The 106,549-nt window shown below is 43.0% G+C and overlaps 1 protein-coding gene and 1 long non-coding RNA gene across 3 annotated transcripts; both read right to left on the bottom strand.

Moving 5' to 3' along the window:
- Positions 1-25,591: 25,591 nt before the first annotated feature.
- LOC120749373 (uncharacterized) lies at positions 25,592-72,531 on the bottom strand. Of its 2 annotated transcripts, XM_040056723.1 has the most exons (5): positions 72,494-72,531; positions 27,866-27,934; positions 27,287-27,427; positions 25,954-26,361; positions 25,592-25,782 (listed from the first exon to the last, which is right to left on the bottom strand). In XM_040056723.1, exons 3-5 carry the CDS (start codon positions 27,422-27,424, stop codon positions 25,777-25,779), a joined length of 552 nt encoding a protein of 183 aa, XP_039912657.1. In that variant the 5' UTR covers positions 27,425-27,427; positions 27,866-27,934; positions 72,494-72,531; the 3' UTR covers positions 25,592-25,776. The 2 variants fall into 2 exon arrangements, with proteins under 2 accessions (XP_039912657.1, XP_039912656.1); XM_040056722.1 differs by having other exon boundaries at positions 25,592-26,361.
- A 21,875-nt stretch (positions 72,532-94,406) lies between these two features.
- LOC120749355 (uncharacterized) lies at positions 94,407-105,707 on the bottom strand. The gene is made up of 3 exons (XR_005699633.1): positions 105,525-105,707; positions 100,481-102,621; positions 94,407-96,360 (listed from the first exon to the last, which is right to left on the bottom strand). It is a non-coding gene; the product is annotated as an uncharacterized LOC120749355 (long non-coding RNA).
- Positions 105,708-106,549: the final 842 nt, after the last annotated feature.

Raw genomic sequence — 106,549 nt, 5'->3', positions numbered from 1 at the left:
TTCCATACCATGTATTCACACCACTCTGTGCTCCTGAACACTCCTCATCAGTCCTGCCAGAGCCAGCAGGAAATGAGCACATACTCTTCCCTTCCCTCTTCTCTCTCCTCTCCTCTCCTCTCCTCTCCTCTCCTCTCCTCTCCTCTCCTCTCCTCTCCTCTCCTCTCCTCTCCTCTCCTCTCCTCTCCTCTCCTCTCCTCTCCTCTCCTCTCCTCTCCTCTCCTCTCCTCTCCTCTCTCTCCTCTCTCCTCTCCTCCTCCTCTCCTCTCCTCTCCTCTCCTCTCCTCTCCTCTCCTCTTTTTTGTTTCTTTCTCCCTGTATTTATTTATTTAACACAAGCCCCTCTTTCTCCACGAGATGTTCTGCTGTCTCCCTGGGCTCCTCTCACACTGCCTGAAGGACATCCATGAGAAAGAGGTGGAATCAAACACTTCTGATCATTTTCACTTGGACTAAAACACAGACCTGAGGGTCATGGAATGGTGTAGTAACTAGAGGACACTTACAGATATTTAGAGATTTATCGCTTACATAAGGTTCTTGACTGCTACATGTAAATGACGGTAACCACTGGGCACTGTGAGCACGTAGTTCAATGCTTTCATTTTACAGACAAAACTGTCTTATTAGCATAATTTCCTGAAGGAATAAACCCACTAACATTAATCAAAGGGGGGAAAAAAAAGGCCAAACCCTAAACTAATCATAAGATACGCATAGTTCTTCAGATGCCACTCTTTGCACAATAAAAACATCCCCTTGAGCATTAACATGGACACATAACTCTGCACCTAAAGGCTTCATGTTCCTGATGAATTATTTAATCAGAGAGAAAATACAGATCTGAACCATGTTCAGCAGATCTCCTTGTCCTATTTAGAGGTCCTGCTGTTCTTCCCCTCTTTGGTGGCATTGGTTTTTTCCTCTCTGCCAGCTGCCACTGCCCTTTCTGGCTCGCTCCCCATTAGAGGAAACATGTCTCAGACATGACTGAGGGCAAAAGTTTCTCTGTACATGTTGGAATGAGAATTTCAGTAGTGGTTTAGGGAGGCACCGTCATGTCCCTTCTCATCACACTGATAAGTATCCCACTCCTAAGTCCAGCTTTTTAATACAGAATTTTATCCTTGATTTCAGAAGAAAAAGCAGAGCAAATTCAGTCATAGCACTCAGGAAATATTTAACGCCATCAAAATACTAAAAACCTGCTTTGATGACAGACTTGTGTCCAGTTGCATCAATAGTTCTCCATATAGAACATTCCCCTGAATAAACATTAACTTTTCTGCTCAAGCATCAACCAGTTATCCACATAAACCTCATTTCTAACATAATGACACTGGCAAGAAAGAGATAACACACAAACCAAGTATTTTCAAATCTACCCTGGCAAACACTTTGTGTCCTTTATGGGATGATTTGCTGTGGTGTGTTGCATTACTGTAGCAGCATTACTTGTTATATTACTACATTTGGAACGGGCTGTCAGCAGCAGATGGACTATTACTGATATGCAAGTAGGTGAGATACAGTGGCCGCACAAATTAAATCATTGTTTGCAGATCTCTGTGCTGGTTTCTTCTCGGCAGAGGGCCATAACAAAGTGGTAGGAATTCCTCAATGTTAAATAGCTGCCGATTTTTTTATAATGCAATATAAAAAGGGATGCAAACAAAATTCACTGGTGAATCAAGGTTGTGAAAGCCATTTCTATGCCTCGTTAGTGCACGTATTTACAATAAGATAAAAGATGCACAGGGATTTAGCCGTGAGGCTCCCATAGGGGAGGCATATGTGGAATAAATCTGTGTACGTCTTACTGCAAATTTACTTAAGTTTTTAAGTGTTTGAGTAACTATATGGCTTAAATCTACATGTAATGGCTAATTTTGGCAGATTTTAATGCTTTAAATTAGACAGGAATATATTCTTTGTCTCAAACATGCGGCCTAAATAGCATCTCCCAGTGCATCTGGCTTATTAACAAAACGATGCAAAACAAAGCCAATTATGAGGTTTTTTCTTGCCTAACGTCAGTTGCAATGGGGTCCTCTGGTCATATCCAGCCTGTAATGAGGAGGAGGTGGGATCAGCCTGTGGACAAAGAGCATCCTCACAGATGGTGAGCGAGGCAGCAGCACACGAACAGGCTGTGCCTCCTGTGTTTGCTAAGATGGGGATCCATCCAGAATGCACAAGCAGAATTCAGTCACCTACAGGGAAGGGAAGGCGGCTCAGTGGTCCAGCTCAGGATTAATTATTGGTGTTTATAAATTGTCATCATGAATGCTCACACACACACACACACGCACACACTGGGGAAGGATGCTGGCTCATAGAAGTGTCAGCAAGTTCCTGCTGTTTCTTCCTCCCTGCTGTCTCTTCATCTTTCTCTTTGTGTCTTCAAGACTAATTCCTGAATAAGTTTCATGGAGGCTGTACCTTCTTGGCAGCTTAGCTTGTCTTGCCAATCTGCCCATCTCTGCATCGCTTGTGGATCCTGAGGTGTACACAGAGAAAACTGGGTGGAGGTTACTTATGGATCATGGGTTGCAGGGATGGACACCTCTGCAGCAGGACAGACACAGACACACCTCTGAAGCCTGAGCATCCCTGGCCATGTCAGAAAGCTGTGGAGGTGGCTCATCCCCAATAATGCCTGCACTCCTCGTCTGGGTGAGCACCGCGTTGTGCTGATGCACGTGGCAGGCGTAGCTGGGAGAAGACCAGCTCTCTTTTATCTCAGTCAAGAGACAGCCCAGCCATGAAATGAAGCCCTGCATGCCTGATTGCCCAGGAGAAGGATGCAGCCCTGGGAGGCCAGCACAGGCAGCAGCAGTGGCCTTGAATCCTGGCTGGATTCAGTCTGGGGTGGAGAACCCAGCAAAGTGCACAGGCACATGTGGAGCAATGACTCACAAGCAATTTGCTTTGTCTCCTCTAACGGGCAGAGATGATCTGTAGGTCCTCTGCCTCCCACTCTGGCCTCTAACTGAGTCAGAAAGCTGACTATATCAGCCTCCTGCAAGCTGCATCATGGGGGAGTGATGACAGCCATCTGCATGATAGTTGAATCCTTCTCAGAGCCATGGTAACAGCGCTCCTAATTAAGGGACACAAAAAATGAGCAGTCTCTCCCTCCCACTCTTTCCCATGCATACACACACACACAGAGAAATCCCAGAAAGGGATGATGCAGCACTTCTCCTGACCTGAAGGATACACCAGCTCCAGGGAGGGAGAATGTACCTGTGGGCAGCCTCTGCTGCAGTGTCTGTGGGGTTTCCCAGAGCCACATGACAGCAGGACTGCACCAGCAGGACTGCACCAGCAGGACTGCATTTCCACAGGACACATCCAACCGAGTTCTGGCAACAAGGGTGCACCAAACTGTAAAATTCAGCATCCTTGCCCTTAAAATTTCCCATTGCTTCACCTGCAAGGTGCTCAATCTGTGTCTGGGACGTGACTATAGGTGTCATCGCTGAAGGGGCTGAGATTTTTTTCTTTAACTTCCAGACAAGGAGAATCAATTCTTTCCCAGCAAAAGTGAGCCAGGTTGTTTTTTTCTTATGCCTCCAGAACAGAAAGTTTAGGTTAATCAGATCCTGCCGGGGATTTTAAAGTGTTTTCTCTCTCCTTCCTAGTTAACATTTTTTTAATGTTGTTTCTATCATGATGCAGCTGGGCTCTCCCCCTGCTGAAAAATGCTGCACTAGATGACACCACACTCAAACTTCTTCCATGAACCAAGACCTTTTCAAGTGCTGAAACTTCTGTACCTTCACACAGAAATTCAATGAAGACCTCACAAGCCTTCTTCACTTCAGTCTCACGTAATCATCACACAAATATAAAAACCTTTAACTTTACACACTGAACTAGGGTTATGACTTTCTTTTAGACTTTTCCCACACAGCAAGTTCCCCTTTCCCATTTTGAGCATCCTCATATGTACCTTGTCCCTTCCTAGGGTGAATAATTAATTTCACCAGCAGGCTCCTGCCTGTTTGTGCCATACATCCCATTTGAAGTTAATTAGCCGTATTGAAGTTTTCGAGCTAAAAATAAAACATCCCCAAAGATGCTATCTATGCCCTTAAAAACACTGTTTGTGCTGGCATGCACAAATTCTCCTTTTTTTATCAAGAGTAGCCACCGGGCTCATTTCCTCTCTCACAGTTCTCACCTTCCCCCGGATTTGCATCCCTGCAGGAGCCCAGGGGCTGTTTAACACACCGTGGCTCCCCTCAACCAGCAGCAGAGCACTGAACACCCACTCAGCTCCTCAAGGTCTCCTTCCAGTGAAACTGAGTAAGAATTGGTTTCCTGGGGGAGAATGTAACTTAATGCCGTAGTCAATTTTGCAGTAAAAGCAAGCACTGATAATACTTGATGAGGTTTTTTTCCACCTATGAAAAAACAAAGGCACCGAAACTGTTATTTAGAACTGCTGCAAAAATAAAACTGTCCTCCTAAGTTCTGACATTTAAATGAACCCTCTATGTTAATTTTCTATGAAGGTGTAGCATGTTCTCACTATTATTAAAGAAAATACTATGAATAATATATGCAACCATTCAAAACCTAAAGTATCCAGCATTTCAACATTGACTATTGTGATACACAGAGATCCTAAGATGTGCTCAATCCTAAACGTTAGGGAAAAAAAATCCCCTCAGATAATATACCGAAACTAGGTTGTGGGTGAAACATAAATAATTTCAGATTATTGCTTTGGCCATATGAATTTGGGTAGGATTTTTCAAAGTGTAAATGATGTCTGCTGTACAAAAGGCCATTCTGCATCAGACCAGAAGTCCATTTAATTCTGTCTCCAACAGCTGATTTTCCCAAGGGAAGTGGAAGAGCAGGACAAGGACATGTGATATTCTCCTCTCATATTCTTCCAGTCTCCAACTGTTTTCAAGTAGAGACAGTCGCTGTGTTGGAAGTGGTTTCTATTTAATTAGTTGCACACAGTAAATGTATTTCATATGTATTTGTCCAGTCTTGCCTTGAACCTGTGTCAGCTTTCGAAATATCTTGTCAAGTTATCCTTAACAAATAGGAAGGCTTTCTATTTTTTTATTTTCCTTTTTTTCTATTGTTTTTCTTTTTCTTCTTTTTTTTCCTTTTTGCTTTGTGTATGCACTCAGTTGTTTTAAGGAAAGCTGAGCTCTAATAGGAGAAGTGCACAGTCATGGCTTCAAGGATTCCATGTACTGTGAGAACTGGAAACACCAGAGAAACAGGGAACAAACCTTTCACATCAAGGCATAAGGCAACTTCTGACCAGTGACGCTTAGAAGGAAACTGGACTTGCACTTTATTCCATAACCCAGTATTGACCTGCTTCTTGCAGATTTATTTGAGGCATTTGGTGCTGGTCACCATCAGAGGCAGTTATCCAGATTGCATGGGCCTTAAACAGGAAAGTTTCTGTGTTCCCATTTAAACAGTTTGTTTTATTTATTAATTAAGTGAAGAAATATGCGGATTTCACAAATGGTTGGTTTCATTCCAGATCTAAACTTCTGCCATTCAGACAAGGAAGTGCTTTATCCACTGACTTAAAGTATGTTACTTCTCTTATTAATCTCTGACAAGGAAGTGCACAACTCTTCCCGTGCTTGCTCCTTTTTCTGTAACTTTTCAAGCTTTCTCCAACACTACTGGCTGTTTTGCAAGAATAGAAGCCCTGATAAAGCATTTTTAAACACCAATATTATCTTTGCCTCTTCAGCTGCTTTGTGTCCCTCCTCACCCTCTTCTTTTTCTTCATTGGAAGCAGGAACTGTCCTGGCTCCAGTCACTGCCTGAAAATACTGGGTCTAATTTCAACTAGCCACTGGAAACACTTGGGCAGTTTTGGGTGGAAAGCTGGAATAAATGCCTGTACCCAGCCTCCCCTCGGTGTTTTGACAACCATCTGCCCAACTCTGTGTGGAGCAGCACGGAAACCAACCGTTTGTGGGCACAAGGGGTTTGGCGAGCAGGTTATCACTGGGAATGCCTGTGGATGCAGGTTCCCACAGTGGGGCCTCAGGGATAAAATGTTTTGAGGTGTCACAGCTCAGACAGAGTCCAAGAGAAGGTGGAGAAGCTCCTCAGCTACTGGATGTCTCGAGGTGGGCATTAAAAGAGTAGATGGCATCAAAAATGAAGATGTTTTAACAGATCCGCTACTTAATTATCTCTCAATGGGCAGCGCTAAAATTCATCTGCTCCACCAGGTTGCTGTAAAGGTTAAATACTGTCATTATTAAAGTGCTTTAGAAAGATAATTAATCAGCATTTTTATTTTTAGAGCCAAAGTTAACAATTTAAGAGATATATCTCACTTTCCTGGCACTTGCCTACCATTTACTCTTGGAGAATGTCCATTTCTCAGGACTTCTGCTTTTTTTATCTACATCAGAAATTCTCAGTTAATGCATGCCATATCATAATAATTACATTTTTGAGTCATTTAACACTACATATCTGCCTAATTCTCTCCCAGGCTTACTCTTAAACACAATTGAATTCAGACTGAAGCAGTGGCCATGCTAGAGCACTTTTGTTTGGAGCTATTTCTCTTCCCTTTTCACAAGAGTGAGTAAGCAATGGCCAGAGAGGCTGCTAAGCTAAGCAAAAGAAAAATCACAATTTCTGTTTTTATGGGACATTCCAATATTTTGGGGTTTTCTAATTTCCAATCAAAGGACATATTAAGTAACAGAACTTTCTGTGGGATAAAAAAAAAGAGATGCTTCTAAATTCTACCATAATTTCAGGGAGTGCAGATGAATTATTGAGTTTTGGGGAAATATTAGGTGGTGTAATAGTAGGAGTGAGCAAGGGTGTCTCAGGAAAGTTGTAGTACACCCATAAGGAAATCTGGGAACATGAATTACACCTACTTTGAGGCACCTGGGCTTCAGTGCCAAGCACAAAATGAAATGGTTCCCCTTCTTTAAAAGAAAAGTGAAACACATTGATTTGGTATGAACAGCGATGCAATATTTCACTTTGATGGCTTAAAGAAAGAGCAAATGTTTTGGTCTAAGTAGAAAATTCCCTTTGGATACTTTCACATTTCTGTAAAATCTTTTTTTTTTTTTTTTTTTGGCAGCAAAAGGACAAACATTTAATGGAAAATCCCCATGAATCAATCTAACAAAAAGTTTTAGTGACTGTCAGCACAAAATAACACAGGAGGCTCTCCCTGCAGCAGTCAAGAATTTTAGCCCTTAACCCTTAATTTTATTCTCTATGGTGTTTTTAGCTGAAAGATATTGTTTAGAAAAAACTTCTGTTTTCATAGGCATCCATTATTTTTCAGCTAAGTGCGGAATGTGAAGCTGTGCAGAATCTCTGCCATCCAGGAAACAGCAGAAGTTACAGATTTTTCTTAGAAAGAGCCCTGGCTTTGACCTATACACATCCTGTGGAGCTCACTCAGAAACAGGAGGATTTTGGCTACAGCAAAAAAAGTTGATTTTCATCAATAATTAAAAAGTAATTGAAGATTGCAAAATCCCACCAATTTCAATGGATATTTTAAGGATGTTTCAAAGCCAATCAAGTAGAAATCCAAAGATTTCTCTTTTCAAGCACTCTAAACCTGGGATGAGAAGATTGTTCACGCTGTCTTGTAGGAGCTGCGCAACGAGGGCTTTGACCTCATTCAGCTCTGTGGGCTGGGGTCTTGGCCCAGGCTGGGTTTCCATCAGTGTACCAGATCCCAACTTCTTGGAGATGAGGCAAAGTGAGCTGACAACTAATGATTCTAGAATGGCATGACGGGAGATAAACTGGCATCACTGTTCTGAAGGTACAATGAACACTCTATAATTCCCAAAGTCATTAAAGCAAACTGTTTTCTGGTTTTGGGTAGAAACAACCACTTTGGAATATGAATTTCCAAGCACACATCTCTCTTAATTCTTCACAATTCATGAATGCTTTTTGCAAGAAGATCAGCTGTTCATATATATGTTTAAAAAAAAATATATATTTACCATAGGAAAGTTTTAAAAAACAAAGACTTTCAGCCAGCCCTGCTTTTGATATGACAATAATTTCATCGTGCTTGAAGTAAACAGAGTCTTCAGACTGCTGCCTTCACTGTGCCAACCTGAGCTTTTTTCCCCATAAATATGCAACGTTCAACAGTGAAAGTGATGGAGCGAGTGATGACATCCCTTCTTGGAGGAGAAGAGTGTGGGTGTTTATTAGCAGTCAGTGCGTGAATCCAGCAGTGATATTCTCCATGTTTGCTGTTAGCAAAACTCACGTGGGAGCTGCTCAGGCTGCTCCAGCTCCCAGGATGAGCAATTCCCACACCAAGCTGTGATGGAGGCAAAGGTCCACACGGGTCAGGGGCAGGCAGTGGGGGCATCTCTCTCTGGGAGAAGACACAGAGAAAGAGCTTGGCAGGGATGTGTGATATCAGAGCAGGGAAAAGGCGGCAAAGCATGAAAGAAGAGCACAAAAGAGGCTCTCACGCTCGGAACCTCAGACTTGCCAGATCTGTGCAGTAACCAGTCACTCACATACTCCCAGTTGTTCTCCTCAGAGGTGACTGAGAACATAAGCAGAGGTGAAGGTCAGCGCTGAAGTTGTAAACAATCTCTGCCCTCCAGGTCTCAGAGGGTGAGAGGCCAGACACATCAGCTGTGTGCAGAGAAGCTGCTCCATTAGAAAACACAAAGATGCAGTGATTCATGCTACTTCATCTCCTGAACATTAACTTCTTATTGGAGAATATGAAAAGTCTTATTCCTCACAGACTGAGGGAGGGGGAAGAACACCTTGTTCACAGGGCAGTAAAGGCAGCCAGTCAGTTTTCCTTTGAGCTTGGTCAGAAGTGCTGTTAAGTGTCTTTCCAAACAGCCAGTGGAACATGGTCTCTACTACTTCCATTTCTAAGCTAAAACCAGTGGTGTTTTACACAGCAAAAGGAAAAATATTCAAGCAGACCTGATATCTCTCCACTTAAATCTTGCTGCAAAGGCCAGACCTCCCTCCAGCTGCCTGAGACTTTACTGCCCTGAGAATATTATTCCTTCGTATTGCTTTATGTTAATTTTTCAGCTTTCACTTTCCCAATCCAAACTGAAATCACTGTACCAACATCAGTGACAGTCTCTAAACCTCCATTCCCAGCAGTCTCTGAACCTCTATTTCCAAGCTCATCAGCTTAACAATTGCTTACAACACTCACACCCCCTTTTCAGGTTTCTTCAGTTTTTCTTCCTGCTGAAGTATTGCAAGGCAGTGTTTAGATAAGAATCTTGCCCAGCAGACACTGGGAGGAGGGGAGATTTAGCACAACTCTGCCTGCAAGACACAAATATGACTCAAACACAGCTCCACTATCTCAATCGAGTGTCCTACAACTGGTCTCTGTTTAAAATGGTTCCTAGTAGGAAACCATCCTACTGCTTGACACATTTTGACAGAGCAGAGTTTTGAGAGTTTGGGAGGGTTGGGGTTTGGGGGGCTTGGGTCGAGGCCATGTGAGCAGGCTGACCTCATTGTTGCCCACCTTTGTGCCCAGACCAGTGGGTTCAACCACTCTTTTACTCTCCTTGGGTTTGTTTGGGTTGTTTTTTTTTAATAATGGAAAGTATTTCAGAAAATTATATTGCCTTCTGTAAGAGGAGCAAGCAGAGCTGAGACCCAGGCTGTCACCATCCTTTTCCAGGTGTTCCCCTTGGGAAAGGGTGGCAGCAACACCAGCCTTTGCTTCCATCTCCAGCCACCAGCTCTGCCATTGTGCCAGGCCACAGCAGATGTGGCACATGTGTTTTATTCACTGCCTTCTTTTTAGCACACCACACGTTTTCTAATGATTTTACTCATCTGGACAAATTTAAAATTTCTCCACTTTGTGACTCCACTCTTGGACTTATCAAAGTTGTCTTTTTAAGCTGAGGAGGGACAGCTGCCTTCTGGTAACACCAGCCACATGCCAACCATCCCCAGCATTCATGCCTCCTCATTACCAACCTTTCTCAAGTCTTTTGGAGGAGCAGAGTGTCTCACAACCCTCTCCTCTGTTCTGCTCCCCACTTGATAACCAGGCTACCTCAGGGCAGTAGATCCTAAGACACTCAATGGTACATCTGTCCTGCATTTAGCTGGCAGAGTGCAAGAGCAGGTGCTCATCACAGCTCTTGTTTCCTCCCCAACAACCTGGCCACAGCCTATAGACAATCTCTGTTCAGCCCTTCTTAATATCTATATAATGATCCTGCAGTACACTGAATTTTACCAAGTCCCCAGAATGTAATATTCCGAATAAAAACTCAGTCTTAAAACAACAACAACAAAAACAAAAGAAAAAAAATCTCACAACAACAAAAAAAACCACTACTCAAAAACCCCACCAAACTTAGGTATTTACTGCCAAAATCTAGTTATCTTGTTTGCACTAGATTTTCACCACTACTGACAACTGAACTGGGCTGATTATCACACCTGAACCAGAGTCAACGGTGACCATGTCACCTTGAAACATTTTCTTTCCCTTTTGGATATTTTCCTTGTAACATTAAAATCCTGCTTCCAACATCAACATCCCTGTTGTTGCAGTTGCCCCCAGAGCCTCCTTTTCCAGCTGGAGAGCTGATGCTTCCTGAAGCACAGCACTGTGCACGCTCCAGCTTGCTCGTTACAATTTACAGTTTCCTCTTCCGTTGCCCTGGGACACTGCACAATATAAACAATAGCTGTGTCTTGAAAACCATCCAAAGCAAATGGGTCTCGCTGCCCGTGCTGCTCTCAGATCTGTAAAGAGAGCTTACTGTGTGCACAGTTGGTTTAATCCTGTGAATAGTCTGGAAAGTATGATATAATGCTCATTTCTTACCAATCAGTCCGATGCTGGAGCCTTGCTAAAGAAAATTTACTCCCAGATTACTCTCTGCAGCCTATGGAATAGCTGAGTTGTATTCCTGGAACTTACTGCATTTTTTTTTTTTACATTTTTTCCCCCACAGTAAAATAAACCATTACAACAAGGAAAGGTGTAGAAAAGGAAAAAAAAAAAAAAATCCCCTCAATCATTATGAGCTGGCAATGCAGTGGTAATAAGCAGCTAGAGCTGGAGTCAATATTTGCCAATACTCTGAACATTCAGAGGCATGGTGTGCACCTGGGATTTTCACTAATATTTCCTGGATACTCAGATTTTTCTTTTTGCCTCCAGCACAATTTCCTGCTGTCTGAGTAAACTCCTCAGAGATGCTGTTTTTGCAGTCTCCTGTGTTTTATGATTCAATGGCAGTTTATCACTCCTTTGAGTAATCCACAGTGGGATATACTGCAATCTTCTGCTATGGGGTTGTCAGGTGTGGGATCTTCACCTCAGAGCAGCTGGGTTTGCTGACCTTGTCATGACAGAACCTCGGGTCAGAGTGGAGGGATCTCCGCAAGAGATTAATGCCCCCGCAAAAGAACAGACTGTAATTCAAAGGAGTTGACCTAAGAGGATAATGTGAAAAAAATAAGTCAATCCAGGTTAAAGACTTACTTTTTTTTCCTCAAATCACTCCAGGTCGTATACAGTCAACAAGATTTATTTTGAGGTTGTCACCTGGGGTTTTCTCCTTCTCATCTGTTTTTCCTGGATGAGATTCCTTTGTACAGGGAGCAGACTACATATGAAAGCCTAAAGGTAAGGCTTTTTAATGTGTACTATCACATTTTTCTGTATTTCCATCACTCTAATCTATCAGGTGGCCTCGTTCTTCTATGAAACATCTTTGTCTATCTCTGCATCAACGAAGCCTCCTGATTTCCTTAAGAAATATCCATTTGGTGGTATCAAGGTAACCTATACAAGAATACATTGAACTATACATTGGACTTTGCTTCCCAAAAGAGTCCTAGAGGACTGATCTCCCCCAGTCCTAAAATTTCCAAGAATTTATTTGATCAGATAAAGAAAATCCCCAGTGGGACTACTATACAGCATCAAAATGCAAGGAATATGGGATTAATTATTCTGGCTGTTTTAACTGAGAAAGTTGAGTACCCATCATAAGAGCAGTCTTTGAACTATGGAGTAGTAATCCCAGTCAATGTGGATGATTCTCCTTCCATTTCAAGGCTGTTATACATCTCACAGTATCTGCCTTATTCCCTTGCATGTGTTGCACATAACCATCAGCACAAATAATGATTTCTTATGTGGTACCGTGTGAAGAAAAGCCACACCGAAAAAAGACAAATTACATCTACTTTTTAGTTGTCTAAAAGTTCAATTATTTGATCAAAGCAGAAAGTGAGGCAAGTCAGATGTGAACTATTTTCAATGAAAGTAAACGGAATTTTATAATTTGTTCTCCATATATTTAAGTATTGACCAGGAAGGCCAATGGCCCTGGCCTGTGGCAGCAGTAGTGTGGCAGCAGGGCCAGGGCAGTGACTGTGCCCCTGTGCTGGGCACTGGTGAGGCCACGCTGCGAGTGCTATGTCCAGTTCTGGGCCCCAAAATTCAGGAAGGGCATGGAGGGGTCGGAGTATGTCCAGAGAAGGGAACAGAGCTGGAGAAGGGTCTGGAGCACAGATCTGGTGAGGAGCAGTTGAAGGAACTGGGGGTGTTTAGCCTGGAGAAAAGGAGGCTCAGGGGTGACATTACTGCTCTCTCCAACTCCGTGACAGGAGGCTGTAGTCAGGTGGGGTTGGTCTCTTCTACCAGATAACAAGAGATAGGACAAGAGAAAATGGCCTCAGGTTGTGCCAGGGAAGGTTTAGACTGGATATTTGAAAAATTTCTTCACCCAAAAGGTTGTCAAGCACTGAAGCAGGTTCCCCAGGGAAGTGGTGGAGTCACCATCCCTGGAGGTATTTAAAAGATTTGCAGGTATGGCGCTTAGGGACAGAGTTTAGAGGTGGAATTGGCTGTGCTGAGTTACCTGTTGGGCTCAATGGCCTTAAAGGTCCTTTCTAACCTAAATGATTCTATGATTATATTCCTGTAAAATTTGTTCTGTAATATTTTATGCCACTGGGTTCAGACTCATGGGCGTGTAGTTGCTTAAATCACTTTTTCCTCTTCTGGCAGTGTAGACATTTTGATAGTACATTTACTATTTGATGCTCATATGGCACAAGCCCTCATCATCCTGGTTTCTTTTGAAAAGTTCTTCAGCTTCCATGTCTAAGATGAATAAATTGTCAGGCCATTTGATCTAGGTTCATTAACCTCCATGAGTTTTAATTTCACTTCCAGAAGAGCAAATTTAATTTCCTTACACTCATTCCACCAATCTGGGGTTCCACCACCAACATCTGTGCCCAGACTCACTGAAATGGAAGCCATTCTCTTTCTGAAAGATGATGTATTCATTTCAGTGTAGGACCATAACATCCTCCTGGGAAACTGGTCTCATTTGTTGTCTCCTTAATTGGTTTTCATAATCTCAGATACTGTTTGGCTATTCTGACACTTTGTGATCACTGAGATGCAGTTTCCTTTGGAGCTCACTACCTTCCTCTATTCCTGTAGGATTTTCTTTTTCTACAGATCTTTCTTCAGTAATTATCCAACCATGGGCTTCCAAGGACAACTTTTTTTTTTTTTTTTTTCCCCTTACTTTGCATACAAGTGGCAATTTTTTTTTTTTTCTTTTTTTTTTTTTTTCTTTTTTTCTGTAAACAGGAGAATACAGTGAAGGTGTTTCTAAAGAGTTACTGTGATGACTGGTCCCAGGACTCAGGGGTTTACGTAGTGTTTTTAAGTCTGGAATGAAAGAACACCTTGATCTTCAAAACTTTCTGCTCAAGGGAAAGTGAAATCATAGCAAAAAAGGAAGAGGAAATAACCTGAAAGAATAATTGTATTCCTTAGATGTATAAGCAGAATAAATGTGGGAATTTTATATTAAGTTTATATTTGGGACTGGTGAAATTTCTACTGAATCTAGTTGTGTTAGACAATATAATGAAAGTAGATGAAGGCAATAAAATTTTATAATTTCAAGAATTATAGAGGATTGTGAGTTTTTTCTTTTTTGTGACTGATTTAGGGTAAAGCCACACTGTGAGACACATAACTTCAGTATTTGAGAGGAATGCAGAGCCACAGCTCTGAGATTTTGGCATACTGTGTCTGCTGGTGACACCAGGCTATGACAGGGGAGGGATCTGGGCAAGCAGTAACACTTTGTCTTTCTTCTTTCTACCTTGCCCAGCTTTCTCAAGTCTTTATGCACATTTGCCTCTGTCCTTGTCTGCAAAGCAAGAATTCTGTTTGGAATTCTGTTGAGCCCATCTGTAGGATCCTGTCTCTTGTGTGCCCACTTCCCTCTCTGCAGTGGCCTCCCTTTCCAGAGGAGAATAATTTCCTGTCTGACCTCCAAAGGATCTCACCCCATTTTGGTAGATGCCTCTGCTGACCATAATGTGTCTCAACTGATGCTGCTGCCGCCTGCTGCATGGAGGGATAATTCACCATCCTGAACTCTTTACATGCTTTAGATGTTCAGATTTTAAACCTTAAAAAAAAAAAAAAAAAAAAAAAAAGTGTCTGTAGGAGGAGAAAGGAGAAGGGAATTACAGGTGACCTCACCCCTGATAAGTAACAGCTGTGTTAATTACCCAATGCAGCCTCGCCCCTGATGAGTAACTGCTATATCCAATAAATATGAGTGAGAGGGGGGTAGCTGGTAAGGGGAGGATTATAATGGGAGAGGAACCTTGAGGAGTATGAGGTAGACAATTATGAAGTAGGATCCTGGGGAGAGAGAACCACTGCTCTGGGGTGAGCCTGAGTCTGCAGTTAGAGCTTGTTGTTGGAACCTGCAGCTATAGTCTAGCTAGGTAAGAGCCTGCAGTTTTAGTTTAGCAGGAAATAACCAGCAGTCAGAGAATGTAAGGGAAACCTACAGCAGGAACTTGCTGCAGCCAGTCAGTGAATAGTTGGAGTTAAGATGATCAAGCCGTGAGGAGGAATAAACCAGGACCCTTTTTATGCTGTGTTTAACAAGAAGCCTGTGCCTCAGCTCATCTTTATTCTCTAATAAGAGGGCTGCTGCAACAAGTATCAGCTGTTAGTAACAGGCTTTTAAAAGGCAGAGGTCCTCCAAAGATTCTGTGTGCACTAGGAGTTTTAGTGTTCGGTGATGCTACAAGGCATCTCCATTGATCATCACATAACCCATTAAATCATTTATTGTTGAAGTCTCTCTACAAAATCCCTTTTAAAAAACAGAGAATATTTTGTATTATTTATTACAAAATCCTCCTCTGCCAACAGCAAGACTCACTTCATACAGAACTTCAATAATGGTAAAACAACTGATTTACTGCAAAGTAACTGATTTTCTGGAATACCTCTTACATTTTTAATAACTCTGTCTGTGTGCCTGCTGTTATTTGCACCCTGCAAAAGTGGAAAATGAAATACAGGACAGATGTTCTGAAAGTTGAAAAAGAGCTCTGTAGTTTTAATGAACAGTTACCTGTCTGGGACATCTGCTGGAAAAAAAAAAAAAAAAATCCCATTTCTAGGTGGCTTCTGAAGAATAGGATTTAAATATGTTCAACAGTATTTTAGATCCCAGTGATGTCATGCTCTTTTGAAAGGCTGGGGACTGACTGGGGATAAACATGGAATTATCAGTGTTTGGAGAGTAATTTTGTTCTTCCAAAGATGAACTCTAAAAATCCATTTTGTGCAATATATTTTGGGTTTGTGCTCTAGCACACCAATAAGAGTAGTCATTTTTTTCTTCATAAAGTGGATACTTATTCCAGTGGGCTGGAATAAGAACATACTTACTTTGTTCACAGCACAGAACTGCTGACCATCTTCATTTACAGAATCACAGAATAAATTAAGTTGGAAAAGACCTCTGAGATCATTGAGTCCAACCTAATTTAAAGTAACTACTAAACAGCAGAAGTTTAGATTTAAATAGGTCTATAGAAGAAAGTAAAGTGTCAATATTGTGTGGTACAGAGGTGCAGCAGGTCAAATTCAACCTAAGTGCCTCTCCTCTGACCCTCCTAGCTCAGTACAAATTTGGCTTGGTGTACTGAAATTGATGGGAATCAGCTGCAGACTGGTTGCAGGGATTACTGTTTATTCATGGCTCACACAATCTACACAGAGAAATGGAAGCAGTTAATGCTACCTGGTTCCTCGAAATTCAGAGCATTAAAATTCCGAATGTGGTAGATTTCAAATGTGTCCAGCAAGAATAAACAAGATTGTTTCCACTGAGAAACAGTGGAAACAGCACTGGAAATAGCAAGCAATACATGAAGGACAGGCACCTCCCAGCCTGATGGCAGTATTTAAGGGCTCACACAATTGAATTGGGTGGGGTTTTCCCCTCTCTTAATCCCCTGCAAAACTTACAGACAATGCTGGTTTTGGTACCTTAGAGTTTTGGACATAAAGCCCCATGAAAACAGTATCTCCTTAAACTGTTTTGTCTCAGCTGCATTTAGATCCTCTTTCTTACCCCATTCAGTTCCACTCATGACACGTGGATTTCAATTCAAGCAGCTTAATCTCATTTTAGAAAGTAAGTCCAGGCAAGCATGGCAGAGAGCTGCCAGAAGTGAGGATACTTCTCTTTGCAATTTGATATAAGCCTGCTCTAATGACATGCAATTCCACATGAAGACTTTGCTTCACAGGGCTATTCTGCGAATACCATGCTGGTGATGCAAAGGTTTGTTGAAGTGGGTTTCCTGTTACCCGGTAATCTACAGGAGGAATTTTATCCCATTCTTGCAGCTGCCCAGGCTGTTAAAGTAATGAGTAGGGAAGGAAAATGAGGGGGAAGACACGAGGGCACTGGTTTATTCACTATCCGACTTAGAACTCAGAGTTGAAGGCTTGTTAATGACATTGAATAGGCTCCCTTCCTGCAAGAGGCAAGACCAGATGGAAGACACACGTGGTTATAGACAGGGAGAAGTTGTTTTTTTTTTTTTTTAATGAGAGTGGTGAAACAGTGGAACAAGTGCATTTGCCCAAAAAGGTGGCAAATGCCCCACCCTTGGAAACATTCAAGGCCTGGTTAACCTGAGGTTAACAGGGCCCTGAGTAACCTGATTTACTTGAAGAAGCCCGTACTCATTGCAAGGGGACTGGACTATATGGCCTGTAGAGATGCTTCCCAACCCAACCATTCCATGAACCCATGATTCTGTGAAAGCAAAAGGAATAAGGCAGTAAATACCAGTCAGTCTGCTAGCAGAGCACCCACAGATGAGCCACCTCAGCTTTTCATCTAGCTCACGAAACGAACCAAAATCCTTTTCCCCACCAGTACTCTGCAGGAGTACCATAATCACACACAAAAATGGGAATCAGGACTCCATGCTTCCCACCAGCCTTCAAAGGAAATCAACTTAATGTGGCTAACAAGTCACGCTTAGATATGAATGAATTGCATCCAAATGCAAACCTGACAGTTCAATTATAAAATATGTCAAGGCCTTCCAAGAGTGATTAGCCCCATAGCATTGAATAAGATTACCAGAGGTGTGACTGACTAATTGGCAGTGCAGCATTAATGTTTAAATGACAAACAGCATCTTATTGACGTGGGTTGCTAAAAAGACAAAGTATAGCACTTGGTAACGGGTGGCACCTGTATCTAAAGAGCCCATCTCTATCTTGAGATAAAAACAACACTCAAATGGTTGGATAGGTGCCTGGAAAAATCACAGCCTATAGTTGTTAGAGGCAAAGCCTCCCTTTTATTCCTAGATGAAGGACTGCTGGCTGGCAAGATAGTTGATAAAATTAAGACACTTTTAATTAGAAATATATATATATATGTATTTATGGAAAATAGTATTTCCAGATGCTGTAGAGACATTTTATTGGTCCTGACCCAAAGGAAGCTGAGTCAGGGAGATTTGTGACTGACTTGGCTGCTGTGGAAATGTGGTAACTGTTTCCAAACATCATGAAAAATAGGATGATCAGAAATACACAGCGAGGATGTCTGAAGAGAAAACCCTGACTCACCAACTTGATAGCCTTGAACACGAGGCTTAGCGGATACAGGGAGAGCACTGGATATTGGGTATCTTGAGTTGAGTAGGGCTTTCAACATTGATTCCTGTAACATCCCCTTTTCCAAAGTGATTAGGTGTGGATTAGGGAGGCAGACAAAGAGGTAGACTGAAAACTGGCCACACTGCCAGGCTCAAGGGGTTATAATCAACAGCATGAATTCAGCTGGAGTTGAGCCACTTGTGGAGTGCCCCACAGATCTACAGCAGGGCCAACATTATTTATCATCTGCATTAGTGGTCCAGACAATGGGAGTGTTCCCTCAGCAAGCTGGCAAACACATCAGCAGGTGATGAACAACTCTTGTGCCTTACTTGATTGGCTTTTTCTTAAATTTTATTTTTCTTTTTATTATGTCCCTTTTAATTACAATTACAATTACTATTAGTGATATTATATTTTACTGTATTTCAATTATTGACCTGTTTGTATCTCAAGCCAAAGGTTTTGTCGTTTTCCAGTTCCTTTCCTCATCCCACTGTGGGAGATGCCCATGCCACAGAAAGGACTTGGTGTTGTAGTAAACCCAGGAACAGAAAAGTATATGCATTTTGCAATGATAAAACATGTTTAATTACGTATTATTCAGCAATGTACGTATATTTCTCTGTGAGAGTGGTGGTAAATTAATTTCTCCATTCATCTGGACAGACAGACATCAATTAATTCATGTTTCTGTAGCACCACAGGAACTATTCTCAAATTTTATGGTTTTAAACAATATAAATGTGAAGTATGAGTGCTCATTAGCTCATTTAAAGTACTTGTTTTATACACTCATAACTGCAAATAGCCATTCATCTCAAAATAAATTTCAGGAAATGTAACCCTTTTAATATTTTGAAATAAGTGCACTGTAAACTAAGACTGAGCTTGCAGTAACTACTGGAATAAAGTTCTTTGCAAAATCTTTTTTGCCTTGTTGCTGTTCATGGTTATGCAGCAGATGGATTAAGTTTATTTATTATAAGTAGGACATAGTAATTTTTCTGGTCTACTTTCTGGATTGCCTTCTTTTAAGTATATAGTGCTCCATTTGCGTGATGTACACACAACTAGTGTTTGTAGTTAAAAATTGGAGTAAATTCATACTTAAAGTCAAAGCCGGTTTCATAGCAAAATTGCAGGGTAGAGTTAAGGCTATTTATATGGCACGTGGACCAAACACATTAGGATTTGTTTAATTTTCCTTAAGCATTTTTTAAATTCTTAATTTACAAATGAGAATATTTCTTTTGGGAAAGCTCACAACAGTAATTTCATCTCTCACTATTAAGGTACTGAACTGTATTTTTAAATTAAAATCCTGTTGATATAATTTGTTATCACAAGATAGACATAGATATAGATAGATGTAAAACAACTCTTACAAAGTAGTTTATAGGTTAGGCTCTTAATTCTCTGAGGAAAAGGGAGTTTCCAAACACCATTTGAAAATGGAAGTTAGATATTAAACACTTTTATAAGTTACAGCCAGGTTCAGAACAGGATTTGGTCAAAAGATGGTTTGTATTCGAACCAAAGGCTGAACTGAATACATGCAAATTTTTTTTTCCATTTCTCAGCATATTTTGTTTCATGATCTGGCATTTCTAATGTAAATTATTTTGATTTGCCAGAAATCAAACATATGCCAGAAAGAGCAAACACATGTACAGTGGAAACTGTAATAAGACTTCAGGGCGTAAAGGTGTGATCCCAAGCTCCCAAGTCACTTCAGCAGGACTTTACGCATTATGGAGAATTTATAATATTTTCACATACGCTGAGGCTTTTCAGCATTGCATAAAACAAAACTATCTTAATAAGAACCCCATTTACTACAGTGTTAAAGACATATGAGAAATAAAAATTGAAATACCTGGAAAAAATACGTTAAAACACTGTGACTGAAAAGAACAAAACTAAACACAGCAAACCAAAAAAGGAAATAAATAATGGATGAATTACTGGTTCCCCTTGCATTGTTAAAAACACAACAGAGCATCAAATTACATTAAAAGAAAACCAAACATGAAAGCTTCTTTTTGGAGGGAGAAGTGTCAACATTCTCAGAATATGTCTTTAATTCAGCAAAAAGAAAAAAAAAATTGTTTGGAAGCTTGATTTTTTTCTTTTTGGGTTGACTTTTTATCAGGTTAATAAGCTTGTGGACTTATAAAAAATTATCCTTGTTCACCTAGGGGTTGAAATAGGTGTGTAAACACTGTATAAACAGAAATTTAAGTAGATACATAGAAAAGTTATACAAAAAAATATTATATAAAAGCAATTCATCCTGCATGCAGTCCCACAGTAATGTTAACATTTTTCAGTATGTGTGGTGATATCCAGAGTGACATCTGCTCAGACAGTGACTGATGTCCCTTGCCCCTCTTCTTTCACTTTATTTTATTCTTGTAGCAGAGTTGAGGGGTGTGTTACTGCTTTTATTAAGGTCTCTGGGAGTTTCGCCATCTCCTCAGGCCTCACTTTGATAAGAAAAAATTGGGCTCATGCTGCTGAAACCCAAACCATAAGCAATTTCCAATGTGATCTTTTCCACCCAGTCATTTCTCTACCTGGCCATAAGAACAAATGTTGGGACATATAATCCAGTCTCTGTTCTCACTGGTGAATACTTGTGTGACAAATCCTATTAAAACGATTGATATACCTAAAGCAGCACTTTTTCTCATCCCCATTATTTCTGTGACAGGGAGGCTTATTGGTCAGACTGACAATTGGAGTGAACATTAGACTTTATTGTCCTTCTGGAAATGAGCAAGGTCTGGGAAGGTGCAGCACTTCAGCCTTTTCTCCTGCCAGCCTGCCAGATGCAGCCACCCTCTGCTATGCTCTGGAATGATTTGCTGCTGCTCCTTAGCACATCAGAGTTGAGGCTTGTCTCCTACTCTGGTTCCTTCTTTCTTCTGGGGGAAGGAGTCAGCTGCATAAGTATGTCTGAGAGTGTATTTGCTGTTTGGATACACCATCTGTCCATTAGCTCTATCTCCAGAAAGGATGGCTTGGAAGAAGCTCTGTAGCATGTCTCCCAGCCCTCTGCAAACATCTGCAGGCATGAGGGTGTCTGAAGTGACCTTATATGTTTGTATTTAGGCAAACAAATTATGCTGTGGTTTACAAAGTTGTTTTTCACTTTACACTCGGCTCTTCCCAATCTCCAAGGATGAGCTTGCACAGGGAAATTCACTGAGACTCTTTGGTTTCCAGCTGCTCAGGTGGAGCTGTCTGGAAGATTAAGGTCACAGGTAGTCTGTGGTTTAGAGAGTAGGGATTAGGACCCAGAGCAGGAAAAAGAATCTGCTAATAGGAGCCTGTGCAGAATTTGGGCTGGGGCACAGTGATCCCCAGTCCCTTTTCTTCCTGGGGAGGCATAACTGCCAGATGGTGAATATTTGAAACCTGGGGGTGTAAGAGAAGCAAGGGATTGCTCCTCATTTGTCATGAGATCAAGTGGTTGGATATGGCTAGATCCTCAACAAATGCAAATTATTTAATTAAAGAAAAAAAATTAATGAACTCCTTGCAACCACAGCAGCTGTGATATCAGGCTGGAAGCACTTTGGCTGATTTCGTTCTCCCAGGTTTGATCTGATGCTGAGTTCTGCATCTAAACAGAAAGGTAGAAAGACACACCTAATCAGATCCATGTAAACAGACAGGTTTGAAGGGACAAAAGGGTTCCAGTGGTAGGCAGTGTTGGCTATAAAACCCTCTGTGTCAGCAACAGGCAGACCTGCACGTCCTTACAAAGCAACATCTACATTTTCATGGGGTGTAGGTTAACATTCAGGTTTCCCTCCATGAACTTGGGAGCTTCTTGCTGACTGACCTCCTTAACTCAGCTGCTGAAACCCTTCAGAAGAGCAACACAGGCAGGGGACAGGGAAACTGCAGAAAAAAAAGCATTATCCAGCAGGAGTGGAGGACAGTGGTCTACTAGGAAGGTGTGTAGGCAAAAAAATACTCTTTCATGGGAGAAAGTACACTCACCTTTAAACACCTGACCTCCTTGAGTGTGGTTGTGCACAACAACACTGAAAGAAGTATTTTTGTAACAAATAACCTAAATCTGTTGAACTGTTACGTGGAAGAATTTGTAATTACTAATATCAAATACAAATAGAAAGCATATTTACTAACAAAGAAGATCAAAGTTATCTCTTTGCAATGTTAACTAAAAGATATGTTTTGTAAGCACTTTTCATACGTCATTGTGAAGGCCAGAAATGGAGAAAAATACTTCAGCTTACATAACCAGCAATGGCCATTACTGGCTCAGTGAAAGACAATGATGGACAGAGTTATGTGCCCTGAGGTGGGGCTTTATTTGGCTTTGCCTTCATAGCTGCTCAGAGGGTTCTGTCCTCTGCTTTGTCAGGAGTCAGCTCAATCCAAAATCTTAATGCATCCCTTTTTCAGGGGCAGCTGGCAGAACTCATGAGAGGCTGCCAGAGCTTGCCAGGAGTCCATGATTCCTCTAGCTTTCCCCATCCAGAGCCACACCCTGATATTCCTCAGAGGATTTCAAGGAGCTCTCCACCGCCCCAGAAGCAGCTACCTGAGGATTTAAATGGTCTCAGAAACTGCTGTGTCTGCTGCCTGTCTCATTTCACACCATTCAATACAGTTTTTTACTTCAACCATCCTTTTAAATCTTGGAGTTCCCCATTTCTGAACATGGGGTAGGGATCTGGCATTTGATGGAGATACATTTGGACTAAACATCGAGCTTGCAGAAGGACTTGGATTCCACATGGAATAACTTGCAATCCCAATAGCAGGGACAGGCAAAGGAAGAATCATCACCTCTCCTTTACAGATGTCCAGCTGCAACATAACTGGAACAATTGATCTGAAGGCTTACCTAGGAAAAGGGTAGGGTTGGAAAGAGGCTGAAACCCAGTGAAGAACAGCTCAAAAATATGTCGTGCCAGTCAGTCTGAAATTTATTTCATTGATCTAATATATTTTTTTCTTTTTTTAAATATTCAGACAAGATTGCTAAGACAAGACAGGATTAATATATAACCTTCACATATATATTTAAACAATATATCTTATGTGCATAGAAGCATATTAAAAGTTACTACTGGACTTCAGAAATACCTTCTACACATCTCTCAATTTTCATTATGCAATTTCAGCCCTTTTAATCCTTTCACCCTTGTCTCATCTCTGCTTTCAGAGATCAAAATTATGTGTCCTGGTAGACGAGGGGACGATAGTGGATATTGCCTGTCTAGACTTCAGTCAGGTTTTTGACACTGCTCAGCCAGAGAGGAAAAGGCTCAGGGGGGGTTCTCACTGATGTGCACAGATACCTGAAGGGAGGATGCAAAGAGGACAGAGACAGGCAGACAGTGGCCACAAACTGAAACACGAGAGGTTCTCTGAATATCAGGAAATATCTTTTCACTGTGGAGGTTACTTGGAACTGGCACAGGTTGCCCAAGGAGGTGGTGGAGTCTCCATCCTTTGAGGTAACTAACCAACACCTGGATGTGCCTCTGGACAACCTGCTCTAAGTGACTTTCTTGAGCACAGGGACTGGACACAAAGGTCTCTTCTAACCACAGTCATCCTATGATAAATTTTGTGAGCCTAAATTTTGATTGAGAATTTTTACAAACTGCTTTTTTTAATAGGAAATCTTCCTTTCACAGGTTTTCAAAAACAAGAAATTAAAATGTGGACTTTGGGAGCTTTTCCAGTTTGCAATACCTCTATTCAATAATTCCTACTACTTTCCTCTAATAAAGTACTTGAAAATTAAATGATCCATAATTTTGAGATTATCAGTCCTTGAAAATTTTCAAGATAACAGTTTTCTTTCTCTGCTCTGCACAAGGAAAAAAGTAAATATCTCAAAACCTCCTCTGGGATAAAACACATCATTTCCTTCCCACTCCCTATCATTGAGTCCCCAAGTGGGCACCAACAGAATCAACAGATTACCACTCACAATTGCCTATAGGCAAGGCAATATCCTTTTGGATTTTATTATGCTCTCCATTTTAAGTATAAAGAATTTGTTTTTACACTGATAGAATCTTTCAAAGGAGTGAGCTTTCTGAAGTTCAGTCTCTGTGAAGTTACTAACATTTTTAATTAATGACATGAAGGCACTCAAATCTCTTTTGTATAACACAGTGAATTCAAATCAGTTAAAACAACAACAACAAAAAACCCTCCAAAACCCCAATCTTTCTAATAATTTTTAATTCTCTGATTCCTAAGAACTATTAGCAGACAGTCTGTTGTGTATGATAAAAACTGTGTGATTTTATATCCACCAAGTGGATTCATTGCCAGTGTGATGAGGTCTACTGGATGTTACTTCACATATTTTGAATAGGGATGCCAAGTAAAATCCAGTGTACTTTTGAAAAAATAACATTCAATCTTCATGCTGAATTTTCTGATGCTGGGACATTCAAATTAGATTTTTCAAGCTGTTTTAACTGCAATATATAATATAGATGTGCAAAACAGCACAGTGTTAGTTATCTTGTCAGAAGAATTGACAAGATCACAAAGCATATTAGCTAAGTGGTGTTTATCTCCCCACCTTTACTCATTGGAAAGGATTGGTAGGGTGGAAACCACAGCTAATATTGGGTTCAGACACCACGAATCAAGGAAAAAGATTTGCCTAATGCGGCCTCTGGCTTAGCAAATAAAGAGACTGCAACAGGCAAAGATGACCTAGGAGTGGAAGAGTAACAGATTGATGGAACACACCCCCTGTCCTTACATCAAACGTATTGAATTTAGACAGACTGCTGTTTAAGAAAGTGCTTGTAGTGCAAAACAAATATTCAAAGGCAGTACTGGATGTGTAAAAAGAGGCCCTGCAAGGTGACTGAACACAATTTTTGAAGGGAAGAATTGGAAAGGTGTTTTAATTACATCTGAACAATGAAAAAGTGCCTGAATATTTTTAAAGCCTTACAGGTTCAGGCTTTGGTGGTCCATGTAGTCTTCTGCCCCAAAACACTATTGCCTATTTTGGAATAAAGTTCTATTACTATCCTTCCAGCTGAAGTATAAATTGGGTGCTGAGTTTGCAATCCAGCTCTTCTGGTAATAAACACAAAACAAAATATCTTACTGAAAGGACCATGTGAGAGGTGGGAAATGGAAACCAACTGTCACAGCACATAGTGCAGAGCAACCCCCTGCACCTCTGTAGGCACTGTTCAGAGCTGGACAGAAGAGGAGGACAGTCAAGAGCCTCTGGTATTCAAAACTGGACTGTGAGAAGAAATAGAGTGCTGTCAGCCTGAATTTGGTGCCAGTGAAGGTCATGGAGCCGCTCAAGAGCCATCATGTGGCATGCACAGGACATCCAGGGCATCAGGCCCAGCCAGGACGGGTTTGTGAAAGACAGGTCCTGCCTGACCAACCTATCTCCCCTATGACAAGCGACCCACTTTATAGTTCAGGACACAAGGAGCACCGTCCCCCAATGCTGTCTTGCTCAAACAGGATTTATTAAAAAAAAAAAAAAAAAAAAAAAACAACACCAATCTTATGAATATATTTACAAAGGGTTCCATACTTCCTGGCAGGGGGACCATCACAACTGGGACTGTTTGCAGGGGCTGCACAGGAAGCAGGGATCTGAGCTCTTGTTTGCCTCCTCAGCTGGGAGGGGAGGTAGCACAGCACATTTTCCTGTCGCTGCTCCCCACGGCCACAGGGGTGTCTCACCAGCAGATCCTCCACAGTGCTCAGCTCTAGTGGAAAAAGTGCACAATGAGTGGTCTCAGGGGCAGGAGCAGCAGGGGGTCAATCATGTCCTTGCAGGCATTCAGGTATTTGTCGGCATTGCCAGCTCTCACGGCTGGATGCAGCTCCAAGAAAGTTGTTCCTGGGAAGGGCTTGGCAAATGCACCAGGGGTCCTTACCTTATCTGGGGGCTTCTCTGGTGGGTCATCAGAGTCAGGATTATCCTCACAGTTCTCCTCTATCTGCTCCTGAGCACCGGTGGAGGTTTCCCACTGGCTGCCGTCATCACAGTCAGAGTCCCTCTGCCTGGGCAGCCAGTAGATCCCAAAGAGCACGAGGAGGATTTCAGCACCAACCCAGAACCACCACTCCTGGCAAGCCAAGAGGAGCATTCTTCCTGGGGTGAGCCCATGCTGCTTTTTCATCTTCTGCTCCATCACCAGCAGCTGGGTCATCTCCATAACGCGCTCCTTCTCATGCTGCCTCAGGATCTCTTCCGTGACCTTCACTGATGGAAGATCTACCCTCACCGCGTATTGGAGGATGCCCAGCAGCACCAGGATTTTGGTGATCCTTCCAGCTTTGGCCTGGAGGAGGAAGAAAGCAACTCAGCAGGGCTAAGTGGTAGGGAGATGGTGGCTGGGGTAGCTGGGGTAGGAAATGTAGGGCCCAGGGATCCGGGCAACCATACCCACAGCCCTGAGGGCATTTGCCCCAAGACTGGAACCTGCCCTGCGCAAGACACTCTCCACAGCCCCTGCACCCTCTCCCCAATCTTAGAACTTCCCCTGGGTGCTGGTGCTTCTTGTCTGTCCCTCATTCTCCCTCAGCCTGCCCCACTCAGTGCTGCCTGAAGCCACACTGCAGCAGTGACACTGACACACAGGGCATCTGGGGACCCGTCCCCTCTCATGTCACAGACATTGGAGCCCCACAGCGACACCCTGCCCAGCCAGGCTAGGCTTTGGAAAGAAACCAGATGGAATTCAGACGGAACCAGTGCTTATGACCTTCTGAAGAAGGGTCAGCCTTTTGAAGGGACTGCACCGCTGTGATGGGATTGTGCAGGGAGAAAATCAGAAGGGCCAAAGCCCAACTAGAACTGAATCTGGTTATATATTAACTGCCATAAGAGAGAATAAAAAAATGTTCCCATAAGTTCATTGTGAACAAAAAGGAAGGCTAAGGAGAATCTCCATCCTTTACTGGATGGGGGTGAAATATGAGGAGAAATGGGGGTGAGATAAAATGAGGAAGAGACTGCGATGTTTAATGCCTTCTTTGCCTCAGTCTTTAGAGTAAGGACACTTGTTCTCTGTGTACCCAGGACCCCGAACTGGAAAACAGAGATGAGGAGCAGGCAGGAAACAACAGCAGGGCAGAGGGACCCAAGCGAGATGCAGCACAGTTAAACTCAGCCCGTGCTGGAGGATGACTGCCCTGCTGTTCACAGACTAAGCAGGAGTTATTCCCAGCTGCCCAGTCACTTCAGCCATTTACAATCTTTCTCACCAGCCAGGTTGTCTGGCTGCGTTGTCCCTCATACTGGGTCAGAACCTCTGCCGTGGTCTTCACTGCCTGGGCGTCTGCCCTCAGAGCGTACTGGAGGATGGCCAGCACCAGCAGGAATTTGGTGATCTTTCCAGCCATGGCCTGGAGGAGGAGGAGGGAGAGAAGGGGCTCAGTGGGGTCGGGTGGCTGGGGCAGCGGGGGCAGGAAGCGTAGGGCCCAGGGACAGGGCACTGGCCCCAGCGGTGGCACCTGCCCTGCCCGGGGTGTCTCCACAGCCCCCGCTCCCTCTCCCAGCCTCGGCAGCTCCCCAGGGGCCGGTGCTCCCGGCCCGGCCCTGGCCCAGGCCGGCCCTGCCCCGCCAGGCTCACGCACCGCTCCCGGAGCCGCTCTGCAGCGCTGGCACCGCGGCGTGCGCTGGCGGGGACGGGTCCCTCCGATGTCACAGACACCGGGGCTCCACGGCCGCACCCCGCCCCGCCAGCTCGGGCCCTGCATGGAGCTCAGGTGGAGCTCTCATGGAACTCTCATGAAACCGGGGCGTTCAGGACCTTTGGAAGAAGGGGCAGGAGACCTACACACCTTTCAAGGGGTTATGTAGGCAGGAAATCACAAAGGCCAAAGCCTGACTGGAAGTTAATTTACCCAGTGCTGTAAAAGACAATAAAAAATGTTTCCGTAAGTAGGTTAGCAATGAAAGGAGGGCTCAGGACCATCTCCAGCCTTTATTGGATTGCAGGGGTAACACAGTGACAAGGGAGAGGACGAGGCTGAGGTACTCAATGTAAGGCCTGTTTGACAGACTCAATCTCCTCCCATGACAAGATGATCCACTTAACACATCAGGGAGGGGATGTGGTTCTTGTTTTCCAGGAGTTTAGCAAAGCCTTTCCCAAAGCTCTTTCCCACAGCATTCTCCTGGAGAAAGTGGCGGCTCATGGCTTGGATGTGGCATTCTTTGGGTCCAGAACCGGCTGCAAGGCTGGGCCCAGAGTGATGGGGAATGGAGTTACATCCAGCTGGCAGCCAGCCACTGGTGGGGTTCCCCAGGTCTCAGTGCTGGAACCTGCTCTGTTTGATACCTGTATCAACAATCTGGAAAAAGGGGTCAGGGATAGATCTGCCAGTTTGCAGATGACACTAAGCTGGCGGGAATATTGGTCTGCTTCTGGAAGGTTCTGCAAGGGGATCTGGAGAGACTGGATTGCTGGGCTGAGGCCAAAGGTATGAGATCAGTAAGACCAAGTGCCAGGTCCTACACTTGGGTCACAGCAACTTTAGGCAAAGCGCCAGGCTCGGGGCAAAGTGGCTGGTGGAAAAGGACCTGGGTGTGGTGGTTGACGGAATTGAACAAGAGCCAGTGTGTGCCCAGGTGTCCAAAAGCCAATAGCATCCTGGCTTATATCAGGAATAGTGGGGCCATCAGGACTTGGGAAGTACATCGAGACCCCTTGTAATCACTTTACTCAAGGCAGGAGACACTCTGTAAAGGCTGGGATTATCTGCAGACCGCTCAGCTATACTGAAAGACATAATCGTGGGACTGAAAGATATAAGAGTGGGACTGCTCTGTCAGTTTGTTCTGTGTGCTGATACTTTGTGTCTCTTTCCAGCTGTTCCTAAATACTAATACTGTAAGTGTAGAACAGATCAAGGACTGCTGATCACTTTAAAAGAGATAGCAATGAGATCATCCTGCCCTCTCTGTAAAACCACAGCAGACAGATCAGGTCAGTGAACTAATTTAATAATGTAAGTCATTTTAAGTTTAGATCTTTAAAATTCTAAGAAAGTCAGCATATTAAAGTCCATGGAAAACTGAAAACCTCACCTAAGAGAGAAGAGAGACCAGCTCCTGGACAGCCTACATAACCATAGACATTGCTAACCCTAACATTGTCTTTCTTCAGGAACTACTTCAGGAACTGCAAGAGTCATTCTCAGCTGGTCTTTCATATATATTTGAGTAGAGCATGGCAATGTAACTAATAAAGTGGGTGTCACAATGCCTTCCAGGATCTGCAGGCAGCCTGTGCAGAAATTTTGACAAAGCTCTGTCACTTTAATGACACTCCCACTGCAATTTATATCTGGCAAAAGAAGCCACAAACATCAACATTTACAGATATGCTATGTGGCTACTAAATTCTGGAAAGAAAATATTGTTCTCTGTCTGTCCAGACCACATGGGAGTCCTGGACATTTCAAAGAGGAAAAGCAGTTCTTCCCTGAATCTGCAGCTGAAGATGAGCCAACAACTGCAGAACATCAGATAAAAGCAAACAGGACCTGTGGAGATAGGACAAGGAGTAATGTGATCAAACTGGGAGAGGAGGAATTTACATGGTATATGGAAGAAACTTTACTTTGAGTGTTGTGAAGCACTGGCACTGAATTCCCAGAGAAGTTGTGGATGCCCCATCCTTGGAAGTGTCCAAGGCCATGCTGGATGACACTCTGAGCAACCTGGTCTAGTGGAAGGTGTCCCTGTCAATGCCATGGGGTTGAATGGTCTTTAAGGTCCTTTCCAACCCAAGCCATTCTATAATTCTGTGAGAAGAAAGAGGTAGACAGTGTCCAATGCCTTTCACATCTTTATCTAGGAAGCAGATCAGCAGTATATCAGCCCCAGAACTTACACTTTTCACCTATAATCCTCGTCTCCAAGGTCAAACCAAAATATTTAAAATTCTATGGCCCCTTATGCTGAAAAATGAGCTGTTGCAAAATGGGATATCCATTTTGAAACTACCAAAATGGAATTGCAGGATGCTTATTAAAAATAGTTTAGCTACTTTTTATCAATCCAACAGGCACCATCCAACCCATGCTAGATATTAGATCTCTAACCAAGGTGCAAAAGCTTCATGTAATGTTTATAACTGCAGCAACCAAAGACATGAGTTCACAGGAGCAAGGTCAAAGTGCTTCCCATAGCACAATACACTAAGACAGCATTCCTTTGGAACCATGGAAACCGAAAGATAAGAAGAATGGGAATGTTCCACAAAACCTAGCAAGTCCACTGTGGGCTACTCTCCTGCCCTGACACTAAGTGCAATTGAAGGATGAGATTTCTGTAGGGCTTTTTTACCAACACCATGTGCAAGTAACACAGAAAATTGTATTGCCCTAGCATATGCAGTGTATTTTGTCACCAAAATGGGGTTGGTACAAAGTCATCAGAGTACTCTATTGTCAGATCAACTGTCAAAAGTCATCCAGAAATAAATAATTCTCTTTTTTTTTTCTACTTAAAACACATGGTTAGTGAGCAGGGAAAGCCAACAAACTATCATATTCTACACACCTACATATCAGATGACTGGGATTTTTCAAAAAAACTACTTTTACTACTTGGCAATTTATTAGCTTGAGTTTTAGAGCCTGCTGCCTGTATGTACTATGTTCCTGCAATATTATCTGCTTTTATCAAATAACTTTATTTGTTAAAAATTAATTTTTCTCAAAACTGCTACAAAACCAAAACAAGATGTGAAGGGGGAGGAAGAGAGAAGCTCTCCAGGCACTAGATAATATTTGCCTTATCTCATTAGTACTTCAGAGAGGTTTTGTAACTCCTTTTGGATCTCATCCTTGTCTTTCTCTAGGATCTCACCACTATGTAGAACATTACTCTGGGATGTTGAGAAGTCATACACTGTTGTAGTAGCAAATTAGTTTCAACCTCATGTTTAAGCTTGTGTAACCATGCTTGCTGCCTGTGTGTCTGTTCCCTCTGTCCCCAATTACTTTTAGATCCCTTGTTCCATAATCACCACAACAGAACCGGACAGATATCATTGACACAAAGTTCTCAAAAGCTTTTAAAAACAGGTGGGCCAAGAGGGGAGACAAGCTGAATTCAACCTTTATTGGTCATCAGAGAATCAGCTGTGAGCTCAGGTCTGAGTCTTATTTACAAGCACATACTCGTGTTTACAAAGAGCAGCAGATTTTAGGGTCATTACAGTCACCTTTTCTTTTCTGGTGAAGAATATGTTGCAATTTCACAAGTAAAAGTCATAGAATTAGACCCATTCAGGATGGAAATGAACTCTAAGGTTGCCAAGTACAACCATTATCCCAGCACTGCCAAGTCCACCACTAACCATGTCCCTAAGCTCCACATCTCTACATATTTTAAATAGCTCCAGGGAAGCTGCTCCACCACTTCCCTGGGCAGCCTGTCCCAATGTTTTTAACAACCTTTTTTGGGGAAAAGCTATCTCCCAACATCCAGTATAAACCTCCTCTGGAACAACTTCAGGCCATTATCTCTTGTCCTATCACTTGTTACCTGGGAGAAGAAAGTGACCACCACCTGGCTACAACCTCCTTTCAGGTGGCTGTGGAGAACAATAATGTCACCCCTGAGCCTCCTTTTCTCCAGGCTAAACACTCCCAGCTCCCTCAGCTGCTCCTCACCTGACTTGTGTTCCAGACCCTTGCCCAGCTCCATTGCCCTTTTTCTTGACATGCTCCAGCCCCTCAATGTCCTTCTTGTAGTGAGGGACCCAGAATTGAACACAAGATTTGAGGTGTGGTCTCACCAGTGCCCAATACAGGGAGATAATCTCTGCCCTGGCCCTGCTGGCCACACTATTGTGGATAGAGGCCAGAGGCCATTGGCCATCTTGGCCATCTGGGCATGTCTGCCTCACGTTCATCAGCCTCAGCCCATCAATCCAGATCCCCCCGCAGAACCTTCCTGTCCTGACAAGATCACCAGTCCTGCCCAACTTGGTGTCGTCTGCAAACTGACTGAGGACGCACTTGATCCCCTTTTCCAGATTGTTGATGAAGACATTAAACAGACTGGCCCCAATACTGAGCCTTGGGAAACCCCACTGCTGACTGGCCACCAACTGGATTTCACTTCCTGCACCACCACTCTTTGGCCCATTCATTCACTCAGTTTTTCAACCCAGCAAACTGTACTCCCATCCAAGCTAAAATATATTTATATCCTCTACACACACACACACACACCCCTCATTTAATAACCTGAGAAGGATGCAAGTGTCCCTGTACATTATGTACTTCTGGTGCAGAGTATAAAATAACTAAACGGTCTTCAAAAAGTCAAGATGAACCAAAACAGAATTCCCAGAGATGACTTCATCACTGAAAAAAGGTAATGGAAAGAGATGAAGTAGATAACAATATTTGCAGAATAGTTCCATTTTTTCTAAAATTATGTTGATTTCTACTACTTTTTTTTTTTTTTTAATGGCACATACAAGTTTTTCTTAGTCACCTTGAACTGAATTTCATCTTCACTCACAAAACTAGCAGCAATGACTACAGTTATATATCTTGGGCCAGGCATTTGGATGGTGTAAATCAGGGTAGATCTTATGATTAGGCCAGGACTAAGAAAATTTAGAGATACTGTAAAGTTTCTCCTGTGCTTTCTTGTGATCACAGTGGTATTAGCACATATTTTCCTGCTCATATTAATATTTTGTGGAATCACTGGTCTATTGAGTTTTGTTTGTTGCTTTGTTCTTGTTGGGGGCTTTTGTTTTTGACAGCTAAATTGTATTGTGCTATTTACTAAGCACCAATTACCTTCCGACTTCTCTCGTTAGACAAAAAAAGGAGCTATTAACTTGGAAACCATCTCAGTGAAAACTGTCTGGGAAAGATCAGTAGCAGATAATATCCTGGAAAAAGCATAACCCCCTACACAACATGCACAGGACTGTCCTGCTGGTATGGCTGTGCCATCTACAGAGGCTCTCAAGAGCAGGAAACCTCAGGGCTGTCACCGCAGTGTCATAACCACCCGATTATCTCCTCACCAGAAGGCTTGAAGGCTTACTTTTATTCTCATTTGTGAATGTTTCACACCAGCTGCAGATGATTAATCCTTAAATGTGGATATTAAGATCCACCTTCTCTTTCCTAAATAGCTTTAAGAGCTCACACAATTCTTCCAGCATTTCTGTTTCAGAGCTTAGTTTTGCACCAGCCTTAGTGAAGTCTCCATCTTCAGACTATAATTACTTCCTGTGAACTTGGGAATTCAAGTTTGCTGTGGCCCTTCAGATTTCCAGGCCAGTTTCTGATCTGTTTGTGGAGGTTTATTGTTTGTTCCTAATCTCTGTCCCACCAGAGTATGGCTTTCTGTGACAGCCTAAAAATTATCATCTCCCTCCTGCAGCATAAATTCCTTCCCATATCCCAGAGGAGCTCAGGAACCTTCTTGAAGAACAGAGTAGGTGCAAAATAAAACCCTTTAAAGTGGGAAGCAGCACTTAATTCACACATAATAAGAAGTGTTCAGTTGACTCTATCAAAGTCTTATTTGCTGAGCCTTGTCCTTTAACTAGTCAATATTTGTAAGGTGTAAGCCTGCCCTTCTCAAACTTTATCTAAAGACTTTCCAAACTGTTTAAGGTTCATGAGTCTTAAGCCTATGATACATTTTCTTCACAGGTTTTCTGGAATTTTCTGGAATATGTTATAGCACACACTGACATCAGAGAAGGCAAAATATTCCTCTGCTAGCACCAAGTGGGCAGGCTCTGAATCTATAGGTGCTAATAAATGCATAAGCCATTTAACCACACAGGATGTGGTATCTTGAAAAAGGTCACCTTTCATGGTGAAGTCATCTTCATGGCTTTCCAGGATCTCAATTTCACAAATCCAACCATCAAAAAGGAAAAATTAGGTTGAAAGTATGGTTTTCATACAGTTCATTGAAGCTGTTTTTCTGGTTTTGTTAGATTTCAAGCCCCATGTGCTGCACAGAACACAGTCAGCTGCATAATGTACATTTTATATATTATTGCACACACTAACATTATATATAATGCAATAATGAATACATGGCATAAATAATTCTGATTCTATTTGTCACTGTAATATTACTTTATTGTACACTTAAAATAATGCTAGTTATTTGTGGTTTATACACATCTAGAAGTGGGAAGAAGGTACGATATGAAGATAAATTGCTGATAGTGAATAACATAGAGATAAACAACTAGAGAACTCCTTAAAATACTCTCAAAAAATTTCAGTACTGTTAAGGTAGGAAGGGAACATGCACCAAAAATAATGACAGATTTGAGGCAGTGAAAAACAAATCATTCCTCATCTAAGGGTGTGAAAACCTATAGAAACCTGAAGGAGCTCTAGAAATTACACTGGCAATATCCCTGAGAGAAAATATTAAGAAACAAGTTCTGCAGAGGATGTGTAAAAACATGTTTTATTCAAACAACAGAAAAAATGGTCAAGCTTTTGTGTACACAAACCATACTTCAAGAGAAGCCTAATGACTAATATTACAGGCAATATTACAAGTTCTCACAGAAATACTTAACTATGAAGGAAGAAAGGAATATCACAAGATCAGCCATTCGTGGCAGTGTAGCTGAAGTTGGATGCCTGAACTGTGTAAACAAGCCCCTTACATTTTTTCACTGATTGCAGAAATTTCACATCATGCAGCTGTGACTCCTTCCAGAAAATGTCTCCTAATTAGCTCGTGTATATTTTTAAACTGCACGTTATATGGGCAATGAAACAGAGGAAAGGCAAATTAACAATGAATAAATCTCTTTCACTCGTCACTTACCATAACAGTTACTATGTTCTCTCTCACACAGACACACGTACTCCTTCCTCTTACTCACACGGTTCTCACATGGAGAAAGAGAAATTAAGACCCCCTCCATAACTCTTCTTAATTTTGTTTGCAACTAAAATTGAATTAAATGCACAAAATCCAGTCACATTTCAAAACTGAAGTCACCTGCCCCATCTCTGTCCCAGCTACCTGTGTGTTGCCATTGAATATGCAGCAGACTACACAGAAATCCTGGAAAGGGAGGGCAATTTCTGAAGCATCGTGTTATGTACCAGGAGCATTCCCTATTCCAAAAATAACCAAGAAAATTACCTTCTTGCTGCAAAGAACTTGCAGGAACAGAACTGCTTAAGCTAATGTAAATCATTGTGGTGTTTCCACAGCAAGAAAGGTATTTCCTTGTAGTTCCTCCATTTGTCAGAAAACGCTCCTAAGTGATATTAAGGAACATTAAAACTAATCAAGAATGTCTTTATTCTAGAACATCCATTAAAATAAATAAATAAATAAATAAGCATCCAGTTCAAGCATCACCTCTGCTTATTCAAGGACATTCACTTACATGGGATTCCCCATCTTCAGCTCCTCCTTGCAGCTCCTTTTCCCAGCCGTCTCCCTGCCTTTGGAACAGGAGGAAACTTTCTCACCCAGAAAAGTCTTATCTCAGAGCCATTTGAAACCAGCAGATGCAGGCATGAGCTCCTGGTCTAGGAGAGCAGAGTCTTTCTGCCCTGTGCCCTACATTACCCTGAAAAATTCCCACAGGGAGGACAAGCAGCCTTTCCATTGAGCAGGATATTCAGGAAGATTGAGAAGTGGGGTTTTTTTCCCCATCTGGGCACTTACACAAATCTGCTTGAAGCCTGAAGTCCAACCCTCCTCTGTAGGTGCCCTTTCATGACAGTTTTCATCCATCTGGGAGAGCAGGAAGAGGCATTTTCTTTGCAGCTGCTCCCCATGAATCAGCTGGCAGCCTCAGTGCCGATATTCTTCCTCCAGGACTTTTAGGACATGGCAACCGCAGCACTGCAAATTTCTAATCACTCAGAGAAATCTGAAGCTTTGTTCCCAGTCAACAGCCTGACCCCTGGCAGCAAGAAGCTGAGTTTCTGCACTTTTGTTGCATATTTACTGTAGGTCACTCCTCATAATTTCCTACTCCCAGTGCTCAGGCTTTGGTCCTCACAATGTCTTGCTTTTCTCACACTTCACCAGCCTTCTGTGTTTTACATTAAGCAATCAGCAGGATGACAAATATGACAGCAGTCTCCAGTTCAGCCTCCTGAGTGTTCTCAGCCAATATGCCAAAAATATAATGGCTTTTTCTTTTTTTGCTGTTTTTAATAACGTTATCTGGATGGCGGCTATAGGCATCTGTTGAACTTGCCATATGCTCCACATGTCCATATAGAAAGATGATGTTGCTAATACAATAATTATTTCAATAGCACTTGTTTGTGGTTTAAAAGGAGTGTTTGATGTGCACATGCTAAGTCCAGACCTGGAGCTATTACACCCAATTAAAGCATCCTGCACTTGGACACAGAACAGTTAGCACACAGGAGCAGCAGATTTATTTGTGTTTTCAGTCTGGTCATAAAATTGAATCACTGTTTGTCTCCAGCTTAACCCCCTTACAATCGAGTGGCTGGAGCAAAACTACAGATGAATCTAATAGACTCAATCTTTTCATTGAAGAGATCGTACACGTCCCAGCTAAATTAGATAGTGCCATTTTCTGTCTCTGGCAGTATCCTGCACTGCTGAGTGCCTCAGGGAAATCAGAGCACTGGCAGCCTTCTACCTGCCCCATGAAGCTGCAGATATAAACACAGACCTCTACCTGAGGTCTCTGGGGCAAGAGCATCTCTTTGGCCCATGCTATCATTGTGGCTAACACAGCAAAGCTTAACCCAGGACTCTCAAACCATGCCGTGATGAAAGCTGGATGCGCCAATGTGGAAGGAATACAACTTTAACTTTTCAAGCAGTACTGGCTGTTCCTTGTATAATTTTAGAATCTACAATTCATAAAAGCCCTAATATGTAGCCTTGAATACATCTTCGCCTGCCAGCCCTGCCCCAAGAAGTCTTTCCATGTTGACCTTGGTCCCCCTCTGTCTTTGTGGGTCGACCTCCAGCCTTGACCTCAACCCTGCCCTATCACCATGGCCTTGCATGGAAACTTGGTTGAACCCGTGATCTCATGACCTCCTCTGCTGCCTTGCAGGGGCTGATGAGATGGGCTCAGGCTGGTGAGAGCCTGTGGACCCCTGAGGAGACCCCTGTGGTTCTCTGCTTCCAGGGAGCTGCTGGCCCCTGCTGCACACGAACATCATCCCTTTCTGAAGCAGTGCACCGGTATTTCCTTGGCTAGAAAATAAAAAGCAGAATAGCTTTTGTGGTGGAATGAAGTCACACAGAACCCTAAAGTAAGGAGAGTGAAAAAAAAAGCCACAAACTGGAACGTAAAAGGGGAATGTTGCCAAGCATAGAACTCATCTGCAGGCTTCCCAGAGCACTGACTTCCAGAGTAGATTACTTCACCTCGTTAGCAAAAGTGTCCCAGTCAAGCTTCTTCAGAGTCAATCATCAAAAACGGAAAATATTTGTCATTTGGCATTTGCACTCTTTCGTGAATCTTCCTGGCTCTGAAATTGGGCAGCACTTAAAGGAATGAGGCAGCAATACTGGAGAATGGAGCCCCTTGTTGTGTGCCTTAATCCCATTAGGGAGAACGATGAAATCTGTAGCTGAACTGCAGCAGGATTTTAGCTGCATAAAGAGTTTGTTTTGATTTTCCCACATTACCACTGTGTAATCCCCTGTACCCTCTGCAGAATGATTTGAAGTCTGTTGTTTCCTCTCCAGCATTTGGGGCCAAGAGTTACATTAATGAAAAATGGAGCTCATATCTTCAGTCATGGAAGGTCACTGCCACCTGATGCTTCATGTGATTTCTTTGAAATAAAGTGGTTAAGGCTTCATTTCAGCTGCCTCTAGTGTACACAACAGGGGGAAAGTTAAATTTTAAGAGAACACTCAATTTTCACACCTTAAAAAGGGAATTCTGGGAACTAATAACAGGTTTCCCTTTTAAACTAAAAAAGCTTTGCAAGATTATCAATCAGACATCTCATAATAAAGCGTAGGAAGACCTATAGGGATATTTAGCTATTGACTGGTTAGTTGCTGCATTCATGTGAGTAACTAGGACTCTGTTCGCTTCTAATAATATGAAAGCTTACATGGAAAAATAAAACACTTAACAACTTTGAGTTGTTAATTAATTCGGAGATTCGCTGTCTGGTCAATGCATTGATTTGGATGTAAGTTTCTCATAGTGTGGTGTCCTTATTAGAGTTGCAGTGTTTAGAACAAAAATATCAATATGTTCACTAAATATTTTAAGTTAAGTTACTGAGCACTTTTTAGTATGTTGCATTTAAAATTGCTCAATAGTGCAGATTATTAAGTAGGCATTTTTGCATATTTTTTGTTCTGTATATTAAGGCATGGCTCAGCTTTATAGTGCTGAACTTCCAAAGGTACTGCAGTCTCACAACGGCTTCAAAGGCTTTTATGAGTTCTCGGCACCTCTGAAAATCTGTTCATCTTGAATGTCTGCAACTACATTTTAATCAGCTACTTAGGCCTTTATGGTCAGTGCACACACTAATTTATCCCTTTCCTTCGGGGAACCACTTAGAGGTGTCTCCTGACTCCTTATCTCTGAGACAAAGAGGGATTACAGTGAGATCACCCACCCTTGCTTTTTCCTCCTAATATTTCAGTATTTTGCAGAAAAGGGAAAAGATCTTCAATGCCAAGTTTTTCTGCAGGCCCTGCTGCCAGAGAGGATGCTTTTTTTTTTTTTTTTTCCCCTCTGGGCAGGGTAAATTCTCCTTTCCAGTCCCTCACTTGTGCTTCCAGGCATGCAGTAACCATCTGCCTGAGTGCAGCCCTACAGCAGCAAACCTACACAATGCAAACTGGAAATGCAGCAAAGCCAGAGATGGGAGTAAAAGGCTTCCTCCCTAGTGACAGTCTGTCGTAGTAGTCAGAGTAATTTGTCCCCTTGTATCCTCATGTATAAAATGGGTATAAACCCCAATCTCAAGATCTCAATTACACATATGCATTTGGATTTCCCCAAAGCAGTCCATTCTCTCCTTCCCCAGGCAGGGTGCATTCCTCAGCTGTTGATATTGAGAGTAAAGGTATTCCTTAAGAACTGAAAACATTTTATAAACATGTCTTTTCCAGCCTAATTTTGTACATATTGACGTGGATCTCTACTCCTCTTGCTTCAAGTAGTTTTAATAAGTGGATTAGGTGCTGTATTTCTAAAATGCTCCCATAATACTAGATGATGAAACAGCAAGATAGAGGAAGGAAAATAGAGAGATCCCAGAGCTTACATACAGGTAATTCTGCCACAGGTGTGCTAGGCACAGTTTTGGCTAGATATAGCAAAATCTGATCTCCAAGCTGACCAAACACTCTGGAGATGACTAAGACAGTTTAGTCTGTTTTAATGGTTTTGCCAATACATAGGTTCAATGGTACAATGGAAATATCGAAACAATGCCAGTTAAGCCACAGATGGTTTATGAAGTGCTTTGATGGGATTCTATATTAGGATCAGCTTTCTGAAAATAACTCCAGCTGCAGCTCTGCAAACCATAAACACTCACCTGGGCTGGGAAGGGCATTTCCCTCAACAGCAAAGTTCTGGCTGTGCTGCAGGCACACAACACACACATAGAACCTGAGCACACCACTGTGAAGCTGCTGGAGAAGATTGGTTTGAGAGACTTGCTTCAGATTGACCTAGAAAATGAGGGAAATCATGTACACCAGTTGTTTGCCCAGCTAAGCATCCTTTTGACCTCCCTGCTGTCTGTTAGCTCTGTTCAAGGTGTGTCTGTCTGCACCGACATAGACTCAAGGAGGGAGAAGGCAGACATTCATTAAAAAATAACTTAGGCTCACTTTAAATTCAACCCATACTTCCAGAGCTAAGTCCTGAGTTAGAAATACAGAATAAGCACTTGTGACACAAAATCAAGGAGATTTATTTTCCATGAGGAGCAGAGATGATGCTATATTTTCACTCCTTCCCTGTGTCTATCAATCTCAAATTGTCTGAGACCCCTCAGTCCAGTAACTGATCAGGCTCAGAAGTGGCTCATTTTTCTGTACACCCATAGGTACATACAGAGCAGCACTCTCAATTTCACATGAGGGGTTTTTTAAGCAGCATTTAAAGAAATTCATGAGTCACCAGGTGACACCCTTTGAACAATGAGGGCTTTATTCACCAGAAATGTGAAAATGTGGCCAAAGCTCATAAAATACACTCCACAGAAATCATCTGAAAAGGCAATAAAATACCTCTGCAATACATCTATTCTCTTGACTGTCTTTGTCTGTACATGTTTCAAAACAAAGGAGTATTTTTTCATGCAGTTTACACTGTTTTGGTCTCTATGTCTGATTGGCCTCTTAACTGATGGACCTTGAGATTTTGGGTTTGGTTCAATATTTTACAGAGAGATACATTGACATAACGTCTGATGTGGGCCTGGATTCCCAACTCCCACTATGCTTCCTGCAGCATTGAAGTCAAGGTTCTGATTCAAGTCCATGTCTAATAAGAGCTTATTAAAATTTGCAAGCACAGTGCATTTTTTAGTTGTTAGTCCTCTTTGGTTTTGGATGATGCTTCCCTCCCTACAAACTCCCAAATATGGTTTGCTGTTATATCTGCTGAAAAATTCAGCCAGTGCATAATTCTTTCCCAAGTAATGGAGACCATAAGTGGGAGTTGTGTTGTAACCACCAAAAGGGTAATGGGGCACTGTTATTATACATGTTTTCCTTGTGGCAACAAGGAGAAACCATGGTTTAGTGATTTCACAACCTTGCAGTTATCTAAGACAGACAGATAACCATGCAAAATATCCCACAAAATCCTGAAAGAAACTTGAATTCAGACTCAAATTTCAACTAGATGAGCCAGATGGAAAAATCAAAGAAGATAAAAAAGGGAGGTTGGGAGTCAGGAGGGGGAGCAGAGGGACAGGATGCCAGCATATTTCCTCCTGAATTGTGTCAATTTGATTTCTGGCAGACAAAAGTTGAGTTTATGATTGCGTTTTCTAATATTCCAAGCTTTGGGACATTTATCTTCGCTATTTCTCTGCATTTGTCATCACACTATCAGCAGAGTTGCCCCAATAGTCTGTGTCTGGAAGCCAGCTGGCTCTGCTCCTGAGAGGAGACCCACCCCTCCCATCTCCAGGCACTCCCAGGTTATTGTAATCTCTCTTAACATTAGGAGTCTTTTTCCCCCATTAGGGTCATACATAGATCTCATTTGTTGGTTGAGCATCTTCCAGGATGAAGAGGCTCAGAATAGAAGGATAAAGGACGAGACTCTGGCACCTTTTAAGTCTGTGGGAATTATGCCACTGCCTTCGGTGGTGCCAGCATTTTAGCCAGAGCTTTCCTCTAAAATCAGCATTTGTGTCACATCTTTAACATGGGCATTACAGAGAAAAATCAAGAGGAACCATCTCTTCCCTCAGCAGTGGTCCCCTCTTGAACAAGTGGCAGGAGGGAAATTCCTGCTTATCTAAGGCTGTTGCTCAGGAAGGCCCCTGACCCCAGAGATTACTGAAGCACAGCTCAGAAATGCAGTTACCAGCACTGATCAGTGGTGGGGCACCAGGAGCTGTCTCAGGGCCTGGACATGGACAGCTCTGCAGCCCTCCCCATGCTCACAGCCTCCAGCCAGCACCTTGCACCATCCCTGCCCCTCTTCTTGAGGGGCAAAACTGACCCCATGGCTCTGGCTCTGAGGGATCACGGCAGAAAGGAATATCTATAGATCCCAGGAACCACTGCAGCTGAGCACAATCTTCCTCATGGCCCTTAGCATGGAGACACAGCAGAGGTTTTCATCCTGGATGTGACCACTGACTGTCCCAAACCACATAAAGGGCTTTAAAATATTAGCACCTGTACAGTGGGACATAATGAAACTCTCAAAACCCAGAGACTTTAGGAGGTGTTTGATTTGACTTCAAAACCTCTAGGCCATCTTCATTTTCACTCAGCAAGGTTTGAATATTCCCACAAAGCAAAGCCACAAGCCAGAGAACCAAACCAGTCAAAATGCATTAACTTAGGAGCAGCAGCATCATTAGAGGATGGGTACATGTCAAACAGCAAGCCCCACTAAATGCACAAATAGCTTTTATCCTATTTGCTGTATCTCACACACACAAAGAAGTGCCTGCTTATTTGTTGCCTGGCTTAGATTCTGCTTGGTTTTGTTTTTATAAAGGATTAAAAACAAATTCTCACCTTAGCTCACTGAAAAAGCAGGGTCAGTATCTTCACTAATAGCCATTGACAGCCCACTCCACCTTTGATCACAGCCACAAGACTCGGGAGATTCACTACAACACTCTTCCCCATGACACTGCATTTCACATTAGCAATCTGGTGTAAAGAAAAATGTATCCCAAATTTAAAGCTGCTCTCAAGACTCACAACATAATGGACGTGGTATTTTAAAGTTCATGAAATATTGAAAACAGATATTTTAATTTGTGAAATTAATTGCTAAACTACATTATGATCAGTATGGTTTCAAATTTTACTAATGTCGTAGAGGCCTTCTCTTCACTCCTCCTTTCAGTGTCTTTGCAATGTGAGTTAAATCTTTTCCAAGAACCAGGTGCCCAGCTCCCACTCCTCTGAAGCCTCCTGATCATCACATAATACCAGGCTATAGGATTAGCCCTACAGATAATCAGGCTTTTCCCTTAGAACTTTATTCCCATTAATCTTATGGCAAAGGGCTATCTCCTGCAGAGTACTCAATTCGACTTGACAGCCCTTTTGCAAACACCTTTTGTGAACAGGCAGGAACAAGAAAGGGAAAAGAGAATGATCGCCACTGTCTCCTCTAACACAAGTGAGGGCACCAAGTGAAACTTTCAGATAGAAGGTTCATACAGGAAACCAGAGCTGGTAGTTCACAGAGTGCCCTTGTGCCATGAGTATGCTGATCCTAAGGAAAAAAAAAAAAAGCCTACGTTAATGGCAAATTATCCTTCTTATGACTCTTAGGAGGTATTAGGGAAAAAATAACTAGAATTTATTCCTGATTTAATAGTATTTCATACAGGTCTGGGCAAAAGGTAAAAAAATGGATGACTCTACATGAATAAGTATATTTGCTTTAAGAACAATTTAAGAGGTTAGGGCTCACCTTAGTTTCTTGCATTTTATATCTGAACACTTTCATTGCCTTTTTATTATATTTGTTCAATAATTTTTACATTCATCTTTAATTTTTTTTTTTTTTTTTTTTAATTGCATGGGACTGGGATCAAATTTAGATGAACTGCTTTAAATGGGAAGGATTATAAATTCTTCCATATGGCTGGAACATTACACTGAATACTGTTCCTTTAATATAGAAAAATTCTGCCTGGAAAATCTATAAAATGCCAAGAGAGCCCTTTCTCAAGACAGTCTGTGAGTGTTTATGGGAGTCAACTTTATTTTAACTGCCCAGGTTTGCCATGTTTTTCCTGCTTCTCTTAGGGGAAAACAAAACCCAAGATGACTTCAGTCTTTTTAATGAGATGGATGGTAAATTCCCTTCAAATATAGTTTTTGTTTTTGTGATATGCTGATAAACATGTGCTGCCTGTATCCAGTAAAGTTGCCCCATCAGAGTGAGATATCAGAGAGGAAAAGCTTTGCAGCACACTGGATGTAAACTACAACAATTTCACAGCACCAAGAGCTCTTAAAAGTTTCATGACTAGTTAGAACACTTATTAATTAAACATGAGCCATATTATTACAGCTCTTGTACCAATTAAGCACTGAATTGGTGCCCTGCTATACAGAGTGACAATGCTGTTGTCCTTTAGATTTTACATCAATGTTTTGACTTATTAGTTTGGGTGTTTAACCCAGATTTTCAAACATGGAATTAATAAAAACTGAAAGCTTCCATTATGTAGCCGTAGCAGTGGCCATACTTAGTAATTCAATCACTTCTCATGGGCTTGTACTAATTATATCAATTCAGTTTTATTTAAATGCCTTTGAAACATTTTAATTCAGAAGGGAAAAAAACCCAAACCCACAACAAAAGAAGAACTTTATATTCACCTCGGTAATCCATTGAGCTCTCCAAATGACCAGCATTTTAACTGCCCTCTTTGAAATCAGCAACTTTTCATTTTCAACTTTACCCCACATTCTTCTGCAAGGCATTTGATATTTCCTTCTCCCTGGAGGAGGTAGTGGGTTGGACATAAGGTATTTGATCACTTATACAATAATAGCTTTAGTTTCAGCTGAATACATAAATTGGGGGGAAAAAAAGAAAGAAATGTGCAGTTATTATTGTGTGGGCTCATATAATTAGAATTCCACAAGTAACTCCTGGGTTCTGGGTAGGAGAAGCTTCCATAGACCTGATCTGGTATTTTCTGCCTGAAGTTATGACAATTTTTCTATTTAGGTAGAAAATAATTTCTTTTCCAGTGAATTTCCTTCCAATACCTTTCATTGCTCCCACATCCGAGCCACCCACTTTTTCTGTGTGAGATAGGAGAGGCATGGCTGGCAGTGCTAGAGGGATGCTCATGAAAGCTATAGTGGTATGAAGGACCCATGACAGTCACACAACAAGATTTTCTGACTGACCCTGAGAGCAGGGAAGAGTCAAAGTTAAAGAATTACTGTTGGCATGTTGTGTGCTCCTAACCCAGCACAGTACCCTGTATGGGTGACAGTCAGGGACAATAAAGGGAAATAGAGAAAAATTAAAATAACCAAAACAGGTCTCTGGGGTGTCTGTCACAGCCACTCACGCTTTATCTGGTGGTGTGTGGGAAGAGGTTTTGCATGGGCAATCTGTGCTTCCTGTCCCCCAAAATATTTTCCCTTTGATCCACAGGGAAGAGAAATGTGCAAAAGCCTATTTCCCTTGTGCCACTCCACCTAGAGGCCTGCTCCTTGGAAAGAGCAGAGGAGATATCCTGCAGTGCTACAAAGGATGGCACACCACATGTTGCCATGCTACGTGAGCTTTTGTGAGATGTTTACAGCTCTGTAGCTGAATTCTCATGGTCTGCACTGTAAACAATCATGTTTTCCGCATTCTTTCTGATGAGAGAATCAACTGATTGACTTCCAGCCTGGCCAGTGGGATGGAGAGGTGGTAACCTTGTTCTCCAATCCCTGGTCATTGTTCAGAACCTACATAAGCAACATCTTTACAATCAATAAAGTTTTTCTCTTCAGCCTTCAGAGTCAAAGATTCTGTGAGTATTTATTTGTGTCCTCTAGTGACACCACATATGCCCACAGCAGAAGCACTGGAGTTTTCCCTTCTCCCATGCCAGCCTTCATTGTTTCTTTGCACAAGGCAGAGCGAAAAGGAGACCCTGAGGCAGTTTTTCTTCCACAGAGGCCAGGAAATAGCAAGAACATCCCTCTGCTTCTGCAAGCAGAATACAGTCCTGTTTGGCCTCTTTTCCCACAGTTTGCTTCACAGTTGCTGGGGGAGCTGTGTTTTCAACTCCAAAACAACAATTTTTGCTTATCTGTTGAATAATTTTAAGGGTTATGCAAGGAATAACTGAAGTGCCTGTTCCCACAGGAGTACCAGGTGCTAGTACTTGACAAGAGGTTCACAAGAGAGATAAGGACTGATTCTTTCTAACCTTTTTTTTTTTTTTTTTTTTTTTTTTTTTTTTTTTTTTTTTTTTTTTTTTTTTTCTGTTACAAATCCAGGACTAAGGACACCTGTTCTTGTTTGGACAGGAAACCAGTCATGCAATCTAACAAAGTAGTCACTGATATAAAGTCCTATTTCCTTCCCAATCCCCTGCTCCTGTGAAGGGTACAGTTCAATCAGAGCATAGACACAGCCTTTCTCTTAGGCTGAGCTGGAAGCCCACCTCAGGGAAGACTCATAAATGCCAAATTACCTACTGCCAACAACTGTGCTGGACTATATTTTACCTGCCACATCTGCAGCTCTGGTCAAGTAAGAGGAACTCTTCCATGGAATACTCATACCAAGCCTGCCACAGCTACTGACCTAGTCCTCAGAAAAAGTTCAAACTATTGGCTGCTTTACATAGTATAAAAATTATTATCTCTTTAGGAGGCACAGCAGCTCCCATCCTTGTACTGGCATTTGTAATGACCAGGATGATCTCCAGACATCCAATTGCCTTTGTCCATGAGTGGTGACATGTCCTGAATATGCTGAAGGTTCCCTGCTTGGCAATCAGGACATTTCAAGCAACAGGACAGAGAGACAGCAGCAGCAGCAAGGATTACATATTTCCTCAGGCCGCAACAAACACCAGGCCTGAACACCAGGTAGGAACCAAGATTTTTCAGAGGCTCAACAGGTGGGCTAGTCCACTGCTTCTTCACTACTTCAAACCTGGGAATCCTCTTCTGAAAATAATTTCAGGCCATCTTGCACAGAGGTGTCACTGCAGCTCATCAATTTATAACCAGTAAAGATCCACTGAATCTTCAGATATTTTTTAATTACTCTTTTGTGGTGTGTTGTGTTCATTTGGCATGTGTGTGGAATTGTTCATGTATGTCTTCTGTGGTCCAGTTTGAAGCCATTCCACAGGGCACAGGTGGAGAAGCTCTGGTCCAATGCAGCTGCACTGGAAAGGAGAGTCAGCTGTACCTGTGTGATCCTTGACAGCTGTTTTCCTGCAGCACCAAAAAACCTGCTGGGAGTAACTGTGGGCTGTCAGACTAGAAGGACTAAGGCCACCTCTGTCGAGGAGATGAGAAGACTTAATTGCATTTTTTGGGAAGGGATCCCGTTGTCCAATAAGGTACTCGATGTACAATAACCATGAGATTTTAATTTAAAGAAATAAAAGGAGGAAGACTGTTCCCTACCACACAGATATAAAAAAGACAATTTCACGTCTGGATGATTGACTCCAATTTACAACAATCTTGTAACAATAATCATTTCAATAATGTGGCTTGCCAAGGTTTTTAGGGCAGCTAACTGAATTATAGCAAATCTTTACAATTACAACGTTTGTAATGAACGCAGTTAGTGAAGCCTCAGCGGCCTTCCCTTATCATTTACCAGTGAGTGATAGCTCATTGGAGGAGGCCACCCTTCAGCAAAGAGCAGTGGAGCAGCACACAAACCAGCCAAGCCTCAGCTTGACAGCTTCAAGGAGACAAGGCTGCAGGGGCAGAAGGCACATGGGATGTGCAGAGGCTCCCTGTGCCACTCTTCATCATTCCTGCTAAGGACTGTCTGGAAACTGAAAGAGAGGAAATTCATACCAGATATTAAGGAGAAATTCTTTACTGTGAGAATGGTGAGGCAGTGGCACGTTACCCACAGAAATTTTGGGTGCTCCGTCTCTGGAAGTGTTTTAAGACCTGGCTGGGATCCTGGAGAATACCTGAACTGTGTCCTTTGGCTATGACAATTTCTCCTCTTTGTAGAAGTCAGCATCCCCCAGCAAGTTCAGTGTTTTTTCAACCTCAATCAATTACAGTTTATGACTACAACAGGAACAACTAAAAAGCAACAAGAAATACATTTTGTCCATGACAAAAGTCATCACAAAAGACTCAAATGGCTCTTCCCTCCTGACCTCCACCATTGTAACAAGCTGGGGAGTCAATGTCCCAGTCATGAGGCTAAGTTTTCCCTGTGAGAGAGCCCAGCATTTGTGGATGGACAACTTTGGCCAGCTCTCCTTACTCAGGCTGCTCACCAAGGCTTTTCTAAGAACGTAGGCAAGATCTAATGCGGAAATCATCAAACCAAGTATGCAAATGTACAGGTACATTGCTGATATCCACACTGGAGCCTGTTAGTGAGACTCCTTCACAGTCTACAGAGACAAGTAACAGCTTTGCCTTGTTCAGATGTGACTTCTAAAAACTTGTGAGGTCTTGTAACCAAGAACTGCCTGTGCCTCCCGGTTGCTTTATAGTGAGGGTGGCTGAGGCCAATAACAACAGTGTGACGCACTCAAATGATGCGAAACCCAACCCAGCAAACAAAATATGTTCCTTGTCTGGTGCACAAATGTCTGCTCACTGTACCTTAAGGTTCATGCCTGGCACCTTGCAGCTGCCCTGGTTGCCTCTTCCAGGTATGGGAATGTGCTTGGCCACAAATGGACCACATGCATTTACTGCAGTAATAAATTATACTCTGGGCTTCTGTCTGGAGCACTGGTGTTAATGTTGACTTCTGCAAGCAGCCAGTGGGAGCACAGGCTGGTAGAGCATCAGATTCACACTGCAAAGGCCAATAATCTTTTGGTTTGACACAACCTTCCACCACAGCCAGTAAGTGCATACACACTCTCAGCTGGTTTTCTTCATTGGCCTGATGTGTGATGTGTGACTGTCTGAGACTTCTGAAATTTGCTGTTGTCATTAAGTAAATAAGTAAATAAGTAATAAACAAAAGTAGTGCCTTCAGTGGGCTTTCAGGAGCTCTCTGTAAGAGCTCTGCACCTGGTCATCTCTGTGCACTTGTGTTTAACAGCACAAGTTATCTCATTCTGCAGTCAATGGGATTTTGTAATCTAGCAGTGAAAAATCATCTTTTTCATCACCAGCTATGAAAGTCCAAAACTTCCCAGTGTGCTGAGATCACCATTTCTCCTGTTGATAAATAATCTTTTACTTTGTGTTTCTTTAATTCCTGACTGCCTCTGACAGCTGCCTCTGATTCTGCTGCCCAACATTACCTGAGAAAGCGGGCAACTTTTTCTGCTAGGTTTCTGCAGCACTTGCCAAGGCAATGTTGATAATAATGAAGATTCTTATCTTTCCAAAGGAGGTCCACTGTGACACAGAGATATCAGTGTCCTTCTATAAGGAGCAAGGCTGAAAAACTTGAGTGTTCCCATCTCCCAGCTTCAGGACTTGCTTTGTCTCTTTGCAGTATTGATCATTATAAGCCTGGGATATTTATTGTGCTGCTCTGGCTTCTTTGCCAATTAGAGTTATAGCTAATTCAGTCAGAAAAACCAATAGCCCACCTTAAAACTTTACTTTTCTGCCCTCATGACATGACTCTGCTCGCTCTTGGCAGACAACACTCCTCACACTCAGTCTGCAGACAAATCTTGGTTTTCTTAATGTCAGTACAGCGAGCCAAGGTAGTTCTGCATTGTGCAGATGTACAGCACCCGAGAGGGAGAGAACAAAGAGCTCCCTCACATCCGTGTCTGTTATACCGCCATGGAAAGAAACAAAAATACATCCCCAATAAAAATTAGGAGGTCTTTTGTATCTGAATTATTCAAATGGGAGTTTGCTTTTAAGCCTCAAGCTCGAGGTAGTTTTCTTCCACAGCATGGCCTACATTCAGGATGTTGAATATATAACTCTATATACAGCTGGGTATGTGACTGTGCTGAACAAAGGGGACAACTGGCAAAGCCCTGCCCCTGAATCTCCTGCCCCAATTAACCCTGCTCCTGTGTGGTGCCGTAATTGACTTCTGCTCTTTATTAGATGCAGAAGCACTTAGTCCATTGCTCCTGAGCTTAGCAAGCTGCCAGCTGAGCCTTTTCTTTACCCCCTCAGAGGAACAATGAGGCAGCGTGAGAGCTGCAGCTCAGCCCACGTCCTCCTCTGCCCCCCGGTGCACCCACGTTGGGAAGAGAATGGCAGAGCCGACGTGGGGTGTGCTCTCAGAAGCAGAACCAACACTCCCAGCTGCCCTGTCCCAGTCACAAACGCATTTTGTTTTACTGAGTTGTTGTGGAGAATATCTCAGTTGCCAACAGAGAAGCAGTATGTTTCTCCATTAGGAAAAATCAAAACTCCGGTTCAATTTCTGGAAGAAAAATATTATTCTTCCCTCCCTTCTCCCTGTTAAATCAGATGTACACTTCCAAACATGTCTGCTAAGAGAAATCAGACTTCCTACTCCAGTGGGCAGAACCTTCACCAGGCATTACTTGCTGGCAAATCCTCTGCAAGCTGAAGAAAAGCAAAATTTTATTTATTTCAAGAAGTCAATGCGTGCACACAGAGCTCACAAACACCTTTGGCACTGGGTGGGGGTACCTGTTGTGAAGAAGGGAATGAACTATCACTGCCAGATGAACCATTAAGGGCACTCAGTGCAGGCCAGAGAGCAGAACTCTGAAATTCTTGATCTTTTGTTGTCCCTGTCAGAACAAGGGTTTCATCTACTCCAGGGAAAATGGGAGGAAATTCTAGCATCTTCCCCAGCCTGGCCTTGTACAGAAGCAGAGGTTAGCCCTATCCTACTCTTAAAATACCAAGTTAGGACAGCAGAAAGGTGCAATCTCTGATCTCCTTTTAGAAAACACAAGCTGACAACAACTCAGCTACACAGACGTTAACAGGAACCAGTGCCAGAGGGTCCAGTGGTAGAGAAACAGTCAAGGAAGGGGTTCATTCCCCCAGTGCCTTGGGAACTGTTTTTGGATTAGAAACTCAGAGCTGAGGATTTTTTGTTGAACTGAGCTATTTTTTGACATTAGCCTTGATTTTGTGACTGAGCTGTGATATCCCCTCTGGGAAAAAAATGGACAGGGTTGTCCTGTCTTTTGGCTTTGTCTGCCAGCTCTTCTGGCCATTCTGCATGAATGTTTAGTCAAAGCAAATGCAACAGGTTGTATTTCTAAGACAAATATGCTTGGAGATCTGAAAAGTAAGCCAGTTTTTTTCCAGCTGGGGGCTGTTATAGTCCAGCCCATCAATCCAGTAATAGAGTTTGGTCCCTCACCAGCCCTCATATGAGTCAAAATCACCTGAAATATTTTGGAAAATGATCACCTTCCTTCATTCCTTGTATGGATTTTTCCTTTCTACCACAAGGATATTGTTAATTGACTGAGTATGAAAGGGATTCAATGACAATGAAAAAAGAAAAGCAAGTTTCATTTTGAAGTGATGCCATCAAATATTACAAGCTTTGCCACTTTTCTCTCCCTTGGTGAATACTGCTTCAGAGAGACAACTTCTCACATATCTGGTTAAGAAGTAACTGTGGTGACTCCACACGATTCATTTTAAGTATTTCTCTTCCCCTCACTGATAATGTTTTCTATTTGTTCACTCTGTTCAGAGGTAAGGTCTAAAAAAGCCCAAACTGCATGCAAAAGGATCTTCAGAAGTTCTGGACATGTCAGAAGGGTCTTTTTACTCAGCAGGCTGCATTTTTTGGATATCAGGAGTACTTTAATATAAGAATTTCTCTTCAGATCTCCTATACATAAAAAGAGCATTCCAGGGTGAAATACAATTAAATACCTCAAGCATGACTTTCCTAACATTATAGTTTTTACAGGCAAATTTTTCTAAATTTCATACTGAAACAAGTTGAAAATAATATAAAATAAAAGTATTATTAATTCATTTGTCAAAGAGAAATTCCTGATCTTCAAAGCATGAAAAGACTGTTCTACATTTTATCCATTAACTTTCATATCTATCACATTTTGAAAACTTTTATACCACTTGATCATTTTCAATTTTTTGTAAGAGAAGCATTCAAGGAAAAAGTTCCTCAAAAATGATATCAAAATCTGCTCCTGCCCATACTGTCAACATACTGGTTTTCAAACTTTGTTTGCAGCCAATAATACTGGGAATGAAGAAAATAGAGGCTAAATCTTGACAGGTCCTTGTTTTTTTTTCTAGTGCAGTAGGAGACACTAAAGGATTTTACTTAATACCATACTCCATTTAAAAAAATAAAATCTGTAAACTGAGTCTATGTTTTTTCACAAGACCTCCTAAGAAATAATTTTCAAAGCCTCATAGAATATTTTGGCCATTTTTTTGCACTATTTCAGGTGAAGTTTGTCCTTCCCAAACTGTTTATCATGTGCTGTTTGTGGCTTTTCTGTACCTCCTGTGCCTTCTAGGCGATGTGGAGCCTCTCTGAAACCCTCAGCTCCCCAACCTCTACCTCTTCAGGGGTTAGCAGCGAATAATGCTTCTGCCTAGTCCCAAATTAGGCAGCCAGATGTCCTACAACCACTGTAAAATATTGATATATGTCGCAGAGTCTGGCAGGCAGCTGCATGGGCATGAGTGGTGACTCTGGAGCTGAGGGAGCTTTTGTATTCAGCACCCGCAGCTCCTGCTCTGGGATGGTTGTTAAGACTTCCAACACAGGTGCCAATTATGACAGACAGCCAAGCACTTGCCCTCTACAGCTATAAATTTTGTAGCTGATCACAGAGCAATCGAATGGGTGATGACTTTTAGTCACATCAGCCTGGTCTGAATTTAAGGCCTTAAGGCAGACTTGAGAACAGAAAGACCATTTTCCATTGTCAAAGCCATGAGGCTTATGTGAAAACATATTGACATCAGAAGGTAGGCTGAAAGCAGCACTCTATCTTTGAGTTTTTATTAATAACTCAGAATTTCCTATCTAGGGCTTAATAAATGTTTCCTCTTACAGCTCAGGTCTAAATTTCAGATTCGATATAGGAGTTGTACCATAGCTATTCTTAAAAATAATTTATTTTAAGACAAATAATTGCTACACAATTAATTTTAATGCAATTTAAAAAAAAAAAAAAAAAAGAGCAAGAAATGGTGAAATCAGCATTAACAACTACCAGATGGATTCATCCCATACAAATGATACCTCTGTCTAAGCCTCAGAAAGACGAGGCATGGACTGATACATATTCCTTGTGTAAAATAGCATTATATTTATACAAAGAGGTGTCTCTAGCCCAAAAGTTAATACCAGAGGCAAAAGAGAATGGTTTAAAGGCAATGACCACTCTTGCAAAATGTCCAGTTGGGCAGACAAAAGAAGCAGAAGCTAAAAACAGAAATGTGTCAACATGAATCTTTGGGACATTTATCCTGTTCACAACAACCTGCAGGAGTGAAAAGCTCATTACTGTTCATTGGTTACAAAATGCAAAACAAAGTTTAGGGATGAAACATAGCCATTTTAAGGCCACATTTCTTAAAAATGCCCATGAAATTATCTGTTCTGTATGTTTTAAGCAAGACACTTCAAGTGATCTCTTTAAGTGATGCTGTTTTGCGGGTACAGAAAATCTGAAATTCTGTCTTACATCCAGCCCTAGATCTGCAATGTCTTTGGTAGGCACCTGCCACAGGCTGGGGTCATAAAATCCTAAATACACAAAGTGAGCAAAGCTTTGGAGAAACTCAGTCCTTAGGTAAATGGTTGCACCTAATGTTTTATCCCCAGTTACAAAGGTTCCTATTTCAAATATTTCCCATAACATGGATCCTGTCATTTATGTGATAACAGAAGAAAAGGCCAAGATGACACCTTCACTGTCACTGCAGTGGTAGCATGATGTTAATAACGTGAGGGAATCTTGTCACTCTACAAAGTTCAGCAAGGCTGGCAGCAGCTGGTATTGTTGAATACCAAAAACCAGGGGCTAACACTGAAAGACAGAAGAAATTTCACTCCCAAGAGCATATATTTAATTTCAGACATGTCTTTATAGGAAATGTTTGCACAAAAAACTGTGAGGAGCTTAGGCTTTTTAAATGTAAAATGATATATTAAGAGAGATTAACTTAGAGAGCATAGGTTCCTGAAGATTGAAAGTTCTTTTCCTCTCAGATGCAGAAATATTTGCTGAATAACTAAGCAGGAAAGAGAAGCTGATGGTATCTTTAAGGAAAACTATGTAATACATTAAGATATATGAAAAATCAAAATAAGAGTTTTTGTTTGGCAAAGTAATGTACCCACTCTTCTGCCCAAGAGCATAGAGGCTGTGGCTGTGTCCCAACATTCAGGTCCCCTACACCAGCAGCAGGACTGACTTCATTGTGTAGTTTGCAAAGTCTGGGGGTAGTTTCCCTGGGTTGTTTTTCCCAAAGAAGGAAAAAAAAAAAAAAAAAAGAAAAAAAATTAATAAGAGTATCTCACAGAAACAAGAAGCCATTTAGGAGCTCTGCTAAGAATGCCAGCTCTTCCCCTGAGGTGTGGAAAACTGTGGCAATGGTAGACAGAAGAAATTATATAAAGGTGACACTGTTAAAGTAGATTGCTCTTTAATTGTCTGCCCTGGGCAAATAGTATCATCTTTTTCCATTCTTCATTCTGCTTCTCCCCCACATCCCTGACAATAATGTAAAGTTTCATCTTCTGACTATTAATAAACTAGTGATGTTATAAAAATCTTACATCTAGTTGAGTAATACTGACTTAACAGCGATCCAACCCAACCACTGATCAAATTTATTTCTTTGTAACAGAAGGATGTCTGCTTTGGTACCAGTGGCACTGTATTAGCTTGAACTTGAAGATCAGAGTCACTCTTATGATTTCTGTCTAGGATAAAGATTTTTTTCTTCTCCTGTTCATTTCTTCACAGTCTGAGGCCAGATTAATTTTCAAGAACCATATTGCTGCAAGAGCAGACTGCAGGCAAATTCCCACCAGTTTGATTGAAAGGTGAATTTTAAGCTGATGCAATCAAGCAACAGGAAAACATAATATGTTTTGAAACTTCTTTCCAAGGAGGTATTTCAGCTGAGTTAAGGCTAGTTCACAGTGATTCAGCCTGAGAGGAAAAAGAACTTGCACACCTGTTACAAGGTTTGTCCCCAGCTCGAGGTCACAGCCACCAGCTGAGTGCAGGAATTAACTCAGCGCCCACGCTCAGTCCTTGGAGCACAGAGGGGCAGCACCTCCACAAACAAGTCCAGCCCAAATGTGAGCACCTGTCTGATCTTCGCTGAAGTAAATTCCTTCCTCATTTGACCTAACACCAAATAATCCATTATCCCTCTGAAATACAAATACCTATACAAGCTTTGGGCTTGTTGACCAGATCAAATACAAATTGATTCAAGTTGCATCAATACAATTCACTTAAGTTTCCTCACTTGTACCACACTCCATGTCCTAAGCTTGGGAATTTTGCCCATGATCTCAATGCTGATTTAAACAGCCTCTGGTTAACCAGCATAAACATTCTGTGCCTCTCAGTGAAATCTTCATCCCTGCTTTCGTTGTGCCTGATCCTGGACCTGCTATGCATTTCTCTTGGATCTCATGGCTGTGATGTCTCTGACTTGGAGAAGAGCAGCTTGAAGGATCAGCCTCCAGAGCCCTGATTATGGTTGATACGGAGAGACCCATGCTCCCATCAACAGCACCACAGTCCCATGCTGACCAGTGCTCCTCCTGGCCCCAGAGGGAAGACCTCTAGGAAAATATTGTTCATATTTTCAGTGTGCCTACAACTCATTCCCTACAGTTGCACTTTTCCCTTGCTATATGCCTAAAATTAAAGCTTCACTTGCTTGCTGGGATCCAGCACACAAGAATGTCTTGTTAGTCCTCCTTTGAATACCCCTCCAGTTGGATCTCTGACATTTTTATTCAAACTATTCTTTTTTCAGACTGTAGCACCTTGATAACAATACTGATTTGTATCCTCACTCTAACCTCTGATTTTCTCATCACAGCAACTTTATTTTCTATGCAGTGCACTCTAGGAACAGCTGCTGCTATTCCACCAGGATATTCCTTCCTCCCTCAGCCTGGCTCTCGGGAGGCTGCAGGTGTTCTCCAGCCCCACAGTTTCTGTCTGTGCTGATGGACAATCCCAAACTTCCTGGTTACTCCCCGCATTCAGATGTGCCATGGGAAGTGTTTCTGCAGCCCACACCACCCACAGGAGCACCTAAGAAAGGTTATTTCCACAGCAGTGTTTCAAGGAATCCTTCTTTTTTCAAATTTCAGGGATCTCAACCTCTGCAGCAATGCTGCTGCTATAGTACCCGAGCTCTAAGTCTCCTTGGCTTTTACTACACATCCTGCCTTGCTCCCAGCTGTTACATATTTGAGGAGAAGCCTGTGTAAAACCCACCCTGAGCCCAACCAAGTCACAGGGGGTGCTGGCTGGACCTTGTCTGCAGGGGATGCCTCTCAAAGGTGACATCCCCTCATCCCCCCAGCACCCCACCCTTACTTAGGTCTAGCTGCTGAACTTCACGGGAGCAGGCAGGAATTTGGGATCAGCATTTCCTCACAAGTGGAAGGGTTTGCCAGTCAGCCTGAAACTCTTTTGAAAACTAGATCAGTGCTCTGCAAAGAAAGAACAAGCTTAATAAAACAGTCTTGGAACAAATTTATAAAAATGAAAAGGAAGCGCTCTCTCTCTCAGCTAACTGCGTGCTGGCTGGGCTCCAGTTGCTGCTCTCTTTATTTCATCCAGCTGAAGTGCTGTCGGGGCCTGTCTCAGCTCCAAGAGCCACAGTCAGAGCCTGGAAAGCCTGAGCAGTTAATGTTGAACTCAAACACCTTCATTACTTTCCAGCTCCTCAGGCAAGGCCCAGAACAGGGGTGCTGCCCTGGGGATGCTCCCATTCCCGCAGACCCCTTCTCTCTTTGCAGGTTGAACAGACGCAGACATCAAACAGAGTGTTACCCGCAGCTGATAAACTCCAGCCTTAATCAAGAGATGCATTTTTACCACTCAAACTGTGGGATTGCTACCTCTTACAACCTTCCTTTAGGAATGTGGATATCCCCTGGCACAGACCAGACACATCCTGGCATCTCTGTGTGGCTTTCCAACCTTTCCTGGCCATAAACATAGGGAATATCGACTGGGTTAGCAATTTTCCCTGCAAGCAGCCCACGTACTCTCTGTGGTTGAGATGCTATCTGCACCCCAGCAGGGTGCCATTTAATCCTAAATCCACTGTGATCAAATATCTCTCCTGCCAAAACAGGGTGTGCCTACCCTCGCTCTCCCCAGCAACACTTCTCCACCCCTTTCCCTACAGCCAGCACTGCTCAGGCCGAGCTGCTCTGCAGGGTGGGCTTTGCTTGCTGAAGTCCCTGGGCCAGCACATCGAGGGGCTGAACACAGCAGTGCCTGTGCTAAGGAAGCAGCTGGAGCCAGAGGTCTCTGCAGACAAGAGGAAGGGGAGTGGGGCCACTGATTTCGGGAGCAGCCCATGGTCAAGTCAGCTTAACCACCCACTGCATGCCCAGCCCTCACACCTGAAAGCTGCATTTTAGCCAAACACATAAAATCCCTGCCGTGTGCTTTGTACAAGCAAAGGATGTGATTGGAGACACAGGTGACAGCAGGGACCAACAGGAGGAGAGTGGAGGACAAGTTCCTGATTTGACTGACCGAGTTCTGGTGCCAGGCTTCACACCTTCATTGCTGAGGCCAAGGACATGTCGAATGCCACACCAAACCTTAAGCAATGCAAATCTTTGGCATGTGCAAAGGTTGGACATTTATTCATTTCCCACACTAAATGCTGAGTTGGGCAATTCTACAGCTCCTTTGAGGCTCAAATTTCCATCACACCAAGATTTCACATCACCATTCAACGCATCTCAAAGTTGCAGCCTCCAAGGCTCTGCTCCATACACAGGCAGAAGCAACACTCTGTATTTCAGTCTACAGGTTTGTAAATAATAAGTTATGAAACCACTCCCATGCCTGGCTTTGGTAGTTTCATGTTTGGTTTTGGTGAAAACAGTGAGGGCTTTCTTGAGGAGCGGTTCTGTCATCTCAGTTACAGAGGTAGTGGCAAATGTCACTTGAATCTTCACCGACCAGACAGCTGAAACTCAGCTTGATACTTGTGGGCTTCCATTTTTAAGTGCTTGTTGCTCGACTGTTTCAACAAGTCAGATAAGCTGGAAAAATGCATCAAAGACACACACCAGCCTTCTGGTAATGAATTTGTTTCAAGCTACTTGATTAAATATGGAGAGCAGCAGCTAAATCTAGCAATGACTGATGCCAGAATCTACCCTCAGTGGTGAAGACCTGTACACAGCACAGTGTATTAAATTTAGAAGTGAGCCTGAGAGGTGCTGGGGAGACATGAGTAAAATGTTGGCATTTTACTTTAAGAACCATGATCAGAGTGGAACATGTTGCCTTAATAAAATATGTTTTGTACCTACTCTTAGTAAATCAGAGCAAAATCAACAGTCCATACAGGAGAGGAAGACTAGAACTCAGCTTGTAAGCAGCTGAATTATTTCTCACTACAGATTTGAGGTTATTGGCAGAGGGCCCATGTTGCCATTTACTCCTCATAGCAAGCATATTTTAAAAAATATTTTCCATATAGACAGACACTCTGTAGCCACTGAGACTCCAGAGAGCTGCCATGTAGACCTTCCTGCCCTTTGGAGGCTCCAGTTTGGTTTCCAGGTAATACAAATCAGAACTGAAATTGCAATTATGTCTGTAGCAGAAAACTGCTGGCTCCTTCCCCACATGCCAAATAACTGAGAGAAGGGCAAAATGTTCCCGAGGAACAAGGAGATGCACTCCGCTTTCTTTCCTCCCATGAGCCTCTTACAGTCCTGAAATTTGCTTTGAATAGATGCAACTGTGTCTTTATCGGAATAACATCATTTGTAACTGGGGAAATATTAGGCAGAAAAATTGATAATTGTAATGTCTGCTTATACTTGATTATTATTTTTCTTGTTGTTGTCCTTCTCCCTTTTATATTTTAGACAAGAATATCCCCATATTTAAATGCCTCTTTGGTTTCTATTAAAATAAACAATGAAACATTTCCTCTCTCCCACCCCTGAAAAAATTTTACTCGTTGAGATATCTTTTTGTCATTCTCCTCAGCAGGGAGAAGGAGCACTCTGTGGCCCATGCAGATGTACCACTGTCTCGGATTATGTAACCTAAAAATGTGTGTTCTATTTCATTTGTTGAAAGCTGGTTTTTGGGAGAAGTTTTATCCTTCTGACTCCAGGGGCCAGGGGGGTGGATGCCTTCTGATAACGGCCCAGCCATTAAACCCCCATGGGGCCGTGTTTCTTATCTCTTTCACCACCCCTCCTTCCTCTTGGGGACATCTCCAGATAATGGGCCATCAGGGCCCACCAATGACATGACACATTCCATCATCCCATTGGGAGATGCTCCACACAGTGCGGGAGGAGACAACTCTTCCCAGCTAGATAAAAACTGGGACTGAAGGACACAAGGGATCAGGGTTTTTTCCAGGATTTTTGTTTACTTCCTTGCCTTTTTTTTTGTTTTTACTACTACATTTGTATTTTCCTTTTTTTTAATATTCCTAGTAAAGAACTGTTACTCCTATTCCCATATCTTTGCCTGAAAGCCCCTTAATTGCAAAATTATAATAATTTGGAGGGAAGGAGGTTTACATTCTCCATTCCAAGGGAGGCTCTACCTTTCCTTGGTAGACACCTGTCTTTCAAAACCAAGACAACCACCTATGAGATATTCTCAGCAATACAATATGGCTGTGTGTTAGTCCCTCTTTGGGGAGACCCTTAGGCTACTGCTTTTTTGTATTATCAAAATAGAATTGCACCCACTTCTGGGTTACTAATTGAGGCAAATTACACTGACTTAGCTGGTGAATTTCATGTTTCAAGTTAGCAACCATTTCAATGGGAAAATCATGAAAAAAAGAAAAGGACTAAGCAAATAAAAAATGCTGTTTGTTGTGTAGTTGGCTAGGCTGAATCCGCTAATGTTTTTAAAGTACTTTTTAAGTTATTTTCTTTTAATCAGCTCAGCTAAAATTCAGAGGCCAATGTTTTAACATTAATGTGTGATCTAGTTTGGTTTGTTTGAAACTGCTGCAGACAAGAATTTGCACAGTTACAAAAACTGTAGGAATATCAGTGCTTAGGATAGAGGAAAAGAGGGAGAACAGGAGAAGCAGGGTGGGAGGAAAACAAGGTGTTTTATTACAGATGGCCAACATATCCACATTCACCACTAGGATTAGTCAGAATGTCCTTCTCTTCTTGTGTTTTTTCGTGTAATTAGCAGACTGCTTTTCAGAAGACAAAATCTCAGAGAGAAGATCCAGAAAAACATGTCTGTTTTAATAATTATTTTCTTCTGACTCTCCCAAAATATCCTTCTTTCAGTTGGCCAAACAGGCTTCTAGCAATCGCCTCCCCTTCCTGCACACCCTCACACTCACCCCATTATTTCCAAAGCCGTCTCAGCGAAGCAGTGTTCTGAATTTCTGTAAAGGCCATGAATGGAGAGCCTTGACCATTCCTAGACCTCTTCACAACACGGGCATGAACTGTAGTTCAACTCTGAGCAGTAACAAAAGTTCACTGCACAAAAGGGAGGTGCTGAGGAAACCTGTAACCAAAACATTTAAAATTATGAATAATTCCTCACCCAGTCGTTTGCAGGAAGAAGGTGCCGTCAGGACAGAGCAAGAAGCTGCACCACTGCCAGAGATGAATGGCTTTGGGTAAAAAACTTATTTCCTGACAGTTTAGGGCTGAGTGTGGCCTCAGGGTGGGAAGGCAGCAAGGATTCCTGTCCCAGGGATCCTGCAGGAGCAGTGGAAGGTGAGGTGCCACACTGAGGAACACCGTATGAGAATCACAGAATCATTTAGGCTGGATAAACCCAAGTCCAACCATTAACCCAGCATTGCCAGGTCCACCACTAAACCAAGTCCCTAAGCACCACATCTTTACTTTTTTTAAGTACTTCCAGAAATGGTGCCTCAGCCACTTTCCTGGGCCTGTTAGAAGCTGGCAAGTGCTCAAGTGTTGCCTAAAATAGATGAAATGTGAAAACATCTCCTTCAAAAAAAGTGCCTACGGTGCTCATGGGATGGGCACTTCTCTTGGAAAGCTCTTGTCACTCTTTCCTTACTCAAAACACTTTCTTTTTGAAGTTCACACATTGCATGCCAGCATGGGAGTGTCTTCTAATCTAACGTTAGCAGGAGAAAAAAAAAAACTATCCCAAATCTCATGATGCAATTGTGATTCCCCTGGGAAAACAGGCAATCTTGTAGCTGTAAACTTCCTCTTCACCACACTCATGTTGTGCCCTTTACTCCCTTAATTCTTTAATCTCAGCAATAGGCTTGTGACTAATTTAACATTTTAAGAGCTTTGGAGTAGAGATCACAGCAATTTCCTGGAGCTAGGATGAGATTACAAAATTCAAAGATGTGATACATTAATGAAAACAAATTAATCTGCTGCAATACAAGGAATATCTTGAAGCATATTTATTAATTCCACTGGGATTATATTAACTGCTCAGGTCCTTAGGAGTTTCTTGTATTATGCTGTAATTTATGCTAGAGAGACTAGGCCTGGTACCAGCCTGCTTATCTGTCTACAAACAGGTCAAGGATTAAGTGTTATCAGTGCACTAATAGACTTGCCTGGAGAGAGCAAGGGTAAATGCATCATCAACAAAGGCAACCTTGCCAAAGTTGAAAATCGTTGAGTTTCTAAAATCTGTTGCAGTGTGTGTCAAGTACATTAGCTCTCAGCATCGTGTATCTCTGAAGAGAGAACAGGTAGCTCTACAGCGGCTTCCCAAGGGGAATTCTCTGTGGGATGGGGGCACAGGGCACCTGCAGTAAACCTGCTCAGCGGCTGAGTCCGTGGGCAGCTGGGCTGGAGCATCCCCCTCCATGGGAGGGTGTGAGAGGGAGCCTGGCAGGGACAGCAGAGAGGCCAGGCTGGTGTGCAGTGTCAGAGTCTGTTTATCTCTGGGCTGTTCCCGGGGTTTGGTGGCAAAAAATCAAACAGGACTGCTCCGTGAAGGTCCTGCAAGGGGATTTCCACAGGAGCTGTGGGAATATAAAGATCTCCACGGCTTAAAAAATTATTTACATTGTCATAAGTCTTCCATGCTGTTTTCTGACCCCTCAGGACGCTGCTTGGCCTCTTGTGACCTCACCTCCACAAGCACCTGTGACCACCCTTGCTAGGATTCCAGATCCCAGGGGCAGGGCTGTAATTAGCATTTCCTTCAGCTGCACTTTTTACCCCCCTGTTTATCCGTGACAATAATGTGTGTGTGCCTGGTCTATACACTCTGCATTTTGTGCTTTTATAACTGCACTATAAATTGATTGATTCCTGTAACCAACTAAACCTGGGGTGCTGGGGGTGGCTGATATTCAAACATGCTGATGAGTCACATGGCTTTGTATTCATCTACTCAAATACTCATGTCTTGCTCACCGAGTGCAAAAAAGCTTTATTCATACAGAAAAAAGGTTTGTTTAACCTGAATAGTGTCGCTTAATGCTGACACCAGAAAGTCAGAAACCTGCACATCAGCAGGTTTCTTTGATAATCTCTTGAGGTTCTACTTCAGCTATTCTCTGCCCAGCTTGAATGTCTATTTGCCTCATCACAAATGATTGCTGATTTATTGTCAAGGGTAAAATTACCTTCTCTAAATCCCTGCTAACTACTTCACTTAGAAAAAATGATGAAGAAAAAAACTAGGCGGGGTTTTTTTGTTCCTCCAGGATTTTATGGGCTGATGTCCTCAACCCTTAATTGAGGCTAAGGGAAATTAGATCACAAAATCCTTTATTAAAGTAACATTAAGAATCTGAATTGAAGTTGCAGTAGTGATGAATTTCAAAGATGGAGCTGAAATTCCCACTGAGCAGCCTCTCCTTACTGCATTCTTAAGCATGGGGATTTCACAAAATATACTGCCCACAGATTGGAGACCCATGGGCTCTGTCAGTACTGGGAAATCAAACTGGGCCCTGGGCTGGGCTCAAACACCACCTGTGAGTACCCACAGAGTTTACACCTTAGTGTATCTTAGTATGGTTAAATTAATAATTCTACCACTGGGCATCTGTGCGTGGTCCAGGAGAAGCACTGAGCCCCGGCTGCCCTCCTTTGGCTAAAGGGGAGAGGACTCCCCCTCCCTGGGAGAAGAAAACACACCAGTGTGGGAGCAGGCAGTGAGAAAGAGCTTGCTCCTGCCTGTTTTCTTTCTTAAAGCAGTCATATCTATTTAGTAATTCTACAATGATAAGAATGATAGACCCATTAGGTGACAGATAGCACCTTACGCTTTGAATTTCTTATCTGAAATTCCTTTTGTTTTTCTCCCTCCTATCCTTTCTGCTTTGGATTGAGCTGTATCCTCAGTGCATCCTTCCACTCCTCTTGGCCTGTCGAGAAACTTAACTGAGTCTGACTGCACTCAGATCAAGCACAGTTCCTCAAGGGAAATGTGCAACCCAAATAAAATTAAATGTAGGGATTAAGATGAGTAGGGGAGGATGTGATTAACACAATCAATTAACTCAAGTTCTCCTGTGTGGAATGAGACCTACCGCATCCATGGTAAATTCTCATCAAGTTACTCATTTTATCATGGATGAACACAGAGATAACCCGACTCACTCCCTTTCTGCAGCAAATGTTCACGAGACACCAGTGAAAATGTGCACAGCCACTCTGAGCCTGGTGCTCTTGTCCTTGGCCAAGTGCTCTGGCAGACAAGGGAGCTGATTTGTCCTGTGACAGGACCAGCAGCTGAGTTCAGGCACTCACATTCCCACACCTGGAGAAGTCTGTCTGTGCAGACTGAGAATCCTGCATGTTTATGAGGGGGAAAGGTCGGATGGGGAGCAAGCAACGTGCCAGCTTCTGCTTTTAAATATTCACCAGTCCCAGCATGGGGAGCTGGTTCCACAAACACTGAGTGTGAAGCACACAGAGCCGTCCTCGGGACAGAGCTCTGCCTCCGGGGGTGGCCTGCAGGGACAGTAAATGTGGTTTTCCTCAACTTTCGTGCATTCTAGAGAACACTTTGATGAGCCATCCACAGACCTTCTCTGGCACAGGGAAACACGGGAGCAGAGGAGTTTAGGGATGACAAGAGGCAGCCCCAGACACCTTCCTGGATGCTCTCAGTCCCTGGCCCCTTGCACTTCCCCACTGTTCCATCTTTCCTTCCATCCTATTCCCTCAAACCCTGGTTTTGCTGTCACCCCTGCTCTCAGCACCAGTTCTGCTCCTCTCTACCCAATCCTGGTTGTCCCTTTGCTGTCATGCAGCCACTGCTGCCCTGAGGAGCTGGCAGTCCCATTTCAGCTGCTTCTGTGCTGCCTGTAGTGCCCAGCAGTGTGAGTGTGAGTGTGAGAAGTGTGAGTGTGTGAGTGCACAAGTGATCCATGTGCCCACATCATGCACTGCTGTGCAATGCAGCAGCCTGCACTGGATCAAATTATTCCAAAATAGACAAAATTAGTCCTTCCCCCTCGGAGGAAACCTAGAGAATTTTATTTCTCTCCTCTTTGGGAAAGACACAGAGGTGGTGCTCTAGGGCTTTTAAAATTATATGACAGTTAGCACCTTAAATAAGTAATATTTACTGTAATTGCAAGTTCCTGAGGAGCCTCCTCACATCCCAGCAGACCCCAAATGAGCAAGGTCCTGCTGCCTGAGCAAGGGTTGCTCCAGAGGTTTTCCTCACAGAGCAGGTGCTGCAGGAGCAAGACGTGGGGTTCCAGTCCTGGTTCACTTTACAAAGAGCCGTTTCTGAGCCGTGACAGTCCCTGCCCAGCCAGCTGCTTTCCATCCTACAGCATTTCAGCTACGCCAAATATGTGATAACACTTAAAATTAATGCTAGTTCCAGAGTTATTCACAGGGTTAGACATATTTATTTCTGTAAATTGAGATCTTATGAGAATGTGACCGCATTAAGAAATACTTTGGGCACACAAGGTTAAAGAGCCAGTCTCCAGAAGGACTGAAGGGAGGTTAAAAACCAGGTACATGTTCTTTCATTGAAGCATGTAGATGCATCAAAAGGGGGGGGACAAGGCTGTTTTTCTGCTCTTTTTGTTTGTGTAAAAGCTGTTTGGCACCTATGTTGTATGTGTTTGTTTGGCAATTGTCTGCCATATGGCTTTTCTCTTTTCTTCCAACTGCAGCTCTATGTTTTCTAAGAAACATAAATCAGAATGACAGGTAAAATAACTGAACTTTTGTCAAAAACAGATGCACCTCTAGTCTTTTGAGAGCATGTGGATATAGCATGCATGCATTTTGTTTTGGAGAGGGTCTGGAGAGAGACAAACACTTCCACTCCTCCAAAACATAGTAAAATCCTGTTTCTATACCAGGCTGAAGGTTTCCTTCTTTCTTTCACGTCCTTTCCTTCCAAAATGTCTTTTAGGTAAATGTCCAAAACACCAACCTTCTAATCTGCTCAAAAAAAGGAAAGTTAAAAACTTTTATCAAAATCCCACTTCCTTCCATTTTTGTGTTTGTTTTGATTTGTTCCATTTCCCTCAAAAGAAGCCAACTTTGCTATTCCAGACTGTGCTCCTTATGAAAACAGCTTAAAATATTTTCCTCAATTGAACCTGGACACCTGCCTTATTTCAATAATCTCTCAGTGCTTTCACTGAAGCAGATGCTGTTGAGTCAGACCTGCAAAAATTGTACTCTTCCCAGTCATTTTTGTTATCTAGAGTTTTCCTCCAAAAAAAATAACACTCTTCATCTGCATATCACCTAGTTCTCCAAGAGGACAGGAAAAGACCACTGAAAAGAAAACAGTGCACAACATCTGGAGGCTGCTGAGCCTGCTCTGCCCAGCCTCCTCCCTGGGCTGGAGTCAGCTGTGCTGACTCAGGCCAGCCACGTCTTCAGAGGAGTAAAATACGGCTAAAAAAGTGCTAAAGTAAGTGCTCATCTATAATTAAAATTTGCCGGCTGTGCCTAAACGAGTTCAAAATACCTTTCCCAGAAATCACTATTCCTATAAAATGAGATTTTATTTTTTTCTCTTTTCAGATCAAAGAATAGTTTTAAGAAATGAGGACATCTGTGGAAGCGTTTCCTACTAAAGACAGTGGTTAAAATGCTTCAGTTTCCAGCCTGATCCCTCTGACCCGTGAGAAGCATTTCCTGGGCAGGTGCTGGCAGCAGCCCACCCCTCGTGGGGTTTCTCTGCTGTGCAGGAACCCCAGGTCAGATCCCGTCAGCACCACCCAGCAGCACTGAGGGGCTGACCCAGGGTGGTGATCACCTGAAAAAGCAGCAGATGATGTCAGTGCCTGCTTTCTACCATTCTGTTGAATTATTGATATCAAAGGTCATGCAGCTTCAGAAAGCACCAAGATGTGGCATCCTTGCTCCTTCAGAGCTCTCTCAGCCAATTCCCCTCATTTTTCTCCATCACAATCGGGGCTCTTCCCCCAGCCACCGAGCTCCTGGAGCTGCCGGGGGAAGGACACAGCAGCAGTTTTGCTCCACAGCAGTGGCAATGCCTGTGCTGCAGCCACCAAAGCCCAAGCTTCAAGCTGAGCTGTTTCTGTGGAGGTTTCAAAGAGGCTGCTGGCTGCTATGCGAAGTGACCAAGGTGTCTCTGGTGCAACTACCTCGGCCAGATGATTTCCCAGACATGGTTTGTGAAATCATTGACATTTCTTTTGACCTCCAGCAACACAAACAAATTTCCTCTCTTTTATCATATTTATCATGCACTGGATGGCATGAACAACGTGCAAATGATTAGGGAGGGAGTTATAAGGACTTAAGGAATGCAGTTTCCCGTCTCAAAACACTGTCAAGGCCACAGAAGAGACTTGCCATAACACAAGCCACCAGAGAGAGAACTTGAGATAAGCACAGAAGGAAGGAATTTGCCGCAGGAGGGCACTAATTCCAGAGAGGCAAATCTGGGTAACCTCCCGGTTACTGCACCTGTACAAAAATTCCCACCATGGCAAACTGGGGGAGAGAAAACAGCTGCTTACACTCATGCCATCCCAAGTTATAGGAAAGGCACCTACGCCCTGTGGACGCCCGCAATTTGGACTGTATGAAAGTGATACCCCAGAAGAATGACTCTGGGACCCCAACAGGGTGAAATGGACTTGTGGGACACCATGGGATCCACAGGGTGGTGATAACTTTCTGCTTAATCTGTCTCTCTCTCACTCTCTTTGACCCCTTTCCTACTTCTTTCTCTCCACCTCACATTTACTGTTAAATAAAATCTCTACTGTTGACTTCAGCTTATGGTCTCGTTTGCACCTTGATTTGGGCAGAGGCACCTTTTAATAACTGGATCATAACAGGAATCTCTGTCCTATTGGCATCACTTCAACAGAGTCAGAACAAAATCTCAATGTAAGCAATTGCTCAGATGTCCAAAAAGCTATATTCGGAATACAGCCTCGGAGGAATAAAATAAATAATTCTGTTTTATTTCAAGTGTGACAATTTTTTTTTTAAATGTAATTGTTCCTACTGCTTATTACTGACCCAAAACTCAGGGCAGATTAAAATATCAAGAGACAGGCCCATATGGCAAACATTCATGGTTATGCTAAGCATTAAATGGATGGATAAGCAGAGGGGAAGAGGAAGAGCTGCAGATTCTAACACTGAAAAGGACATTGGGCATATTCTCTAGGTTGAGAGGAGGGAGGAACATGATGAAAAGGGTGAATTGGGTATCAGAAAATCATAGGATGGCCTGGGTTGGAAGGGGCATCAAAGGTAATCTACTTCCAGCTTCCCTGCCATGACCAGGGACACCTTCCACTGGAATGGGGGGAAGACTTTTTGATGAAGAAGAGGGGGGGGGAGGGGTTGGGAAAGGAGCTGTACCTGAATCCCATGTGTGCCCCAAAACACAGAGCTGGAAAAGCCAGTCTGCAGTTCCAGAAAGCAAAGTGATAGTTTCCAGGACACAGAAGTGTGAGTCAGGCTCTTGGGAGCTGAGGGAGGTTCCAGCCTCAGCTCCTTGAAAGCTGAAACCCGCAGCTCCTCCATCCAGTGCTTCTGTACCCACCCTGGGTTGTGAGGGAACACCTCAGCAGAGGAAGCTCCACCTTGCACAGCTGCAGCACATCTGGGCAGCAGGCTCCTCAAAGCATGCTTAGCTTTGCCCACCTACAGCAAAAGCCCTAAAGGATTTTAAATGGTTAAGCTGCATTTTTTTTCACATGTTTGAATCATGCTCTATGTCTCCATGTCTTACGTTAATGATGAGGTGGCCGGCCAGCAACACAACCCTGCCCAGGCAAACTCTGAAAACCATGATCATCATTGCCTACAGCTTGGCTTGCAGAGGTAAAATAATGCAATAATAAATCCTCCTCCTTGTCACTAAGGAGCTTTGGTTTTCCAAAATTAAATAACTTGGTGGACTGTGGCAGTGCACAATTTACCCTTTCAGCATGTGAGTCACAATCCACTTTAATTACTTAAGTAATTCAGTCCCCAAGCCTCGTTTACAGTGGGCATGCAGCGCTTGGCATCCAGCCCGTGATTTGCAGACGCATCTGAGTCTCCCACATGCGTGCAGTGCTCCCCCACATAAAATTTTATATATTCCTACACTCCTTCCAGGAGTTATATATTATTTATATTGTCTGTATTGCAAACATACCAGAAGAGCACCGGAGATTTCTCTGGAGTTCAGCAGCCTTTTCGTGTTCCCCATGCCTGAAAGTATATTAAACATTCCTGCTTCCACTCGTGCCTCTACTTTACTGACTCCACAGCCTGTTTTATGCAGGGCAGTGCTCCCCCTCTATGTAGGTGAAGTTTTGTTTACTCACATATTGCAGCTGAAAAAGCAGCTGTAATGACAGTGAGAAACAACAGAAGGAACCAGACAATAGCAGTATTTCCTCCTCTGAACATTTGAAAGGGTTTGACTGGAAGTGAAGGAGAACTAAAAACCAAAAATGTTATATGGGATCACCAGCGTGGAAACAAGCTGGGATTGCTCCTGCAGTTGTAGTGACTGGTAGGAGCAGTGGGGAAAGGCAGCATGGAGAAAGATGAGGAAGGCAGCCCTGCAGAGTTCCCACGTGCACGGCTGCTCTGCAAACTACCTCTCCTCAACTGCCTCGAGTTCTGGGAAATTGTTTATGTGGCTTTTGGAGCCTTTGTTCTCAAATGGATCCTTTGCTGCTTCAGCCATTGATCAGCTTACAAGATTCTCTGGGCAAACACAGGGGGAAAAATATCGTTTGGGAGACAAATGGAATAATGCAGAAAGTAACATTTCTAGAGTACACATTAGAACCAGATGTTCCACTCAAAAGTATTTGTGGTCAGGGACTATGCCGAGAAACTAACTGCTATAAAGAGAAATACCCAGAATTACAGCACACTGGATACAAGAAGAAGTTACACCAAGAGAAAAAAATATTGCAGAAGGATATATTAGGTGTCTTGCAGTCTGACAAGTCTAATTACAGGTTACTGTCCAAGCCAGAAAAGGGCTGGATCCAGCTCCCACCTCTTCCACAGATGTACTGCTGGATTTTGACCAAACCACGTAGGCTTCACTTCGGTGTTGACTAAGGAGGGCTTTGCTGCACTGAGGGGTTTTATTTCCCTCTCTCTCTGTGCCTCACTCATAAGAACTGGATGCAGCCCAGGGGCAGCAAGTCCTGGGAGGGCTGGTGGGAGAAGGGCATGGCAAGGTCTGCAGGGCCCTTTCTCCAGGGCACCACACAGAGTGTGAGGAGGAGGAGGGTGGCTGTCAGTCCCTCAGGACCTTTCTCATCCCAGCAGACCATTCCTGGGTCAACAATCCCTTTGTGTATGGGGACTGGGCTGCTTCTCTGCTTTGGAAGAGCTGCGAGAGACAAACAGACTGATACATTTAGGTCTCCCACTTGGGACAGTGATGGAAGAGGTGGAAAAGCATAAAAATAGAAATAAATACATCAGTCACAAATTTTAAAAGCATACCAGAGGAACACAGCTGTCACACTGAAGAGCGAGGCTCTGCCTGGCTCTCTGCCCTGAGTGTGTCAGAAAGGAATGCTCAGGTGAAGCACACGACAAGCAACGCAGGCACTGAGTCACCTCCCCTCCCTCCCAGCTTCTGGTGACACAGGAACCTCTGGGGTTTCATTCTGGACACAATTTTGAGCAGAAACTGATGGCCCTATCCTCTGCCAAACTGCCCCACCAGCTTTTGAACCCATTTGTTATTTTGGTCTCCATAATATCCCGTGGCCACGACTTGCACAACTTCACCACATGCTGGGTGGTGAAGTATTCTCTTTTTAAAAGCCCAGCTGATTTCATCAGCCCTTATTCTTATATTGTCAGGAATGATAATTAATCTCTTTCCTCAACTACCCATTACCATTCATGATGTTATCAGGCTTCATCTCTTCCCCAAGCTGAAAATACCCAGGACATTTTGCTTTTCCTCAAGCAAAAGTCACTCCATTCACTAAGCCTGCTTCTTCCTTTTTCTGGGACACTTTCTGCTCTCCATTCCAAGCTGTGGTGATGAGTTCACTGCATAATATTCAGGATAAAGATACATCATGAATTTGTGTGGAAGCATAACTAATTTTTTCTGTTTGTTCTCTATTCTTTCCCTAACAATTCCTAACAATCTTTCTGACCACCGCTGAGCAATGAACTGATTTTCACAGGGACTTGTCAGTAATGACTCCCAAATCCCTTCCCTGAACATCAGAAACTAATTTAGAACTGTCATTCTGTGTCATCCTGGAGTGTGTTTTTTCCCCCCATATGCATCACTTTGCATCTATTGACATTGAATTTCTTCTATCATTTTATTGCCCAATCAGTGAGCATTGTAAGATCCTTCTCCAAAGGCGAAAATCAGAAAATTCATACGGGAATTTGGCCAATTGCATGTTAAATGTATTTGTAATTTCACGGGAAGCACAGTCAATATGTGAAGAATGCAACTCGGAGAAAAACACTCCCCTTGCTGCCAAAAAGCCCTGAGAAGTTCATTTCATGGACGATCTGACTTTTAGAGAAAATAAATCCTTTTCCTCATTTGTGTGAAGGAATTGTGACTGAAGGAATTACACCTTTGCAGTTTAAACTTCAGTTCTGAGATATCTACGATGCAGGGAAGGTGGAATTTGCCAGGCAATGTCTCAAGGGGATTAACTCAGCCTATGCAATTCAGAAAGTATTGACATCCCAGTCAGGACAGCTATGTCCTGACAAGGCTCTGTCAGGTCTGACAAGGCTGTGGGTTGGTGTCCTGGTGCAGGTGCACCTCTTGCTTCGTTGTTTACATCCCCCTGGAAGTACACTTGGAAAATTATTTTCATCAATAACTTTCTCTAATGATTTTTGAGCCACCTCTATAGGCCATCTACACCTCCAAGCTGTTATCTGTGTCACCAGAGGACACTGCCCCCTTGGAGAAGAACAAAAATATTCTCTCTGCACAGCGAGAGAGATGAAAAGGACTTGTATTCACTGTAACAAATGAGTTTAAGTGTGCACAACGTAAACCTGACCTGACACCTGTAGGTGGGTGCCTGCCTGCATAAGTACAGAGGTAGCTTTGGTTGTAGATTTGCACTAATAAATCCGGGCCATGCAAAAGGTGACAGGACTTGGGAGAGATTTGATGCTGCCACCTGTCCTTCTCAGCAAAATGCTTTGAGCTGCCACAGGTTTCCTTCCTTCCTTCCTTCCTTCCTTCCTTCCTTCCTTCCTTCCTTCCTTCCTTCCTTCCTTCCTTCCTTCCTTCCTTCCTTCCTTCCTTCCTTCCTTCCTTCCTTCCTTCCTTCCTTCCTTCCTTCCTTCCTTCCTTCCTTCCTTCCTTCCTTCCTTCCTTCCTTCCTTCCTCCCTCCCTCCCTCCCTCCCTCCCTCCCTCCCCATTGCCTTGACTCTAGGAACCTTAATTAAGTGAACAAACAGATCCCTGCTTTAGCACACACAGTGTTTTATCCATGTTAAATGAGAGTTTCCTGCATCCAGTGTCATCCCAGTTCAGAAATTCCACATGGAGCACTTTTCATTGAGCTGCATTCAATTATTTATTCAAGTTCTGGTTCTGTCCCCACTGAATGCAAGAGCACTGACTTCAACACAAGGAGTAGAACAGATACAGCTGGAAAGAGGGGAAAAAAAAAAAAAAAAGTGAATTAAAATATATTTAATCTCATTTAATCACATTTCCTCTCCTCCTTGACCAAAAGATTTAGAAAATAAACAAACACTCTGAAAAGGAAAACTATTAAGTAAGTTTCAAAGTCAAGTTCATGCCAACTAATATTATCTATTTCAGGACTTCCTGCCCTGCTTATCTCCTTTTAATTAACCTATTTCTGACCTGGAGCATGTGTTTGCCTGGCAGACACAGTCCCATTTCTGCAATTGCTCTTGGCTCAACAGAACTCTGTAGTGGTGTTTGTGATCAACTTTGCTGCTATGTATTTCCTGTAGCAGAGCTAAGGGCAGCACGAGAGGGAGGCTGGGAAGCAGATGTGGAACAGGAGTTTTGCAGAGGGAAGGCAGGGTTTTTACTCAAAATGCTGCACATTGAAGCAGTTGATAAAACAACGTGGTCGATCTGCTCTGCCTCTCTTTTCCTACAACTCAGATGTCTGGACACAGTCCTGGAGCCAAGGGGAGCACAATCAGCAGAATTTCTATTCATTCTTATCTTCTAAAGTGCAGATTTAACATCCTCCTGTGCACAGTGACAAGCAGGCCATTGAGGGTGATAATAAACTTGCTTCCCAAATGGAGTTCATCCCTTTATTTAAAATCTGAAAATAAACCCAATAAAATTCTCAGACTCCAGATAACACCTAGAGGTCTCAAATGCGTGTTATGCAGAAGGCAACGGCCCTGAAAATATGTAGCTTTAAGTGCCCAAGATTCTATCTCATGATTTTAGTAGCAATTTGATGCAGCCCTGGACAGCAAAAAGAAAGACGTTAATCCACTTACCCAAAGAATCCTATGATCCAAAAAGTACAGAGGCTCAGTCTGGGAAAACTGAGCATGAACAGCTCCTCTTCCAGGGCAGGAAACTGAAATGAGAATGTCACATAAAGGGAAGGGAGGGAGGGAGGGAGGGAGGGAGGGAGGAAGGAAGGGAGGAAGAAGGGAGGGAGGAAGGAAGGAGGGAGGAGGAGGGAGGAAGGGAGGGCAAGGGAGGGAAGGAGGAAGGAAATGGACGGGAGGAAGGACAGGAGGAAGGAAGGAAGGAAGGAAGGAAGGAAGGAAGGAAGGAAGGAAGGAAGGAAGGAAGGACAGGGAATAGGAAAAGGAAGGAAGGAAGGAGGAAGGAAGGAAGAAGGAAGGAAGGAAGGAAGGAAGAAGGAAGGAAGGAAGGGGAAGAAGGAAGGATAGGAAGGAAGGAAGGAAGGAAGGAAGGAAGGAGGAAGGAAGGAAGGAACGGAAACGGAATAGGAAGGAGGAAAGGAAGGCAGGAAGGAAGGAAAGGAGAAAGGAAGGAGGAAGGAAGGAAGGAACAGGAAGGAGGAGGAAGGAACGAAGAAGGAAGGAAGGAAGGAAGGAGGAAGGGGAAGGAAGGAAGGAAGGAAGGAGAAGGAAAGGAAGGAAGGAAGGAAGGAAAGGAAGGAAGGAGGGAAAAGAAGGAGAAGGAAGAAGGAGGAAGGAAGGAAGGAAGGAAGGAAGGAAGGAAGGAAGGAAGGAAGGAAGGAAGGAAGGAAGGAAGGAAGGAAGGAAGGAAGGAAGGAAGGAAGGAAGGAAGGAAGGAAGGAAGGAAGGAAGGAAGGAAGGAAGGAAGGAAGGAAGGAATAGGATGAATACCTTTATCTGGGCAAGTGCAAAAACTGTTTGATAAATACAGGAAACAATGAATTGATAATTTCTCCGCTGATTCCTTTTCTCCCAAGTCTTTTTCTTATTGTGTTCCAATAATTAAAACCAAAAAAAAAAAAAAAAAAGTGGCTATTCAGTGAAGGAAAGCTGTATAAATACAAACTATGCACAGGCAGCTGTGAACAGTGATTTAAAAGGAGGAAAGCAGGTAACTGGCAGTTTAGAAGAAATTCCTGCAAGGAGGGCAAACGACGACAGGATGTAACCACATGTTCTGGAAAAAGGGTGTGTCTGAGCTGCCTTGGAGGTGATGATCTCACATTGTGGCACGGCGTTCTTGTGGCCTCACAGCAGTGTGGCTCCCCTAAAGCCCTTTGATGGACCCCAGCAGCCTCCAGCCTGGACCCGCCACCAGCACCACGGAGTCTTGGAACACAGACAACCGTGAATCTGAAAACTGAAGATAAAAATAAGCACAAGTCCTTCTTTTCCATCCTAAGCTCAACTGAAACATAACACAGTCCCAAGCAGAGAGGAGATAATATTAGGTGTTGCTGCCAGCCTGTTTATTTATTTATTGTCAGATGATAAATGCTGGCAAGTCCTCATCTCCTGTTTTACCCTGGAAAATGTTGCTTTCCACAGTTTCTCCTGTCAAAGCCACGCTAAGGTGGACATCAGCTGGGGTGGAATCAAGCTGTGCACTGCTAGTGGTGGCAAGGCTGCTCCAGCATCGTGCCCTCAGGCCACCGTGAGGCTCAGCATTATTTCCTCACACTTCCCTTTCTTGTTCAGGGTAACTATATCTCCTAAGGATGGGAAAATACACTCTGGCAGCCAAGGTGTGTCTCCAGTGTCATGAAGAGGCTGGGCTTGAACATAGACATCCCAGCTTTAGCCTCTAGACAGGGCAGCCACAAATGAAATTGAAATGTTAGGACCCTTAAATGCAAAGTGTGTGTCTGTGGCAACAAACTACTATGTGCCGGCTGCTGTACCAATTAGCAACACAGGTCTTTCGTGCTTTTTCTCAGATCTGAAAGATAAGAAAAGCCATTTCCTGGGAGTAAACTGTAGAGGAGCATCATCCAGCATCACTAAAGAGGATCAGCTGCTTAATCAACTGCTTCCCTCCAGCACTGGTCAAGGAAGAAGAGTCTCAAAATACTTTGCTTCTCAAAACACTCCTTTGTCTTTGTTTTAGGAAGGATTTTCTGCTCATTTCTTTGATTGACTGCAACCAGCCCATGCCTCAAATGAGCAAAGCATCCCTGGGAACTAAAAAGTTTGTTGTGAAACAGAGCTGGGAATATTACACCAAAACACGGGGTTTGGATGCTACTTAATCAATGTTTCATCTCAGAAATATCGACATGTTCTGTCTGACAACAAAGCAAACAATTTCTCTGCAAGAACACTATTTATCTAAATAAAATCTAAAGCAGAAAAAGGTTAAAAGGATTAAATAATCCCAAAATGAAAAATCTCTTTTTAGTTTAAATAAAACATTTGATTTTCAATAAAGAATCCTTAAAAATACCATTCTTGGCTCGGCATCACATGAACATTTTTCCATTCTTTTGCTTCAGTTGCTGTTCTGACAAAGCTAATATTCACCTCTGTCTTGCACAACACAAATTCAAAGCAGGAGTACCCCTATCTTCCCAGACAATACTACATGCTTTCCTAAGAAGGATTTCTTTTGAAGTTGAGATGTCTTGAGCCAAAAACCTATAAATAGGTAGTGAGGAAGGTGACTTGGGACAGCTGTGAGTTGCATAAAGGGCAATTTCCCTACTCAATGAGAGCAGCAGAATTGGATTCAACTCATAGCCACTTATCCAGATGTCTGTAATTTTTTTGTCTGTAAAATTACCTTCCCACAATAAGTAGGAAAGGTCCTGTAGGTCAAGGCTTAGAGATATTAATAGAAAGCAGAAGGAAAATGTTATTGCCACTTTAGTAGCTGTAGCTTTGCTGCTGAGTTATTCGTGATAAGTCTATCTGAACATCCAGGTATGATGGAAAATGACAGATTTTAAATAAATCCTCTCATGTATTATCAAGAGCAAAAGCAACTTTATCTTATATATGTAAAGAGCTTCCACTTAGACATCATACCCACACTGTAATTTCAAATAAACAACATTTAAAACTGCAGCTAACAAGACTTGGAGTTAAAAGCCTGATGATTAATCCATCACTTCACCTGTCTTCCCAAATTATACATGTTTAGCCAAATAAAGTATTAACATTCTGCCTTTTACATACAGCAGCACAAGGTAAAATAATCTACTGTGACAAATATTTCCAGAGGGGAGGAAAAAAAACAACTTGCAAACTGCTGAGAAAAGTGACATAATGCACAAGAAGCTCTCAGAGATCTCATAAGCAAAAATCTGAGCTTTCTAAGCACCTCACACCTATTTTCTGTGCTGAATTACACCACTGTGGGTTTGCTGCTGCTGTTTCTGGTGAGGGAGAAGCACTGGGACGGTTCCTGCGCCTTTCCCCGCTGCCAACACTCTCACACCACACTGAAAAAAGACACAGCTGGAGATGAGAGAGGCAAGGACTGAGGAGCGGGAGAGCTGCAGGCCAGGCTCTGTCCAGCAGCACGCTGGGGATGGCAGAGGCTCCCCAGCAGCTCCTGAGATTGTGCAGAGACTGACTCAGAGCAGGCCAGGAGCGAGCGCATTAAAAAAGCAATGCCAGCTTGAGAAACACAACCAGAATAGCACAGAGTGCTGTGACACATAGGAAGGGAAACAGGCTCATTACCTCATGCGTATGTTTGGAAACTGCTTTCAAGAGAGCTTTTCTGGTGGTTAGGTACAGTTTGTTCCTCGTACTCGTTTAGCTAGGTAACATTTCCACTCATTAGGGAGAAACACAAACCCCTTGGAGCAAGGCTGTGGCACATCCTGGCTCGTGTCCAGGCCTGAGCTGGGGGGCTGGAACTGTGTCACCGAACCTGCGAGCTCTTTGTGGGGTGTTGGATGTGATGGGGTCAGGCTGCCCACCGAGGAGGACCTGAAACCACGGGAAAACCAAGATATGTTTTCAACACATTTATACAGCACTTCTGTCTCACACTTCTGCATCAATATAAAATCTTGAAAACAGGGAAGGGTGGTGTACAAGCATGTAACAGAAGGGAAAGAAGGTGTTTGCTGAGGACAGGCTGATCCTTGGGCTGTAAGTCATTCCTTGGCCCTGCTGATGCTTTTTGCTCACTGCCATGAGGCAAGGCTTAAGGAGAGCCCAGGTTTCCACTGATTTTCCTCCTATGAATGTCCTGTTAGCAAGCAGTGGCAGCAGCATATTATGGTGATATTAGACAGTGTTTTAGGAGATGGGTGGAGCGTGCCACGTTCTGGTTACTCCTCAGCATAGTCCCCTCCTCAGAAGGGGCTGTTGCCACCTTGGTGGGCTCTTTATCTGAACACTGCAGCCTCAGAGGCAAAATGTCTGGTAACATTTCGGCCCATGAATGGCCAAGGCAGCGGTATTGCAGCTCTCCAGTTTATTCTGGCGAGTATTTCCAGTCTGTTACAAGGCTCAGTGATTTCAGAGTCCCAGTTTTAGTGCCAGCAACACGCAGAGTTTACGCTGCAGACTGAGCCGGAGGTGCTGTCATTGCATTTCAGTGCTCCTGACGGAAATTTTTTTTCCCATTAATTTATTCAAGCACCTTTCAAGCACCAGATGAGATTTCAGAATCCTGCAGCAAGTCCCACCATTCAGAGAGGTGCTGAATATCTCCTCAGCCTTCCAGAACGTGCCAGTTGTCCCTTTTCATGTGTTGCTCCCCTCTGTGTCCCACACTGAGGAATCCCTGGGCTGTCACCTGGCCTGTCCCTGCCCCAAAACCACCTTTCAGTGGAAAGTGAGAGCAGCAGCGGCTTCCCAACCCTTTCAAACACTTCAGCCTTTCTCAGGCGTGTTTGTTTTGGCTGTTCCAAAGTTTCCTCTCCCTTTAATAGATGGCGAATGCATTATCCAGCACAAACAGGGAGCCCATATGATGGGGTGGAGGGACAAAACAGATGGCACATGAGTCACTCCCATTCGCGGAGTCGGCGATGAAAACATGCTCCTGCTTTAGCATCCTGCCGGAGGCTTCTTGCAAAAGACAATTGAGGAGCTGTGCTTGGCACTGGGTCCCCACAGCCTCCCAGGTGAGAGAGGGACTGCTGCCGAGATCCTTTCTCGGTGCATTCAGAGCAATTCAGGAAAGGGCTTGGGGGCTGTGGCAAGCCCCTGGTGAAAATACTGCTCAGAAACAGCCAAATTCCCTGTGTGATGTGGGGGCACCGAACCCTCCCAGGGCCACAGGCTCTCCGTACTTCTTCAGGGTATTGAACTTCCTTGTTGGACTTTTCCCACCTGCTTTGCTATTTGCTTTAATTCCCTGTGCCCAGCAGCACTAGGAATGCTCCCTGGTTTATTTTCCCTTTTTTTTTTTTTTTTTTTCCCCTCCCACAATCCTGCTATGGGTAATGGATTTTATATGCTAACTCACATCACTGAAATACCGTGAATTACACAAGTAGGAGTAGAAGGCATTGGTTATGTTCTTGCCAGGAAAGATCCTCAACCTATTGGAAACAATGATTATTTGCACTGTATAAATTGGATTTCTGCCACGAACAACATTAGGAAGAAAAGGCAGTGAGCAGTATTACTCTGCTGCTGAGTATTCATTGTGTTAAAACAAAAATAGACGTAATATCAGAGAGCTACCACCTGGAAACTGCATTATATATTTGGGTGAGAATACAATCCCAGTCTGCAAACACATTTGCACATGATTACTTTAACACACTGCAAGAAATTTCCTTGAAATTCAGTGTGTGTAACATTAACAGCCTTTATTCATATTTGCAGAAGACAGCTTAGAGGAAGAGGCACAAGACAGTTCTTCCTATCAAGAAGATTTAATTAATTTTCTCTCATAATTCAGGGAGGGAGGATTGTTGGAATCAAAGACATATAATCAATGAACATATTATCAGTTATTTCTAACTTAACTCTCCAAATGTAGAATTCTTTAGACATCAAAAGCCATTTCACTGTATATCTAGAAGGGATCCTTTTTTCTTAAAAACAAGGCAGACTTATTCTCAGAACTATCTGAAAATTTAAATTTGTATTTCAAAGAAAAATTGCTATAATTGTAAATCAGGATCTTTCACCAAAAAAAAAGAAAAATCTTTAAATGTGAGACCTGACAAATTCAAGATAGAGACACAGAGAGAGATTTTCTCCTTTTTTTCCTGTTTTCTTTTCACACTGACACCGTAAAATTGATAACATCAAAAATGTTCTGGTTTTGCTTTTCGTTTTCCTTTTTATTACCTTCAATAATTTTGAAATTTCCTCATCTTTGAAAAAGACAAATGGAAGAGTCTCTTGTTTGTGCCACACTTCAAGCACTAGAAAGACTTTTCAAAGTTCCAAGAGCAACCAGCAGCTGAAACATTTGAAAATGAAAAAAAAAAAAAAATTGTTTGTGTGGGCAGAGGTGCCTGTTCAGCTTTCATTTTACTGTCCCCAGTTTCAAAGAAACATTTGACGCTGTTAAAATTTCAAAGCAATCAGACTTTGGTTTTTCAAATGTTTACAAGAATTCTTTTTGAAAAACTGTAGTGTCAGACAGAACAATGCTCAGGAAAAAAGACCTTGATGGTGGCAGATGCTGTTTATTTGCACTGGAGTCCCAGTATCAAAGAGCATCCATAGAAACAACCCCTCCCAAATACTCAGAGCAGCAATGCTCCAATAAAAGAAAATAACTTAAACAAGCCCCATCATTTGTGTCTTACAGTGTCTCCTCCTAATTGAGGAGATCTGGTAAGGAGAAATACATGTGCAAGTAGTCACTGATTCTGCATGAAGTTCATCTTTAGACACCTAAGGTGTGGAACTTTACAGGGATCTGATTTCCACACATCGTGCAAAATCAGACCCTCCAAATGTGTTTCAAGTTCAAAGCTTTGAACACATTTCTTGGCCCATGCAACACAGTACATGCAAATTACACCATGATATAGACACAGCTGCACACAGTTCCACAGACCAGCACACAGAATTTTAAAAAATACAAGAATTCATAAACTGAGAGAAGAAATTGCAAAGAGAGAAGTAAATGAAAAATCAGATACAAAAACAAACAAACAAACAAAAGTCTAAACCCAAAGCATCCTCTTTTTTTATTGGTAACGATGCAATCTGATTTTGTGCCAGTAAATTGGCTTTGATCTTTGCCTGTGTTACCCTCCTGTGCCAACAAATACAATAGCTGATTTCTGCTGTGGCAGCAGGGGGACAGGGAAGGATTCATGGTCCCTCAGGTTTGGGCTGGTGCCTGATCATTGTACCTGCACAATTCAGAGAGCTCAGGTAGAACTGGATGCACTTTCTCAGCTTCCACGTACTTTGTACACAGCCAAGAGATGGCCTGAGCCTCACAAGCTATGCTGAATAAGCAAAAGAGTGGAATTTTAGAGTGGAAAACGTAAAAGAAAATCCTCTTTTGTGCCACGTGTGCATAGGTGAAGGTGCATTCTTCAGTCAGCCTGGAGCTCAAAGCCTGTAGGACAGAGAAGTCACCAAAATCAGAAAATATCCCAGATTTAAGCAGACCTGGCTCATCTCAGAACGGCACTATAATTTTTGAATCTAAGCAAAGCTCTTTCAAAGAATGGAAATTGGACAAAATTGTAGCTGGGAAGCTCACAAATAAATACCAGCATAGATGTACCCTAAACCCACCATGTCTTCCTGTAAGTAGTGCAAAATAACACTCTAAGAGACACAAATAACCTTAATGTATCCTCTGCAATGTACGTAACTAAGGCACTGACACCATATCTGTACTTCTAGATTAATGAGATGTCAATGCTATTGTTGCATATATGGATTCACAGACTACAAAAAAAGAAAAAGGACATGTGACCACATGGTGAACATCTGCACTGGCTTCTTGGATGACTTTTCCACCTTGACTTTGGCACGGGGAAAACTTGATATTCATACCATCATTAATATTTCCTCCATCTGATCAAGGAATCACAAGTTGCCACATTATTCATTTTTCTCCTTGGGGATTGTTTTTTGGACAATAAATCCTACTTTCCTTTTCATGTTGCTCCACATGAAGAACACTTTCTAAGCAAAAATTGGGGGGATTTTTTTAATTAATTTGAAGCGATGAAGTGTCTGCCCATGTAATCCCTGGGTCCTGAAACGTTAGCACCTCAATCTGAAGGTGAAGAAATGCAGTCCCAAGCTGCATGGCCAGGCGAGTGGAGACTCCCCGCTAAAGTCCAAATAAATTTCAAATGCAAAAATTACCTCTCCTATTCTGACAGCATCTCTTGCCAATGGGTTAATGCAGAATTCAATTTGCATGTCCAGTGCTTCACTTGGCTTTACAACTCCCTCCCACTGCATGCTCAAAATCCACATGGAAGATTTAAACTCGGTCTGTTGTCATCAGGATTTCCTCAGCTCTCTTCAGCTGTAAGGCAGGGAACAGAGAGAAGGGTCACCAGTCAGGACAAGTCTCTCACTGACTCAAACCACCTGGCAAAAGTGATTTCCTTGAGTCCGGGGCATGCATCTCACAAATGGCTACAAACTAATAAAAATGTACAGCCTGCAGGAATGCAATGAAATAAAACAATGAGCTCAAGCTGTTGAATGAGCAGCATGGCCAGCCACTCCCCAGGATGGTTCCTTGGTTAGTCAACACCAGTGCAGAAGAGCTCCACGTGGATAATTTATGGTTCACATAAATATCACATTATTATAACATTTTCCTGTTCACTCAGAGATAATAAGAGACGTACTCCAAATCAATATTTATTATTTTAGCTTTCCTTCCTCCCTCATGTTAAGCTTGACATCCTTCTCCTCCCCCATTTATAGCCTGCCATCGCTTACTGAACCCCTCCACAACCTCTGAGATAAGCATCTGGAGGAGATTCATATATCATGATAGCAATAAACCAATCCTTCTAGACACATTTAACCACAATGCAATACTGTCAAGCTCTGAAGACAAGTTGTTCCCTGAGGAGGAGAACTACTGAACCTTGATTTCCTGCAGTTCAATGTCCCAGAGCTTTCCTTTTTAACCCCAAACAACACCTCTCTGCTTCCAGCATCAGAAGTTCACCATGTGTCCCCTTGGTCCCTGTAATATTTTTCCTTGCAGTTATCTCCAGTTGCCTTCACATTTCCCAGGCTTTCTGGTGACTCCACTCATTTCTCATTCATGTCCTTGCTGTTTTTTTCTGTCTTGACACTTGGGCAGGAGACAGTGGGATTAGGGTGGAAAAACAGATTGGAGATTTGTTCTGCCACCTGGCCAGCTCTGGAGCTGGCAAACCCAACACAGAGAACCAATTTGTTCAGATGAGACACAAAGGAAACCTCTGTCCTTCACCCATCTGCCAGCTGGGGTTGATAAATTAGGATGGCTGGGAAAACTCCCCCTCCTCAGGTTTGGTTTGAAGTGCCCAAGAGGGTCATGAGTTCCCAGAGGGCCATCAGACAGGTGACAGGAAACCCTCACCTTCTTCTCCCAGTACCACAAAGCCAAAAACTTGCTGACCCACCCCATACTCTGCTTTTCAGTCAGTGGCCAACTGACTGAGACAACTGCACAAGATCTTCACCAGACTGACCTAACTCTTCTTGAGGCAGCTTTATATGGCACCAATCACCTTTTTTTTTTTTTTTTTTTTTTTTTTTTTTTTTTTTTTTTTTATGCCTAGTGCTAAATTTACATGAAATATATCTGTTGGTTATTATTGCCAATGTTGCCAACCCAAATCCACAAGAATGTCAAACTTGGTTATGCTCCTGATGTTTTGCTCCCCCTGAGGTGGAGCATTTCTTTCATTGTTGTGTTATTTACACAATTTCCTTGTTCAAAAAGGAGAGGAAAAACCCCACTAAACATTACTTGGTGTATAGGTAAAGCCTCAAAATGCGCAGCTAAGGCAAACAAGGCCGCAGTGTGCACATTTACTTGTGCAGCTCTTATAAACAAAGTTGAGCTGCCTGAATCCTGGTGATTTATACACTTTGGGCAAATATTGAGCTAATATGTGATTCATGTCCCCAGGCACGCTCCAAAGCCGCACTGTGTTCCCTCCACTGCGTTTTAGATGTCTGCAACAGAATGTTACTGTTTGATCCAAAACATGTGGTATGATTTGCTTCCTTTTCTTTCTGTGTATTTGCAGAGGTTTTTGCCAAGCCTAATTCCTTTTCAAAGATTATCAGAATAAAAAGGTCGAATTATAATTTCATTTACTTGGAGGAAACTGGGAGGGTGGGAAAAATACATTTTATTTCCCTCTGTGAGCTAATAGCTGTCCCTGTGGGCACTCTCTGGCCCTGTATTTTCTTCCATGACTCAAGTTTCACCTTCAAGCCTTGGCTTTCACCGGGAAGTGAGAACATATCCCAAAAGACACTTTGACACCAATTGATCATTTTGCTCACCTAAGACTACCATTTACATGCTAACAGAATGCTCAAGGCTGCCATTCAGCTGCCAGCGGGTCCCCAGATGGGTTCTGAAGTTTTCTTGGGTCACCTCAGACTTTGCAGCTGCTCGAGATGGACAGACCAGCCAGGGCTCCTGCTGCACTGGAGCTCCTGGGAGGTGAAATGCAGGCTGTGCTCAGCAGCCAGCTCCAGTGCAGCGACCGAGCGCAGAGAGTAACCAACAGCATCTTTCTGGTACAATCTTAAACGAGGCCAGAGTGTTTTGAGCCCCACGAAGGTGTTATCAAGTTCTGAGGGTGGACCAGCAGCTTCTCAGAGATGGCTTATATAAATAATAATTTGCCAGACTGGTGATCAGGTGTGCTTTGAAAAGCAAAAGGTTTCAATTAAAGAGAAAATAACAAATGGCACAAAACAGAAGCAAAAGATGTGCACAGTGCAGAGAAGCCTCCAGCATCTGCTAAGGCACCCCAAAAGGCACCGAGGAGCTTTTTGCTCCTTCTCAAGTGTACAACGATCAAGGAGGGATTTTTTTTTGGCAAGCTGCCCAACAGGAACAGCTTTTGAGGAGCATCTCAAAGATCCAACAAGCGCCTTTGTCTTGGCAATGAGCCAATTAAGATGAGTGAAGAGCAGAAAGTTCTGGTTCTTCTTCCTTGAAAGTCAGGGGTGAAACTGAAACCCCTTTCCTCAAATGGAAACATTCGCTCGGGCGTGGGGATGCAATGCAACAAGGAGAGAACCCCCGTGCAGGGTAGCCCTTCCCTGAAAGGAGCAGCCTGATTCTGCTTTTCCTTCTGCTTCCCAATTCCCAGCAGCGCCTCTGTGGTATCAAAAGCTGCTCAAGAACCACAGGAGTCATTGTGCCAGCAGCTGATGAGTTAATTGCTGGAGTGAGATTGAGGAGAAAAAGGGCCGTGGTCTCAGGGGCGCTGACAGCTCCACTTCACCCAGCTAAAATCATTCCCAGAGCTGCGCCCACGGCGGCGTGTGGCCGCACTGGGAGACACGTCACGGAACAGATCCGGATGGAAACAGCTAGTTCAGATCATTTTTCTGATCATTAGATGTTCTTTTTGGCAGCCAGGCAGAGGGTGACGGGGAGGCAGAAGGGACAAAGGAGGGTCAGCGGGGAGGAGTGAAAATGATGCTTAAATGGCATCATGCTCAGACAAGGGCACACAGGCCAGCAAAGCCTAAATGTTGTCTTTTAAGTCACTTGGCATTCTCCAGATATCACTGGAAAAGGGGATCTGGATTTCACAGGCACACAGGATTTTTCTTTAATATTGCCCAGAATCCATATCCCTTCATTACTGTCGTTTCATCTCAGCTTTTGGCCTGGGAGCACCCAAAATGTATTATATATATATATATATTCATGTACAAAATGAGCAATGAAGGTAGAAAACAGACAGGGACAGACTGAAGTTTGCATCTTCTGTGTGTTTCTTCAATAAATATTTCAATTTTTCTGGTAGGGACAATCCTTAGTTGACGGCAGTTCATATCACAGTATTATCTGCACAGCAGATGTTTGACTAATGTTTGAGCAGGCGATAAAATACGTGAGATTGTCACTCATTGTTTGTTGAAAAACATCCCCACATCATCCAGAAGAGAGAAAAAGGAGAATGAGGAATCCACACTTCCCTTGACATTGTGTGGTGCCTTTGAACTGTGGGTCTTCCTCACGCCTTGTAAGGTGAATTTTTAAGGATTCCAGTCATTGAACCACATATAAAATCCTTTCTTTAGCTTTAAATAAAAATAAATCCAAGCCCGACTCTCTGCAGAACAAAATGTGAGGGAACACATATTGCACAGACACATACTGTACAGTGCTGCCAACAGCTGTTGCCATAATTAAAGACAGTAGTATTTGAAACAGCAATAAAAATTAGAAAACAGTATCGAAAAGATGATTTTGCCTGGTTTCATTCTGGCAGGCAGCCTCATGTGACACACCTGAAGAGTAAGAGCCTGTTGCTTATCTTCCAGCAATGAAGTCCTGGCATTCTGAGCTTCAGCAGCTCTTGTTATCTTCAACCTCAGACCTTCACTATCCTTTATACTTAAATGTTTCAGAAGTAGATTAAATTACTATCACACCAATATGCCTTTATGTTCTGATAAAACAGCATTGCCTCCATGCTAGATAATATGTGTTCTGATGCATCCTAGAAAGCGCTTACTCTTTTATGTAAGATTTTAAGAAAAATAAACTTTTTTTTAGTTATTGGATTAATATATTGATTAAGTTTTTCAGAATAAAACAACAATACTTTCTTACATTAACAAATTAAAGATCCAGCAAGTCCTCACAGGCATTTAGTTTAGATTGATTGTGGATATTCTGCTGGCATGACATCACATGAAAACTTTTTGCTGCTCTAATGATAACCACCACCTAAAATCTCAGATATTCGTGCCGATAAAGCAAAATTACAGACTGATTTTTTATGCAGCCTATAATCTGAAATTAACTGGCATTCTGTTATTGTTAATGGATTACATTGTCCCATTGCTCTGAATGGAAGATTACAAACATAAACATGAAGTCTTTGTCCCAGGGAATTTGCATTCTACTAGATGAGTAAGCTTAGAAATGATGAAATAACACAACCCGCAAGTAGGGGCTTATTTCTTATTCTTTTTGGTGATAAAACCTCACCATATCACTGATAGGAATTAGCTAAATTTTCATTATTAGGGAAACACCTCACTAGAGCATCTGAGAAATGGCTGCCATTACAGAAAGATTTCTGGTAATTAAAGGCAAAGATTAGCCCAACAAGTTGAATACAGCATTGTCAGCCAGCACTAGCTGGATTTAAGATTACTCCTTTTAGATGCCATTGTTTTCATATGTAATGTTCTCCGTTACCAAGGCATGATAGACTCTTCATTGAAAACCTACTCAAATTTTCCCACCTGGGAGTTCTAAATGAATCTAGACACACTTTGTGCCTCGTTCATATCAGCCAATAAGTATTACTCAGCTAGAGCCAAGGGCAATTCTCCAGTGCCTGTGTTAAGGAAACTCACCATGTCGATTTTTCTAACTCAGTGCTTTACAACACAAGCCCATTGCCATATAAATCACCAATAAATAATAACCTCCTTAACACCATCTTCTCTTTCCATTAACCAAAATGTTCTCAACTTTAAATTGCAAAATTAAATAAAGGAATATTTCTCTATGCGGCATTACCTGCACTGTTCATCATTTTACTATTCAATAAAATAGAATATAACAACAGGATTCAACCTGTAGGTTCGCTCTTAGAGAGTTCTGATCAACTTCCATGTTGCACTATTTTAGCTGGAAACAGGAAAGTCTACAGATAAAATTTATATTTAAAAACATTTCTAGGTACAACCACAATTTTTTTTCTGGCTAGCTATTTGGGTAGCTATTTGGCTATATGCAGTTACTCTTCAGAAGTGTAAATCAGTAGTAGCTGTCTTTTTACATAATTGCTGTTGACATTTCTGTTACTTCTAGTAACTCTGCATCTCTTGCATATATGCCAACAATATATAATGTGGGCATATTTGCAATTAACTATAACAAAAATGTCGTGTAACAGCCTAGCAAAAATAAGGCAAATAAGACAACTCCAACAAGAAAAATACATATCAAAACCTTCAAATAGGCCCACCACAAAAAAACCCTAATGGTTAAAGAGAATGTGTTCAGGCCTTCTCAAAGACCAGCGAACTCAGCTTAGGGTGACAGAAAGGATGCACTGTTCAGCTGTGAATTATAGTGAGAAACTTTAGCCAGTGTCACTGCTTGTCATGAAAAATAGAAAACACGTGTTTTGGTGGCAAGTTTCTTAGTAGATTTCACCTAGATATAACCTTTTCTAAGTGATGGCTTACTCATGATGAGAGTATGCATAAAGGCAGCAGCCTTTCATTTTTTTTAGTTTTCAAATATATAGCTCAAAAGAAATTCTTAAAAGACATGAGTACCTCATAAAATTCATTGTTTACATATAGGAAAGAAACCCTCATATTTCACTTCATTTCCACTGTAAGTTTTCTCCTTCTACATCTTCAGTGAAGTTATTCTGAGCTCCATCTCACGCTTGATAATTTGTATTTCAGTTGCATCCTCCACTTTGCAGCTTCTGTATTATTCTTTTTTTTTTTTTTTACTTCAATTGATAATGAAGGTACAAAAAGTCCTTGTCTTGGCAGCCAAGAGTGCACCTGCATTTGTTAAGAGTCACAGTAGTTGTGGATGCTGCAGCCCAGGCATTTCCTGGCTGCAATTCTCCCTGGCATCATTTATCCCGCTATTCAGTGCTAGGATAGGTGAGAGCAGCTCACCTGTTGCAAGCACCATTTCCAACCTCGTGCCTGGTAGAGCATTATCAGTGCAAGCTGCAGTAAATATCCTTCATATGCCAGAGGATAATCAGAGCCTGTTTCACCCCATTTGTCACAGCAGAGCTGCAAACAGCAGTTGTTGGTATCTGCTGGTGCAGCTTCAGGGGTGCACAGATGACTCAAGAATCCCTGCAGATCTTGAAAGCTATGGAAAAAGCTCCTGTGTTTGCTCGAGATCAGCAAAATTCTATTAAATATAACCCCTTTACATAGGTTTTAAATTCCCAGAATTCCTATGTCTTCAAAAATATCAACAGTTTTGCCTCTCTATAAGGCACACAGAAAACTAGTGGCTTGTCTGCATGCAAGTACCAAGCCAAAATATACTTTATTATTCTAAGTGAATCTTTCCTGGGTCTACATTCCGGTTTTCCAGTGCACTGGCAAGAAATAGATTTGCCGAACCCCAAAAAAGATCACTGTTTTCAGCAGTGACTATAATTATTTTAATCCACCATCCCAGAGCTGGAGGACAAGCACAGTGATTTTCTCACCTGCCTCCTCACTGCGAAGTTTGAGAAGTTGAGTTTGTCACAGTGATTGCTGCTTGGCTGGGAGCAGAGACATGTGCCAGAGCTCTAGAGAGTGATGTCACCTCTTTTATCTTCCAAATGCATTTTCCTCTGTCTTTGAAAAAGAATTGGATGAGGAGTGACTGATTCAATTTTTCTCCACTACTGAGTCTTGTAAGCAGAATCTGCAGCCACAGGCTGTGAGTTTGTACTGGGTGCGTCGAGGTATTCCTCACCAGCCTCTGTGCTGCTGATACCATCAGTCGTCTTTAAATGGTTTTGGTAACAGACTGGCTAACGAGTAGATCTGTCTTCCAAAATAGTTTATTATATAAAAGAGTCCAGATAATCAAAATAGTGACGGAATTTTAAAATCACATCTGGCCTGCTTCTCCAGACAACGTCACTCATTCCAAAGTAAAGTCTACGACATGAATGTAAGAAATGCAAAGCACTGTTAGGTTTTGGTTTTCAACACCTTTTCATTTATCTGCATTATACTCTAAACTTATGCATGATTTATAAAAATGAGGAAAAATTAGTAAAAGGCTCAGTCAGAATGGTCTTGGCAGATATTATCAAAAACATTGTTGATCCATTCGAGCATCACTTCCAAGTGGGCAACATCAAATATAACTATCCTGTAGCCAAGAAAGGAATTCATTCCATACTAATCTAAAGATGTGCTTCATCTCTAACTGTGTCAAGCCTGGCAACACAGGTATTGTGCCATCCCTCCAGCAGCTGCTGGATAAAACCTCAAGCTGTGGTGCCAAATCCTACACCTAATCCTCACGAATGTGTCTCCTGGAAATAAATATTTGCCAACAGTAAACAGAAGATTGCAAATGGTTTTGAAGTCACCACCCAGGTAATGTTTCCGTGTATGCTGTGATGTTATGCACATGGCCTTTTCACAGAGTTTAATCAAAAACATTTATATTGGCAGATTCAGTACGTTCAGAGGTGTTGGTGCTTAAAATCCCTGCCTGTTCCAGAGGAGATGGCAGACAGCAGGTGGTCTGCAAAGCGGTGATTTATTACTGGGTTGCTTTTAATATGACAACAAATTAAAGTCTTTGCCAGGTCCTCTCGTGCATGCACTACCTCCCTAGTGTGCTCTGCTGGTCTGTAACCTGAGAGGACCCACCCCATCCCTAACCCTGCTGGCTGTCTATGAAGCTTAGTGTCCCCTGTTTACATCTTACAGCAATAAATTGCAAGTTTTCTTCATAGAGTCTTAAATTTTCTTGGATAAAGTCTTTCAAAGAGCAACAGAAAAACAACTCCCCTTACACAGTATCAGGTATCCTCCCAGTCACCTCCTGAAGGCTACAGAATCCTCACACACAGTGTTCTGGCACAGAAGGAAGCAGCAGCACAGTGCCTTGCTGAGAAGGCGATGGTAGAAGATGCCTTCCCCTCCTTTACTGAGTGAGGCACACGGTGGATCAGTCTGTTTGGTGATTAAATCCTGTTCACATTCCTCATTGACCTCCTCATGTGACTTCCTAAACAGCAGCAGTAAATGTGCTTTAGGAGATGACTTTTTCCACATGTTACTGTAAAAACTGTAATGGCTGAAGAAGTTGTAGTCTGTGAAATGAGCCCAGAAGACTCAAGAGTCACACAATTTCTGAAGATCAAACTTCAGATCTGCTGACAATGGTGCAAATTCAGGGATTACTCTTCTGAGAGCCATCCATGCTTACAGTGGTGGGAACTGTTAGTTGATGCGATGAAGAGCTAATCACCACGAGCACAAAGCCCTGGAGATGGGCAGAGCACAGCACCAAGCAGAGGAAACGCCACAGCACCTGGTCCTGGGTACTCTCAGAAACTTCAGCACACGACAGCCTGACCGTGGTTTGGTGTGGGACAGGTCTGCAGGAGCTGCTGTCACCAGACAGCCTTGCAGACTGAGCAGGGTTATTGCCTGCAGCTGTTCAGGATTCAGTGTGGGATGGGCATTTGGGAAACGGTGGAAAATGTACTGCAGGATGTCTTGAAGGAGTCGGTGGGAATTGTGCAAGACTTAGGGGATTTTGAGGGTAAAGACCAAAGGCAAGAACAGAAGGGTGAAGGCTGCTTGCAAAGGAAGAAGCACAGAAAATGCAGAAATAAGTGGATAAAAAGAGCCAGTTGCATGGGAACAGGCTGCTGGTCATTATGCTTGTTTGGCCAGGCTGTGATTTTCTTGTTAAATTGCATTTCTGATTGCTTTCCTGGGTGAGGGACCATGTTCTGTGTGCATGTGTGTGTGTGCGTGTGTGTGCTTGTGTGCAGCAGCTGGAGTCAAGCCATGGAGCAGAGGGCCCGTGTGTCTGGGCACCAATATCTGGAGGAACCAGCATGTGTTTGTGTGCTTTTCCCTAGGGAACATCACTCCTGGGAGTGTCCATGGAGGATAAGGGGTGTGGGAGGCAGCTGTGGGGGAGGCTGGATACCAGAGAGATACCAGAGAAACACCAGAGGTCTGGCAGTCAGATCCTGGCATGGCAATGGGTCTGCACAAGCTACAGAGAGACCAGTGTGTGCATGTTTATATGTGAGTGTGTGTGTGTGTGATTGTCTGGCTGCAGCAACCAGACTGGAGCTGCAGACTCATCCCTACAATCACATGAACGTCCTGGTCTCCAAAAGATCAGCCAAGAGCAAATCAATGGCAGAGAGGCAGAGGTCAGGCAGCGCACGAACGGTGCCACGTGTGACCCCAGGACTGACATCTCCCGCTCCCAACCATCAAACCACTCAAAGCTCAAGTGCTTTGCAGGACTGCACTGCCCAGAGAACAGCCTGTGCCCACAGAGCACCCATGGGACAGCCAGAACTTGCCTGTCAGACAGTCTGGTGGTGTCCTGGGGTGACTGTGTATCCCCAATCGTCTGTTGGGTGCAGGGGGGAGGGCAAGCGCGGTTTGTTTTTCCCCAGGAAAACTCTGCTCATCGGAGTGACCTTGAAGCGGGGGAGCTGGAACACGGCAAGACGAAAGAAGCTCTGTTGTTTTTTTCCCCGGCAGTTACTTAGTTTAGTGCTAGCGTAGTTAGACGCTGTAGAATAGCTGAAGCTTTTTGCCTTTTTTTTTTTCCTTTTTTTTTTTTCCCTTCCTTTTTGCTTTTTTGCCCTCTCCTCGGAACTGTTCCAACCTCTCCTGACTAAGGACCTGGGGAAGCACCGGGGGCCTCCACAGGGGACCCACCCCACCAAGACCAGCCCTGCACCTCTCCTTTTCTCCCAGCGTCAGCAGAGACGGAGCGGTGGAGCACAGTGACGACCCTCAAGAGGAGACTTTCTTTAAGTTTGTTATCCCTCCGTAAGCGGCACGAAGCTCTTGTCATCGGGTGTTGTGCTGGGAGTGCTGTGCCTGTTTAATAAACAGGTTTTTTCCACTTCTCTCTGAGGAAATCTTTTTCCCGAACCGGTTGGGGGAGGGGAGGGGGGCCCCTTGGGAGGGTTTCTCCAAAAATCTGCCTGAAACCACCACAGGCGGGAAGCCTGGAAGTGGCGCAGCCTCTTCCATGTGGACCATGCTGTGTCCCAAGGGTGTGGCTGCAGCGGTGCTTCAGCTCCTGCCCCACAGGACACTGCACAGCTGTGAACCGAGGCTGTCCTCCCATCTCTGGCTGTAGTGGCACCTCTGTCTGCTGACTGAGGGGACCAGCAGGGCCAGCCCTCCTCACCCCACGGGCTGTTGGCACAAAGCAGGGCAGAGGGGACACACAGGTCCTGGGCTGCCCATGACAGCAGAGCCGTGTGCTTGCATTCACTGGTAGCTCTGGGGCACCCGTGCTGAATGCCCAACAAAGCAGACTCTGATAGGCTGCAGCCAAGATGCAAACAGATGGCAGAAGGCTTTGAGCTCAGCCCATGTGAAGAGCTGTCAGAAGGAACTGGGAAGTGCTTTCCCTTTTCAGGGTGGTGGGACGGGGTGGCTCCAGGCGATGCCACACATCCTTGCCGAAGGCATCACACCTTCCCACTGCTGCATCTGCAGCTCTGGCTTCCCAGGGAGCTTCCTTGGGAGCCAGGAAGGGATATCTTTTAATGCATGGAAGGTGAGGGGCAGAAGATTTGCTTCCTTTAGCAATTGGCCTCGCTCCAGAACTGCAATCTGATCCAGGACTCTGTTTCTAGCTCTGGAGTAGGGGAGGATTTTAACTGCCCTGAATTTGGTATTAAATGGAGCATGTTAGAAAATCCTGTACACATCTGAGAACCCACAAGCCTAGGCATTAAAAAAATGTGCTTCCTTAAAACTTACAAAAGTAAGAATGTTCACCTTTGAGCCCTCAATTAAAAGCGTTCAGGGGACAATAGAGCTGTGCAAGGAACAGGCAATTTGTAATTGATGTGATTTATTAGGTTGATGTTCTGCTCTATGAATATCTATAAACCTGCTGCAACTGTTACATGCATTTGTTTATTCAAATACGTTTGAATAACAGCGTTCAGAAGCTTTGACAAGGTGAATTGATCATAAGTAATCAAAACCTGAATAGTGTAATCTGCTAGGAGAAAAGAAGAAATGTTTTAACAAACCTGGAAAGCACAGAAGTACTTGTAGGTAGTAGAAGTTGCTTTCAATGTTTGTTTTCTGTGGTTTCAAAACTGACTTCCAGAACTCCTGCCGGGATAACAATTGTTCCTATAGACACAGCATGCAAACCTTGAAGTTTGTAAGCATGTTCCCTCAAACTGAATTAATTTAAAAACTCAGCCACTGTTTGCATACTTTTAATTACATACAAAGAACTGGCAGTGCAAGCAACAGGGAAAAAAAAATGCAAAGAGAAAAGTCGTGCCTTAAAAATTAAACTCCTTGTTCAAGCCCCAGTAGACAACATCAGTGCTGGCCCTGAAGAATAAAGAGCAGAAAAAAGAAAACCAGAAAACAGTTCTCATTTTTCCCAACTTCCCAAGCTGCATCCAGTGAACATTCTTTGCTTTGCTCTCACTTTGTGCAGACCACGACTGTGATAGCAAAGCCATTTTCTTTGCCGGGAAAATGTGAATATTCCCTCTGAAGAGCACTTGAAGCATAGCAGGAGGAAATACTGCAGGGAAGAGAGGTTTCTCTGAAACTAACCATAATGGATTCCTTTTCATTCCTGCACTAAGGGACTTGCTTCAGAGCAGAAGAGTAGCCTGGCTCCCTCAGAGATAATATTCCCTGTATGAAATGGAGACTGAAAGAGGAAATATTTTTTCCTTGGGGCACCTGTCTCTGGTCCTCAAGGGGTCTGTGTTGTACAGGGCCAAGGTGGGTGAAGGATTTGTGATCTAAGAGTTAAAGCAGGAGGCAAGGGAGATAGGAGCCCTGGATTACAGCCTTTGCTCTGACATAGAGGTAAATAGTCACTTACATTCAAATAAAAACTTCCCCTTTGAATTATTTTTTCCATTCCCTACCAATCCTAGCTTATCTCCCCATAATGGTCTTCACTTCTAAAATCAATTTATAACAGATCAGACAGCTAAAATAGCTTCTTGCAGTAGGTGTCTCTAGTCAATGACTGATTTGCATTAAGAAAGATATGACAGCCAAGTGTGAAGAGAAAAGAATGATAGTTCAATTTTAGAAAAATTCCACATTCATCTGAGAAACGATTACTAAGCACTGTGTATGTTCATACATAAATTACTTCTAAAAATGTGGGAAAAAAAGATATTAAAATGCTAAATATTTTCTTGCAGTGGGAGCAGGAAGGCCCCGGAGCAGATGCTGTGGCCTTTTGCAGGAGGGGACGGAGGAGAAGCGCACACATCCTGCGTCCCTGACTGTGCCACCGAGCAAGGGGAGCAGCTCAGGGGGACGGGAGCAGAGGGATGCAGGAGGAGAGGGAGGCTGAGAGAGGCCAAAGCACCTTCCAGCCCCTCTGGGGAAGGGGGAGAAGCCTCACTCTCCATGTGTTTGAGCAGTGGGTCACCTCTCCTGCCAGCCCTGGGGACAGCGGGGACATGTCAGCGAGGGAGCAAGGAGCCAGGTTCCCTGGCAGGCAGGCTGGCAGTGCCAGCCCGCTGCAGCTCCAGCCCCTACGGAGCCAAAGGCAGCTCTGAGGAGCGTGACACAGTCGCAGGGGGACGTGCCAGCAGCCAGGTGCCAGCTCCCAAAATAAGTCCTACAGCTCGTCAACAGAGCCCTGTCATCTCTACCCAGAAAAAGCCTAATAGTGGGCTGACGCCTGGCACTGACAAATTACCAGGTTGCTAGAACTGGGATTTGGATTGGCTGCTGAGGTTTGTTTTGATTTTTCAAGTGTGTCTTTATTTTACCAGGAAAAGCTTTTTTTCTTTGTCTGCCCGTGGTCCAAGCTGGCAAAAAAGCAGCCTGGGATGTCCCACAGAGGAAGGCCAGACCCTGCCAGGGCCTGGGCACAGACATTCAGAGGCAGCAGAGAGCAGCAAGATAAATTGTAGGCTCAGAGCCTACAAGGGAAGGGAGGGAGAGAGTCAAGAGGTGAGAAAGGTGCGTGAGGGGGCAGAAAGACAAGGAGAAGGTCACTGCAAGACCATCAGAGCATATATTATGTTTTTTACTAGATGTGTTTCGTTTTTCAGTGTCAAGAAGAGAATGTGTATGCAGCGTTTGCCCCACGCCAACACACCCTGAGAGAACAGACATCAGTCACCGGCTGTGTCACGTTTTTATTAGCTAAGTTTCACAGAATCATCCCTCCAAGTAGGGAATAACTCCACGCATCACAGCTCAGGTTTGACAGGAACATTAAAGACAATATGTACTTTGATATATCAATCCAAATTTGGAGGCAGCAGAGGCCAGTCTTGATGTAAAAAATTATTAAGATTATTTCTTATTAAAAAGTTAAGTTTGTGGCCCTCTAATGATGATCTCACTATCTTACATAAAGGTCTGTTTTGAGCAACCCAAACCTGTGTTATTTGACGTTTTAATTAGTTTTATTTCAATGCCTTGGATTCATCCTGTCTTCTTGCATTATAAATCCTAGAGCAATTGACACTCTAATGTATAAGATCATTTTAGAAAGACAGCAAACTTTTATTAATGTTGACTTGGTTTCTACACACTAGAACCCTGTTATTTGACGTATCTGCTCTGCACATCACTTCACTTCCCTGAAATGTAACAGGAAAATCTTTCCTGGCTTCATTCAGGAGAAGAAAATTCCTGTATAAGCAAATCACATGGAGGGCCAGATCTTTTAAGGATTTTTGCTCTTAGGAGACAGCACAGAACAGGAACTTCTCTTCCCAGATCTGCACAGCCTTGAGTACCAGCAGAATGGCTCCAAGTTCTCTCACAAAGAATTCTCAATGCATTTCCTACCAGAGGCAGGAATAAGAAATTCTTTCATATACAGACTGGTCCAAAGACTGCAGGGCAACAGGAATCTCCTCAGCAGACTGGAGAGCTCAGCTCATTGGGAGCAGCGTGATTCCATCATCTCAGTACATCCAAGGACACATTTTTGTGTTCTTTTGCACTGGGTAAGAGACTTCTTTTCCCATGCAAATAATTTAACTAGCCCTTAAAAAAAATCACACCATTGTAGCATGACACTGAACAATTTCAGTCCTTTCAAAAGCACTCTGAAAATATGGAGAACTCAAGCTTCCCACCCAAGGGACTAAAGAGTAAGTTGCTTTATTTTACACAATTTCATCTCAAAAATTATAACAGATTTGTCTAAAACAGGCAAATACCAGTATTAAGCAATGCATTTTAGACAACAATTTCACACACTCACAGAGCGGTCAAAAAATTGTATAACAGAATGATTCCATAGTAAAAGGATTACGCTGGCTTACACCAAAAGCTCTGTGTCTAATTTAGGACTTGGGTATTTTGAGCAATAAATTAAAAAAAATCATGGGAAATTAAATTTTTTCATCAGCAGTGCCAAAGTTTTACAGATGAATTTGAGTCAATTGACTGAAATTGGAGTTGAAAAGCACCATCCCCCCTCCAGCAATGGCTCCAATTTTCCATCGTTCAGGGCAGAGCCAGATTCCAGGAATTCAGCTCTCCGGATTCACATTTGTTAAATCTGTGTTCCTAGACACAAAGTATGGATGTTCACCCAGGACTTCTGTGCAGCAGAACACCCTCACTGCCTTTGTCTCTGTTGATCAATTATTGCTGAAAGTACATTCCAGTGCTTCTGAAAACAGCTCGGCTGGCTGAAACCTAACAGGAGCCACGTGCCAGAAAATTCCTCAAAGATTTTTTTTCCTCTCTGGATGAAGCTAACAAAAAAAACCCCAAACACCAACACTTTTCTTTTTGTCCCCAGGTAGAAGCTTCTTAATTGACCATGTGGAAAGGAAATTAAATTATGCCTTTTCTTTTTAGATTTGCTCTTTTTTCAGGGCTTCAGGAGGAGTAGTTTGCTCTGGACTCCAACCCCCGTGTTTTGCAGGAAGTTGGCAGTGCTGATTTGATAGGCTATGTCCCTGTGGGAAATGAAGGAGCACCTCTGGGATGGCTTCTCCCCACCAGGAGTCTCAGAGGACGGCTCTCAGGCAGGAGAAAGGATCCACTCGTCTCCATGTAAGTGCCCCAAGATGTTAAAATGCTTTCGCTCTTCTGCTTCTGGTCTGAAGGGCCTGTGTAAAAAATACAGAGTCTGCCTTAAAGATCTGGGTGAGTAATTTTTGCTCTTCATCTGAGAACACAGAAACAAGGCAAGACCAGCTGAGGCCTAAACCCCACCCAAGAATCCCCACAGGACACACACACTGGAGGACTGGCTGCAGGTTCAGGGAGGACATCTCCACCACCTTTAAAGCGTAATTCCGTGAGGACAGTAAAATATGACACATTTCTTGCTCTACTCTATTGGTTGGCATCTGGAGACAAAGAAAATACACCCCTCACACTGCAGAGCCACGTCCCTGCTTTGGAAGCCTCCTCCTCTCCTCCCTGGCTCTGCGCTCCCACAGTCAGTGCAGAGGCTGAAAATCCAGCCCTGAACATCCCCCACAATCACCTTAAATGTCTGGCACAGTCAAACAAACTTTTCCAGGCACATCTGAGCAAAGCTCGGGACTTTTCCGACGCAAGGTGACATTCTGTTCCTAATATGTGACTCCAGGAGCCAAAACCCTGCTGGGCCCCACCGTGACCATGAAAGGCACCTGGCTGCATGAAAGTAGCACTGCTCTCCCATTTACCCAGCTAAAACCCAAATATTTACTCCCAAATTGAGCTGAGTTGCAGCTCGTCTGTACCAGCTGGTTATCCCTTTGAGCAAAGAAAGGAGGGAAATGGATTTCTTCCTGTTTTCCTTGCTGGTCAAAAGATTAAGAGCAATATAGTTGTGTTGGTCCCTAGGTATTGTCTGATTAATATCCTGCTAGCCTGCTGGCAAATTGCCAGGATCACTTCTCTTTAAATGAGAGATTGTTCCGTGAGCTTAAATGGATTTCATTAGCATAACACTAATAATTCAGCACTTAAAACCCAGAGAAATTATTAAAAGTAAATATAGTCATGCAGTGTCTACTAGGGTTCCCTCCTGCTTTTTTTCCAGGTGGGCAAAGAACTGCAGTGCATCAGATATTTCACACTGCAGTCAGGTCAGAAGGGTCTAACTTTTACAGGAAAGGGGCTAGGAAGCCAAAAGGAGAGCAGCCCTGAGAAATTCCTTTTCCCCAGCAGCATCTAGCAACTTGTCCCTACTGGTTTTAAATGGTATTGATCGGGTAAAGGCGTAACACAGAAACTTTCTTCCCCTACCTTCAGGTTTCTTGGCCACAACTCGAACTTTCCCAGCTGAACCTCGTCTGCTGCCCCATATATCATCTCTTTTCCTCGCCTGGCTCTTCTAGCACATTTTACATTAATGACCATTCTGAATTCTCCGGGTTGTCGTTCCCTTCAGTATTCTTTGCAGAAGAGGTTTCTAGCCAAGTTCAGTTTAGAAGCCACTGGCATGAGGCTGGAGTCAGCAGCCCATGAGGTACCTGAGATTGCTGCATTTATTCAGTGTTATTCACGTGTTTGGGCATAGGCAGCTGTGGCAAGCCTATCTTTTGCCTACTGTCTGCATCAGCCACTCACATCAACAGGGATTTCAGAGGAGATAACTCCTCCCTGTCACCTCCAGCAATGGTTGCCTCCCAAATAGTGCTCCCTGAGGGATGGACATGCCATAGAAGAAGATAAATGTTCTGAGGACACTCACTAAAAATACCGTGTGTTAATCCCCCAATTAAAAGCCTCTGGAGGAGGATGATGAGTGATCTGTTAGCAGCTCTGTAGGTTTGCAGTTGTCTGATATCCCACATCTGGGAGCTGCTGCCCTCAGGTAGCAGCTAATTGGCCCCAGTTACCAGAGTGCCCCGCAGTCCTTAACGGATGTGTCATCACTCCTGCTCAGTAAAGCAAAAAAGGACTGACTTCAGCTCGACAGACTTGGAGCTGCACTCCACAGAAGGCAGGGAACTGGCTTTACAGTATTATACTCCATGTATAAATCACAGGATGAGGCAAAATCCAGGTCCTGACAAGTACTTTCTACCCAAGAGGGAAACTGGCCACGGAGGATGTTTCTCTGGGTCAAATAGATTTATTTACGAGGACTGCAAAAGTGCTACTTCCCTGTCAAAATCAAACAACCAGCATGTTCTTCACCTAGCCCCTCTTGGCCAATTCTGTAACCAAAAAAAAGCTGTTGCAAGGCCTTTTTCTGAGCAAAGATCCAGTGATGCTCTGTCTCCTCGGTTTTGTGTTACTTTCTGCCTCTGTCTCCGCAGAAGTCCTGCTCCTTCTCTGGCAGGGACACAAAGATCATTACCTCTCCCTCCAGGCCTTGCTCTTTTATTCCCACAGGCCTGCGTAATTCAGCCTTTGTGGGATCTCAGGAACTTGCTCCCATGGTTTTGGAGACTTGGTACGACCAGAGAGCCCTGTTATTTGTAAGGCTTATCTCTGAGCACACTCACCACCCCCTGCAAAGCACCCAGGCTCTCACAGTGCTGAGATACCTCAAGATACACACATATATATATATATTTTTTTTTTTTTTAAGACTCCATCTGCATTGATTTCAACAGGAGCTGGATGCCTAATCTGCTTATACACTTCTGAAAATCCTATTAAGTGCCTCTTTACCGCTCTAGGTGCCTAAATATACTTTTCTTAATTTGGCTCCAAGTGATTTGCATCCGTCATCAAGATTTTTGAGAGCGTGGCTCGAGGGGAGAGGCCTCCCTGTCACAGCCCCTCCGTGCAGTCTGTCACTTGCTCAGATACCCAAGCTGGGAAGCTGAGCTCCTGTGAAGATGCTGTGACAGTGTGAAATATCTCTATTAAACTGTGAACACTCTTGCTGCTGCTGCATCCTTGTCCCTCCTGCGCTGAGCACACGTGTCCCCTCCCACCAGAGCCCTCCCCGTGGGCTCCTCACGGCCTCATCTCCCTTTCCACCCCTGCCTCAGGCACAAACAGTGTCCTGCAGCAGGTCCCAGCTGCAGGTGGACACACAGCTCCTCGGGGAAAGTGAGGAAACGCATTTTGGGACGGGCGGAGGGATGGTTTGGCTGCCGGGGGACAGCAGCCAGGACAGCATCAGTATGTCACCTGGCAGTCCTAGAGAATTCAGTGCCTGTGGCTCAGAAATGCCTTTGCACAGCTGTTTTTATCTTCCTCGGTTTGTGCCTCCTAAAAGGAAGTCACAGGCAAGAGAAGCAGTGAGAGGATACAGATCTGAGAGGCTGAAAAGGACAGTTTGTGCTTAAGCACTTCTCAGTTCGGAGAAAGGGCACTGAAAACGGGTCTGTGCCTTTAGAACCAACACCAAGAAAGGAAACTGGCCATGGCCAGGCTGGTACCCGCCTATGGACATCTTGGGAAAGATGGGCCCTGCTGGCATCCTCGGCAGCACTGCAGGTCTCATCAGAAAGGAGGAGAGAGAAAATTAGCACCTCGAGAATTACAGTTTTAAACAGTCCTCAGAGCACCTTTAGCTGTTCTGAAGATGAAAAGAAACTTTGAAAGAGGGATTAAAGGTAGCATGGTCTGGTTTTGATACAGAAGAACAAGTATTTTAAAAGAGCAATGAAAAATGGGAACATATTCCGAGATCTAAGCATACGCTCAGAGAAATCTAGAAAAGTGCAAATATGGAAATGTTCTGAATCTAGTCAGATCTTTCTCCTCTTACAGGCCCTGTGCTGCAGCCCAGAAAGCCTTGATAAACCAGAGCCTAAGAGTCCACTTGGCCTTTGCTACTGATTTCTCCCTGTATGAATTGTTTGCAGCTAATCACAGGCAGCGTCTGAAGTGCACCAGCACTCGCAGCAGCCCCATCAAGGACTCAGCAGTGCAGGATCCAGCCTGTGAGCTCCAGTCAGCAGCTTCTGAGCTCTTGGGTCTTTCCTTGCAAAGTGTCAGCTTGGGCAGCCTCACAACACATCTGTGATCCAGTCCCTTGTCTGCAGTACTGTAGGAAGAGTAACAGTGGCCCCATGCAATCCTTACGGGTCGTTCAGTTTAGTTATTTGCAGTGAACACTCACAGCTGTACCAAGGACAAATCACCTTTCTGCAAAGAGTGATCAAATGTCCATGCAAAATTTCTAACCTGTTACAACTTTCTGATACCCACTGAACAGGCAGACAGTCCAAATCCAGAAAAAAAAACAATTTAAAAGAATAAAAAATATTATTTGCTCATCCTCCCATTGCAACTGTGCAATGAGCAGAAAGAGGGAGAAAAGGTTACCTTTGTTCTTGATGGAAAGTGATGAGAATCTTCTTGACCTTGGATCTGCCAAGCTTTCAAGGAAGGTCCCCGAGCTGGATATCCTCAAGGAGCAAATGTTAACTAACAAAGAGAGGGTTGGACAGGCTCTCTTTCTTGGGAGAGGAGCAGGGCTCCCCTCAATGCCACCTCACATGAGACCTAGAGCCAGCAGCCAGAACATAACCTAATTAGGCCAGAAAGGGTGATTAGCTGTTTATTTTGAGGATGTTCAAACCATGCACTCACGTTATACACTGCCCTGGGAGAAAAAGGATGCTGTTTATAGTTCCAGGCCTACGGGATCAGCTAAGTTTATTTTCCCCTACAAATGAAGGCTTGTTCTACTTACATTCTTTCAACTCAGTTTGGATCTGTTTATTTTCACTCATCTGCAGGAAATGGGAATATTTCAGTCTATCCTTTTGAGTCCAGGGAAGCAGTTTGTATTGCTTAACCATGGGCAAAGGCAAATTAGTCACAGCCTTCACATGCTACCTCAAAATGTTTGTTTAATAGTAGTACCGTTAGTGGGAAAAGGATTTACAAAACCCCATCGTGCAAATTCTGCTTCTTGAACCTTTCCTTGAAGGCATGAGAAAACTTTTTAAACCCCCCAGATGACTGCTACTCCACTGTGGAATATGGAGATGATCAAGTTGTCCTTTTTCCCAGCAGGCACTCCATGTTAATGCTGAGCTGAGGGGTTTAATGCAATATTTCCAAAGGAGCTCGCTGCTTATTTATTGAATTTAGCTCCTGATTGTCCCGAAGCAGAGAAAGGAAAATGCTGGTGGGAGAGAAGGGAGGTGCAATGCTGGTCCACACGTGTGGCTTCTGGTCAGAGCAGTGGCAACCGGACAAAAATGTCCTCATAATATATAAAGCACACCCTGCCAAAAGCTACAATGAGATCTGCCTTCAGTGTCTCCAAATATTTGTTTGAGTTGGCTTATATTTAGTTATAAAACAATCCCTGTTCACTAGAGTATGTTAACAGGATTTGTTTGCGTGCTTTGATCTTCTATTTTTAATCATCTCACATGTCCATGAAGCCTTTGGTGAGATTCTCTGTTGATAAAAATGCTCAAATTATAGCAAATGAACTATGAGGTGACAATGTATCTTAGAGAGGGTTTTAATTCCTTTGAAGTTAAGCTTTTTTGATGGTCAATTAAATTATTTTAATTGTATCTTACTTATTTTAAACTTAAGATTATTTTTCAACTGCTGGAATTTAAAAATCCTGAAGGAGCCAGGCAACGGCAAGCGCCATGAATGTAAATTTTATCTGTTGCATCCATTCAGCAGAAGAAACAATCAAAAATGCACCAAATACTGTGATGAAAACAGAAATTACTGGCAACCAGTTATGAAGATATGGAGCAGCAGAAGGTACAGTGTGTTACATACATTATGGGGCTGCCAGAATAGGCTACTTAGAGATGTACAATAATAATTTAGATTGTTGATCATAATAATCTCATGCTGGCCATAACTGTCTGGCTGTTATTTTATGCTTCCCCAGCCTGTTTGCTGAATCTATTTGCTGATTTCTGCACTTGTTTATAGTTTGCAAACTGTTTGAGGCGAAGAGAGTTTTGCTGTTTGTTTGTTTCGCTGGCTCTCCAGAAGGGAACGGGAACCTCCGTGATCCCCTTCGCCGAAAATAACTTTAAAACCCCTAATGGATGCTGTAAAAATTCCTCTCTAGGAGAAACAAACTCGGCTGCACTCTAGCTAAATTAAGTGATATCCCTCATGAGCCAGCAATTTTCATGATGGGTTACGGGGAAGTTTTATGAAGCTCATAAATATCATCGTGTTCCTCCCTCCTCCTCCTCCTCATGGCAAGGTCCTGCAGGCTGCCAGATGAGCAGAACTTCCCCACTGCCCTGGACATAATCCTCCTATTCACTGGGTTCCGGGAGCCTGGAAGGATCACTCTGCAGAGTAATGAGGGTTAGATGCTTCCCAAGATAGCTAGACAGCCTCCATGGGTTTGTAAGATGAGCCAGTGCTTGAGAAGTCACAAAGTGCCTGTAGCCTTCACCTGGGTGTTTTTTCCCTTTTCTTGCTCTGAGACATCCAACTTCCTGGGAGCAGGTTTCTCATGCAGACCCCTGGAAAACAAAACAAAACAAAACAAAACAAACTTCTTAAGGTGCACGTGTTTTTCTTGTTTGTTTTCTTCCAAATAGTTTCCTTTTTGTCCTGTTCTCATAAAAAAACCAAAAATTCAATTATATCTGTTCCATTTTCAAACATTCCCTGTGATTGCCAGGACAATAAAACATACCAAGGTAGAAACAATTGATTTGCAGGGTTTTCATACAGCTTTCTTGGGGTGTTTTGGTTGCTCCTTGTATATGATCAAGAAGTCCAACACAGACAGTAATTTGACCAGAAGCTTGGTGTCAGCTCTTTTGGGGTAGGAATATTTCAATATCTCAGACTGTTCTATTGCTCATAAGAAAAAAGCAGATAAAATCTGATTAGCTAGTAAATTCTCTGACAATACCTGACTGACAAGCATTCATAATATTTACTTATGATTATTAAGTCATTTCTAGCCTTGTTTAAAATTTTTGATATTTCTGTGGAATTTACTTGTAGGTTTTCTGAGGCATTTTGACAAAATCCATTGGAGTATAGCTGTTTTCTCCCAATGCACATAGGAATTTATGCTAAATTGGATAACAAAGCTGCTCGGGTTGGAAAACAAATTAATCCACCCAGTCATATATGAAATGCCCAGAAGAAACAGAAGAATAACAGCCTTTCTACATTTTGTTTCTGTGAAGAGAGAATGAAACAATCTTGTCTCCAGGGATCTTTGAGTCCCCACTCCCATCCTTCAAGTTTTATCTTCCCTCCCCAGACTCAGAATTTAAGGAGCAGAATTAAACGGTTTAATGAGAAGAGGTGATCGCGGCAAGAGGGGATTCTGTCAATCAAAGAACAAGCCCGTGGCCACGTGAACATCCAGGATAAAATGTTCAGTGCAACCAGACAGGAGGTCCAGGAGCTGCTGGGGGAGGGCAGAAGTGGGATCTGAAGGTCTGATAATCACTGGCAAGGTGATCAATGCAGTGATGGGGGTCTCTGCTGCTGTCTATCTCAGGCAAAAATAGAAACTTAAATGCAGGTGTTTCTCTCCACTGACCTGGACCTCTTGCTCACATGAAAGCATCCCAATTTAGCAAAACAAATCTCACCCTCTCCTGAGGCTGCTTGCATTCCTTAAATTGCTTAGGAGGGAACACTCTTCCCTTTCTCCTGCGCTTGCAGCTGCCCAAGAGGAGAGTGGGTGCTAAAACTTTGTTTTGCAAGAGCAGTGACCCTGATGGGGAGCACTGGGGGAAGTGTTTGCCAGGATTAAAGGAGGAAGAAATTGCATGTGTTCAAGTAAAGACTTCCTAGCAGAGCCCAACGGAGACACAAAGGCATCAGAAATTCACCTCAGGGGAAATCCTAGGCTGCATTTTCTCTGAAGAAAACCCACCCAAGCTCTACATCACGGATGTGCCTGACAAAGGAATCTGACTGGCAAAGTTCATCCACGTCTGCTGTTTTTTAAGAAAGGGGTGAAAGTATATTTGATACAGCGTTCAGTTATTTGCTCTTTGGAAATCCAGTTCCCAGGGAGTTTGCTCTCTCATTCTGCTTTATTGGTTTTCACTGTCTCGCAAGATCTGTGCAGTTCAGCTCCATGGTAACTCAGGAAGTTCCTCAGTCGCTTACATATTGATGTATACAAGGAAAGCACAGTGCTAATACACTGTTTGAGCATCTCTAAGGTATATTTAAAATATCTAAGAAGTGTGGCAGAGTAGGATTTATAGAGGATACAGAACAGTGCTGCCTTGCCTTAAGTGGTAGTGATTGTCTCTTGGGAAGCTCTACCAAGTCACTCCAGGCTTTGCAACAACTCAAGTCATGCTAAACTCCTGTCCACACTGTTAACATTTGCTCTCCCTGTCCTCCAGAGGCTACAATAAAAAATACGAGGTGATTAAAAAGGGGAAGCAAAAGAGAGGGAAAAGGACTTGCCCTGCAGTAATTAGCCGAGTCTAGGCTTACTAGACAGGTGCTACTGATTTAGCAGCCAGGATATGAGCCCTGTAATTCCCATTCTCTACTGATCCACAGCCCACCACCACTCTGCTCAGCCTGCCAGGCCTGGGGCTTTTTAACAAAGAACAGAAATGCTAGAGGGGCTGTTGCATGCCCACGTTCTGCTCAGACATGTGCATGCATAATCAGCAAGCACTTCAGGCATTAGGAAACAGAAGAGCCATAACCATTCCCACACAGACCTGAAATCAGATCCCTGGTTCCTAAGCTTTCATCCTGGTGCCCGGTCACCAGCTGACTGCTCCTGTACATGACACAGGTCCAGTTACTTTGAATATCTGTGTGTTGATTTTTATGAATTATGATGGGATCCAGACAACAAAATCCTTAGTGCAAGCTGCAGTTCTGGAAGTGCTGTGGGGATTCATTAGTTAATGCCACAAGGACCTGGTGTAGAGCATTTAAAGCTTTAGCATCTTCTGCACCTTCTCACTGTTGTTGCCTTTGAATATCCTTGGGATTAATTTTTAAATACTTCAGAGATGATGACTAGAAAAGTAGAAATGATTACCAGAAGGGGGGGAAAAAAAAAAATCCCACACGTTTTGGGAGAGAAATAAAATTGCATGTTACCATTTAAATCTTGCACTGAGAACAGGAGAAGGATCACCTTCTGCTATTTCAGTTCCAGTGAGGGACCTACACTGAGATATTTGTACAAACACAAGGGCAAGGAGCTAAAATCTGTATCAGCATGTCCTGAGATCCTTTGCAATGGTTAATTTTTCAAGGAACTGTTCTACATTGAAAAGCCCACCTTTGAAAATTGGCAGTGAGTAACCAAGGATGTCAAACAAAAGACCATTGCAGCTGGCTACACTATTGAACATGTCAGAGTAATCACAGGATCCCCCACTCCCTCCACTAAGAGCAGGCAGGCACCACTCACTGGCTTCAGATGTGGAGATGGAGATCTTCCCTTGAGAGTTTCACAGTTCCCAGCTGGTCTACATCATCCTCCTGCTCTGGAAGTGCTTCCTTCTGAAGGACGCTGCTGTACAACATCAGGGTCATTGGAGTTGAGGTCTAGTTGGTGGAATGCAGCTTTCTGCATGGTGCATGTTTATCTGTAATCCCACGGCTAGTTTCTGAACCTGACACAAAGCCAAATGCAGAAAAACTGAAAATGGTTGGGTTTTTGTTCACGTTGTAAAGTCCATATGGACCGTTAGCATGAAGCTCCTTATTCTTACTGATACTACTAAAATATAACTGTTATTATATTTTTTCATTTTGAAGCACCAAACAATAAGAACTAGGAGTTCATAATTAATTTGATTAAAAGAAGGGGAGCTCACCTAAGTATACATGAGATATATATACATGCATAACTATACTACTGCTACAGAAAATACAATTACGTGGTCAGAATACAGATCCAGCCTGTGCAGATAAAAATGGTGAAAGAAAAGCTACTTTACTTCTGGAGACATCTGTTGTCTGCTGCTAAATAGGAAACTAACTTCTAATTAGACGTATGTTACAGAAGATGTTTGGCAATATTTGAAGCATCCTGTGTGCTGCATCTTGTTAGAGCTACCTGACACATCAACATTTTGCTTTTGCTGTTAACTTTAGCCACACAATGCTAAGGCAAAACTTAAAGAGTCATCTGACCTGTAAGTAAATAATAATACAGTCACAGGAGCTACCTCTTACTTAAGGTTTCAGAACAATTTTGGTTTTAAAGTTCATTTTGTTAGAATGCTTCAGCACATTCCTCTCTGCACTGTTCTGTGGTTAGATCCCAGTCAGAGGAAAATATTTGAAAGGAAAATATTTGCAGGTTCTAGGAGGAGCTGCTCTTTCAGGACACAAAATCAGCAATTTGTGACTTTCCCTACTGAAAGTTTTGTGCATTTATAATTCAAAATGGGCAAAATTGAACAGAAGTTTTCTCACTGGCCATGCTGA

This window comes from Hirundo rustica, chromosome 2 (assembly GCF_015227805.2).
Source record: "Hirundo rustica isolate bHirRus1 chromosome 2, bHirRus1.pri.v3, whole genome shotgun sequence".
Taxonomy (NCBI): Eukaryota; Metazoa; Chordata; class Aves; order Passeriformes; family Hirundinidae; genus Hirundo; species Hirundo rustica.
This window is presented reverse-complemented; position numbering and strand designations above follow the sequence as displayed.

What these genes read in the sequence shown, in the direction of transcription:
- LOC120749373 (XM_040056722.1), bottom strand. Translation starts at nt 27,424, where the DNA reads ATGGCTGGAAAGATCACCAAATTCCTGCTGGTGCTGGCCATCCTCCAG. An exon ending in GCAGCCAGACAACCTGGCTG is followed by an intron (nt 26,362 to 27,286) that starts GTGAGAAAGATT and finishes TTCCTCCTCCAG; the next exon opens with GCCAAAGCTGGAAGGATCAC.